The following is a 144,179-nucleotide window of genomic DNA, read 5'->3' as shown; positions in this document are numbered from 1 at the left end:
TCAAAGAGCACCAAAACGGCATTTATCGTTTGAATTTCGTGATAAAATGGACACGGATTGAACTGTGTTCTGCGCTTAAAACAAGCCGACTGTTAACTGTTAAAGATTGCATTCTGTACCGTTTGGTACACACGTACACCGTACGGTTCGGGATGAATACGTGTACCGTTACACCCCTAGTATGCACTGGCAGTTTTAGCCATAGACTGTACAAAAATATGGACGTAGTGTCCGTGACGTCACCCATAGGATTCTGAAGAGCATTTTTGAAGCGTAAAGTCGGCCGTTGCCATCTTGGCAGCACGTCAATCCCGGATAACTGAAAATGGGCAAAGGGGCGGGACGTGGGTGGAGCTGAGGTGACGTGGCGATTAACAGACAGCACACAAACGGCTATCCACCTGTCACTCAAAGTGGCCACGCCCTTAATTATGCAGAACATTAATGCTTTATATAATGTAAACGAATGAGTTATAAAAAAAAACCTCACCCCCCTCACAGTCGTCATGAAGGGCAAAATTAGCCGTATAGACCAAAACCACAATTTGTTCCAGACTGTAAACATGTGTTCTTCTGCTGTAAAGTTAGGCATTTTAACATGGGGCTCAATGAGATTCTGCTCCTTCTGGAGTCTGTCCCTAGTGGCCAGTCGATGAATTGCAGTTTAAGTCACTTCCGTATTGGCTTCAAGAGAAACTGGGGGAGTTTGCCGCATTGTTTTAGCACTGCCGAGTGAAGCGTGTCAGCAAATGTCACAGCTTTGGGTTTTGTTCTGAAAGCGGCAACTTTATTATGCATTCAGTTCAAAGGGAAACCTTATACAGTATTACAGTTAGTTGTTCTAAAATGGTGATTGTGCATTAACAGCTGTCAACCATGTCAGTACGCAAATGAGTGGTCTGAAATTATTTACCCAGCGCACTGGTCGCGCATGCACACCACTTGTGTGCACAACCTTGAATATAGCACAGCTCACTTTGTAAAATAGCTCCTTTCTTTTGCGCTACATTTTGCTAACACATGCTGCGTTCACGACATGTCGTAAATAAAGCTTTGTATGCTTTCGTATCGCTCTCACAGTATTCTGATGCCATTCACGGATCGGTCTGCACTGTCGAACACACCTTAAATCTGCAGTGGTGAGGCCAGATCCGGCCCACATTTGATACGTGTGGAATCCAATGTACCAGATGCGGGCTGGATCTGGGCTGACACTATGTTGCTGTCTGGGTGTACAGCAGACACTTGGTATAAGTCATAGCTCTTAGAAAAGTATGAGTTTACACGCTGTAATTACAAGTTCTACAAGCATGTGAAGGCTTTCTACTGTTCAGAATATTTATGGTAATTATGACATGGCATGCACTTATAAACCTCAAACTTCAACTAATGTCAAACCTCATTGGTTCTTGCATTTCTTATGACCAAACAGCATGACATTTGACGTTTGTGGCGCCGTACTAGCTTAGTCGTATTCATTAATGTCATGCTATCTTCATGTTCACTTTGGATTGTAAACATTTTGTGTCCTATTGACTTTCAAAAAAGGTGTTCCACGAAAGAACGAAAGTCACACAGGGTTGGAATGACATGAGGGTGAGTAAATGATACCTGTAAAAATGTTACCTGCTATGTTCAAGAAGAGGGGGGACATTTGAGGAACCAGCAGGGGAGCTGAGACCATTAAGGTGGAAGCGGACAGAAACAGTGCAGCGGCTTCCAAAGAGGGGTTGCATCTGGAAAAGAGAGAGAAAAAGAAAGCTAGAAGCCAAAGTATGTGGGTAATCCCCCATACAAGAGCACAGTCACCCAGAACTCTGTTAGTAATCCAAACCATCATAACAGCTCCTGGCTCAAACACGATCCCTATGACTCAGCTCTCTAAACCACCACCTCAAACATGAAAAGACAAGAACATCACTGCTCAAATATGCCCCTTTAAAGGCAATGCACGACCACTGCTGAGCACAGAGATGTGAACCAGGCCATTTCACATCCAGGACCAGTATTCCCAGTTCAAACTAAGATCCTAATCTTTGTGTCCAAATGTAAAACTGGTCTCAGATCTGTAGAAATGTCCAAAGCTATCCACATGAAAAGGTTAAAGAATGCGGTTGGAGAAGGTATAGTTTTACTTTTTTTCACATCGCTCCAAATTGGAATGAAATTATTGTAGTCCATCTCGAGTCCGAGTGCAAGAACGTATTTTCATGGTCTTAGACTTGTGGACTTAAACTCGGACCAGACTTCATTCACCCCAATGGAAAGCGTATTGTTCTCTTCAGATGCTCCTGTGGTCTCGTTCTTGACTCTCACTCAAAGCTACACAGGTCTAGAATGAGCTGATCTCTTTGATGGAGCGCATGCTGAGGGTCACAGTGCGCAGAAGTCGCCAACTTTCTGCAGAGTCAACAGCTACAGATCTCCAAACTTCATGTGGCCTTCAGATGAGCTCAAGACCAGTGTGTAGAGCTTCGTGGAATGGGTTTCCATGGCCGAGCAGCTCATCCAAGCCTTACATCAGCAAGTGCAATGCAAAGCGTGGGATGCAGTGGGGTAAAGCACGCCACCACTGGACTCTAGAGCAGTGGAGACGTGTTCTCTGGAGTGAGCAATGCGATGGACGAGTCTGGGTTTGGGGATTATGGTGTGGGGTTGTTTTTCAGGGGTTGGGCTTGGCCCCTTAGTTCCAGTGAAAGGAACTCTTAATGCTTCAGCATACCAAGACATTTTGGACAATTTCATGCTCCCAGCTTTGAGGGAACAGTTTGGGGATGGCCTCTTCCTGTCCCAACATGACCAGTGCACAAAGCGTTGGTCCATAAAGACATGGATGAGTGAGTTTGGTGTGGAGGAACTTGACTGGCCTGCACAGAGTCCTGAGCTCAACCCGATTGTACACCTTTGGGATGAACTAGAGCGGAGACTGAGAGCCAGGCCTTCTCGTCCAACATCAGTGCCTGACCTCACAAATGCGCTTCTAGAAGAATGGTCAAAGATTCCCATAAACACACTCCTAAACCTTGTGGAAAGCCTTCCCAGAAGAGTTGAAGCTGTTATCGCTGCAAAGGGTGGGCCAACTCCATATTAAACCCTACGGATTAAGAATGGGACGTCATTAAAGTCCCAAAACGTTTGGCAATATAGTGTATCAAGACTAGGGCTGGGAACCGAGAACCGGCTCTTATGCAGAACCGAAACTGATTTTTTAAAAATACCAGAACCGCGCAAAATTCCTAAGTTTCGGTTCCGAAAACGGTTCTGGTGCAATGTGTGTGCGAAGCGCTGGAAGCGTATCCTTTAATAGCGAGTGACAGCCAGTGTTGCCAAGTCCGTGGTTTTCCCGCGGAATCGGGCTACTTAAACACTGTTGCCGCGAGCTGTGTTTCATGTCCGCGGGTTGAAGCGACCCCAATTATGTGATATTTAGCCCCGGAAATGCGAATTTTACCGGAGAAGCCCCCCTGAACCGCGATTGGGCTTGTTTTGGGCTAGTTTTGAGTAGCAATTGTGCGGGTTTTGTTGTGAAAACCTGGCAACCCTGGCTCATCTAATCATGAATATTAATTACGTTGCCTGCCGCTTCCAGGAGTGCAGCAGTTCAGCACTGAAAGCCCTCGCGCTACACATTTACCGTTTTGCGTCAGATATTTTCTCGTTGACCACCAGCATGGCGAAGAGGAAGTCACAAGTATGGATTCATTTCCAAAGAATGAATGATAATGAAGCAAAATGTAACACATGTAAAAAGTTAATAACATGCAAAGGAAGCTGCACTAGCAATTTGACAAAACATTTGCTACAGCACAGAGTGCCTCAGGGCTTATACCAGATTTATAGTGAAAGGCCTATATATATATATGTCAACCGTTGAGTCACCATGGTTTAGGTAAGCGTTTAGGCACAATTACCTTTGTAATGCTGAATTGCAATTTATTATTTGCAAGTTCACTGAATAACTGAATTACTATTGAATTAATATACAACTAATTAATAAATATAACTAATAAATATAATTTATGACTTGGTTTTATTCAGAGACAGAGAGATAAAATGTAATAAGACAATTTCAGAGGTGTTCATTTGAAAAAAAAAATGTGTTGCAAGAATGGCTTAATACTGTAATATATGTACAGTACAGGACTTTTTTGACATTGCCAACCTGTAAATTAATTTTAGAGCAAGTAATAAACACAAAATGGATTGTTTGAGTTGCGTATTGTGCCTTTTTCCTTTACCACTATTTGTTTAATCATTTTAATGGAACCGGAATCGGAACCGGAATCGTTAGGCGGAACCGGAACCAGAAGTGGAACCGGAAAATTTCTCACGATTCCCAACCCTAATAAAGACAGGTTTGATGTCATCTGTATCATGACTGCTCGTCATTCATGTCAAATCTTATCAGAGAATAACTTAAATTTGAATGTGTTCCTCACACAAACTCTCATGTGACTTGGATTATAGCACATGAACCATATGGATCACTTAATAATACTTTTATGGTGCTTCTAGGACTTCGACAGCTCCATCCGTTTTCATTTTGGTCTAATCTCCATTTCTGTCTCAGAGAAAGTCGGATTTGAGGGTGAGTATGATGAAGGAACTTTTATTTTCGCCCAAACTATTCCTGTCATTTTCAGCTCCCTTTTTAGTGCGCTGGTGTTTCTCTACCCAGATGCTTCAGATGTTTTTTATCAGTGCTGCAAAAAGGCCAGTGTTTATATACGACTGACAAGTCATTTCCTGTGTCCGACGGGCTCCTACAGACCAGAGAGAGAGAAGGAGGGAACGAATGATGAGGTGAAAGGCAAAGGTGAGGTTAATCTAGGTCAACAATAGGAATAAGGGATTTTTCTATGTATGGCACAATTTCTCGAAGAAAGTATTGAATACCTTGTGGCTTTCAAATTACTCAAAAATTAACGTTTGTTATATAGCCTATACTGTATACACAAATATGTGCATTGACAAATGTTGTCTTCATGCCTTATTACTGACAGATGTATAATATATGCAGCTGGAAGGCCCTCAGAAATGTTTGTTCCGGCAGGGCAAACAAGAGGAGAGGACTGACGACAGGGCAACTCATACCACACTGCACCGACACCAATTACAGACATATTATCTCAACCCCTCACAGGTACAAGGGGGTGCAAGGACTTTTTTTTTGGCTTTACGGGGAATTCTTGCAGATCCGTGGCGCTTCGAGGGTTGAAAGACAATGACATCACCCACTGTCATCCATCCAGCCACCCACACACAGTTGTCATCTCTCTGTGAACATGACTCCACGGCTTCAATCCTCCACGTCTACTATGTCTGACTCTATGTCTCCAGTTCAGGCCAACCACATCAAACCCAAAATCCCAAATGACTTTCGTCTACTGAACACCAGTCATATCTGACCATATCAGCCCACATACACCCAAACATACACACATTTGCTGTTTAAATGACTCTACCTTGAACGAGTAACTTCAGAAATATTTACCACTGAACTCACCCATCAGTATTTTAAGAACAGAACTTATGTACATTACAGCAGTGTTATTTTAGTATTATTTATATACCTTTATAGTGTTTATTACTTTTTATCAGTTTTTATGTTTATATTTATGGTTTTCATTTTCATTTTCAAAGGGGTCATGAACTGCATTGTTTTATAATGTTTCCTGGGATGCACTTATAATGTTAGTATGATTTTTAAAATCCCTGATTTGAACGTTCTGTGTGAAGGGGCAGTTCAGACTTCAGTGTAAACGCCCACTGCTGTGATTGGCTGCTGTGAGACTTCAGTGTAAACGCCCACTGCCGTGACTGGCTGCTGTGAGACTTCAGTGTAAATGCCCACTGCTGTAATTGGCTGCTGTGAGACTTCAGTGTAAACGCCCACTGCTGTAATTGGCTGCTGTGAGACTTCAGTGTAAACGCCCACTGCCGTGACTGGCTGCTGTGAGACTTCAGTGTAAATGCCCACTGCTGTGATTGGCTGCTGTGAGACTTCAGTGTAAGCGTCCACTGCTGTGATTGGCTGCTGTGAGACTTCAGTGTAAACGCCCACTGTTATGATTGGCTGCTGTGAGACTTCAGTGTAAACGCCCACTGCTGTGATTGGCTGCTGTGAGTCTTCAGTGTAAACGCCCACTGCCGTGATTAGTTGCTGTGAGACTTCAGTGTAAACGCCCACTGCCGTGATTGGCTGCTGTGAGACTTCAGTGTAAACGCCCACTGCTGTGATTGGCTTCTGTGAGACTTCAGTGTAAATGCCCACTGCTGTGATTGGCTGCTGTGAGACTTCAGTGTAAACGGCCACTGCTGTAATTAGCTGCTGTGAGACTTCAGTGTAAACGCCCACTGTTGTGATTGGCTGCTGTGAGACTTCATTGTAAACGCCCACTGCTGTGATTGGCTGCTGTGAGACTTCAGTGTAAACGTCCACTGCTGTGATTGGCTGCTGTGAGACTTCAGTGTAAACGTCCACTGCCGTGATTGGCTGCTGTGAGACTTCAGTGTAAACGCCCACTGCTGTGATTGGCTTCTGTGAGACTTCAGTGTAAATGCCCACTGCTGTGATTGGCTGCTGTGAGACTTCAGTGTAAATGCCCACTGCTGTGATTGGCTGCTGTGAGACTTCATTGTAAACGCCCACTGCTGTGATTGGCTGCTGTGAGACTTCAGTGTAAACGTCCACTGCTGTGATTGGCTGCTGTGAGACTTCAGTGTAAACGTCCACTGCTGTGATTGGCTGCTGTGAGACTTCAGTGTAAACGTCCACTGCCGTGATTGGCTGCTGTGAGACTTCAGTGTAAACGCCCACTGCTGTGATTGGCTTCTGTGAGACTTCAGTGTAAATGCCCACTGCTGTGATTGGCTGCTGTGAGACTTCAGTGTAAACGCCCACTGTTGTGATTGGCTGCTGTGACACTTCATTGTAAACGCCCACTGCTGTGATTGGCTGCTTTGAGACTTCATTGTAAACGCCCACTGCTGTGATTGGCTGCTGTGAGACTTCAGTGTAAACGGCCACTGCTGTAATTGGCTGCTGTGAGACTTCAGTGTAAACAGCCACTGCTGTGATTGGCTGCTGTGAGACTTCAGTGTAAACGCCCACTGCTGTGATTGGCTGCTGTGAGACTTCAGTGTAAACGCCCGCTGCCGTGATTGGCTGCTGTGAGACTTCAGTGTAAACACCCACTGCTGTGATTGGCTGCTGTGAGACTTCAGTGTAAACACCCACTGATGTGATTTGGCTGCGCCAAAATTGTGACCAAATAATCCGATGAAATGTACTGAATACAAATAGCCTAAATAATGTTCAACTGAGACATTCACATTGTTGAAGATAAATCAGCACATTCCTAGCATTAGGTTTCTTTGGAAGTTAATGTTAGTCCAGTGATCCTGTATCGCTCTTCTCTCCTCGTCATCTCACTAACACACCAGTGGGCGGAGCCAAAGTTGCAATGATGAAGTAGGCGTTGATTTTCTTCAGCAGAGGCGGTCTTTCACCGATCTATTCCACAACGAGTCGTTCGCCGGGCTTGGTTTCAATTAAAGCTGTTTTTGGACTAACAAGGACATTTTCAGTTCTGAAACGTACAGGATATTCTTAAAGTATGATGACCTCTTATATGTCAAAAGCTCAAGGAAAAATGTATATCTCAGTTCATGACTCCTTTAAGTTTAGTCATTTTTTAGATGTATTTCTGTATAGCTTTAATTAATTTGAATATCAGTTGTAGTTGAAGTAATTTTAGTCCTTCAACTTGGTTGCTTCAAGTTGAGGCAAAATTTCTAATTTTAAGTTTTGGTTTTCAACTAATATTTCATTTCAGCTTTATTTTTAGCCACTGCTGTTAGAAGTACCCAATGAGAAACTGCCATTGACATGAACAGGAATGCTAACTGAAGGCTTTATCCAGGTATTATAGACCTCCTTTCGTTTATCCTTGCACATATCATGCAAACGTTACCAAGTTCGCAAAGCTTAAATGATTCAAATTTATAATTTTTAATTCATGGCCTTGGGGTTTTTTTATCACTTGCGGAGCTCTATACTCAATGAGCACACCCTTTGTATTGGTCACAGATGTTATAAGTTTGCCACAGATACCTTTGACGGAGCATGAGTTTATTTCAGCCTGGAATATTTCTTTAAGCGTGCCCTCCCCCCTACAACTAGCTTCCCCCACCAAAAAAATCCCACAGCTTTGAGCCTCCAAATCAGCAAAGGAAGTGCATCGTTACTCTAGCAAGACTGGTTGGCGTCAACGCAGGTCACAGGGGCTTTGTGGATTCAGATTGCTCGGGAAAGGGTGAGTTGCGGAGGCAGTCTACAAAACTGAAAACCTCAAAACCCTGGCCACATTCAAAGCACAGATTGTTGGCATTTCACACATTTATTAAATTTCCCCTCGGGGAGGCATATCTATCTATTTGACAGATTGAGGCTCTGGAGCTAAGAGCTGGATCCACTGGTCTTAATGGTGCAGACTGGCCCATTTCTCTTCCTCGTCTCTCTGGTGCTCCTTTAAGTCTTCTGCCTCCCTTTTGGTCTTTTTCCACCTGCAGTGTGTCTCAGACTTGAACATTTGTTGGCCATGTGTCAGCTAAACTGGGTTAGTGTTGTATTAGCGTTAGGCTAAGCAGAAAGTCTGCGCAGGTGTTCTGACCGTCACTCAAAATATCTCACTGCGTCTAGACGCAGACGCTAAATATTTATTGCAGCATATCTTTTCAGAGACCTTTGGATGTAAATGAATGCATTCAAGGAATAGTTCACCCCCGTTACTTTTTCTACATTCTTTAAAAAGTCTGCTAGTGTGTATTCGTTTTTAAAAAGAGTCGCCACAAAATGGCCAATAAACAACATTTGATGTCAAACCTGGTGTAATGAAAAAAAACTATTGTTGGACTTAATTTGTGCATAAAATGCTTATACTACCTTTAAAGTTGTTGTTGTAACTCGATGTAAAAGAGCAGTGAGAACATTCTGCTAAACTTTAATTTTGTACACTGTAAAAAGTAGTTGAGCTAACTTAAAACCATTATGCAACTTATCGCGTTCAACTTTTTAAGTTGACTCAACTAATCCACTCCAGTCAAAATCAACTTAAATACTTTTGTTCATCTAATGAGTACCTGGTAATCTTTTGAACTTAAAACTTCTTGCCAAGACAACAACAAAAAAAAAAAAAAATTGAGCTAACTTGAAAACATAAGGCAACCTATCGCACTCAATTTAAGTTAACTCAAATAATTCGCTCCAGTAAAAGTCAGCTTAAAAAGCTTTTGTTCGTGAAATGAATAGCAGGTAGTCTTTTGAACTTTAAAACTTCTTGTCAAGACAACTAAACATTGTTTAGCAAGCAGCTACAATCCTTGTTTTTCCAGCCTCATGTTTTATTTAAAAGTTAGCTACACCAGGGGTTTTCAAACTTTATGATGCCAAGGACCCCCAAATATGATGAACCTTTTAAGAGGGACACCTTTCCTAAAATCCATCTATATATTTGTATGTAAGAAAAAACATTTAAACTGTTAGATAAATAGTACGTGTGACATTATATATACAACGTATTGTTTTCCAACTTACGGTAAATTGCCTATACTGAAGAAGAACATTTTCAATAAAAAATTATTTGTATAAGCAACTTTCACAATAAATGTAAGCAGCTTGCATGCTGTGTTAAGAATACAACCCCAGTGAGCGAGATAAAGGGGACTATAGTGAGAAAAACTCACTAGAAAGATACAAAGCAAACATATACAATACTGGAAAGTATATGGCAAGAAATGAGAGAACCATTTAGAAATTAAACAGTTAGAATGTTTGCTAGACTTTATCCATTTTTGCTTTGTCTTTTTATTCTCTGACATTTTCTAGGGACCCCATAGAATCTTCTGGAGGACCCCGGACCCCAGTTTGAAAACCCCTGAGCTACACGACATGAACATAATTTGCCTCTTAAAAATAGAGGCACACAGTTTACCCATTTGAAGAAAACAAGGATTGTAGCTGCTTGCATTGCTAAACATTCTTTGGTTGTATTGACAAGACGTTTTAAGTTCTAAAAGACTCCCTGTACTCATTAGATTAACAAAAGTTTTTAAGTTGACTTTAACTGGAGCGAATTAGTTGAGTTAACTTAAAAAGCTGAGTGCGATAGGTTGCCTTATTTTTTCAAGTTGGCTCTACTTGTTGTTTTTTCAGTGTTTTCCATGGAAGATATAAATTTTTGTTTTGTAACGACACGAGTAAATGAATACAGAGTATTGATTAATGTATGGGTGAACTGTTCCTTTAACACATCCGCCTTCGTAAAAACACCAGACAATTTTCTGCTAAACAAAGAACATAAATTACTTTATTGGAAAAAATAGCATGTGGGAATACACTAAAACATCTTTGCATAGCATTTGGTTTGTGTTATATACATCCAACATTTAAACAATATGTAGAAAGGCAGCTTCATATATCATTGTGGCTTTGGAAAAGATACGTTTGAAGAAGACCTCTCTCAAACGAGAGACTGCAAACTCCCTTCAGTTCAGAGGACTTGGAGTAAACTTTGTACATAAACAGCATCAAAAACCAATTGACATTCTTCTTCTAGTGTTTTTTTTACACCCTGTTCAGTCTTTAAGAATATAAAAACATTCAGGAGTCTGCAAATTCAGGAGATGGCGAATGACGTAATACCTCGAAGCTCGAATTACAGAGACAAATTCCAGCGCCTGATTGAACTTCTTACTAAAGCAGGTCTTTGGTGCATTTCAGGCATCAGTCTAGAGGTGCATTTGTCGACAGGCCGGCAGCTGTCTCAATACATCCCTGCAAGATCTTGTTGAGAGATGACCTCTCACCACACACACGTTTTATAGCAGCTGCCCCCTCACAGTCCCGGACCAGCCGGCACCGAGGTGCATCTTGGGAATCCACGGAGAGACAGTTCATGGGCCCCCTTCCCACAACAAAAATCTGCAGTCTATGTATAACGGACCCTCACTGTGTGACTAAAACTGATGGGAAAATACCATCTCTTCTGTTGGCTTGTGGAATAAAAGGTAAGGCACTGTGTGTGCTTCAGTACGTTCTCTACGAGTCCACTCGTTCACTTATGGCTTAAGCCCGTCCCAGCTCAGCGCCGGGAGATGGGAAGCAGCTGTGTTCTCCTCTAGGCAGACGGACAGCAGCCGGAGAGGGTGTGTTTGTGCAGGAGGGACATGCGGCTGAAGGTGCGCGAGCACGTTCCACACTGGTACTTCTTCACTTCGGAGTGGGTCTGCAGGTGAGCCCGCAGGTTCGAGCGGTCCGCAAACGCACGGTTACAGTGGGTGCAGGAGAAGGGGCGTTCGCCTAAAAGAAGAGATGGAGAACTTTTAGTATACACACAGACTGACATTATGTGCAGATGTCCATTGCGTTAACGAAGAACCAGTGTTGGGGGTACTGTATTACAAGTAATCAGATTACATTTTCCAAGTAACTAGTAAAGTAATCCATTACTTTTTCAAATAAGTAATGCACGTCCCTTTGATTTCCAGTTTATTGGCTGACAGCTCTTCTGTCCGCATATGTGTGAGCATGATGGGTAAATGTGAGCATGCATTCACTCATCTCACTTGCACAAAAAACAGATTGAGTATTCCTCAAAATGAACAGAAACTGTGAAATGCAAACTCACAAACCTGCACTAATTATACTTTATGCATTTAATTTCACTTTATTAACCAGTGTCTTTGCTGCTGACCTTAAAGGGTTAGTTCACCCAAAAATGAAAATTCTGTCATTAATTACTCACCCTCATGTCGTTCGACACCCGTCAGACCTCCGTTCATCTTCAGACACAAATGAAGATATTTTAGTTGAAATCTGATGGCTCTGAAAGGCCTCCATTGGCACAATACACGGTTCACTCTCAAGACCCTTAAAAGGTACTAAAGACGTCGTTACAAAGTCCATCTCACTACAGTGGTTCTACAATAACTTTATGAATCGGCGAGAATAGTTTTTGTGCGCAAAAAAACCCTAAATAACGACTCATATAGTGATGACGATTTCAAAACACGGCATCATGAAGCTTCGAAGCGTTATGAATCAGTGAGTCGATTCAGCATTTTGGATCGGCAAATTTCAGCAGTTTGGCGGTTTGACACGCGATCCGAATCATGAATCGACTCACTGATTCATAACGCTTCGAAGCTTCATGAGGCCGTGTTTTGAAATCGTCATCACTATGTAAGTCGTTATTTAGGGTTTTTTTGCGCACAAAAAAACTATTCTCGCCGATTCATAAAGTTATTGTAGAACCACTGTAGTGAGATGGACTTTGTAACGACGTCTTTAGTACCTTTTAAGGGTCTTGAGAGTGAACCGTGCATTGTGCCAATGGAGGCCTTTCAGAGCCATCAGATTTCAACTAAAATATCTTCGTTTGTGTCTGAAGATGAACAGAGGTCTGACGGGTGTCGAACGACATGAGGGTAAGTCATTAATGACAGAATTTTCATTTTTGGGTGAACTAACCGTTTAAACGATCCAATTCATCCATACCAATAAGCAAAAATGACTTAAGATTTGTGTTTTATTTCTTGTTTTCATTGTTGAAGAGCACTGAACTTTCTTTCCCTCAACTGCACAGGTTTGAGTCTTAATTTCCTTCAGTCTGAAGCTTATTCGTTTCACTTATGGTGTGAAAGGGCCTTTACATTGAAGTTTTTTGTTGTTAAAAAACAAATGCATTACTTTTCATAAAAAGTACCCAAGTTACGCAAGTAATCCTGTGAGGTGAACCTACAAAACTTGTGCCATAAGTACTTGCTCTAAAGAGCCCACCTCCAAGTTTCTATGATATTCTCTAGTCTCTAGATATTACTATTTGGGAGTCCTTTACGCAGATGGTCAAGCTTTTACTAGTTTGCATGGACAACTGACATTGGCAATAATGGGAATGCCGGCAAAAGACTTTCTCCAGGTATTAGACCTCCTAATCTTTTAAGATAATTAAGCAGCATCATTTTGATACGTATCAAAGTTACTAAGTTTACAGATTTTAAATGACCATGACGTAAGATTGACTAAGAAACGTTCAGTTTTTAACTGTAAAAAAAGTATGACGCCCTGCCATTGGCATGTTGAAGAAAAAATAGATATCATAGCAAAAAATTAGGAACTCATGCTGTTTGTTTTAGTAAATTCATCCCCTCGCTTTACTTAAATCGTGGTCATGCTGTACTAATTCATTCCCTTTTTTAATTGAGGCCATGATGACACTAAAACGAGGGAACAAATCTTTATTTGTGGACCTGATATATTGTTTTTTTCGCCCGCACACCATGGATAAAAGAGCCCAACCCCTAAGTGTCTATGCTATCCTTATCTCTTGACCACTTTCAATCTCTGTCAGATGGAAATCGTAAGTCCGGTTGCTTAGAAAAGTAAAAGACTTTAGTCAGGGTAGCGGCATATTTATTTTTAGACAGGAATGAGAACGAGGCTGTGAGGGACAGAATACAGTACGTTCAATGGATTATACTGTTGTTTAAAGGGATAGTTCACCCAAAAATTAAAATTTTGTCATTTACTCAACCTCAAGTTGTTCCAAACCTGTATACATTTTTGTCAGAATATTATAGATATTTGTAAGAATGTTTGATCCCACCCGCCATTGACTACCATAGTAGGGGGGGTTTGGTAGTCAATGGGGGGCGAGATCTACTTGGTTACAAACATTCTTCCAAATATCTTCCTTTGTGTCCAGCAGAACGAAGACATTTATCGATTTGTCGATTCAGCAGTTTGGATCTCCAAATTTCAGCAGTTTGGCGGTTTGACACGCGATCCGAATCATGAATCGACTCACTGATTCATAACGCTTCGAAGCTTCATGCGGCCGTGTTTTGAAATCGTCATCACTATATAAGTCGTTATTTAGGTTTTTTTTGCGCACAAAAACTATTCTCGCCGATTCATAAAGTTATTGTAGAACCACTGTAGTGAGATGGACTTTGTAACGACGTCTTTAGTACCTTTTAAGGGTCTTGAGAGTGAACCGTGCATTGAGCCAATGGAGGCCTTTCAGAGCCATCAGATTTACACTAAAATATCTTCATTTGTGTTCTGAAGATGAACGGAGGTCTGACGGGTGTCGAACGACATGAGGGTGAGTAATTAATGACAGAATTTTCATTTTTGGGTGAACTATCCCTTTAATACCTCAAAGGTTTTGGTTGACTTCAGTTTCTCGGCTAACTCACCGGTGTGTGTCCGGATGTGTCCTCGCAGCAGCCAGGGTCTGGAGAAGGCCTTTCCACATGTGCCGCACACACAGGGGAGTGTGTGTGAGCGGATGTGCATCTTCAGCGCACCCAGGCTGTTGTACTCTTTGGGACAGTGCTTGCAGTGAAAAGCGGCTCTGGCGGCTGTGCTGGCGGCTCCTGTGGCGGTGAGGAAGCGGTCGGCGGGGTCTGGGCTGGGGGGGTCGGAGGTGCGGCAGTCGTCCTCCTCTCCGCTGCTGGAGCTGGACTGAGAGCTCAGGTCCAGAGGCCCGGGAGGAGAGGGCATGCTGGGGGAAACCGGTGTGAAGGTAAGGGGTAAGGCACTGGAGGCCCACACAAGCATGGAGGGGTAGGTGGGCACCACAGAATTGCCTTCCTTGGTGTGGAAGTCATGCAGAGGGACGACAGCATAGCGGTTGTCTGGGGGAGAGAAAAGGTGCCTGTTCAGGGGGTTGCTGGACTAAAATGGTCCTGTTTGTTAGGTTTTATGGGGTAGTACTTTCTGTTTTTATATTCTCCAGTTGACCAAAAAGCACTTTATTTTTGTTATCATCTACCGAATATCTACTCCAAATATTAAAAAAGATACTGAGATATACCGATCAAAAGTTGGAAAACATTACCATTTTTAATATTTTTGAAATGCTCATCAAGCCTGCATTTATTTGATCCAAAACAGTAATATTGTGAAATATTATTACAATTTAAAATAATGGTTTTCTATTTTAATATACTGTAAAATACAATATATTCCTGTGATCAAAGCTGGATTTTCAGCATCATTACTCCAGTCTTCAGTGTCACATGATCCTTCAGAAATCACTCTGATATGAGGATTAATTATATTTTTTTCAGGATTCTTTCATAAATAAAAAGGTAAAAAGTTAACTAAAAAAGAACAGCATTTATTTAAAATAGAAATCTTTTGTAACGATATACACTACTGTTCAAAAGTTTGGGGTCAGTGTTTTTTTTTTAATTTATAAATTAATACTTTTATTCAGCAAGAAAGTGTTAAATTGACAAAAATGATAGTAAAGATTTATATTGATGAAAAAAATATTTTTAAAATTCTGTTCTATTTTTACTTATTAAAAAGTATCACGTTCAAAAAAATTGTAAGCAGCAAAACATTGATAATAAATCAGCATTAATCAGACTAAACTGTGAAATACTGCACTTTAGCAGTTAGTTAAACTACATCCTGCAGTTTGTAAAAAAATATACAATGAAAAACAAAATAACTGAAACAACATAACTATTTAAAATATACCAATAAAATGAAAAAAAGGGGGGTTAAAGTTTATAGAGCAGGTTGTCTTTACAACTTACAACAAGACTAGACCTTTCCATTCACATACTGATATTACATATGCAGTAAACATAAACAAACAGCTTTTAAAGGCACACTCACCAGTCTGACTCTCCAGTTCACTGTAGTTTGGCTTCTTGTTGGAGAAATACTTCTTGACAAGAAATGAACGTGGCATATTGCAAAGATCTCCTCCAAACCTCAAGTTTTACAGAAACTCTAGATTGACTCTGCAGATCTTCAGAGTCAGAGTCTGCTTCAGATGTCCAGTAATCTTTGTGCTCAGGAAGGACGTGAGTTTCTTAAAGTCGCACATGAACTACTGCCATTCAGACCACAAGGGTCTCTTCATATGAGGCTGCGGCTGAGAGGTGGGGCTACAGCTCAGGACACGCCCACCGGGACACGCCTCCTGCTGCAGGTGCCCGCGGGAAATCACCACTGCTTACAATCTCACGTTTATAAAACTTTGACATAATAGCTCAGACTCTAGACGAGCAGCTGTAAAACAGATAGCCCTTATAGCTACTACATTTGTTAAACTGTTAGTTACACATTGGAGATTTGTTTCTAATGTCCAACACAGGTGGACATTTCAGTTCAAAGACACATAAATGAACTGAAATAAATATGCCTAAAGTGAATGAAATATGAAGTTGTTGACATTTTAATTAGATACGCCTCTTCTTTATTGTGAACACTATGATGGGCACACTCTAAAAAATGCTGGGTTAAAAATAACCCAAGTTGGGTTGAAAAGGGACTAACCCAGCAATTGGGTTGTTTTAACCCAGCGGTTGGGTTAAATGTTCGCTTAAAACAACCCAATTTCAGGGTTAAAACAACCCAGTTGCTGGGTTAGTCCCTTTTCAACCCAACTTGGGTTATTTTTAACCCAGCATTTCTTAGAGTGTAAGTTGTCACACTGGAAAATGTAGAGCTTAAAATAATATTGGCTTATATTGTAGCTGTAAAATAAAATGTAAAACATGTGACAACTTGTACTGACTTGCCATTTCTGAAAAATGAAATTAAACCATTATAATTTATAGTTGCATTTTAGTTTAAATTTTGAATGTGTTTTTGAGTGACAACTTGCCCCGGTCGCCCCATTAAAGGGTGAAACACACAGGCTTAGACACACCGCAGGTCATTTGACAATCATTTGGAGGAGCACAAGCTCCCATTGATCCTTCATCCCCGGGATCAGAGGACTGGTGTCCAGCATGGGGCTCTGCGGGACGTGAGAGACGCTCAGCGGGGGTGTGGCTGAAAATTAACCCACTTTCCTGAACAAAAGTGTCCGCCCTGAATCCTCCTCATGCCGCGGGCACGTTCATATAGGCTATCACTGCCCTGGAAATGAGGTGCTAAGATGTGCATCGGCTACTTTGCGAATCTATTGTGTCAGTGAATGTGTCCATCTGATGACACCGAGGGTGTGAAGTGGCGATCTGGCCCTGAGCTGCACCTGTGCGCGCGCGGGTCCGTCTGGAATGCGACGCTCTTCACGCGCCGACGCCGAGCTGACGCGGGTCAAACGAGCACCACTGCCCTAAAACACGTCTCACACACACACACACACACCAGACACATTCCAACTATACTCACACACATTCCCCCTTATAAACATGACAATAAACAACAGCCTGTGCTGTGCAGACGTGTCTCATATACCAGATAAAAATAACACTTTGAGAAGTTATACTTTTAAGCTGTAGCATAGGCTATTGTCGTGTTTACGAGATAGATAGATAGATAGATAGATAGATAGATAGATAGATAGATAGATAGATAGATAGATAGATAGATAGATAGATAGATAGATAGATAGATAGATAGATAGATAGATAGATAGATAGATAGATAGATAGATAGATAGATAGATAGATAGATAGAAATAACACTTTGAAAAGTTATACTTTTAAGCTGTAGCATAGGCTATTGTCGTGTTAACGATAGATAGATAGATAGATAGATAGATAGATAGATAGATAGATAGATAGATAGATAGATAGACAGACAGACAGACAGACAGACAGACAGACAGACAGACAGACAGATAGACAGATAGATAGATAGATAGATAGATAGATAGATAGATAGATAGATAGATAGATAGATAGATAGATAGATAGATAGATAGATAGATAGATAGATAGATAGATAGATAGATAGATAGATAGATAGATAGATAGATGGACAGAACGATAGATAGATGGACAGAACTATAGATAGATGGAAAGAATGATAGATAGATAGATAGATAGATAGATAGATAGATAGATAGATAGATAGATAGATAGATAGATAGATAGATAGATAGATAGATAGATAGATAGATAGATAGATAGATAGATAGATAGATAGATAGATAGATAGATAGATAGATAGATAGATAGATAGATAGATAGATAGATAGATAGATAGACAGAACGATGGATAGATAGATGGACAGAACGATAGATAGATAGATAGATAGATAGATAGATAGATAGATAGATAGATAGATAGATAGATAGATAGATAGATAGATAGATAGATAGATAGATAGATAGATAGATAGATAGATAGATAGATAGATAGATAGATAGATAGATAGATAGATAGATAGATAGATAGATAGAACAATGGATAGATAGATGGACAGAACAATGGATAGATAGATGGACAGAATGATGGATAGATAGATAGATAGATAGATAGATAGATAGATAGATAGATAGATAGATAGATAGATAGATAGATAGATAGATAGATAGATAGATAGATAGATAGATAGATAGATAGATAGATAGATAGATAGATAGATAGATAGATAGATAGATAGATAGATAGTTAGATAGATAGATAGATAGATAGATAGAACAATGGATAGATAGATGGACAGAACAATGGATAGATAGATGGACAGAATGATGGATAGATAGATAGATTCATAGATAGATAGATAGATAGATAGATAGATAGATAGATAGATAGATAGATAGATAGATAGATAGATAGATAGATAGATAGATAGATAGATAGATAGATAGATAGATAGATAGATAGATAGATAGATAGATAGATAGATAGATAGATAGATAGATAGATAGATAGATAGATAGATAGTTAGATAGATAGATAGATGATAGATCATTTTACTTTATGCAATATGTGGGTAAAATGGCCATAGGCTACATGGGTTTTCCCATTCAATGCAATCTATACACTGTACCTAATTTGCATATTCATGTGTTATTGCAGGAACATGTCATGAAACAATAAGTGTAATAATGGGAGTATTAGTTGGCAACATTTTCATAATAATATCTAATATTTAATAGGAACATTGATATGTAATTTCTTTCCCAGAATGCCTGATAAACATGATTTATTTTTCTATTCATGTATGAAATCAATGCCCTGTTTCATAACAGAAAGTCATATTTTGATTAGAAACCCCATCACATTTTCCTGAGATATTGATTTAAAATAGTGCTGGGGGAAAATTGATCGTGATTAATCGCATCCAAAACAAAAGTTTGTGTTTACATAATATATGTGTGTGTACTGTGTATAATTATTATGTATATATAAATACACATGTATATATTTCAGAATAATATGCTATATTTTTATTCAAAATATATATTTATATATAAGATAAATTATATATACAGTATATACATGCAAATATTCCTTGAATATATAACACAAACTTTTATTTTGGATGCGATTAATCACGATTCATTTTTCCCCAGCACTAATATAAAACAAAACCATTTGAAAATTAGCCAGATTGAAATGATAATTAAAAAATATTAGCAATCATATTTCCATAAGAGAGCTAAATTTGATCATTTAGTCATTTTTAAAGACTAAGGAGAAACCACAAAACATGGAAAGCCCAGAATGTGCTCTTTACAGGACATCCAGACTTTAAACTATATGTCATGGGGTCAGAGACATTCACTAAAATATAATGTCCTTGGACACTTCATGCAATAACCGTATAAAATTCATAAGCTAGGTTTAGTGTATAAGTGCACAGTGTGCAGTGCGTCATTTGGGACACAACTAGTTCCTGACTCCAACACAAGCACTAACTCTTTAATTTTGTCCAAAACATCTCACTCACACATACAAAAGGGTTTAGTGTTGAACTGGCGTTCGCATAATTTGCTGCGTTTTATGCTTGTCAGTGCACATTAGAAAACAGCCACAGGTTGTGTTTTGTGACCGGAGTGGCGTGATCTTTTGACCTGGACACAGGGAGCGTATAAAGCACAGAAATGTCCTCAGTTGAGAACAGATGTTTTCCTTGTGTTGCTCAGGGGGAGACAGACACTCACTCACTCACTCACCACAGGCATGAAAAGAGCATTTACACTCCGCATTCAGCAGTCACATGACTTCATCAACACCAGACATGTGATCGGGCTTCACTACAACACACGCATGTGTGTTTCAAACATGTATGACTGAACTATGTCTTGCAGAGCTTTGATTCACACAAAATAAACAAGATAAATGCTGAATTAAATGCTGAATATATAATGCACATTCAAATTTGGAAGCTGTAAAATGAAACATTTAGCCAACTATTACACAAAACACTAACACAAAAACAGGACATGGCTGTACAAAATTATAAAGGCACATTTATAATATTTTACTGTAAAAGCACAATATTATACAGACTGCTGTTCAAAGGTTTGAGGCCGGGAAAGCCTCTTATGCTCACCAAGACTGCATTTATTTGAATAAAAAAATACAGTAATAAACAGTAATATTATGAAATATTATTTAAATGTAAAATAACTGATTTCTATCTGAATATAGTGTAATATGTAATGTATTCCTGTTGAATTTTCAGCATCATTACTCCAGTCTCCAGTCTCACATGATCCTTCACAAATCATCCTCATATGATGATTTAATGCTCAAGAAACATTTATGATTTTTTTTTTTTTTTTTTAATTGGACACCGACACATTTTTTTCAGGATTCTTTGATTAACAGAAAGTCCAAACAACAGCATTTATTTAGGTTAAAAATATTTTGTAACATTATAAATGTCCTTATTGTCAGTTGAATGCGCTTACTGAATAAAAATATAAATTTCTGACCTATTGACACAAACTTTTGAATGGTCATGTACATCAATTATAAGATAATTCATACTTCTAACTTCCAAAAGGCATGTTTACCACATTTTACAATAAAAGTTTAAACTTTACATTAATTGTTCATTTAAACTAGTATTTTTACTTTAGTTTTTTTTCTGTTAAAATCACATAACAAAAATCTAATTTTATAGTAAGACTCTTTAAATGCACAGTGTTTCACACTTAGTTCATCTGTTTTACATCCCTTGGTATTATAATTTGCAATTTATATAAAATGTAATATATATATTTACATATAAATGTATAAGATGTAATTTATTCCTGTGATCAAAGCTGGATTTTCATCATTACTCCAGTCTTCAGTGTCTCATGATCCTTCAGAAATCATTCTGATATGAGGATTTAATGCTCAAGAAACATTTATGATTATTATCAATGTTCAAAACCAAAAAAAAAAATTCAGGATTCTTTGATGAACAGAAAGTCCAAAAAACTGTCCTTACTGTCACTTTTGATGTATATAAATGATAAGATAATTCATACTTCTAACTTCAAAAGCATGTTTGCCATACTTTACAATAAACATTTGAACATTATTAATTGTTAATTTAAACTAGTAGTTTTTTACATATGTGACCCTGGACCACAAAACCAATCATAAGGTTACATTTTTGGAAATTGAGATTTATACATCATATGAAATCTGAATAAATGATCTTTCCATTGGTGTTTTGTTAGGATAATATTTGGCCGAGATACAACTATTTGAAAATCTGGAATGTGAGGGTGCAAAAAGATCTAAATATTGAGAAAATTGTCCAAATGAAGTCCTTAGCACTGCATATTACTACTACTAATAATTGTTTTTTGATACAATGGAACATGATCTTAATATCCTAATGATTTTTGGCATAAAAGAAAAATTGATCATTTTGACCCATACAATGTATTGTTGGCTATGGCCAAAAATATACCCGTGAGACGCAGGACTGGTTTTGTGCTTGGGTCACATTTCTGTTAAAATTACATAAGAAAAATACAATTTAAATGTACAGTGTTTCTCTGTTTTACATCCCTTTGAGCGGTCCGTTTTTTTAAATTGAAGGAGTGAAGGCTTGTGCTTGACTTCATGATTGTGTGCTGTTGGGCGAGACTCATAAGAGAAGGGGAACCACCGATGAGAGTCCTAGCGCTTCATGTGAGGGGGGCAGGGTGCGGTGGGGTGTCTCCAGAACCCCTGCCTGACACAGCATGGACCAGAGATAAGGTACCGCATGAAGACCAGACCCCCGCCACAGCGTAAGCTCAAACATATGGTGAAATGCTCCTGTCGTCGGAGGAGCCCAGGAATTTTACTTAACAACCCTCGTCTACCTTGATGACCTGTCTGTTAAGACTCTGCTATCCCTCTGGACTCCAGCTCAATCAAAACATGAGCGACTCTAAAGCAAACAAAGCCATGTCCTCAGATGAACCGGCCCAGGCTGGATGCTGGGTGACGCTCACCATGTGTTTCTGGCCCGTCGCATGTGAAAATAACCACAGATGTCGGACAAAACACTGGCTTGAATAATTATGATACAAATACAATTCGGGGACACATTTGTGCTTTTCTCAGAAGCTTTGACTCTTTTACTGTGGCATTTACAGACCGTTTACAGCACATTTACTTCAAAAATGTCAAAGACAGACACAAAACTGCACTTCATTGAGCACTTGATCCAAAGAAGGAGTAAAATTCCTCCGTCTAAAAACTCAAAACATCTTCCAAAACACTCACGGTTGAACCAACTGAAGTCAAGAATGTCCATGCAACCAAACACAAGTGAGCCGTCCATATCAAGTGGATATACAAATCAAGCTTTTTTTGATGTTTTGTTTAAATGATATCAATCATAACGTGTTCCAGTCCGATTTTCAAGGATGTTAATCTTCATAAACTCTATTATTACTTTGTCTTCTGGGTAAAGTTCATCTTCACAAAGCCAGAAACATTTAAAATGTTCTCCTCTGATATAAAGTCCCTTTTTACCTCCTTAAAGAAAATGTCAAAACCTTAAACATATCCCTGAGTCTGTTGTAAGGAACCTTTAATTTTTCATGTCAAAATGTTATATTGTGTTGATTTGAGTAATCTTGTGTACAAGTGTAACCACAATTGTGACCGTATGCCCTTATTACTTACTGTTAAAGGCACAATATGTAAGATTTTTGGATTATACTATCTAAAAATCTCTAGAACTGTTATATATTGTTGACTTGTGTACTTACATTATCCCAAATGTTTCCAAGAAGGTTTAAATCCATAGAAATAAGCAATTTTAACCAGGACGCGGATTGTATCCGTGCGTCGCCTATCGATGACATCATACCACGGTTAAGGCCTGTACACACCGGGACGAATATCGCGCGCGCGCTTATCGCCAGCGTTTTTCGTGACGTTTTTCGGCGCGTCTTGAGTGTTCACACCCAAGCGATTTTCACTGGTGATACGCCGAGTGAACGTGCACATTCAGTAGATAGCGCTCCCTGTACACAAGGTGGCGCTGCAGCACTTTACACTTCTGACACTCGCTTGTCACACAGAAGAAGAAGAGAGACAGTATTAACGTGCTTGCCAAAACCACAGATATATTATGTCTATGGCCAAAACCATTCACACACTTTTTGTTAACTGACAAGCAGCATTAGCAGCTCATCTTCTTTGTCTACTTACTACTTCTTCGTCGTATCAATGTGTGCTCGGCAAGAGCGTTTTGTGCTTGAGCGCCACCAAGTCGTGTTTTACTGTCACTTCAGCAGCTCCAGCCACGTGAATAAAAGCGCCGATCTCATTGGTCGGCCAGTTTTTAACGCGCAGCGTCAAAATAAAAAAACGAACCCGAGGCGTTTTTTTAAATGATGCTTTTACGCCTGGCGTTTTGCGCGTCGGTGTGCACACTCACATTGGCGGCCATTGTTTAGTCACGAGGCGCTAAACGTCGGCGATAAACGTGCGCGGAAATCGTCCCGGTGTGAACAGGCCTTTATCCTCGATTCGTTTTTATTATGTGGAAACCATGGAAACAACAAAGACACTTTAATATATTACAGCTGCGTCCGAAATCGAATCCTTCTCTACTATATAGTATGTGGAAAACAGTGCGCCAACAGAGTAGTATGTCCGAATTCATAGTATTCGAAAAACAGAAGGGCGAAAAGTCCCCTACTACTTCCGACACTTTACTAGGCAATGGGACGCAAACGACGCTGGTAGGTCACATGATAATGACAACATGGCGGATGTAGTACGGATAGTCCGGATTACATTCATACTACACTCATTCATACTATATAGAACGTACTTTTTTAAACGATCGAGAAGTTCTTTCAGATTCAAATGTAGTATCTACTCACATAGTACGCGATTTCGGAAGCAGCCTATGTGTTTTATTAGACAGGCGAGCAACTGTTGGGATGAATTCATCGACAGAAAACGAATCATTGTTATAAAGTCTTATTGTTTGAATCTGGTTTTCTTGATTTACCGCGAGTACCGTGTTTTACCATGCCTAATATTCATCTAGCTCACTGCAGTGTGAACAAGTGTTGTAGTGCTGAGCGAACGCACAGAGTAGCATTATAACATAGCTTTCAACACACTCAAATGTGTTTAATATGATAAAACATCACTGCATTAACCCACACACACACACACACATGAGCGGAAGAAGCGGAAGCGCTCGGCAGAATAAAAGCTCTGCGAAATCAAGACATCATGAAGCTACACCTTTGTTTCGAATAAGCGACCTCTAGCTGTGAAAAATGACACATTGGGGCTTTAATATCTGTATCCTTTAGCCAATTAGACTAAACATGTAATAGCCTCCGCATGTGCATGACGTCACCATTTTCACAGATTCGCGTTTTTGTAGTTTACACGGAGATGATATACTCTAAAAAAAAAGGCTCGTAATCATAGGGGAACCTTTTTTAGTGCTATATAGCACCAATTTTGGTGCTTCAGTGGTTCTTCAGCGGTTCTTCAGAGGTGCTATATAGCACCTTAGTCAAAGAACCGGTGAAGAACCGGTGAAGAACCTCTGAAGAACCGGTGAAGAACCTCTGAAGAACCGCTGAAGAACCCCTGAAGCACCAAAATTGGTGCTATATAGCACTAAAAAAGGTTCCCCTATGATTACGAGCCAAGAACCATTTTTGGTGCAATATAGAACCTTTTTTTTTTTAGAGTGTAGTTCAAACAATCGGTTATCGTTATCAATGTGTTGGATGAGGAGAAATGTACAGTGGCCCAGTAGTGCACAACACAACGAAATTTAAAAAGCATACATAAGTTCACAACACAACTAAATAAATCCACAACACAACGAAATCAAGCCACAACACAAAGAAAAATCCACAACACAATGAAAAGTCCACAACACAACCAAAAGTCCACAACACAACGAAAAGTCCAAAACACAACGAAATAGCCACAACACAACGAAATAGCAACAACACAATGGAAATGCTCCCGACCACTAGGGGACTCTCGGAGTGCGGTAAAGTTAGTTTCCCTTGCATTGTTCTATATAGATTCGCCAATCTTACAAATATTTAAACACTACGATCAGTTTTAAGTGTGCAGTTGTATATCGACATGAAATATCAATTAAAAATCACTTACGTGCATAATAGCTGCATATTTATACTCGAGAACGCTTTAACCCGCTGCCTCGGCGCTAAGGGAGCGTCTGCCAATTCCACCAAGTTGAAACATAATTTGTCTGAATTAAATTAATTGTTTTGTTGTTTTTTTTTCAAATTCCAATGTTGTGTTGTGCATTATTAAGTCAATTTTACCAATAAAATCAAGCTGTGGAATTTTAACATGTCTGTTTTTAAATGTTACAAGTAATTTTAATTCATACAAATTATACGTTTCAACCAATTGGTGGAATTGCTAGACGTTCCCTTAGCGCCGTGGTATCGGGTCAAAGCATTCTTGAGCATAAATATGCAGCTATAATGCATGTAGGTGATTTTAAATTAATATTTCATATAGATAAACAATGGTTAGCCTACATACTGTTAAAACTAATTGTGGTATTGATTTATTTGTAAGATTGCCGACTCTATAGAACAGTGGCAACTTTACAGCGCTCCGAGAGCCCCCGAGTGGTTGGGAGCATTTCCGTTGTGTTGTGGCTTGATTTCGTTGTGTTGTGGCTTGATTTCGTTGTGTTGTGGCTTTTTCATTGTGTTGTGGCTTGTTTCCGTTGTGTTGTGGCTTGATTTATTTGTGTTGTGGCCTTTTTGTTGTGTTGTGGCTTGATTTATTTGTGTTGTGGCATTTCCGTTGTGTTGTGGCTTGTTTCCGTTGTGTTGTGGCTTGATTTATTTGTGTTGTGGCCTTTTCGTTGTGTTGTGGCTTGATTTATTTGTGTTGTGGCATTTCCGTTGTGTTGTGGCTTGATTTATTTGTGTTGTGGCATTTCCGTTGTGTTGTGGCTTGATTTATTTGTGTTGTGGCATTTCCGTTGTGTTGTGGCTTGATTTCGTTGTGTTGTGGCTTGATTTCATTGTGTTGTGGCTTTTTCGTTGTGTTGTGGCTTGTTTCCGTTGTGTTGTGGCTTGATTTATTTGTGTTGTGGCCTTTTCATTGTGTTGTGGCTTGATTTATTTGTGTTGTGGCATTTCCGTTGTGTTGTTGCTTGATTTCGTTGTGTTGTGGCTTTTTCGTTGTGTTGTGGCTTGTTTCCGTTGTGTTGTGGCTTGTTTCCGTTGTGTTGTGGCTTGTTTCCGTTGTGTTGTGGCTTGATTTATTTGTGTTGTGGCCTTTTCATTGTGTTGTGGCTTGATTTATTTGTGTTGTGGCTTGATTTTGTTGTGTTGTGGCTTGTTTCCGTTGTGTTGTGGCTTGATTTCGTTGTGTTGTAGCCTTTTCGTTGTGTTGTGGCTTGTTTCCGTTGTGTTGTGGCTTGATTTGTTTGTGTTGTGGCCTTTTCGTTGTGTTGTGGCTTGATTTATTTGTGTTGTGGCCTTTTCGTTGTGTTGTGGCTTGATTTATTTGTGTTTTGGCCTTTTCGTTGTGTTGTGGCTTGTTTTCGTTGTGTTTTGAACTTATGTTTGCTTTTTATATTTCGTTGTGTTGTGTACTACTGGGCCACCGTAGAAATGGGCTGGAATAAAGATCTGAGCGACTTTGACAAGGGCCAAATTGTTATGGCAAGGCGACTGGGTCAGAGTAAGGTCTATTGTGGCACAAGTCGCAGTTTTAATGATGGCTTTGGGAGGGATGTGTCACAACACAGTGAATCACACTCCTCTGCGTAGACCAATCACCTACAATCAGAGTGCCTATGAGGACCCCGTCCACTGCCAAAAGGGCAGTGTGGCACTCTGGGCAATGTTCTGCTGGGAAACCCTGGGTTCATGTGGACGTCAGTTTGACACGTGCCACCTACCTAAACATTGTTGCAGCCCAGGTACACCCCTTCATGACACTGGTGGAAGTGGTCTTGCTCAGCAGGACAATGCACCTGTCACACTGCTCACATTGTCTAGGAATGGTTTGAGGAACATGATGAAGTGTTCAAAGGGTTGCCCTGGCCTCCGAAATCCTTAATTATGAGCATCTGTGGGATGTGCTGGACCAACAAGTTCGATCCACGGCGGCTACAGGACCTACAGGACTACAGGATCTGTAATGTAAAGCTATCTATGAGGTTATCATCAACAACCGTTTTTGAGGTATAATATCTCCACCTCAGATATCAGCTTTATCCTGCGAGGTGAAGCACGGGTCCTCACTTTATGGAGCACAAAAAGGGTATTTTACACAAGCATTTCCATTCATCTCAACGACAGTTTCCTGGCTGTACAGGACGTGCTAGACGAAAGTGCACATAGTCTTTGCTTACGCATGGGACAGAACATTTTCAGCCAAACACCTGAGTCGTAAATTAAAGATCACAAATCAATCTTAAGCTGCTGTGACAATGAGCGACGCCACAACGACTCCGCTTGGCTGATGGGACAAGAAGAACACACAGTCCCAAAAACCCTCACTAATGACTGTCAGGAGCTCTGACATCAAAGACGGCAGACAGAAAAATGTTCATTTGCTAACCAGCCAATCCTTGACTCCTTGGTTGGACGTCCTAAGCACCTTTAAGTCTTCCCGCCTCTTCTTGAGTATGCTGCCATCTACAGGAGAACAAACGACTACAGCAGGGGTTCTCAACTCTGCCCTCGAGGGCCACTTTCCTGATCCAGCCCCTATCAAACGCACCTGAACAAGCTAATCAAGGTCTCCAGGATCACTATAAAAATATAGGCAGGTGAAGGTTGAGCAGGTAAGTCGAGGGCCAGAGTTGAGAAACCCTGGCTTCCTGACTGCAGTCATGTGATCATTATCTGAGAACGTCTGGGCATTTGTGTCCTTTGTGCCATTAAATTGGCGTAATTGTTATGCAAATCAAATACAAAAGCCAATCAAATATACGTATTGTGACAAAATAGTGTAATTTACTAAAAGGCTAATTGACCTTTTACCATTGCTGGCTAATTCAAATGCAATTTTAAAACACTTCAGATGCTTTCCCAATGAAAACAGACAGCTTGTTCACATACTGAGACAATGAAACGGGCGATTTACCCAAAGTGAAGCAGAAAACCAGTTCACACCTCATGGATTCAGTCACAGCTCAGATCGCGATTTCAAAGCTAGCCTATAATAAAGGTTGTTTAGGTGTTGTTAGGGTTAAGCTAAAACTGGTTTGCACAATCAAAGCAAGCAGCATATGAACAATAATGGAAAGGGGCTCGATTAAATGAAATTAAAAAGATGTCAGGACTTAAAAATCAAGAGCTAAAATCTCAAATAAAGTAAAAACATAAACACACAACGTCTGTGGCTGTACCGGCTGTACATCAAGCTCCTCGCCACTAGAGGTCAGACATGACAAACAATCAACTGTTTCTGTCGTCGTGGTTAACTAGTGTTACATCATTTTCTGCGTGTATACTTAAAGAGTTTTAACAAAACCCTGAAAAAATCTCATTCCTTTTGAAAGTCACCATCCCAGTATGCTGCTCACTCTGAAAAAGCCATCAAATGAACACGGTGTGGCAAATAAAACTTTTGTATGTGGGTGTTGATTCAAAATAATTTCAATTTCCCACCATGTGGCAAAAAATGAACAAACAATCATATTATTGTTCAAGGGATATTTTCTGTGGATAGTCCTTAAGTGTATGAGAACAACTGAGTTAAAACCCTTGGAAAAATGTTAAGGTTTCATGATAAATTGTGACTATCTTGGTTGTTTACTTTGATTCCAGATTCTGTATTTCCCTTGCTTGTGAAAGAATCACTTGGATCGCAGACAAGGATAGTTGTGTCTTGATTTGATGTACTTATTTTGCATTGTTACATCTATTAGTTTGTTTTATTTACTTTATCACAGTAGTACAGCACTGCTTAATGGAAATATAAGGGTAACATGGGGTAAGATGACCACCCCCACGCCCCTTCATTTTTCTTCTCCTGACCATATAGATGTCAGAAAATCTCATCTCAGCACTTTTGATAAATGGCTACGCTATTTTGAAGTTTGTCATTTCATCTGAATGACAACATTTGTGAGACAGTCAGCTGAAACTGAGGTGAATTGATCTAATTTTGTGTGATCTATGACACTGTATTATGTTGAATATCATAGTTTTTTGTCTATTTGTTAATGAGGGATTTGTGGACACATCAATGTTTTTAAATTTGTGGAGTAAAAGTTATTAGTTTTCATTTTGAAGTAAACATAAAATTAGACCATTGGGCACAGAAAGCCTTGAATGGCATGTTGTTAGTGTTATTTTTTAATGTAATAATTATTGTAATTTATGGGGTTATTATTCAGTATGTCCATGAATTAGATGTACATTTCAGGCATCGTCACTTTCATTAAAACCTGTAGGTTAGTTGAATCACTGAAATCATTCAATTTGCATTCATAGTATTGCTATGGCATATTTTCAATTAAAATATGGGCAATTAAATAAGTTAATATTCATATGTCTGTACATAAGTCATTGAATAATTTTACCTTTCAGATGAATCTCTTTTACTGACATCCTGCTCGTTCTGTCAGTTATTCAATTATTACCTACTAAATAAAACTTTAAATACAATATTTTATTTAGTATTTTACATTAAGGACACTTTAAAATAATTATATCAAAAGTAATTTATACATTCTATAATAGTTTATCCATGGGGGGCTTTCTTACCCCAGAAGAGGCCATCGTACCCTTCTTTTAATATTTGACATTTTGTGCTATAACAACTAAATTATTTCCTGTAATAACACATTGGCTGATACATCATAATACTGCACAACTTAACTTATATCTAAATATGTTACAGTTTAAAAGTAAATCCTCATTGTTCTGAAGGGGGGCATCTTCCACCATCTTACCCTAAATCTATGCCTTTAAAAAAAAAAAGGACACGAACAAAACTGTCGCCTTAACGCGGTCAGAAGGTGCGTCTGTTGACACGGTCAAATTTCACGCGTCCTGTTTAAAGACATTTGTCCCTGTGCGTGTTCCAACTGTCCTGCCTGCTTCGGTTCAGTCACGTAGGCCTACCTGCAGCTGTGAAGTGAAGAGACACTCAGAGCTCGAGAGAGAATCCCACCTGCTGACGTCACGGATATTTAGACCGCTTCACAACGTCACTGGGATTGGCTGTGAGCACGGCTCATCTCTGGTGACTGGGTGGTTTCACATGCACACTCTGTGGTTTTTGGAGGGATGGATACTTTAGTTTAGATTAGATCTGGGAGGTTTAGCGCTAAAAACCCTTGTCTACTAGTCATAATTTAGTGTTGACTAGTCGAACTTCCAATTCCAGATATAGGCCTACATCCCATGAAAGCTGAATACATAATCTTTCCATTGATGTGTGGTTTGTTAGGACAATATTTGGCCGAGATACAACTATTTGAAAATCTGGAACCTGAGGGTGCAAAAAAATCTAAATATTACGAAAATCTCCTTTAAAGTTGTCCAAATTAAGTCCTTAGCACTGCATATTACTACAACCCCAAATCAGAAAAAGTTGGGACAGTATGGAAAACGCAAGTGATTTCTACTTTGACTTGTATTTCATTGCAGACAATATGAACACAAAATATTTCATGTTTTGTCTGGTCAACTTCATGTCATTTGTAAATATTAGGGGTGTAACGATTCGTTTTAACAACGATTCGATTCGTATCACGATTTGAGGTTGTCGATACGATTCAAGGACGATTTTGGTTCATTTAGAACGATACGATCCGAAACGATTCAGTGACCTGAAATCGATTCAGTAACTTTTTAGCCAAAAATTGTGTGACTGAAATAAATATCTGGATACTGGTCAGTGCAGGTGAAGTTTCCTAGATTCCTGTTGTTTCTTGTAAGGGAATCAGGTATCAATTAATTATGGATATAAACAAACAAGTAAACAACAATTAATGGCAAATGCATTCAAATTTTATTTGAATAAAGTGCAACCAACAGTTTAGGTTGAATTAACAGGAAGTTAACCTTTTCTGCTCTCATTTTCAATATTCAATACATATTCAATAAAAGCACAGTAAGTGCAACCAACATTTCAACAGTAGGTTAACCTGCTACTTCTGCTTTTGTTATCCAACATAATAATATTACAATATTAATATCAAAAATAAAGTGCAACTAACTTCTCTTCAGGTTTAATTAATAGTAGGTGTACCTGTTACTTTTGCTGTTGTTTTTCAACATTAAAATAATACAAATACAATATTAATATCAAAAATAAAGTGCAACCAACATTTCTTCAGTTTGAATAAACTGGCTGAACCTGCTACTACTCTCAGTTTAATAAACAAACAATATTTAACAAAAGATAAAATGTAACCAACTACTCTTCAATGACTCTACATATTTCTTTTTCAAAAATATCAACATGATCTGACCGCAGAACACTTCTCTGTGCGTTCACTATGTTGCCAGCAGTACTAAAAACTCGCTCTGCTGGCACACTGGTCCCAGGAATGCACAGGTAACATTTAGCAAGGGTTGAAAGTACAGGTAACACGTTACTAACTTAGCTCTTTCTCCTGGTGACTTGATAATTTCTCGCTGGTTGGCTTCTCCTCTGCCATCCGCCATGCTGTTTTGTTTTCTTAGCGCTGCTGCTGGTGCGTGCGTTGCGATGATGTCACAGATAGGCAGACTGAATCGAGTAACGTTTAACGCCTTTATCATTAAAAGTGCTAAGAAAAAACATCCATTTAAAGTCTGCCGTGCTTAAATCCAATGCGTTATTTCCTATGATCGATACAATCGATTGATTACCTTTTAAAACGATGTTAGATCGATATATGTCGTCCGGAAGGCCAACTTGCCGAGCACAGATCGATGTAGTTAGATCGTAGGAAAATAAATCGATACATCGATGTAGTAGATGAATCGTTACACCCCTAGTAAATATGCATCCTTTCCTATCATTCAGACCTGCAACACATTTCAAAAAACGTTGGGACAGTAAAGCATTTACCACTTTATAATGTTGCCATTCCTTTTCACAACACTTAAAAGACGTTTAGGGTCTGAAGACACCAAGTGATGAAGTGTTTCAGGTGTAATTTTGTCCCATTCTTCCTGCAAACAAGTCTTAAGGTGGGCAACAGTACGGGGTCTTCGTTGTCGCATTTTGCGCTTCAAAATGTGCCACACATTCTCTATTGGAGACAGGTCGGGACTGCAGGCAGGCCAGTCAAGTACCCGTACCCTCTTCCTCCGCAGCCAGGACTTTGTAATGTGTGCAGAATGTGGTTTTGCATTGTCTTGTTGAAATATACATGAACGTCCCTGGAAAAGATGTCTTCTTGAAGGCAGCATATTATGCTCCAAAATCTCTATGTACTTTTCAGCATTAATGGTGCCTTCACAGAAGTGCAAGTTACCTTTGCCAAGGGCACTGACACAACCCCATACCATGACAGACCCTGGCTTTTGGACTTGTTGCTGGTAACAGTCTGGATGATCCTTTTATTCTCTGGTCCGGAGCACACGGCGTCCATTCCTCCCAAAAAATACCTGAAATACTGATTCATCTGACCACAGTACACGTTTCCACTGTGTGATGGTCCATCCCAAATGCCTCCGAGCCCAGAGAAGTCGACGGCGCTTCTGGACACTGTTAACATAGGGCTTCCTTTTGGCACAGTACAGTTTTAACTGGCATTTGTGGATGTAACTACGTATTGTGGTACTTGACAAAGGTTTGCCAAAGTAGTCCTGAGCCCATGTGGTGATATCGCTTCTAGATGAATGACGATTCTTGATGCAGTGCCGCCTGAGGGATCGGAGATCACGGTTGTTCAGCTTAGGCTTGCACCCTTGTCCTTTACACACTGAAATTCCTCCAGATTCCTTGAATCTTTTAATTATGTTATGAACTGTTGAATGTGAAATATCCAAATCTCTTCCTATCTTTCTTTGAGGAACATTGCTTTTAAACATTTCAATAATTTTCTCTCGTATTTGTTGGCAAACTGGCGATCCTCGGCCCATCTTTGCTCCTAAAGGATTAGACCTTTCTTGGATGCTGCTTTTGTACCAAATCATAATTACAATCACCTGTTGACATCACCTGTTTCAAATCACACATTACTTAACAATTTTACCTCATTACTAGCCCTAAATTGCTCCTGTCCCAACTTTTTTTGAAATGTGTTGCAGGTCTGAATGACAGGAAAGGATGCATATTTACAAATGACATGAAGTTGACCAGACTAAACATGAAATATTTTGTGTTCATATTGTCTGCAATGAAATACAAGTCAAAGTAAATTTAGAAATCACTTTTTTTTATTTTTGCGTTTTGCATACTGTCCCAACTTTTTCTGATTTGGGGTTGTAATAATAATACATTTTTGATATATTTACTGTAGGAAATGTACAAAATATATTCATGGAACATGATCTTAATATCCTAATGATTTTTGGCATAAAGGAAAAATTGATCGTTTTGACCCATACAATGTGAGGCGCATGACTGGTGTTGTGCTCCAGGGTCATATTGACTATTCATAATTATACATTTGAGATATCTACAATGCTATTTTGACTAGTCACATTCTTCCATTGGAAAATATTTTGGGATATCGTCAGATATTTTTTGACTGGTAGACATTGTAATTAAATATAGGCTATAGCTATAATTGTTAGATGGTTCTAATTAGAGATTTTTTTAAAAAGTGCTGCTTCGAGACATGATATGATTAAATAAAGCAGCCTCTACTGCACACAAGCTTGTGGTTCTGGGTGTTTAAAAAGCAACCCAATAGCATGAAGCTGCCACTGGTGTGCTTTACAGCAGAGATGGGGTTACCTGGGAGCTGCTGCATGCCGTTTGTGCCAACCATAGCGCTTTTCTTTCAGGTCAATGAGTTCAACTTTGGGTTCAGTTTCAGGGGTTTTTCACAGGGTTTCAAGTGTAACATCGCATCCTGCAGTTTCCCCTTCACAGCACTAGAGGTCACTCTCTGTGGCTACTGACACGTGTTGTCTTCTTCTTCTTCTTCAGGTTTGACTGTTTATTGCTTTTAGCAAAGCCACTTGAAGGCAAGTTGTCAGTGTGAAAACCTTATCCCAAGATGTTTTTGGACACAGAATGTAGCGTATATCCCGTCCGAATGATGGCCAAACTTTTCTGATGGTTTATCAAGATTATTATGTAATTTTTCACCCCCAAAAAATCATCGTAAGAGCTGAACAAACAAAGCATAAGAAGTGCGCATTAACATCTCATTCACAAACTCTCTCTCTCGGTGGCATTACCATTAACATACACAGCAAATTACACAAAAACACTCATACAACTAACAGTAAACAAACATATACACAGAGCTTATGCCTTTTCAGGGGTGCAGTTAATAACTGGTAAACTTTGTATGATCTGCAAAACAACTCCGATAAACTGCGTGCGAGCTCTTCCTTTGACTACCGTAGACTATAATACCCATCAAAATAGGAGATAATGTAGACCTTAAACATATCTAAAATTAAATTAATTTACATATAACCAGTTTAATATGGAAAGGCACTGAAATGTAGACCTTCGTGTTTTTGACCTACAGTATTACATGACGTGAGAACAGTTAGTTATTTCGGTTTGTATGTCAGCAGGGACTTTAATTGTAACTTAACGAGAGTTTGACAAACAGAAAATCCTCTCAGGATCCCTGGAATCAGTGTTACAGTACCTCAGGCACGACATTTTAGCATTTTTGTAGCATAAACACCATCAAATCGATGAGAGCTTCGGATTTTCCAATGCATCTCTATGGCGCTGAAACCTAAAGATGTCCGAGTTCCGGTCCCAGCGCAACTGATACTCAACTGCTATTGGCTCATCTGCGCATGAGGGGAGGGGCTTACCGATAGGTCAATTGTGTTCAATCAACCTAATATATTTAAAACTGAAGTTTACTTAATTCAGTTGTGTTAAAACTACATGAAATATTTGTGTTGACTTAACTAACTGGGCAGTGGATCTGTAGTTCCCAGCATGCTCTCCATTAGGAGAGGACATTTAGGGTTTCAAGTGTTATTGTATGTGTTTTTCTGTAAAGGGAAAGATGTTGTTAGTTAATGTTAGTGTTTAGTGTTTAATGTTGGACATTTAGAGGAGTTTCTGTAATGTTTTTTTAATTGTGTGGTTCCCGTTATGCTGAAGAGTGGCGTCTGTGCTTAGGCTGTGGGCACTCAGTCATCTATGCTAATGTCAGGAGTGACACCCCTTTTCTTATTATTGTCATTATACATAGTGTATGATGATGAATGAAACTGCTTATAATTGATTATCCAATTAAATGTTATAATTTAAAGCTGCAGTCCGTAACTTTTAGCGCTCTAGCGGTTAATAAACAGAACGGAAGAACAGCCGGATCTACTTCTCTCTGTTTGTGTCTATGGCGACTGTGCTCCTCCGCCAGACCGGCATGAAATAGTCCCAATAAAAACACGCATTATAAGTGTACCACAATGATTCAGGGTAAGACAAAAACATGGTTTGGAAAATGGGTTCATGTTGCACATTCTCATTATATAATCTTTGTCACTCTTGAACACAAAAAAAGTTACGGACAGCAGCTTTAATTTTGACAAGTATATATTTATAAGTATATAAATATCATTTAAACTGTATTTGATAAAATTGTGTTGGACCAACTTACATTTCATTGCATTAATTAGTTTTTTATGAGTTTGGGCTACACATATTTATTGGATGGAAAACCTGCCCTCAATTAAATTGAGTTTGTCCAAAGTGCATTTTTTTTGAGTGCATGGTCTATAGTAGCTCTTATTTCATCAGTTACCCTAATTCTGGCCCTTCTTTGAGCGCCACCATGCATTCTAACTCCTCAATCTCTCCCTTGCCCTTGTCCAGGCATTCCTCTCCCTTGTCCTGGTACTCATCTTCCTCTCCCTTGTGAAGGCATTTTTCGGACTTTCTTTGTGTTGCTCTATTGTTCCTTTTCCACACAAGATCAGCCCAATTATGTCCTCTTTTACTGTATACCATATGGTCATGTGATTGAAAGAACATCAACACCTGAACAATTCCTAGACGTGAATCCGCGGTGATTTATATATTTGCATAACTTAAATCGGCTGTTTCTCAGTACCAATGGAATAAAATACAGGGGATATATTTGTGTTTCAGTTCACAATATAGACAGCTGTTTACCTTGACTTTAGCCTATAAGGTTAGGTTTAGAACAAGGTGTTATCTGTTCTGACATACAGTGTTAAAGCATTGGTAAATTTGGCAGTAAAAATCCATTGTTTTGGTCTTGGTTGAGCTTGTACAAGAAGTTCAAACATTTTAAATCTGTGTTAACTGTATGCATTTTGAGTAAAAGCAACAATAAATGTGTTAATAGTACAACCTACACAGACAGATGTTCTGCTAACTGTGTAAAGAGTTTACGAAAATTGTTAAAATTATTGAAAAAATTGTCATTGCGATTGTAAAAAACTGTAATATAACATGATATTTCATGACTGTTGCTACTAGATGGCCTTATAGCTCTATATGGAGCGGATGAGCTGTTCCACTGGGTCCTAAAGTCAGTTTCTCTTCAGCATGCATTCAGATACACATGTAGACATTATACAATCATTTTTGGTAAAGTTTGGTAAAATTTTTATTTGAATTTTGAGCATTTTTAGGTTTTTCACTGCATACTGAACCAGTCTTCGCAAACCTCGCATTCAATTAATTCCTATGGGGGGGTCAAATTGACCCGCGAGGGAAGAATTTGTTACTTTTTTTTTACATTTCAAGCACAAAACTGCTCAAATCCAGTCAATTTTTTGTGTATTCGTGGTTCGTCAAAAGTCCCAGGGTCTTGGACCCCCCCCCAAAAATTCGATTTGGGTCAAACCAGGGAAGGATGAGGGTTAAATGCTTAGTTTTATGATCAAATCTCTGATGCTTTTATTGTAGTTTCAAAACCTATAATGCAGTGCAATGCAATATGAGAGATGAACAAAAAAAAACCCTCGTCAAAAGCCTGATGATCATATTTGATACTCACTTTTTTCTGTTTAATACTGTCTGGATTATCAAGTAAACGCTTCAGTCCAGTAAGTGTTCATCTTGAAACATTACTAACAATATAAAAGTTGAATTTTATGTTTACTTGATACAAATCAGTAAAAAGACACCTGAACCACCTCTAAAAGGCCTTTTACTTGCTAAAAAAAACTGTAACAGTAATGAATCAATCAGTCGTCTGGCAGGAAGGCCAAAGTCTGAACACCTCACAGCCCTCATGACTTTTCTAATCAAATCATACTTAAACAAAGGGCCTGTGTGTTGATGTAATTATCTACGCTGAGTAGATCCGAGGCGTCATCGTATCGCCGCAAGAGATAGGAGCGTTGAACTCTTTGGGCGTCGGCCATCCCCTCTATAAGAACAGGAGCGACCATCAACTCTTTGCATTTTCGCCACCACAAGGAACGGACCTCTTGGCATTTCGCCATGAAGGGGAAGACCAATCCTGAGAGAAGGCCTCCCCGCACGGAGAGAGAAACCGGCAGAGTTCTGGAGCGACTTTCCTAAACTTCAAAGAAGTTCACCTGGGACTCGCAAATCCTTAGCAAACTTCCCTGACGATTCGAACTCAGACACTTACACGAGAAGCCGTAGTAATGCAAGTATTCTATTTCACAATCAAACTGCTTGGAAAAGGTTGTCTGAATTATTCCCGTTCACGGGAATATTAATTTCTTGAGGGCTCTTGCGAAAGGACTGTGAATCTGTCTCTCTCTCTCTCTCTCTCTCTCTCTCTCTCTGTCTCTCTGTCTCTCTGTCTCTCTCTCTCTCTCTATCTGTCTCTCTCTCTCTGTCTCTCTCTCTCTCTATCTGTCTCTCTCTCTCTCTCTCTCTCTCTCTCTCTCCCTTGTTAATTCTTCTTCCCTTTTTATTATTCGTTAAGTTTCATGTTTCCTTGTTTGTACCATATTGTTTGTTTTCTCCTACATATATATGCATATTTCCCCCATATGAATCGTAGCTTTGTAAACTGTAGTTGTTTTATTAAAACCCAATGATTGCATTGAAGTGAATCCGTATTGTTTTGCTCACAAATATCGAAGTCTATGAGACGTAAGATTTTAGCTACCCATTTAAGCTTGATTTTCCTGTATTACTACTTCAGTGATACGAATTGTACAAACATAACAAATATTATTTGTCCTGATCAAACAGATCAATGTTTCTTAAGGTTTGTAAGATTGATAATTGATGAAGAAATCAATTTGGATGAAGGTTACTTTTAAATGATTAAAGGTTCCGTTATACGTAATATTGTCTGTACAACAAGCAAATCATATTCATAGACTCATGAATATTAATACCATTTTAATTAATTATTCCCCGAAACTCATTGTTGCTACAAAACCTAGAAATGATCAATCAGACATCCGTACTAAGTTTTGTACAACCTGTATTTTATTACGCCATCTGCTGGCCTGTCATGTCTCTTCATGCCTGCGACGCGCTCAGGTTTATGTTATGAGAGTAAGGAGAGACACGGGCCCTGGGGAGGATATTTTAGGACGAGGCAGAGAAAGGTTATGCAATCTGAGGTTCACACTGTGCTGCTCATACTATAATCCATCAACCCGGCCAGCGTGCTGAGTGTGTGTATACATGATCTGAAGTACAACACTGGACATCGTTGACACACGCCAAATAAGCCTGTTCCAATAGATTGATCCAACGGGAACAGACTGTCTATATGAGGGAGGGGTGGAGAACTTGATGATGTCCGTTGCAAAGGAATGTCTTTCCGAGGTGGAGCAGGTTATTACATTTTGCTGAAAGATTAGGAAGAGAGAAAAAAATCTTGCGCACTGATGAATCATGCACAGTTAGAAGAAAGTACTCTCACTAACTTTTGTGTTGTGATCTAACAAGAGGTTAAAACGGTTCTTTTGGTACTATTCCCCGGTGGAGGTGTCTGATCCCCAGTGTGCTTCATATTCCTGCCAAGGGCTTTCCACTGGGACTGTTTGTTCCCATCGAGTGGAGACACATCAGACGAGCGAAGAAGAGCCAGCCAGTGAAACAGATGTCACTGAACAGAGGGAGCGGAGCAGGAAGTAGGTCCATTTTCCGGCACAAATGAGCCCTTTCATCTGTGTTTACTTGAGTCACGGCACTCATTTGCAAACGGAAGGAGGATTCTATGCAAATGTTTCATGGATAATAAAATTATGCCTCACTCTTCCTCTGTAGCCTACCCCACTTCCCTTTCTTTACCTGTTCTTATTTCAGCTGTATTAGGGTGCTCACTTTTTAAGTAAGAAGTGTCAAAGCTTGATTTTTTTTTTACTACGTGAGTTGTTGTAAATCCAGCTAGATTTGAGCGAGTTCTCATGTGAATGCGAGAGGTATTGGCCTATGCAAAGCACTATGGTGTTAGGGTTTTGTGGGTTGTTGCCGGGACATTCAGGGGCCAGTTGCATAAACACAGTCACCATCAGGGTTGCCAGGTCTGCTTAACTAAACTATCTCTATGGCCAATTGAGAAAAATAGAAAAATAGCCCAATGACCAAATCCCAAATATCAAAACTCAAAATATGCCGTTCCCATACCTAAAATACTTAATTTACTTTTATGCAAATTAAAAACCACTATATTGTTGTGATTATAAACACAGAAGCCGTCCATAGTTTTATCATTGGTAGAATATGAAATATTTCAGTCAAATTAAAAAAACAATTTTTTTAAATCAACCCGTGGCAACAGCCCAATTCTGTAGGAAAACAATGGACTTGACCAAAGACAGCTGAAGTGAATAACACTGATGATCTCTTCATCACCTGTTAGTGGGTGGGATATATTAGGAAGCAAGTGAACATTTTGTCCTCAAAGTTGATGTGTTAGAAGCAGGAAAAATGGGCAAGCGTAAGGATTTGAGCGAGTTTGACAAGGGCCAAATTGTGATGGCTAGACGACTGGGTCAGAGCATCTCCAAAACTGCAGCTCTTGTGGGATGTTCCTGGTCTGCAGTGGTCAGTCTCTATCAAAAGTGCTCCAAGGAAGGAACAGTGGGGAACCGGCCACAGGGTCATGGGCGGACAAAGCTCATTGATGCTCGTGGGGAGCGAAGGCTGGCCCGTGTGGTCCAATCAAACAGACGAGCTACTGGAGCTCAAATTGCTCAAGAAGTTAATGCTGGTTCTGATAGAAAGGTGTCAGAATACACAGAGCATCTCAGTTTGTTGTGTATGGGGCGGCATAGCCGCAGATCAGTCAGGGTGCCCATGCTGACCCCTGTCCACCGCCGAAAGCACCAACAGTGGCACGTGAGCATCAGAACTGGACCACAGAGCAATGGAAGAAGGCAGCCTGGTCTGAGGAATCACGTTTTCTTGTACATCACGTGGATCGCCGGGTGTGTGTGTGTGGCTTACCTGGGGAACACATGGCACCAGGTGCACTATGGGAAGAAGGCAAGCCGGCGGAGGCAGTGATGATTTGGGCAATGTTCTGCTGGGAAACCTTGGGTTCTCCATCCATGTGGATGTTACTTTGACACGTCCCACCTACCTAAGCATTGCAGACCATGTTCATCCTTTCATGGAAACGGTATTCCCTGGTGGCTGTGGCTCTTTCAGCAGATAATGCACTGACACAAAGCTGAAATGGTTCAGGAATGATTTGAGGAGCACAACAACGAGTTTGAGGTGTTGACTTGGCCTCCAAAATCCCCAGATCTCAATCCAGTTGAGCATCTGTGGGATGTGCTGAACAAACAAGTCAGATCCATGGAGGCCCCACCTCACAACTTACAGGACTTAAAGGATCTGCTGCTAACATCTTGGTGCCAGATACCACAGCACACCTTAAGGGGTCTAGAGGAGTCCACGCCTCGACGGGTCAGGGCTATTTTGGCAGCAAAAGGGGAACCAGCACAATATTAGGAATATTTATAATTTTATGCCTGATTGGTGTATATGTGAACTGAAAATGTTAATCTAAAAATATACATGTTATTACCGTATTTTCATAATATATATATATTTGGACAAAATAAAACACTTTTTCAATATATGTTCTTTTACGTTCTACAGTATAAAGAAAAGCCGTACCGGTTTGGAATGACGCAATTTTGCGGTGAACTGTCCCCTTAAGAAGACAAAAGACCAGCAGTGACCAAGTCTTTTTTGTTATTCTTTTTAATAATGTTATAAATAACAGCAGAAAGCAGCTGAAGACTTGCAGCTAGATTACGGCATGTCATATCCCTGCTCTCTGACCCAGAAACACTCCATGTGAACCATAAAGATAAAGAGTGAGAGTCGAGTCAGACAGCAGGCCTCACAAAAGACCTTATCAAGAATTAGAGCGAGAGAGATAGTGAGAGCATGAAGTACAGTTCTCAGACTGTCTGCAAACATATTTGCTCTTTAGATTTAAAGGATCTGCTGTATATTATATTATATTTCAGTGGAGAAGCAGCACAAGGAGATACAGGTTGGCTTTGTTCCAAAACTTTAGTCAGCTGCCCACCTAGACAGCATCATATCATATGCACAATACCAGTGTGACGGCCAATCCAAACAGCAGGAAGGAAAATGACTGTTTCGGCCAAATTCACTTTAATAACACTGTGAATACACTTTAAAGAGACTGCTGTACATTTTACAGTAACTTACTGGCAGTTTATTCAAATGTTTTACAGTAGTATTACCGTATTTTCACTTACAGTATGCTGTACGGTTTACTGTAATTGCATATACAGTATTATTACCGTATTGTCATTTACAGTATTAGTACTGTTGGGTTTATTTGCATTTATAAAAAAAAAAAGCACAATAACATTAATCGTTGAACATTTTCGATTCTTGACATCTAGGAGGCACTAGCTGAAGAAAAATATATATTTTCCCATAATCCTTTGCTGTTTACAGTAACACACTGCATACAAATTGTACTGTATCTTACTGTATTACAGTAAAATTCTCTTCAAATGACAGAAATCTGCTACAGTGTAGGCTCAAGGTTTGAAAACCCTTGCCGTACACTCTTAAAACCCTTAAAAATAAAGCTTCCAAAATAGGGTTGGACCAACTTTGGTTCCACAAAGAACCTTTCATTGACCAGTTCTTAAAAGCATGATGTTTATCTATATATATAACATTTTAAAAAGAACCGTTTTCCACCATAAAGAACCTTTTGTGTTCATTTTTACAGTGTCTCACTATTGGGTTTTGAAGTGAGCTATTTTAAACTCTTAACTGTCACCTGGCACTCTTTTTTTGATCGTCTTTTTTCGTATCATATATCTGAGTAATTATCCTAAATTAGGTATCATTCGAAAGCTTACGAACTCAAAATTCATCCTGTGGAAACCGTTTTGAAATTTGACATTTCATTACCATGGAAATGGTACTTTAAATTATTCTAGCGGGCTCCTCCCCTAGTGGGCGGTTTCATGTTTCATATTACAACATGTATTTTAACTACTTTATAATCAAAATCTTTTCTAATCTTGACAAAACGCATATCGTCGGAAAGGTCTGAGTCTCAAGGTTCCATATTTGGTGACCGTTTTGTGATGGAAGTGATATTTGGACAGAAATTTACAGGGAAATTCATCAAAAAACAATAAATGGAATTTCATTGACACCCGGTGGCTGTTTTTTGTACTGCGCCTAAACAAAATCTCATGGGGACTTCAATTTTTGTGATACTTCAAATTTGGAACACCACTTGGTTAGACACATGGCTTTGATTTTATAGTAAATGTAGATTTTTTTTGTAAAATATAAACTTTATATAAAATAAAAAATATTTAGTACAGTATTTTTTTATTTACAGTAAATTTAAACTTCCATAACTTTTTCTTACTTTCATATTTTGAATTGCAATAATCTGCCGAGTGTCTGCTTTAAAACAAGACCAAATTAGGCCTATATTCCAAAGCATTCTTGATTTACAGCCCTTTAAGTTTGGATAGTGCATTTTCATGTGTATTCACAAAAAGGGGGGGGGGGTGACAGTTAAGGGGTTAAAATGCCTTGACAGGAATCATTAACCATGAACAAAGCAAACAAGATTGTGCAGAATATGTGTCATTAACCTGGATTCCTAACATAGTTCAATTAGGAAGATCCACCATTGAATACGGCTCAGGTGTGTTACAGTGACTCACTGGCATCTGTGTGTGTGTACGTGTGTTTCCACAGAGTCTGTCCTCCACCTTGTTTATAGGAGAGTTTGTAAAGAAGCTTTCATCTGGCCCATCCTCACTTCAAGCACTTCACGCCGGTCACTGCGACCGCGTCTGTTTATAGCGAACACGCTGGAAAGGTTAAGAGGGCCATGAAGGTAACGTCAAGCGTCAAGGCTATAGAAAGCTCCAATAAAATCAGCCGTTGTGGTGTTTGTTCTCAAAACAGCCGTCTATCTCTCTGTTATCGGACATCTGGCGTACAAGCCATTTTCCAGCAGGGAAGGTCTTTCACGGCCACTTTAGGATCCTATTTGCAAATCCTCACAGTGTACTTACTACACAGACTTAAACTAAACATACTCGATATCCACCATTTTGTCCGGCGCTTGGGTTTCTGTGATGCTCATAAAAAGGGAACAGTGTTACTCCAGTCAAGGGTCATGCACAGGCTGCCAAAGTTAACAGTATAGCACAGTGAACTTTCACCCAATTTGGTCACCTTTAAGCTAAGGTGAATGCCTGTGGAAAGACACAAACAAGCCAACAACCCTCAAGCTTTAGAGAGAGGAAATGGCAGCAAACCAAGTACAAGGGTGGAAACGCATAGACGGAGAGATGTCAAGAATCTGGTGTTTATAGGAATGTAGGCCTTGAATGTACCTAAGGCCTCTTTTGTTTTCACTTCTAACCACTTCTGTCCTGATTTCTTCGAGGGGAGGGGCTATGGGTGGGTAAATGTATGGGCTTTTTCAGGGGCCGGTTGCATAAACTGCGTCTTAAAAGTTAGTCGTCTATTTTTTTCTTCAATACTGTTCATAACTTCCGCTGTCCGCGGGAGCTCACAACTCTGACAACGGCAGATAAAATGTTCAAATAGGCACTCTTGATATAAATAAACCACAGATTTGAGCTTTAAACAACTACATTATCATTATCATTATCATTATTATATTAAAACTACGTTTTGTCACACATTAACAGTAGATTTTAACAAAAAAAAGACATGTAAACACAGCCCATGTCAGCCATTTCTCAACGAGACGAGCTGCTGGCAGAAGCCATGAAGCATCATGAAGCTTCGAAGCGTTATGAATCAGTGAGTCGATTCGTGATTCAGATCGCGTGTCAAACTGCTGAATCGACTCACTGATTCATAACGCTTCGAAGCTTCATGAGGCCGTGTTTTGAAATCGTCATCACTATATAAGTCGTTATTTAGGGGTTTCTTTGGGCACAAAAACTATTCTCGCTGATTCATAAAGTTATTGTAGAACCACTGTAGTGAGATGGACTTTGTAACGACGTCTTTAGTGCCTTTTAAGGGTCTTGCGAGTGAACCGTGCCATTGTGCCAATGGAGGCCTTTCAGAGCCATCAGATTTACACTAAAATATCTTCATTTGTGTCTGAAGATGAACGGAGGTCTGACAGGTGTCGAACGACATGAGGGTGAGTAATTAATGACAGAATTTTCATTTTTGGGTGAACTAACCCTTTAAGACTGCCATCGAGCATCACCGTTTCCTGCTCCAAACGCTCAGATCAGATCCCAAAAGCAAAAGCTAATAAACACGTATGGTTTGCTGTAGAAGAATCATGATCCTGCCCTTTATCTCCATAGCGAAGTCTCAGGACAGAATTGCGAATTGTTCAAATATTGGTTGTTTCTCACTTGAAACGCAGAAGAAAGGCTTGCTCGATAGATCATAACTTAACAAGCGGATTGTAAATGTAAAGGGAAAGTAATTAAATATAAAAAATACAAATAAATACACATTTCTTCTGGTGGTGTATGATTACTGATACTGAGAAAGTGGTAAATGTTGTCAAAGAGTATTTAATTTTTTTTTTTAATCCATTTAATTTGAATTCTACCTCCTTAAATTCAAACAATTCTGCAATTAACCTGTAGTTAACCTGTGTGTGTGTGAGTGTGTGTGTGTGTGTGTGTGTGTGTGTGTGTGTGTGTGTGTGTGTGTGTGTGTGTGTGTGTGTGTGTGTGTGTGTGTGTGTGTGATGGGTAGGTGTAGGGGCAGGGGCAGTGTGTGTGTGTGTGTGTGTGTGTGTGTGTGATGGGTAGGTTTAGTGTGTGTGTGTGTGTGTGTGTGTGTGTGTGTGTGTGTGTGTGTGTGTGTGTGTGTGTGTGTGTGTGTGTGTGTGTGTGTGTGTGTGTGTGTGTGTGTGTGTGTGTGTGTGTGTGTGTGTGATGGGTAGGGGTAGTGTAGGGGGAGAGAATGTACAGTTTGCCCAGTGAAAAACCATTACGCCTATGGCATGTCCTCACTTATACAGCAAAACAACCCTGTGTGCGTGTGCGTGTGCGTGTGCGTGTGCGTGTGTGTGTGTGTGTGTGTGTGTGTGTGTGTGTGGTTCATGACATTGGTTGTGAAACATCAGATATTGACAGAACACAGTGTGTAATGTGTAAAATCATGCGGCGCACCGAGCACTCGGGGCATGTTCTGCCCTGCCGGGGTGATTTCATGGGCCAGGTGTGAGATAAACTACCAGCTTTTGTCTGTGTGTATTATTACTACAAACCGCCTGAGCAGTTTCATCGAGGATCATGCCCATGTTTATTGTTATTATTTTATTAGTAATGACAACAGGGTGTATAAGGCCAGTCATCAGGTGGAGTCTGAGAATCAGCACACGCAACACTTTCTGTGGAAAAGGCCATATGATCTGCTTATTATATTTATATAAGTGTTCTCATTCGCTTCTACTAAATGAGGCAACACACACTGACATGTGTGGAATGACTAATGTCTACAAATCAGAAATAGCATCAAAAACACACATATCCTAAATTATATGCAATCCACATATTGCTATCGCTAATATTGTCTGTTTAGCGATCTGTGCACAGTTATGATATATCTGCTCGTCTTAGAGATCCAAATAACTACATTTGAGTTTTGATCCTGAAGCTCACACTGGCCAGTGTGTTCATCTGCAGCTCTCCACCGGCTGCTGACATGTCAGAGTTCACACCGAGTGTTATGATTGGTTACTCGTGACACGTGGCAGTCTATGCCCCGCCCCCAGTGTGAGTGGGAATGGAGGAATGTGGGGAGGGAGGGGCAGGCAATGTTTACTAACACTGTTTAAAGAGACAGCGCTCAGAAAACACCAGCTCTGCACCGCGGATCATATTACCAGAGTTCATGCACCTTATCCAAACAAAACACACCGACATCAGATATTACTGACGCCCTCAACGACCCAGTGGAGATGAAGAGGAAATATCCCTTTAACCACAGCTTGGCCTTCATTTCCAAATCCTTCATGGCCATGAAATTCTAACTCTACATTTTAATAACTTCATTTTCATGAGCTACATTTATCAACAGTGTAACTTATTCTTGTTATTTTATTCAACATAATACACACTAAATGCTGTCCTCCAACGCTGATTGTAGATTTAAGCGATTTCAAAAGCGACAAGGACATACCTGTCAAGTTTTGGATTTGAAAATAAGGGACATTTTTCGGCGCCCACCGCAAGCAGTCCCACCACCCCAACCAAGCTCCAGTATCCCTTACATTTTAAGACAGGTGTTATAGCCCAAATGAAAACACAAAAGGTTATATATGATGAGCATTTATTTAAAGGCTTATTTGCATATTTTCTGTTCACTAAACATTAACGTTACTTGTTACATTTTATTTTCATTCCACACATTCTTTTCATTTCATATTGCTTTTCTTTTACAGTTTTTCTTTTCATTTCACATAACTTTTCTTTACTCTTTTAGTGAGTTATTGTACAAATTTGTTGCAGACTTTGCATTCTTTAAGACTGTTTTGGAAGGAGTGTATTTGTGGGCTGGGCCAGAGTGGTTCATTTTACATGAGAGTAGAGCACAAACTGTTCTGTTGTCTAATGTCATCCTATTCTCTGTAACAATCTTTCGTACCATAAATACCCTCTCTGAACTTGCATTGCTATGGGCAGGGCTCGACATGAACGCTTGTTGAGTGAAAAATAATTTTACTTGCCCAGCGGACAAGTATCCTGAGTAAAATGTCAAAACAAAAAATAACTAGGGAATCACCAAAGTGCAATAATGATTCTGCGTTCAGTTAGTGTAAGTGGCGATCGGTAGTGGATAATATAAAACGAACTGACAAGGTTGTGCTGTTGAGAAAACAAATGAGCGCCACTCATACAAAGAAACTCAGTTAACATACACGGTTAAAATGTTGAAGTTATTATATTTATAACATATGATACAGTTAAGCAACATCACACTAACTAAGAGTGTTGTTTTCCTGAATACCATCACGACTGGAAATGACACTGATTTAATATGCCAGTTCCATAAACAATTAATTAACATTAAGTCACTTACATTTTATAATTAAATCCGCTGTCCCATTGATCACGGTATTGACAATAGGGTTTTTTTTGTTGTTGTTGTTGGCAGGAGTGCCTTAATCCGTCTCTATCGTTACGTCCATCATCCGTCTCTGTTTTGTTTTTTTTCCCGCTTGTCACTCGTCATCTGACCTCACACACTAGCCTCGCGACAACTGACACCTATACTGTAGGCCACTGCAGATGGGAGTTATCGCGAGGCTAGTTACAGAGCTCAGATTGGAAATATTTTTGTTTTTTTACTCCGGTATTATTGTTTTTTAATAACGCAGGTTAAAATACGGGAGATTTACAGGAAAATACTAATACGGGAGGACGGCGGGAAAGAAGGGTAAAATACGGGACTTTCCCGGCCAAAACGGGATACTTGACAGGTATGGACAAGGAACGAGTGCAGATTCAGTTCCATAATCGGAAATGTATTCAAATTATTCTACGATTTCAACACACCAGCAAAAGTTGACATTTTTTGGTAATGAAACATTATGGGCCCTATTTTAAAGGGTTAGTTCACCCAAAAATGAAAATTCTGTCATTAATGACTCACCCTCATGTCGTTGGACACCCGTCAGACCTCCGTTCATCTTCTGAACACAAATGAAGATATTTTAGTGTAAATCTGATGGCTCTGAAAGGCCTCCATTGGCACAATGCACGGTTCACTCTCAAGACCCTTAAAAGGTACTAAAGACGTCGTTACAAAGTCCATCTCACTACAGTGGTTCTACAATAACTTTATGAAGCGATGAGAATAGTTTTTGTGCGCAAAAAAACCCTAAATAACGACTTATATAGTGATGACGATTTCAAAACACGGCATCATGAAGCTTCGAAGCGTTATGAATCAGTGAGTCGATTCAGTGGTTTGAATCGCCAAATTTCAGCAGTTTGGCGGTTTGACACGCGATCCGAATCATGATTCGACTCACTGATTCATTACGCTTCGAAGTTTTCATAACGCTTCGAAACTGTTTTACGATAAAAACGTTCAGCGACCAACTGTGATGTAAGTGATGCGAACTACTTGACATTTTAATTAAATTTAATTGATAATATGACATTATTTATGTAAATCATAACTGAATTTGATGTGACAAGAAACGTTTTGCATTTTATATTAAATAAATAAAATATTGTGGTGTGTGTGTGTGTGTGTGTGTGTGTGTGTGTGTGTGTGTGTGTGTGTGTGTGTGTGTGTGTGTGTGTGTGTGTGTGTGTGTGTGTGTGTGTGTGTGTGTGTGTGTGTGTGTGTGTGTGTGTGTGTGTGTGTGTGTGTGTGTGTGTGTGTGTTGTTTGTGTGTATGTGTGTGTGTGAGTTTGGTGTTTGAGAGCGTGTGTTTATATATATATATATATATATATATATATATATATATATATATATATATATATATATATATATATATATAAAATATTAGCCAGACGAAAATAAGTGACTGTGTGATTTATAAAAAATATATATTATTTGCAATTAGTTTACTTCATAACTACAATAGAACTGGAACTTTACCGTTCTTATTACTTTTTCTTTATTTCCTTAAATCCATTTTAATCCTTTAATAATTTAATTCCTTTAAATTAACCAATAGGTCATTAACCAAAAGACCAGTATTTTTCCATGGCCTAATATGCTAATGAGGAGGTGTCAATCAAACATCAGCCAATGGTGGCATAGAGACCGCCTTCTGACGTTTGATTGACACCTCCTCATTAGCATGTTAGGCCATGGAAAAATAAATACCGAGCTACATTTGAAAATGTACAAACGTTTAAAAGCAAAAAGGTCAACTTTCCGTTTAGCATTTTTTTTTAAATGTTATTTATTTCCCCCAACATTCGTGTTATTTATTTAACTATTTATCTCCTCGCACATTTAATTATCTATATATTTATTTATGCAGGAATATGTGGATTTGTGTATTTATTTATTTGTTTGTTTATTTATTTGTGTATTTATTTATTTATTGTTTTTGCAGGTTTCCACCATATGCATATTATTGTTGCCTACTTCAGGAAAATTGTTAGTAAATTGATATCGTTCAATAATAAATAAAAAGTCCAGCTCCCCCTCTCTGGATGTAATTTTGGCGTAATCTACAACCTTATCCCCCACGTCCCACATCAAGAGAGGGGGAGCTGGACGTCACTTGGCTCTGCAGTGCCTATCAGTCCAACCCCCACCGTTTCGAACTGGTGTAAATCTCCGATTGGTCCAGCTGGCGGAGTGGGCGGAGTCAGGCCGTTGCTACGAGCGCCGTGACATCACGATCAGCTGTTTTGTGCGCTCTGTATTCTGATCTGCGGATCAGCTGGGCGAAGCAATAACATCCCAAACCATATCTGCTAAAAAAAACACACAGCTCGCACATACTGCGACTCAAACGTCGTGGAAAGCAGAATTTACGCGTCGATTTCTTCTAAGAAGAAAGACTTTTTCATATTTTTTTTTCCTGTGAATTTACTACCTCATATAAAAAGAATACCTAAAGCTATGCTTTAAGATTTTTTCCCCTGTTGTTTTTATTGTGTGGTCGTCGCGTTTACAACTTGAATAATTTTGCAGGTAACACAGGTAAGACGCTGAATACACACACACACACACACATCTCCTTCTGTGTTTTAAAGCGAGGTCTGTTTTGTAATAAGCAGGATTGAAACTACAGCAGCTGTCCGTAAACCGTGGACTGGCCATAAATGGCTCTGTTTGAGCAGTATTTTATTCTGTTGACGGTTATGCGCGCTCTCGTTCCGATCACACATCATCATCATTATATATTTTGCTCTCGTCAGATCGCAGCCGTTGACCAAAGCTGGTTTTCTCGACGGTTTTCTTCCGTCTTGAAATAACATGTACAACAAAATTGTGTTTTCAAGTCGACGTTTAATGGCAATGGGTTTAACTTTTGACATTTTACGTTAGAGATACGCCTGTATCTGCAGCTCGTTTATCGACCGTTGTTTGTTTTCGTACATCATTAAACCAGCGGCTCTATTATTGAGCAGAATGTGTGTTTTAGGGTTGATGAATGCAGTCTGTGGTTATGTGAGCGATCTGAGAGCGCTGGTAATACCCTTGATCCGAGCTGTCATTGCTTTGACCCTTTGCGCTCGGTCTCTCTCTCTCTCTCCTTCGCATTATATGCTCATATTCACTGCCGTTATAAGTTTTGCATTCACGTCCGCTTTTTTGCTCGACTATTTTCCAAATATAAGGCCACAGGATCATCGGTTCACACAGGATTCGATGTTGTTGTTTTTTAAAAAGCATCTGTCAGACTTGCGCTAAAATCAAATTTTCCTTTATTAATCATTGTTCATTTGGATGTACGCATTCAATTTGTCCTAAAATAAAATAAAAAACTATTTTTAAACCTTGTTGTAGTGATAAAAAGGCTTTTTTTCTCTCGTTTCTATCAAAAACGATAGCTTCCCTTGTGTTGTTTCGTACTCTGTCCGCTAGTCTGAAGAGGGCGGGGTCACCTGCGTCTATTTTGCGTCAGCATCTTACGTCATCGGAAGCCCCGCCCACTGATGGGCAGATTCAAATTTGCCTGTAGGGGAGCCATTGGGACTGAAATTAAATTGTTTTTTGGGGGTTCTATGATGGCAAGATATGGCATTGGAAAAAAATCTGTTTATCTATTGAATGATTTAACACAAGAAAGTTATATGTATGGATATAAACTCATCATCACCTCAAAGATGTGCATAAATTAACATTAGATAAGCTTGTAAATGTATAAATAGTCTAATGGTTTTTAAATTAAATTCATTTTAATGAAGTGATTTGTTATGCAAATGGCTGTTGATGAACAGTACTGCATATTCTGGGCATAGTTAACAAGTTCTGCTCATAAACTTTAATCCAAAATTAGAGAAAACAAATATGACATTTAATTTGCATAAAGACCGCAGCATATTCAGGACGATTGTTTTTTGTTTTTTTCCCCCACAGTGATATTTTCATGAAAGATACCAATACTGTAATGCATTATTATATATTAATTATGTATATGTAATCACATTATTACATAACATTACACAATGGCATAATCTGAATACTCGAAGTGCCACTAAATCTGTGGTTCTGCGGTGTTGTGTTAAATGTTATTTCTATGAAATGTTACTCTAAAAACAGGGTTTCTGCAGGTCTTAATCCATCCTTACACTTTAAAAAGGTCTTAAATCATCTTAAATTCATAAAGTCAAGGCAATAAATCTTGCATACATAGCAAAACGATCATTATCTTCCTCAGTAATTGTTGCTATTGATGTATTGTGTTCCCTTCAATTTATTCCTTACATTTTCTTTACTTTAAAACTCTTACATTTGCTTTCATAAAACCTGCAGAAACCCTGAAAATATTTCATGATATGGTTTTCTTGACCATCCCTCCTGTTCTTTTTCTGTCTTTGTCGAATGTAGATCTTTGCACCACAACCAAGTGAGACCTTATATTGTACTGCGCCTTCTCTGAGACTCCTTTACTACAACACAAAAGGCCAATACGTCTGTGATCGACCAGCCAAACAGAAACAACAACATTAGTCACTATAGCTAATAAAACAGAAACGAACAAAAAAAACCTTCTAAGGCAGCTATCCCTCAGGAAACAAAAAACTGTGACCTTTGACCTCCGAGGCAGCCATGTTCCAGCGGATCAGCAGTCTGTTCTTTGGAGACGTGGAGGAAGTTGCTCCGGAGCTGAAGGGACCAAAGCCCTGTGTGACTGAGGCTGATGAAGAGGGGTGGCTCCTGGTCAATCTGCCCGGTGAGTGTCCTGCACAAACAACGGAAAACACGTCTTTAATGGCTCACAAATTAAAGGCAAGGTGTAAATTATAGGGAAGGTAGCTTGTCGGGGGGGAACAAGGCAACTTGTGGATTTATGTTTATGAATTCGGTAAACATTGGCTTGGTTCCAAAACCTAGTGAACTGCCTCACTATTTACTGTCTATATAGGCATAACTATCTTCTAAGACATCATTATCATAACCACCATGGAACGCTTTTTCACACAAGAATTGTCAAATGCTCGTTGAATCCAATAGCGATTGACATTAGCATGTTGCTAAGCTAAAGACGTGAGAATACTTTACTTGAGTATTGCCATAAATACTTCCAGCTACGCAAGCTCAGTTTTGTGTGTTGAGTTCTGAATTGTGCCAGACCGCATTTAAAGCTACACTGTGTCACTTTTTTAGTTTATTCTTAGCTAAAAACACTTAGTTCTTTAAAAAATTAATGTGCTCATTAATGTATATTTACTTCTTTCAAGTAATAAAGTATTCTCGTAAGTTTATAATATGCCATTGAAAATACATACGGTGAGGGGTTCGAATACGGGTCGCCATGTTGCCCCTCCATCTTGAAAGTACATTAGCCAAAGAGGGACATACCCGTAAGTTCAAGCTTCGCCTTTGGCGTTTTAACACTCGATGGCACCGTGTCGAATGTCGACGAGGTCGAACTGGAAGCCATGTTAATCTTGGACTAAATCGGCCACCGTAGGAGTTAAAACCAAATCGGAATTGAGAGGAACAGAAACTAATATTCACTGGATGGTCATATACCTTTTCACCACTAGATGGGGGAAAATATCACACAGTGTAGCTTTAATAATGCAGAGAATCTACTGTCATACCGTCTACAGTTTAAAAATAGCTGTCTGAAATCACATACTGTCCAGTAGATACTACATTTGGTTTGAAATTAACTTTGCGACTATTAAAAAAGTTGGTTTTAAATAGTATTATGAGTAGTATGAATAAAATTTGGACGTACTACATCACATGATCTACCAACATCAATTGCGTCCAGTGTTGCCAAGTCCGCGGTTTTCCCATGGACTTGGGCTACTTTTACCCCTTTTCCACCAAGGGGAAAAAACCAGTTGGTACGGAGCCAGAGCCCAGTTTCAAATCAGTTCTTTGTCTTTCCACACCCAAAGCACCAGCTCTGAACCAGGAAAAGTGGTTCTTAAGTGGGTCTAGAAGTAAGAACCGCTTGCGTCAGGGGCCGGGGTTACTGTGACCAACAAGACCAACACAAACCTGTGACCGCCATTTTTGAAATAGCAGCTAATGGAGCTAAAAGCTGCTCGATTGTAATCTCCGTCTATACAAATTACGGCGACCTGCACGAATGCATTGGATTCGCTGTGTTTTGATGCCGATGATCGTAAAGCCATGAGCCTCAATAGTAACGCAACATTCGCCATTGTTGATGGAAGGAAGGTTTGTTCGAGATGCATCGACGCTGTGCAGACCGATCGCCATATGACAACAAGTCCAGCAAAATCATACGACTCCTTATGCTTTTGAATCGCTCTTGCGATATTTTGATATCATACGCTGATCGTCTGCGCAGCGCCGATGCAGCTCGAACAAGCCTGGTGTGTGTGTGTGTGTTTGTGTTTCCCGCTGCCTCGCTAGCGCTGCTGAGAAAGATGAGACGTATACAGTGACGTAAGACTGGCTCTGTGGTGGCTCTCAGCCTGTGGAAAGGCAAACCGGTTCTTAGAAGGCTCGTGAGTCGAAGCACTCCGAACCGGCACTAGCACCGGCTCTGAACTAGCACCGGCTCTGAGCTAGCACCGGCTCTGAACTAGCACCGGCTCTGAACTAGCACCGGCTCTGAACTAGCACCGGCTCTGAACTAGCACCGGCTCGGAACTAGCACCGGCTCTGAACTAGCACCGGCTCTGAACTAGCACCCGGTTCATGCTGGCGGAAAAGGTGTATTTTACACTGTTGACAAAACCAGCCCAGTTGCTATTCAAAACCGTCCCAATCATGCCCAAATCATGTTCCAGGGGGGTAAAAAGCGAGTTTCGGTGTGGGGAAGGGGGTGTCGCTTCAACTTGTGGGTTTTTTTTAGTCTACGAGTTGAAGCGACACCCCCCGTCACGCAAACCTGGCAATCCTATTTGCGTCGCGTAATTGTCATTCACAAATCCCTCTCCTGCTTCATGGGATAGTAAAGTGCTTATTGAATGCATTCTCTGGAATCCCACCGGAAGTAGTGGGCCATCTGCGCAGGATGAGAACGGTGGTGACGTTTCTCCCCGCACCCCCCGGTATGCAATTTCAATCGAGGGGAACACCATCCCCCAACCATATATAAATCCAACTAATATCACAATGTTGAGCCCCTCAAAATCACCGCAAGGGAAATTTCCTCCGTGACAGCCCTACATGTTCAGAACCACCTGAAGAATAATCTGATATAAACAGACATTAAAAGATAACTTTATCACCCTCTTGAGCCATGAGGCTTGTCACACCCACAAAACATAAGTAAGGTGAAGTGTGAAATGTTTTTGGCAGTCCAGCCCTTATTCCCGATAGTCCAGTCCCAAATATCGCCAGTAGTTGAGGCAGTGTTGCTATACATCACTAGGTTTTAGAACGAAGTCATTGACACTTTATAAAGTAGTACATGGTGCTTAGATAATAATATTTTAAAAGGGTTATAAGAAACTAATGACAGTATTCCTATTCTCTGTGTTTTTCTGTTGTTTCTGTATCCCTTCTCATTTCTCCATATTTGAATGAATTCCTTGTACTGGTATGTGTGCTCATGGTACTGGCATCCCCCACTCGCATGGCTTCAACCAAACCCTTCATATTCTGGAAACACACCCTGTTCTGTCTTCTATCACTTCCCACTTAAGGCGAGGATGGGCCAGAGGCGGCATTAATAGCGCGCCCCCGTCCCCGCAGTGAATGTCATGCATCTCATATATGTGCCCCCTCTCCTCATACCTGCAAAAAGCGCAGGAATAGAGCAGGCAGGACACAGGCAGCACATCCTTCCTCCCCTTCCACCTGCTCTCCTCCTGATCCCGCCTCCTTCTCTCACCTTGAGTCAGTAGAAGTGAATGTGTTGTTAAGCGAGCGGGGCTCGTGCTCCTGTAGTGACTGCAGCATGGATGAGAGCTGGTTTGTCACCCCTCCGCCCTGTTTTACTGCAGAGGGAGCCACAGCGGAGGCTAGTCCCATGGAGGACCTCCTCATCGAGCACCCCAGCATGTCCGTGTACGTCTCGCCTGGCCCTCTCCCTCCGGTGGAAGAGAGCACCACCAGCCTGGCTGGCAGTGTTAGGTAAATTTCACTTCCACTGTTCCAACATTTATGCATTATGGGTTTTCAAACCTGTCCTGGAGGACCCCCCAATACAGCACATTTTGTATGTCTCCCTTATCAAACACCCAATTCAGGTCTTGCGATCTCTACTAATGAGTCGATAAGTTGAATCAGGTGTGTTAGTGCTGAGGGGCTTCCAGGACAGGTTTAAAAACCCCTGATTTGGCAGACTCTTTTATCCAAAGCGACTAACAATAAAGCAGAGGTCTCCAACCCTGCTCCTGGAGACCTAACGCCCTGCAGAGTTCAGCTCCAACCCCAATCAAACACACCCGAACCAGCAAAGGTGGAGCAGGGTTGGATCCGAAGTCTGCAGGAAGGTAGCTTTTCGGGAGCGGGGTTGGAGACCTCTGCAATTAGATTAGATTAGATTCAATTGTCATTACACAAGTACAAGTACAAGGCAACAAAATGCAGTTTAGGTCTAACCAGAAGTGCAATAGAAGAACATCAGCAATTTGTCACTTAGCCGGCAATATTTGTAATTCAATTCCATGTTTAATAGAACGCTAGATTAGAAAACAAACTACAGCAGAGGAGAAATGAAAAAAGAAAAAAAGAAGAGGTAACCTGGTGCAACGCGACAGGCACAACAAATAGAAACCAGATCAGCTCCAGTAGTAATGAAAAGATTTATCTTGAACTCCACTACAAATGGAGTACACCACAACAAAAGGGTTTCTCCTCAAATAGGGCCCTATTTAAGGGTATAGGGGCAATTTCAGACACATTCCAGTCCTGGAGAGTTTAGCTCCAACCAGGATAAAAACTTGCTTGCCTATAGCCTTCTAGTAATCTCGATGACCTTGATAATCTGGTTCAGGTGTGCTTGTTTAGGGTTGGAGCTGAACTCTTCAGGGTCTAGGACCAAAGTTGCCCATCCCTGGTTTAGCTCCACTCCTAATCAGACCTGAACCAGAAAACCAAGGTCTTCAGTATTACTAGAAAGCGACACCCAGGTTCATTTGATCGGAGCTAAACTCTGCAGGACAGTGGATCTCGAGGGCCAGAATTGCACAGCCCTGGCCTACTTATTCTAAAAGAAATTTGTGTATTATAACTCCACCTTCTTTTACAAAATTTGGTTCACCACCTCTTAAAAATGCCTTACACTAATATTCTCACTGTCATTTAGATCAGACATTTCTAATTGGAAATATTGGCCCCTGAAATTTGATTGGCTGTTGATAGCCATTTTGCTCACATGCAAGCATTTGCCATATGATTAATATTGTAGGATATATTAGCACTTACACCAGGGGTATCTAATCCTACTTCTGGAGGGCCTCTGTCCAGCAGATGTTAGCTCCAATCCAAATTAAATACACCTGAACCAGCTAATCAAGATCTTCAGGATCACTAGATACTCCCAGGCAGGTGTGGCAAGTTGGAGCTAAACTCTGCAGGACAGAGGCCCTCCAGGAGTAGGACTGGCCACTGTCTTAATTCTGACTTCCATCTTCCTACTCTTCTTATTTCAGTTTCAAACCATTCTGTCCATTCTCACTCAAACGTTTCCCATTCTTCCAGCAGGATGTCTGAATCCGCAATGCCCGCTGTGACCAGGAGCAGCATGACCACACGGGTGACCCGAGGAGCGGCCGCACAGGCAGGTGCCCTAGCTAAAGTCACCCAGGTCTCCAGGGTCCAGAGGGCCAAAGCCCGCACTGAGCGTCGACACCTGGCACGCAATCGCATACAGCGCCAAAACCGTGTGCGTGAACAGGTCCAACGGCGCGCGCCCCACACCCGCAACTCCTTCCTGCACCAACCGTGCCAGCGCAACATCTGCCACTGAGGCATCAAAGTTTACATCGAGGGCATTATTACACATAGACACCCCAAGAAACCCAAACCTACCAATGAATCCCCTTCCTTCTCAAATGTCCTCTAAAGTCCTCCTTTTGCTTTTACTCGTTTTACATCCATAATGTTATTCAGTTTCATATTAATCAGGTTTGTCCCTGAGCACAAGCCAGTTTATCTTTACCCTCTTCTCACTCTTATCCGGCAGGCAGGCCACCACCAAGCACAATTACTCTGTCTAAGATGACCCATATATTTGCTTAAATGCCATGCACCTCCTGTGTGTCCTAAATCAATTTCCCAATCCCGGAGTATAGCCGAAAAGGAGACACATTTAAACTCTGTATCTTTGCATACAACATCCCTCTAAATGTATAACACTGAAACTTCAGGTACATCAGCGCTGTTTTTCACATCCTTTTAGTTTGTGGGGGAAAAAAAGAGCCAAACGTTGAACACATTAACCCTAAAGCCCCGGGTATACTTCATTTTGCGTGTTTCGCTCTGAGTCTATCAAAGCATACTCCGCATATACCGTGAGCGTGGAAAGACGCATTTGGCGCGTATGCACTATCTAATGGACTTTTGTATTCAAGCGCTCAAATCACCCGCATATGTGCTGTTGTACGTGCACCATCCAACATCAGGGAAAGCATACGGCCTGGGCTTAAGATTTCCAGAAGAGAATTGTACCTAGTAATGTAATGTAGTACTAAAGCAACAAAAGAGTCACTTGAAAACAACAAGAATGAAAAGTATGTAGATAAAGGTGTGAGCAAGAATCAAACAGATACAAGTAGTTGAGAGTTTACAGAGCAAGTCAAATAAAGCGGGATATGTTTGCAAACAGGTCATTTCAAAGCAGATGTTGCTGCTTGATTTTCAACATTACGGTGCTAACTTTCAAAAAAGATTCAACCCCCAAACAATTGAATTGAATTGATTGCTATTATATGACCTCTGTTAGGGAACACCTGTCATAGGTGTACTCCTGCAAAGGCAGAATCCTTCCTAGAGAAGTCAGAAAAGTGGTGGAGAAAGCGGGCAACACCGATTCTATACATACCCTGCATGGAAAGAAATACCCCAGTGTATTTAAAGATAGATCATTTCACCCAATTTGTTTGTGTGCTATGAATTTGTGTTTATTAGAGCATTGCCTTGTATTAGCTTAGCTTAGCAACAGGCTAACATCAAACTTTAGTGAAATCGAGTCTCTTGAGGCAGCTTCTTAAGTAATCGAGCTCACTGGATTTAGAAACAGAGCCTTTAGGAGGGCCCATCATGGACAGGACTGATACTATGCCAACAACACGTCACTAAGAAGAGTCATTACTATTTTACACTGATCTTTTAGGGATATAGCCGGTTAGCATTTCCCTAAAATGTGATGTGAAGCTGAAGTGATCTAATAGGAAAATCACGGGAGTATCGGGGCAGTGTGCAATGTCTTTACAGGTCACATGATCAACATATAGAGCTGAGGAGAGGTTGCCATAGGCTATAGATATAATGTGCAGGATAGTATAGATAGTCTATTTGCTTTGTGGAGGATTATTGACGGGTGGTGTCAAGAATCTTAAAATGACCTCAAAATTAAAACCTGGCTTACAAAAACTTTACCCCCCCCTCCCAATATATGTTCTTGTCCATTGATGTAGAGGCTTATTTTGCAAAGTTTTAAGTGTAGCAAAGAAAAAAAGGCTCGAAAGTTCCCGTCCAGAGAAATCACTGTGACCACAGAGACAAAGAACGAAATCTTATGACCATTTCTCTGTTTCTCAAATCATCCGTTTTCAAACGACGTCACTATTCGCATTTCATCATACCTCTTATATTGATTATATGATTGTGATTTACATCTTTCACTGCACTCTGACGTTTGTCTGTCAGAGGTTACACTAATCAACGTCACTCACACCAACATGTGCGTTGAATCCTAAAATGTGCTCTTCCTCGATAGTCAGCAAATACCCTCGGCACATTTACAGGAAATGCGTCCACCACATCGTGATCTATCTTATGTGTATTCAGTAATGAATAGACTAACAATGGTGCTGAAAGTATATAATTATATGACTGTTTGTACATTTTTTGAGAAGTTTGCACTGTCATACGTTTTATGGAGAATCATGGTGTTAGCAGTATGTTTTTGTTTGCATCGGTGAATGAGATGCCATTCCAACATGCATGAGTTGGGGGGAAAAAGCTACCTTAAGAGGTAAACAACAAGTTGCATTCAAATGTATATAATTGCAATCTATTTACAGTTCAGTGTTTGCGTTTTGAAACATCACCTTCCTGTTTTCATGGTATCGTTTAACCGTATGTTTCTCCAAAAACTTGAGTACACTTCCTTCTGCTGGGTATTTTATGATACGAACCAACATTTGCCATGTTGTCAATACCACTGTTCTTGCATTAAGAGGATTTGATTTTACATGCAATTTTCTTTATTTCTTCTGTCATTTAATGTTTAATCATTTTAAGAATCCGTCTTGTAGTCGTTCCTATCACCTGCCAAAATCTGTAAAGCTATTATTGTAGTGAGCTAACAAAATAATGTAAGTATAATGTAAATCTAAATATGCTATTATTTCTTTGTTTTCATTTGGACTGATTCTTTATCATATTGACTCTACAGAGAGAGCAGTACGAATGTCAGTGGTGCATCTAGGAAAATCCAATGCCGTGTAGCCTTACAAGGGTCCTTAACATCATCCACTTGAAGGTGTCTTCTATTCGCATTGTTTCTATGTATTAGACGAAGTGGATAAGGCAATATCGCATAATGAACATAAAATCAGTGATCTCTGCCCTCTGAAGAGATCCACCGCTGTTGTTCACCGTCACAGCTGGGCACTGTATACTCTGTGTTATTTTTCTCTATGTGTGTGTGTGTGTGTGTGTGTTAAATATGATTAATTTAATTTCTGGGACTATAGAATGACGTCCGTTAGGCCTCGCGAGAGGCTGGTGGAAGCGAGTATAGTTATTGTGATTTAAGGGAGGGTTGACTGAAAACATGAAATGAGAAAAAAAAACGACAAAAATAAATATGCTTGTATTTTTCCTCATGTTGTTATTTAGAAGAGATGTTCACCTTAGTAACAAAAGTACAAAAATAGAGTATTATACAGATTGGTGTCTATGATATCTATGGTGATTGTGCCTTTCACTTTTCTGCATGGTTTTCATGATGTGCCGACTGTTTCATCCATTTGACATGGGCATCAGAGACCTATGCAAAATACTATGATGGGTTTCCAGCATCCATTCAGAAATGCAGGTACCAGACAATAACAATAAACACTCAGGATGCAACTGCAATCTGGACTCGTTATTTACCTGTGTGCTTATTTCTGTAGATCTGTCTTCATCCATTTGACTTGAAAATATACAATATGTTTAAAAATATGCATGTAACTGTACAAGCATAAAATAGAAATACTAAATACAAAAATCAACAATTGTGATCCTGGACCACAAAACCAGTCATAAGGGTCCATTTGTTTTTAATTGAGATTTATACATCATCTGAAGCTGAATAAATAATCTTTCCATTGATGTATGGTTTGTTAGGATTGGACAATATTTGGCTGAGATCCAACAATTTGAAAATCTGGAATCTGAGGGTGCAAACATTTTTGAATCTCCTTTAAAGTTGTCCAAATGAAGTCCTTAGCAATGCATATTACTAATTATAATACATTTTTATATATATATTTACGGTAGGAAATTTGCTAAATATCTTCTTGGAACATGATCTTAATATCCTAATGATTTTTGGCATAAAAGAAAAATTGACAATGTTGACCCATACAATGTATTGTTGGCTATTGCCACAAATAAACCGTGAGACTGGTTTTGTGGTCAGAAATATGTTAAAACAAAACAAAAACCTCACAAAAAGTTTCTTATAGAGACATTTCAAAGAATACCAGGTTACATGTAGCTAGTATTTTGTTATGCTACGTACGCTGCTATACAGAAAAGTAAGGGTTAGCTAGAGTATTATAACCGACATTGTCCGTTATTATGAGAAACCTCAGTTGGTTTGACGTACATTTAATCACACACACACAGACACACGCACACACACACACGCACGCACAATGCAGACAATCTTAGAAAAAAGGGAAAGAAATACTGATGCTGAAGAAGGCAATTCGATGCATTACCGATCTGGGCTGTGTAAACGTTTTTTAATTGTACACATTTTGTTATCAGCTTCTGAAGAGAAGTGCTAAATGAAAAAATATATGATATTTAACAAAATAAGAAAGATGTACACATCATCCTGTTCAAAGGATTTCACCGCCCTGCTCTTAATGCACTGTGTTTCATGGAAGCTCGTTTCTGCCACTAAAAATGAAAAAGGTAATTGAGACTCACAATTCTGACTTTTGACAGAAATGTAATTTTGTCATTTTTGGGTGAACTAACCCTTTAACATGAAACATGAGAACAGCTGTGGAGAATCCAGGTACCAACAGACAGATTCAAGGGTATGTGCGTTTTTGAATGTGGCAATTTATATAGATTCAGTAATTTTGTCTTGTGGAGTATATATGTAAACATCTATTGTGTGAAATAGCTCATTCAGGACAGTACTAAATAAAAGTAACACAATTTTACTTATCCCAGATACCTCTTATTTTGTTAAAATTATAATTTTTGCATAAACAAGGGCTCTGAAACTTGTGAGCATGACTGTAGCCTATCTTATGTTTTTGGATATTTCAGAGTCTGAGAATCACCAATTGCTGTTTATATTAAAGGGTTAGTTCACCCAAAAATGAAAATTCTGTCATTAATTATAATAACGACCCTCATGTCGTTCGACACCCGTAAGACCTCCGTTCATCTTCAGAACACAAATGAAGATATTTTAGTTGAAATCTGATGGCTCTGAAAGGCCTCCATTGGCACAATGCACGGTTCACTCTCAAGACCCTTAAAAGGTACTAAAGACGTCGTTACAAAGTCCATCTCACTACAGTGGTTCTACAATAACTTTATAAAGCGACGAGAATAGTTTTTGTGCGCAAAAAAACCTAAATAACAACTTATATAGTGATGACGATTTCAAAACACGGCCTCATGAAGCTTCGAAGCGTTATGAATCAGTGAGTCGATTCAGCAGTTTGACACGCGATCCGAATCATGATTCGACTCACTGATTCATAACGCTTCGAAGCTTCATGAGGCCGTGTTTTGAAATCGTCATCACTATATAAGTTGTTATTTAGGGTTTTTTTGCGCACAAAAACTATTGTCGCCGATTCATAAAGTTATTGTAGAACCACTGTAGTGAGATGGACTTTGTAACGACGTCTTTAGTGCCTTTTAAGGGTCTTGAGAGTGAACCGTGCATTGTGCCAATGGAGGCCTTTCAGAGCCATCAGATTTACACTAAAATATCTTCATTTGTGTTTAGGGTGACCACCCGTCCCGCTTTGCGTTGTACCGCACAGCATTTTCACCCCTTGTCCCGCACGCCGCATATTGAGAAAATGTCCCGCATTTTCATCAGTCTGTTGGTTTTTAATTTATTATCATATAACGCATGCGTTCTTTTGCCTTTTTAAGAAAGCGTTTCATTTAATCTTTTTGCGGCATCGTTTTTCACCTAGACATATTTAACAGCGCTTCGTCAGACGTAACATCCCGCCTTTCACAAATACAACAACAGCCTTTTTTAAAATCTTATCCAATGGTTGAAAAGAAAGGAGTAAACACGGTCGCTATAGGTTGTGACGGCTGTCAATCAAAATGTGGAGCGGATTCGTTCCATGTACGGTAAATTGGTTATATTCTTAATATATAATATAATATATAAGACTGTCAATGAACTAATTTCATGTTGCTTTATAATTTATTTGTTCATTATTGGACTTTGGGCTCAGTGATGTTGAATTTAAATGACATGTACAATGTTACATTGATGTAATGGTGTTTTCTGGAAGGGACTAAAGAACAAAGTATTTTTATCATCTGAAAGGCAGAATACATATGTTTTTATTAAGTTAGATAGATATTGTGTAACAGTTTCAGGTTATGTTTTAGTGTCGGTAACATGTCCCACATTGTCCCACACAAACTTAGTAATTGTCCCACATTTGGTTTGTTTGATGGTGGTCACCCTATTTGTGTTCTGAAGATGAACGGAGGTCTGACGGGTGTCGAACGACATGAGGTAATGAAGTAATTAATGACAGAATTTTCATTTTTGGGTGAACTAACCCTTTAATTACCTGTAACAGTGAAATAAATGACATTACAATTCAAATTTGCTAATACTTTTCTTAGCTACCACCCATTTACAATGTAACTGTTGCATGTATTTCGTTACTCCCTAACCCTACGCGCGCGCACACACACACATACACACACACACACACACACACACACACACACACACACCTCTTCTCTTCTCCAGAGGGTTGATTGATGAACCTGTTCTGCAGGATCCGCGTCTCTCCACTGTGACGCATGCGCAGTTTGACCATTTAAAGACACGAATGCTGTAATTCAGCAGGAATAATATGTGACTGAGGAACTGAACCGCACATTTCACCTGTGAGTATGATGGAAAAGATGGGTCTAAAACATTATTGCTGTTGTTTAATTGCTAATGTACGGGCGTGTAAGCTTTAAACGTAATCTTTGAGGAAACTGTCAAGACCCCTGTGTTGTGTTTTATTCCTTTGGTCAGTTTTGGTATTGTAACACCTGCGTTTTTAACATTGCGCTGATGATGAACCGTCGGGGGTTATCCGCGTTAAATCCGCTGTTTACACGACACAGTCACGGATGTAAACACAGACGGATGGACATTAGTCGACGTCGCGTCGCGTTTAACGCGCATGTCGCTGTGATGAAGGGGAACGGACTCATCTCTGACGCGCGCGCGTCTCCTGCTTTATCCGACTGGGATGATGGCGGGTGTTATTATAGCCTAGCGAGTCCTTTCCATGACAGATCGTTTTTAGGCTGAAGATGCTGATATTAGCCAGACGAGCATCCACCAGGCCTTCAGTGCGAAACACAAGATGTGGAGGAGGCCTGCGATATTATCAAGGGCTGAGTTGTGATTGTACATCAGTTACATTGTGAATTCAGTGCAGGATGCAATGCCAATTTTGCATTAAAAGCAGATCCAATTATAGTTATAATAAAAGGAACAGTTTACAAAATGCATTTTAATAACTTTTTTTTATTTTTATCAATATCGATTTATTTAAATGCATGAGTGAAAATGTATATTTTGTTATTTTTTCACTTTTTTTTAATTAGCTCAGTTTTCTTTTCACTTTCATGGTCCTGTGGTGTGACATTAAAAATCTGTAAATATGGTCGTATACAAATGCATACCTCATATTTATAAAAATAGAAGCAAAATGCTGTGTAAAATAGTGTTTGGTGAAGAGTTGCGTGTCCGCTCCTCATAATTATGTACGTAAACATGCAGTCAAACGAAGGCAAATAAAAGTAGATAACAGTTTCGACACGAGGCAGAGAAAATCCTGTACATCCCAGATGAAACTTTGAGCCGGGGTGGCAAATCCAGCTCCTGGAGGCCAAGCACAATTATTTTTGTTGTCCTAATAAACAGGAGAGTAACGTTAAAGGGTTAGTTCACCCAAAAATGGAACATCTATCCTAGGTGTATATGACTTTCTTCTTTCAGCCGAACTCAATTGGAGTTATGTATAATAATATCCTGGCTCTTCCGAGCTTTATAATGGCAAATAAATCAAAATAGAAATTAATAAATGTAGAATAAAATAAAATAATAAATAAATATGGGAAAATAAATATATACATAATTGTTTATTTTAGTTTTTTTGCTTTTCTATGTATATTTATTTATATATTTATTTTTGCTTTTTTTTACATTTTATTTGTATATTTATTTACTTATGTATTTATTTATTTTTAATATTGGCACCTTGGGAATTCCATAGCCAGTTGGCGGAAAACACTGCGTATTGCCAGCGAACAAACTTGGTCAGAGATCATAGATTCTTCCCTAAAAATCTCTATGAACGAGAGATTATTAAAACGAGGATAAATCAACTCATCAACTTACAGTGTGTAAATCTCTTCGGCTTGCATTGTCAATTGCGCTCACATTGCCTGTCCTCAATCTGGCAACCCGCTTTGAGAATCGAGTCTGAGGAGGGGGAAACAACGATCTCCAATATTCTGAATTCGGACTGCAGTACCTATTTTGACCACTAGCTGTCAATCCTACATACCGCACCTTTGAGGCAGGATTAAGGCCCATTTATACTTCTGCGTCGAGAGTACGCCGTAGTGTACGCCGTAGGCTACGCGCGTAGCCGACGCCGTCGTGAGCATTTATACTTCTGCGCTATTGTCTGCGTCAATGTGCAATTCCACATGCAGGAGCTAGTAGGCAGTGTCCTCGGGCATGTTGGTGTAATCAAGACAACAGCCGAAGAAGAAGCAGTTTGTTGCTGTGCATTCATGTCGGAGTATCAGCAGCAGTGAGAGAGCGTCTTTTGTTGCAGCTTGAGTTGTTGTATCTAATACAAATTAAGCATCTCTAGTTGATTAGTAAAGTTAAATAAGGCGATCTGGCGCTGGAATGCGTTTGTGAAACCATGCGGAGCTCGTGGCCGCTGTTTTCAGCAGCGGTGGCTCGAGCAATCGATTGCTGTTGCGGAGACTTCATTCACGAAATATACCCTAATGTGTCCCTGTTCTTGATATACAATTACTGATTAACATCTTTGGTTTTAATGAGAAAATAAATAAACTATATTCAGCGGATCTATGTATTTATTTACTAGCATAAAGAATCGCTGGACTGCAAAATATTGTGTTATAGCAGTCGTAAGGAACTATCATCCCATTTCTTGACACACACACACTCCTATCGCAGATTTTTTATTTATTTATTGACCTGAGGGAAGGGTTCTGGCAGACCAATCACAGCGCTCGCGGTCCGCGTAGAATTGACGCGTTGTTACATTTTTGGAGAGGTGCGCGTCAGGCTACGGCGTAGGGTACGGCGTATCCAACGCGTCTATGCGTAGGGTACGCCGTACCCTCTGCGTGCACTCGACGCAGAAGTATAAATTGGCCTTTAGGCCTTAGTTCAATTGGTTCAATGTTTGGCATATTCTGAGATCGAGCGTTTGCTGGGCCTGGTGTCAATAAAAGCTCTTCTTTGACTAACAAGGGAGTTTTCAGCTCGGAAACATACAGAATATTCTTATATCACGATAAGCTTTTTTATATCAAAGGCTGAATGAAAAGTTGATTTCTCAATTCATGACCCCTTTAAGATATCTCTATCTCTAACTGTCAGTTAAAACCGCTCAAACATGCATTTTAGTCTGGGACGAGCTTAAAACTACACTGTGTAACTTTTTTAGTTTATTCTTAGCTAAAAACACTTAGTTCTTTCAAAAATATATGAGCTCATTAATGTATATGAAGAGTTTCGTTGCAAAACGAGATATATCCATTTTGAGAAATGTTGACATTATTATTTAAGACATCAACAGTCAAGTTCATTCACAATTTTTTGTACATTAAACTATTACTTGAGCTCAGTGAAGGCCAGGGACACAATATTCTTCAAATCCAGGATATTTTTTATTTAATTTTATGTCCATAAATAGTTCATAAATAAGTCAAAAACCATGCCAAAATGCAACATATTTATCTTAACATTGTCAAACATCTTAAATTGGTTAAAAAAAACAATACATCATAAATATTTGGAATAGTATATACAAAGATTGATTAATAATAATAAGATTCCGAGTTAGTTTTGGCCAGAACATACACAACATAACTTTTTTTTCTTTTCTTTTTTTTTGCAAAACGCTATATATCCACCTTAGGCTATATTCTACTACTGTAATACCATTAAGAAAAGCTAGTGAATCAATGTTTTGTTTGCGTGTGTGTGTGTGTGTGTGTGTGTGTGTGTGTGTGTGCGTGTGTGCGTGTGTGCGTGTGTGCGTGCGTGCGTGCGTGCGTGCGTGCGTGCGTGCGTGCGTGTGTGTGTGTGTGGGCATGACACAGACCAACATTAGCTACTCGCAGTCGCACGATGACCACAATTAGTCTTTGGATGTTTTCCCTCCCCTGAATGCCTTGCCTGTTTGGTCTTCTCCCTGTGATGATTTTCTTTAGATGCCTTCCTCTTTCTCCCAACAGCAGCTGGAATGACCGGCTCCAATCCGTCATCGAAATCCATAACGTTAGCTTGACTCTGAAGCTTTGATTCTCTGACTGACAGACAGCTGTTGATCAGTGACATAGCCTACGTGACTGACAGCTCGCCTACAGTATAAACAATTAAATGGTAAACGTTTTTTAGTTCGCCTATTGAATCCTCTTTTTAAAAATATGTTTTTTGTTTTGATATTATCGTTAAATCACTGAGCAAACTCGGAGCACTTCACCGGCGGTGACTCTCTCCTCGCGTGACATCCTGAGCTCGCGCAGCATCCTGGACGTTCTATATCGCACTTTTTAAAGAAACTGGGTTGGCGGATATCGCGTTTTGTGAAAAAATACATTTTGTAGTAGGCTTAAAATGTACATTTTTAAATCTTATTAATGGCAGCAATTCACACATAGATTAAGGTACATCTAAACAGTTATTTCCAATAATAAAATCCAAATGTCAAAAAATGGCGTTTATCGCGTTTTGCAACCGAACTCTTCATATTTACTTCTTTCAAGTAATAAAGTATTCTCGTAAGTTTATAATATGCCATTGAAGATACATACGGGTGAGGGGTTCGAATGCGGGTCACCATGTTGCCCCTCCATCTTGAAAGTACATTAGCCAAAGAGGGACACACCCGTAAGTTCAAGCTTCGCCTTTGGCGTTTTAACACTCGATGGCACCATGTCGAATGTGGACGAGGTCGAACTGGAAGCCATGTTAATCTTGGACTAATTCGGCCACCGTAGGAGTTAAAACGAAATTGGAATTGAGAGGAACAGAAACTAATATTCACTGGATGGTCATATACCTTTTCACCACTAGATGGGGGAAAATATCACACAGTGTAGCTTTAAGCCTTGTCTGGGAAACCGGGGGTATATGTTATAGAAATAATTGTGCTATGAATTTCCAGCATGATGAACGCAGAACTGCGCTGAATTTCCTGTGATTTCAGGTAAATCATGTACACTCCGACAGCCGATCCGGGAGTGACCGTGGTTGAGAAGGATGCGGCTCTGACCAATGCATATTCCCCTGTGGACTACATGAGCATCACCAGCTTCCCTAGACTACCGGAAGATGATGCTTCAGCCGACAATGCCTTCAAATCGCGCAAAGACGACGATAATTTCCTCAGTGAGCAGGACACAGGTGAATTCATTTGATCATAGCTGAACGATATGGACAAAATTTCATATCTCGATTTTCATGCCAGATATCTCGATCGATACAATACGATATGACTACGTGTTTGGTGAAAACCAGAATCTGAATTCAAATGTGTTTGATTTATGCCTACATTTCCAAAATATGTGTCAGAAAATGTATTGTATTGTACATGTGTAATCAGTCTAGGCTGGCCCTGGAGCGGATGATCAAGTGCATCACATGATCAAATGTTGAATTTAGCCAGAGACAGGCGCGCTCAGAGCTGTCATATATCACAACTTTTCAGTGTTTTCAACCACATACTGTTTATTTTAGGTTTCAAACATATAAATTCACATAAGTACTAAAAAAACAATACATTTAGAGTTTGTAAAATACACACTGATGTCTATGGAAGAGATAATAATAATCCTTTCCATTATAATTCGACACGTTTTATTCATATCAGATACACATTGTGTAAGTAACTTCAATGTTTACTCTATTCTATTCCTAGTTCACCAGCCACTTACTTTTAAGTATTTCAAATATCGATTTTGATCTTGATTCAGTATCAGTTCATATGTATATAGCCTACTGTACATATAAGGAAAAATCTTTTTAGCACCATTTTAAACTTTTCTTGGGTTAAATTATATTTGCTTGCATTCATTAATATTCACTTGTGTGTGTGCTTATATAAGTATCATTAAAAATATTAGGATCAAGTTATTAACGTTTTAAAATTTCACATTTAAAGAAATCTAGTGTTTGATCATGTCTAAATATTTATTAAAATGCAAAACCTAAAAATAAGTAAGCAGTTATGATCTGCAATACTTTTTTTGAGCAACTAGACTAGATACATGTATATTTATTAAAGAGCCATGAAGGCACCTATAGTGGGTAATGGCATTACAAATGAATAACTTCTTTTAAGTAGTCCAACTACTTTTAAGTATTTCGGGTGAAGTGGATGAATTCACGTGAACATAGAGGTTGTAAATCCAACAGATCCGATTCTCTGAACTGCGTCTGCGGCACAAACTAACACGGCGGCGCCCATCGCGCATACAGCTCAACTAACGCCATCGTTATAAAGGTGTTTAAACAACAATATACTTCCACTTGCATGTATTTGACAATCGGAATATCAGATATTTCATGCCATAGCTAACACATTTGTGAATATTCTGAATAAAAAAGGAAAAAATGACATAAAAGCAGATCATCATTCATTCAGCGCTGTTTGTGCTGCGGTGTGTCATGTGACAAGCAATGACGCGTCACCATGGAAAGGCCCCCCCCCCCCCCCCCCCTCACAATAAAGTTCCCACGTCCCTGTAGTGTGTGCGCGCTGGCTTTAGCGGTGCATTCAAGGGCACTCGTAAAACTGATGATTGTTGTGACTGCCAGAGTTGTATGCAGGGCGAGCGCAGAGAGGGGAAATCTATATCGTCTATATCGTTGCTTTTTTCGATAGTAATATCTTGAAAGTTCATCTAGATATAGATACGATAACAATATATCGTTCAGCCCTACTGAGCGGTCACCCATAACGGCTCACTCCAAATTCTGCCCTGTCTCTCCATAGAGCCGGATCTGTTTCTGAACTCAGCCCGACTGCAGCGGCTGCCCTCTTCTGCCTCTGACCTGGCCAGGCATGACATCTCTCCGCTGAGAGAGACCACCATAGACCCGCTGGCACAGGAGTGCGCGTGCACACGGGACGGCCTGACCGTCATCATCACCGCCTGCCTGACCTTTGCCACCGGGGTCACTGTGGCCCTCATAATGCAGATCTACTTCGGAGACCCACAGGTAGGGTTGGGAATCGTGAGAAATTTTCCAGTTCCGGTTCTGCCTAACGATTCCAGTTCCGATTCCGGTTCCATTAAAATGATTAAACAAATAGTGGTAAAGGAAAAAGGCACAATGCGCAACTCAAACAATCCATTTTGTGTTTATTACTTGCTCTAAAATTTATTTACAGGTTGGCAATGTCAAAAAAGTCCTTTACTGTACATATATTACAGTATTAATTAACACATTTTTTTCAAATGAACACCTCTGAAATTGTCTTATTACATTTTATCTCTCTGTCTCTGAATAAAACCAAGTTATAAATTATATTTATTAGTTATATTTATTAATTAGTTGTATATTAATTTAATAGTAATTCAGTTATTCAGTGAACTTGTAAATAATAAATTGCAAGTCAGCATTACAAAGGTAATTGTGCCTAAACGCTTACCTAAACCATGGTGACTCAACGGTTGACAAATATATATATATATATATATATATATATATATATATATATATATATATATATATATATATATATATATATATATATATATATATATATATATAGGCCTTTCACTATAAATCTGGTATAAGCCCTGTGGCACTCTGTGCTGTAGCAAAAGTTTTGTCAAATTGCTAGTGCAGCCTCCTTTGCATGTTATTAACTTTTCACATGTGTTACATTTTGCTTCATTATCATTCATTCTTTGGAAATGAATCCATACTTGTGACTTTCTCTTCGCCATGTTGGTGGTCAACGAGAAAATATCTGACGCAAAACCGTAAATGTGTAGCGCGAGGGCTTTCAGTGCTGAACTGCTGCACTCCTGGAAGCGGCAGGCAACGTAATTAATATTCATGATTAGGTGAGCCAGGGTTGCCAGGTTTTCACAACAAAACCCGCACAATTGCTTCTCTCAAAACCAAGGCTCTGAACCGGTTCAAGGAACGAAAACGAAAACCGGAAACGAACTAAATTTTAAGAGGAACAAAAACGGAAACAAAATCAAAATCAATTTGAATCGTTCTGAACAGAAACGTTAATTTGAAATGACCATTAACCGGTTAATAACGTTATTTTATCGTTCTCTTTAATATTTTAATTTGGCAGTGACCAATCATGAATTGAGTAGTTCAGCATGTGACGTTGACGGATCAAGCGTGAGTGAAATGCCTGAGCACCATCATCTATGAATCTACCGGTACGCAAGTCAGTATGAGCGCGCATTTACATGCCTCAAGTACATTTCTTTCCCCACTGAGGTCTACAATAAAAGCGCAGCTATTGGAGGACATTATTTTCGTACGTTTAAATAAGCAGTACGGACTTTAAGCTCAAATAGACTGATTTAGGCTAGTTTGTAGATTCCGTTTAAGCCTATCCAAGTAGGCTATAGCATCTATCAAACATCTTTCCTATAGTCTTTCAGATTGCCAATACAGGACAGGTCAATGTTTTCTATATAGACGGTTGATGCTTCGTATTAAATGGTATGTTATATTGCATTATATGATCGAGCTTTATTAGCTGACTGAATTTGATTATGAGATGCAAGGACGTGTTGCGCAGTGTTTGCTTTGAGATTAGCAGTTGACGGTGCATTAAAAGAGCAATGGTTATCCAGTTTATTTATTCTTTATTCATGCAATTTTTAAAACAAGTCGTGTTGAAAAAAAGTTATGTACAAAGAATGTTATCACTCTTCTGAAAATAATTCGGCATAAGAGGCCACTTTAGATTGTCTAACGCTCCATTAAAACAGGTCCGCTGTTTATGCTTTGTAATTCTAATGCATGTATTTCTGGTTTTAAAAAATGTTATGAATTAAATATTCAAGTTTAATTACCATGCGTTATATTATTATTGAGTGAAAATGAGTCTATTTATACATATTTGTTTAAAGTATAGGCTAAATTAAAATAACGTTATTAACCGGTATTTTTTCAAATCAAACCGTTTTCGGAATAGTAATGTTTATTGAGGAACGCAAAAACGGAAACGTTAAAATATCGATTCTGCTCGGAGTGAACCGATTGATATTTTTTTCAGTTTTTAAGCCCTGCTCAAAACTAGCCCAAAACAAGCCCAATCGCGGTTCAGGGGGGCTTCTCTGGTAAAATTTGCATTTCCGGGGCTAAATATCACATAATTGGGGTCGCTTCAACCCGCGGACATGAAACACAGCTCGCGGCAACAGTGTTTAAGTAGCCCGATTCCGCGGGAAAACCACGGACTTGGCAACACTGGCTGTCACTCGCTATTAAAGGATACGCTTCCAGCGCTTCGCACACACATTGCACCAGAACCGTTTTCGGAACCGAAACATAGGAATTTCGCACGGTTCTGGTATTTTTCAAAAATCAGTTTCGGTTCTGCATAAGAACCGGTTCTCGGTTCCCAGCCCTACCCACAGGTGCTGTAAACCACACTGGAACAAAGAGCTTTCTCTGTAAAGGGCTCCCAACTCTGGAACTTTAAATAAAAATGAAAATAATTTTTTTAGGGCTGTCAAAAGATTAATCGCGATTAATCGCATCCAAAATAAAAGTTTGTGTTTACATAATATATGTGTGTGTACTCTGTTAATTATTATTTATATATAAATACACACACAAGCATGTATATATTTAAGAAAATTTTTTTTTTATATATATAAAACATTTATATTTATATATATTATAGATTATATAAATGTATATACATGCAAATATTTCTTAAATATATACATGAATGTGTGTGTATTTATATATAAATAATAATTAACAGAGTACACACACATATATTATGTAAACACAAACTTTTATTTTGGATGCCATTAATCGCGATTAATCTTTTGACAGCCCTACATTTTTTATAAAAATGTAAATAAAAGCATACATGACATAAGGTCTTTTACAATGATGGTTAAAGGTGTACTATGTAACTTTTCCGTCCGCTTGAGTTTGCCTATTCAAAACAAAGGCGATGTTTGATGACGCCATGTTTGAGTGGAGAATCTTGGGACATGTGGTCTTCACCTCACAGCCGGTGGGAAGGAATCGGGACAGGACTCGGGCAGAAATCATGTTGATGTGATTATTAACGTTACTGTAGTGAAGCAGAGCAGGAGCGAGTGTTGTGGAGCTGAGGAACCACTGGAGCGATTGTTAATGAGAAGAACACCACACACCTCGCGAGCAGCGGGACTTTTATTATTGTATAGTCGCCGGCGGGACTTTTATTATGCCACAGTCGCCAGCGCCACTTCCGCTTTTCCGGTCATGAGTATGAGGTAACGCAGCTCTGTTTATCATATTAGACACATCTGAGTGTGTTGAAAAGATGTGATGATGTTACTCTGTGCGTTCTCTCTGCGGCTGCTGTGACACTTGTTCACACTGCAGTGAGAGTAAAGCGTTTCTGCAAAATAAAACCAGAAACCGAGGGAAACGCAGATATGACGCAATCGACAGGCGACTCCCTCACACGTCCCGGTTCCTTGGGTAAAATAACTATTTTCTCACGATTTACAAATAGTTGGGAACATTTGGGATATTGTAAGTACTCAACTGAACAAAATATATAACACTGGCCTAGTGGTGTTTGGATATTTTACTGAAGAAATGTTACATAGTGCACCTTTAAGCGCTGGTTTAAAACAAACCAGAGTTGTATGCATATTTAAATCATAATAAATAATTGTTTTAATAATTTTCATCTGTATGTTGCCAGGGTTGGAAGTATCCTTAAATTGATGTTTTATAAACAAATTTCGGGAGGAGCACATTCAGGAAATTAAAACTGTTAAGTGGAGCAGACCCAGATAATTAAACCTAATTGAACACAAGAGGAGCTCATTAAAAAATCAACGATAGGAGGTGTATATAGACAGCCGATTTACCTTCCTGTCGTTGACTGTTTCTTAGCATCCCTCCACCACCCCTTCTCCTCACTTAATTAAACTCACATAAGACATCAAATTAATATATGTAGTCTAGTTCTAGACTATTCCATCACGGGGGGGTACTCTGGGTTCGGGCAAAATTCCGAGCCCGGAGCCCTCCCCCGGACAGCACGCCAAATAAGCATTATATTTACTCTATTTAATTTGATGTAAGTGTGAACTCGTGAATGAGGTATTTTAGGGTTGGTAGTTTTTTTTAGCACATGAAACAAAGGTCAGAGTGTAGTTTGTGGGTTTAGTCTGTTTTGAGTGCTAATCAAAGGTAAGCAGGGTTGGTAGTTGGTGTGGTCGGTAGTTTTTTTAGTGCATTAACCAAAGATAAACAGAGTACTTGGTAGGATTGGTAGTTTTTTTTGAGTGTTACCAAAAGGTAAGCAGGGTTGGTAGTTTTCAGTGAAGGATACATATCCAAATGGAGGTAAGATATCCAATGTATAATATTTTGGCTGGTTGAGGATAAAGTCCAGCAATTTCTTTACTTCTATCCTCAGGTGTATAGTCAGGCCGCGGTGGTGACGGATGTGGCCCACTGCACGACTCTCGGCTTTGACGTTCTGGGCAAACAAGGGTCCAGCGTTGATGCCGCCATTGCCGCTTCCCTCTGCCTGGGCATCATCCATCCCCACACCTCGGGCATCGGCGGGTACGAGCAGGAGTTCTGTGTTTAAAGGGATCGTTCACCCAAAAATGTGATGTTTATCTGCTTACCCCCATGGCATCCAAGATATAGGTGTCTTTATTTCTTCAGTAGAACACAAATTAAGATTTTTAACTCCAACTGTTGCCGTCTGTCAGTCGTATAATGCATGTCAATGGGAACGTATGAGAGCTATAAGAGTAAAAAACATACACATACAAATCCACAGTGTTTCCCACAGATTAGAAAACAATTTGTGGTGGCTGGTGGGCAGGGGTTGAGGGGGAGGGGGGTATTTGGGGTTGGTGATTGGCACAAATATCGATTTCGATCTTGATTTAGTATCAGTTCATATGTATATAGCCTACTGTACATATAAGGAAAAATAAGTTTGCCTTTTTAGCACCATTTTAAACTTTTCTTGGGTTAAATTATATTTGCTTGCATTCATTAATATTCACTTGTGTGTGTGCTTATATAAGTATCATTAAAAATATTAGGATCAAGTTATTAACGTTTTAAAATTTCACATTTAAAGAAATCTAGTGTTTGATCATGTCTAAATATTGATTAAAATGCAAAACCTAAAAATAAGTAAGCAGTTATGATCTGCAATACTTTTTTGAGCAACTAGACTAGATACATGTGTACTTATAGTGTATATAGATAGTGGGTAATGGCATTACAAATGAAATGTATTATTTTTCCAGCCACAAAATGACTCTAATTTGCCTCTTTGCATTGGAATTCTCTATTTTAACCTTAATTATACTAATTGCAATATAAACAAGAAATATATTAGAAGAAAAATATTTTAATTCATTAAATGGTCATTAATGGACCATAATTATTGCACAAATAGTAGGCCTATTTAGTACCAAAAGATCTCCGCAAAATATTCAATAAATATTATTAAACTAAAATATAGAACATTTATTTAATTGAAAAATAGTTAAGGTGTATGGTCACATTTGACCACCGATTTCCATTTCTGAAGTGAACTAACCCTTTTAATATTACAAGCTAAAGAAAAGTAGAAATGGGGATCCCACTATCATGGACAAAAGAACATATCAGGGGTTTCTGTAGGGAATTTCCTGTTTCGATCTTCTGTAAAATATTCTAAATATCTCTCTGTGAGTGTTTGGCTAAAGTGAGACCGTTTACAAGGTCTCCTTAATTATAAGTGTCTAAATATTGTGTTAAAAGTCAAGCCAGAAATCTCTGTTTAAGGATATCTAAATCCTTCTGCAGTAAGTCACTAATAACTGGAAAGGTCATGGAAATTCACTGGTCAAAAATTCCCGGAAGCCTAAAGAGAAGGCATGTGTGCAGGGATAGAGAAATTGATTTTGTGGGTGATTTATCAAAAACAGTGAGTGACTCTATCTTGCTTTCTCCTCAGTGGTGGAGTGATGCTCATCCATGACATCCGAAAGAATGAGAGCCGCATCATTGACTTCCGTGAGACGGCACCCTCTGCTATTCACGAGGACATGATGTTAAATGTTAATCAAAAGGTAGAGCTTTATTTGGATCTGCTTTCATCTTGGCTTAATGTGCGTCATATGATGCTGTTACAAATGCAAAGCAAATGAATAAGTGCGAGTGTTTCCACAAACACAGTATCTGCACTGTGCTTATTCCGCATGTGTCTCTTTCTGTCTGTTAGCCGGGTCTGTCAGTGGCTGTCCCAGGCATGATCAGTGGACTACATCAAGCCCATCAGCTGTATGGAAGGTACAACGGTGTAGTCTCTCACAGCATGTAGAGTTCTGACATGAGGTCTGGTCCACACTACAGCTTATTTTGACTAAGAACCGCCCACTTAGGCTGGAAGAGGCTGTAAAGCTACCAATCACAGGTCACTTTCTCTCAAACAATAATGTGTCCTAACCAGGTGCGTCGTATCCAGATTCCAGTGACTAATATACACTCACCTAAAGGATTATTAGCCTTAATTCTACGTGGCATTGATTCAACAAGGTGCTGAAAGCATTCTTTAGAAATGTTGGCCCATATTGATAGGATAGCATCTTGCAGTTGATGGAGATTTGTGGGATGCACATCCAGGGCACGAAGCTCCCGTTCCACCACATCCCAAAGATGCTCTGTTGGGTTGAGATCTGGTGACTGTGGGGGCCATTTTAGTCCAGTGAACTCATTGTCATGTTTAAGAAACCCATTTGAAATGATTCGAGCTTTGTGACATGGTGCATTATCCTGCTGGAAGTAGCCATCAGAGGATGGGGACATGGTGGTCATAAAGGGATGGACATGGTCAGAAACAATGCTCAGGTAGGCCGTGGCATTTAAACGATGCCCAATTGGCACTAAGGGGCCTAAAGTGTGCCAAGAAAACATCCCCCACACCATTACACCACCACCACCAGCCTGCACAGTGGTAACAAGGCATGATGGATCCATGTTCTCATTCTGTTTACGCCAAATTCTGACTCTACCATCTGAATGTCTCAACAGAAATCGAGACTCATCAGACCAGGCAACATTTTTCCAGTCTTCAACTGTCCAATTTTGGTGAGCTCGTGCAAATTGTAGCCTCTTTTTCCTATTTGTTGTGGAGATGAGTGGTACCCGGTGGGGTCTTCTGCTGTTGTAGCCCATCCGCCTCAAGGTTGTGCGTGTTGTGGCTTCACAAATGCTTTGCTGCATACCTCGGTTGTAACGAGTGGTTATTTCAGTCAAAGTTGCTCTTCTATCAGCTTGAATCAGTCGGCCCATTCTCCTCTGACCTCTAGCATCAACAAGGCATTTTCGCCCACAGGACTGCCGCATACTGGATGTTTTTCCCTTTTCACACCATTCTTTGTAAACCCTAGAAATGGTTGTGCGTGAAAATCCCAGTAACTGAGCAGATTGTGAAATACTCAGACCGGCCACGCTCAAAATTGCTTAAATCACCTTTCTTTCCCATTCTGACATTCAGTGTGGAGTTCAGGAGATTGTCTTGACCAGGACCACACCCCTAAATGCATTGAAGCAACTGCCATGTGATTGGTTGATTAGATGATTGCATTAATGAGAAATTGAACATGTGTTCCTAATAATCCTTTAGGTGAGTGTAATTTCTCTGTGCACTGATACAAATCGCAGCCAATCAGAACACTGAGTGAGCTGAAGAACGCACAATAGATGCATTACTCCAGATGGCTTCTTTTTAAAGTAGTAATTTCCAGATTCATGATTTTAGCCTTTGGGGTCTGTTGTGATTGGTCTACTCTGCTCTGATCATGCAAAGTAATTTGGTTGCAGCTAAATTTAAATTTCAGTTAATGACAAACACATACACACATACACACACACACAAACACACAAACAAACGACACAAAAGAAGATATTTTGAAGAATGTTTGTAACCAAGCAGATAGAGAAACCATTTACTACCAAAGTATTTTCCCCCTACTATGGTAGTCAATGGTTGCTCTCTCTGTTTGGTTACAAACATTCTTCAAAATATCTTCTTTTGTGTTCAGCAGAACAAAGAAACTCATACAGGTTTGGGACAACGTGAGGGTGAGTAAATGATGACAGAATTAACATTTTTGGGTGAACTATCCCTTAAAGTCTAGGGCTGCATTTGGCTACCTGCCAACACATAAGGAAAACATGTCTGTGAAAAGCATTTCACATGTACACACATGGAGTAGGCATGAGAGCGTTTTCTGTGCTGAGCACAGCGATGAGTTTAACAACACTCACTTGAAGTTGCGCACAAACAAATAGACTTCTTAGTGAGTAAGAGAGAGTCATTTTTCATATTTGTTCCATTTCACACTTGATATATTGATGGCTTATGGAAAAACAGCTTGACATTGTAGCTTTCCCCCTCTCCTCTAGAATGTCGTGGAAAGACGTCATCACTATGGCTGCAGACGTGGCGAGGAATGGATTCAACGTTACGCATGAGCTGGGTGAGCACGCAACACACATGTGACACGCATGCCGGAAGTCTACAGGAAGTGTCTGTAGGCAGTAGGGTTGTCATGGTACTAAAATTACAGTAGTAGGAAGGAACCAATACCAGTCAAATGTTGCGGTCCAATTTTGGTACCATAGCGAAAACTGTAGAAATAAGTACTTTAGGCCTGTCGCGATTGGTCGATACAATCGACTACGTTGACGCTGTTAATTAGTCGACGTACATTTTTTTTAGTCGACTGGGTAAGTTGGGTACGATATGAAATTGTGTTCGTACCGGTACTTTAAAAACAACAGCACTCTAATAAGAGCAGTATTTCTTAGGGCGTTTTCACACCTGAAAGTCCGCACTAAGGTCCGAACCGAAGTTCATGTTTTGATACTTTTTATATATTTGGTTAGTTTTGGTTTGGTTTCACATTGCAATTATGTGAGCGGACTAAAGAACTTTACATGACACACTATCAGTATTTCTATATTTCGTCATCATCTATGTGGGCGGCATCTGGACATTGATTGGTTTGTAAACGGACGTGCGTCTTTGACAAGAATGAATGAACGGACGCATATCGCTGCCACTATTGAACAGTGCGCATTGCTTGACTATTTTTTTATTCGTTACGTTTAAAAGTGGACATTTCAAGCTTTATATACACATATTTCTCATGTTTGTGAGGCAAGTAGCTGCTGAGTTTCGGTTTATTTGAGACGCGCTCCAGTTCATGTGTAAAGCATGTGATCGCTCCCGTGATTATTGTCTGCTATAGACTATTTGCTTCTTATTTATTAAATCCAGGCAATTATCTGATTAAACGTTGATTAAAATTAAGATACAATTTATACAAAACGAAATTCCCATTAAAGAAATGCTTTCTAAGCAAAATCATACAAAATTTCGTTCAAAATTATTTCTGACTTTCTGTCTACTGACATTTTGCGCATATTTTCACTTTTCATAATCAATGTAGCCTAGATTGAATTTAAAAATAACGTTATAATATTTAAACATAAACAGGAACTTCCTGTAAATGGTCTGAAAGTCTGAACCATACAGAAAATGCTTTCACACTAGAAACGAACCGAACCTTTGTTCAGTTTGATCCGGACCGAGACGACCTCTTTTCGTCTGACCAAATTTCGTCTGTTTGGTCCGGACCGTGGTACGGGGGAGGTTTCACACCTGCAATTTTGATTCGGACCAAACTGAAAAGTCCGAAAATCCGGACCAAACAAGGTAGGTGTGAAAACGCCCTTAATCTGCGTCGATGAGTGACGGATTTTTGGGTTTGAATGGTAAAAAATCTGTAAAAATGCACGTCCTGGCGAGTATTCGGGTAAACGCAGTCGGATATGTCTTTAGTTAACGTACACAGAGTTGAATGAGAAATCGGGTGTTACAATGAGTTTGGTCCGTGCAGCTCTTAAAGGGCTGGACCTCATATTCTGTGTGAAGCAGGGCAGGAACATGCCGGCCAAGTGAGTTTTTAGGATTTTTTAACCCTAAAACAATGATAAAACAATGAATAGTAAGTTCTGTCATATTATTCAATTACTTTTACAGTTTTTTGCCATGGTATGGATTCAGTATCGATATCGAGGTATTTTAGTCTGGTATTGTATCGAAGTCATAATTTTGGTATTGTGACAACACTATTCTATATAAAAAGTATTTGCGGATATTCTCTTTTTTTTGTTATGTTGGTTTACAAATTTGTACCTTTTTTACATTTTTGTCAAGGGCTTGTTTACATTTATACTTTTTTATAGTACACTACTGAAGGCCAATATTGCAAGTTAAATTAAATGTTTTTAAGTAAAATTTTTGAAAATTATTGTGATGAATTAGTCGATAGATTAATCGATTAATCAATAAATTAGTCGATAGATTAATCGATATAAAAATAGTCATAAGGTGGCAGCCCTAAAGTACTTAACCAATGGACGAGACCAAACAGGACATTTTTTAATCAGTGTCCATCACCACAGTTTCCCACTTAATCTAGCACCTCTGATTGGCCATTGCGTTCACACGCTCAACAGATATGATTGTGATTGGCTTACAGTGTAAAAACACACTGTAAATAGAAACCTTTGAGGCTCAGAAAGCACTCAAACATACATGAACGAGAGCGTTTGAAAGCAGCGTCTATCAGCGAGTACCGAATATACGACCGGTACTGCAGAAATGAAGGTCTATTCTTAAACCTAATGCTTTTGGTTTATTTGTTCGGTACCAGTAGTAGCGGTACATTTGACAACCCTAGTATGCAGGTTTGAAAGTATGAGGCTTGTAGATGTCAGCCAAAAATAAATTCACTTTCAGAGGAGTGTGTTTAAAGAAAAGTAAATGTGTCCGTTTTGTTTTTATGTGGGCTTTAAAGCAGTTTGGTGTATCTTCCGCCATCTTTCCACAGCTGATGCGTTGTCTAAAGTGAAGGAGCAGAATGTGTCGGACACATTCAGAGGTATATTCCTGCCTAACGGTCAGGCTCCACTCGCGGGACTTTTCACTAAACGTCTGGATTTAGCTGCCATTTTGGACAAGATTGCAGCCAATGGAATCTCAGAGTTCTACAATGGGAATCTGACTCAGGAAATGACATCAGCGGTATGTCTCTAGTGATATTTTAGTATTATTTATATAGTATTTATCAATATTTTTCACTAAAACGCATTCAAACACTGCCATTTTGCAGACATTTTCTTTGTGCTACCAATAGCTAATAGCTTACCAACAGAACATGTTATAATAGTAACTTTACAATGTGTTTATGTGACCAGGTTCAAGCCAAAGGAGGTGTGCTGACAGAGGAGGATTTCAAAAACTACTCCACGATCATACAGAATCCACTGCAAACTCTTTACCAGGGTAAATACCCATCACTTTATACCAAGCCGCTCTAAAATTCCCTATAGGCCTTTAAAATGTGTGTCTGTTGCAGTTTATTACTTGATTAATTGCAGTAGTTTAGGTACAGTCGTCTGTTGACCTTCACAGTTGTGAAGCAGAAACTCCAAACAGTAGAGCAATTAAAAACCTGTCTGCTTTAGCCTGTATCAATTTCATAAGTAGAGCACAATTATTGTTGTTACGTGACTTCTCAGAACTGGGTGGACAAGAAATGCAAGTGGAAGTTCAGCAGTATTTTATTTAGTACACAATAGTCATTCTTAGGGAAAGATATCTGCATGGACATTGGCTTAAAGGGAAGGTAGTCCATGGGACAAAATACTAACTGATGTGTACTTAAGTACCAAAAGTACCATAAATAATAGCCCAGCTCATTATGGCAGTGTAACGGTATAGTGAAAGCACCGCGAGAAAGGGCTAGTGTGTTGCTTTCTGTGGTTCGCAATAGAAAAAAACAAACAAAAAGATATTTCTAAAAAGTAAATTTCTTTCTTAAGTTTAGTTTTCATCTCTGTTTTTTTGTGTTTATTTAAAATAAGAAAAATCAGATATTATTGTAATCTTATATCTGTTATTTAACAGTTGAGATGGTTCTTTAATGCTGATCTAACCAGCAGAAGACACGAGCCGCGGTTTAAATCCCAGTTGCTCAGGTGGGGTGTGTGTTAACACTGTGTTACAATGAGCCCCTATTAGAAATATGCCATTATTTTCTATACTTTTATTAATTCTTTTGAGAAACCATAAGAAAAGGGTGAATAATGACTGGGAGTCAATGTTCAGAAATTATTAATTATTATTATGTTTTAAACTATGCTGTTTAGCTGTATTTAGCGATGTGTTTGTTGACAAATAAAAAAAATAGGTCCAACTCCATATTAAACCCTATGGATTAACAATGGGACGTCATTAAAGTTCATGTGCGTGTAAAGGCAGGCGTCCCAAAACTTTTGGCAATATGGTGTATCTCACTATTCTAACTTTATATCTCGCAATTGTGTGTTATAAAGTCAAAATTGTGAGATATAACCTCGCAATTCTGAGGGGAAAAAAAAGCTCACTAAACACAATGCGTACCTAAACACAAGCCCACTACCATGCATGAGAAAAGGCAGAAACAGAGGTACTTGTCTTCTTAAAAAATAACATAAAAATTAATAATTTCATTAGCCAACTGTAGTTTAAGGTTGCCAAGCAAAACAGGAACTTCAGTCACAGGTGTGCGTTTTACAACGGCTTCAAATACATATCATCCAATCGGGAGTCACCCACTTTATGTTGCTCATTTGACTATGTGCATTTTATACCGTGGCCCGTATGTAGTTCTCACATGTTGAGATTACAGGGAAACAATAAACCTTTATCATAATTCATGTGTCTGAATAGCATAGGTGTAGAGGAACGAAGCAGAAACACTCAGTTACTGTACAGTTGTTTGGTTGACTTTAGTACATTTAAAAAAAATAACCCTTTGCAGCTCTAACAGCTTCAGCTCTTCTGGGAAGGCTTTCCACAGGTTTAGGAGTGTGTTTATGGGAATGTTTGACCATTCTTCTAGAAGCTCATTTGTGAGGTCAGACACTGATGTTGGACAAGAAGGCCTGGCTCTCAGTCTCCGCTCTTTAAATCATCCCAAAGGTGTTTGATCAGGTTGAGCTCAGGACTCAGTCAAGTTCCTCCACACCAAACTCACTCATCCATGTCTTTATGGGCCGATGCTCATGTCAAGTCATGTTGGGACAGGAAGGGGCCATCCCCAAAATGTTCCCACAAAGTTGGGAGCATGAAATTGTCCAAAATGTCTTGGTATGCTGAAGCATTATGAGTACTTTTCACTGGAACTAAGGGGCCAAGCCCAAACCCCTGAAAAACAACCCCACCCCATAATCCCCCCTCCACCAATTCGGCTTTTCCTCAAGGCAGCGGGAGCATGGTAGTGGGCTTGTGTTTAGGTACGCACTTCAGTTCCACCAGGCGTTGTTTACTTAAATCCATATAATTGATGAACAAAACATCAATTGAAATTGAAAAGACAAATTAAAAGTGGTCAAAAATCACCTCTGACCCACTCCTTATCTCCCGACGTATTGCATTCAATCCATTTCCACGCCCTTTATGACGCATCCAATTTTCGATATTTTCTTTAACTAAATTAAACCACAACAAATATTATTATATTGAAACAAAAATATAAAACAAAATACATTTTCTTAAATGGCTACAACATAAAGGCCCCTTATTGTTGTCTTCCAATCAATTACAACAACATATCATGAGTAGCCATGAGCAAAAATTCATAATCAATATTCATTATTTACAGTTCATAGTGGTACGATCAATATAATTTACAGTTTCTCATGGCTTATTGCTTTATGAAGAAAAATATAAATGCACGCTCTATTAAAAGGTTAAAGCGGTGACACTTTAGTTTAGGGTCCAATTCTCACTATTAATGCTTATTATCATGCATTACCTGGATATTAGCTGTTTATTAGTACTTATAAAGCACATATTAATGCCTTATTCTGCATGCATCGCTTAATCCTACCCAATACTTACTTTACTAACTATTAATTAGCAGTTATTAGGAGTTTATAGAGGCAGGGGTCATATTTAATAGTTAGTTAACCTAAAGTGTGACCGATGTTGAGGTATACGATCAGTGTTCAATAATTAATCAAGAAGCCTATCTTGAACAATTAATACAATTGAGGTCACGACTGGTCTGTATGTCACATCATCCAAAAAAATCCATCACAACACAACCAAGAATCCCAAACACACAGTGGACTCACAACTATAGACATTCCCATATCTGCAGAAACACTCTTGACATCTACAACTTTAGCATCCATTTTAATTTCATGCATAACAAATTTGATTGCCTCGCTTGTAAAAACTCCACATTCAGACCAAATGGCACCAAAGTTTTGAATCTCTGTATCTAAAGGCTTCAAAGAGTTGATGATGAGTTTATTATTGCCTCATGAAATCATCATTAGTATAATTTAGACTAGACTACCTCTGCATGGGTTAAAGGGTTAGTTCACCCAAAAATGAAAATTCTGTCATTAATTACTCACCCTCATGTCGTTCGACACCCGTAAGACCTCCGTTCATCTTCTGAACACAAATGAAGATATTTTAGTGTAAAGCTGATGCTGAGAAAGGCTTCAGATAGGCCTCCATTGGCATTCAGTACATTTACACTCACAAGACCCATAAAAGGCACTAAAAACGTTGTTACAAAGTCCATCTCACCACAGTGGCTCTACAATAATTTTACGATGCGACGACAATAGTTTTTGTGCGCAAAAAAAAATCAAAATAACACCTTTATCCAACTTGTTCTTGTCTTCCGTGTGTGCCTCCACGACGCATGCGCGAGAATATGACGCAGATCCGGCATTCGGACACATGACCCAGAAGCGATTTGTTTACAAGCAGAGGAAGACGCGAGTATCTAAGCTGTTGAATTCTACATTGATCGTGCTTTAGGTCTCGGTGTAGTTCTCAAAATGGGGCTTAAGTGTGCATTTCATGGATTCCCAAACCCCGGATCTGCGTCATATTCTCGCGCATGCGTCGTGGAGGCACACACGGAAGACAAGAACAAGTTGGATAAAGGTGTTATTTTGATTTTTTTTTGCGCACAAAAACTATTGTCGTTGCATCGTAAAATTATTGTAGAGTCACTGTGGTGAGATGGACTTTGTAACGACGTTTTAAGTGCCTTTTATGGGTCTTGTGAGTGTAAATGTACTGAAATGTACTAAGCCTTTCTCAGCCATCAGCTTTCAACTAAAATATCATCATTTGTGTTCCGAAAATGAACGGAGGTCTGACGGGTGTCGAACGACATGAGGGTGAGTAATTAATGACAGAATTTTCCTTTTTTGGTGAACTAACCCTTTAATGTTATACTTGTCCTGTTGCCCGTCTCTTCTTCAAGCCATTGAAGGCTCAGTTCTGCAGTAAGATGAAGACCCGTCTCAACAGTCAGCAGTGTTTTAATTGAAAGGTTGACAGTGCTCTTGCCTTGCATTCCTCTGACAGGCCACCGGGTGTTTGTTCCTCCTCCACCCCACGCTGGAGCCGCCCTCCTCTCCGCTCTGAACATCCTGGAGGGATTTAACATCACAAACCAGGTGTCCAGGAGCCAGATTTACCACTGGATAGCTGAGGTACAACAGCGCTGAAACCAGCACACATTTAGTTAGATTTATTATTGCTTTTAATAGTGATGTGTTTGTACTTAGTGGTCAGATTATTGTCTGCTTGCTATTTGCATTATGTGTTTAGTGCTGACTCCATCTTGTTCTATTAGACGCAGGCTTTTATATAGCGTTTACAATGCACTTTACTCTGCACATTATGAGTAGTTTTTGCCTAGTTGAGTTGGTTTTAATTGATTTGTGAGGAAAATCTAGTTGAGTTGATTTATGATGTTTTGGGAGGGTTTTATTCAAATGTAGCAAAACATTCCAGCGCTTAATCAACTCACCATTTATACAACGGTTAATACAGTACAGATTGTTTCACAGCAGCTTCACAGTGATAAACAAGAGAATAATTGTTCATTGATGCAAACAGAGTTCAATTCTGCTGTGAAGCAGCTCTAAAAGAAAACATTGTTCAGCTGAAGTCATTCCAGTGTTGATCCATTCATCATCCAGCTCTGTTTAGTTCTCATCCAATTACTTTTTTTACTCAGAATTGCGCGTTTATATCTCGCAATTGACCTATCGGTAAGCCCCGACCCCCTTAGTTACTGTTGCTAACTCGGACAAACAAACGGAGTTGCTAACTGTCTTACAATGACAGCTGTTGGCGTGAAAACCTTATCCCATTATGTTTTTGGACCGAGAATGTAGATTATTGCGTCCTTTTTCACTCTAAAAAAAATCACCATAAGATCTGAACAAACAATTGACCTATCGGTAAGCCCCGCCCCTCGAACGCAGATGAGCCAATAGCAGTTGAGTATCAGTTGCGCTGGGACCGGAACTCGGACATCTTTAGGTCTCAGCGCCATAGAGAAACATTGGAAAATCCGAAGCTCTGATCGATTTGATGGTGTTTATGCTACAAAAATGCTAAAATGTCGTGCCTGAGGTACTGTAACACTGATTCCAGGGATCCTGAGAGGATTTTCTGTTTGTCAAACTCTCGTTAAGTTACGATTAAAGTCCCTGCTAACATACAAACCGAAATAACTAACGTAACGTTAAAGGGTTAGTTGACCCAAAAATGAAAATTCTGTCAGTAATTACTCTATCATGCGACGAAAATACTTTTTGAGCGGAAAAACAACAAAAATAACGACTTTATCACACTATTATTTTTGTTCAATTTGAGCCTCTGACGAGAGTTCGCGGGAGTGCCACGACGCATGCGCGAGAACTGAGATTAACCCTACTCCGAAAGAGTGAGCAGCCAGTCAAGTAGTAGTAGAAGAAGAACGTCGTAATCTCAGTTCTCGCGCATGCGTCGTGGCACTCCCGCGAACTCTCGTCAGAGGCTCAAATTGAACAACAATAATAGTGTGATAAAGTCGTTATTTTTGTTGTTTTTCCGCTCAAAAAGTATTTTCGTCGCATGATAGACTTAATACAGAGCCACTGTAGTCATTTGGACTCCTTAAATGACGTTTTTACTTACTATTCTGGGCCATCAAGTTTCAGTCCCTCTGAAAGCCTATGGAGGAGTGAGACAGCTCTCAGATTTCATCAAAAATATACTAAATTATGTTCCGAAGATGAACGAAGGTCTTACATGGTTGGAACAACATGAGGGTGAGTAATTACTGACAGAATTTTCATTTTTGGGTGAACTAACCCTTTAACTGTTCTCATGTCATGTAACACTGTAAGTTAGGTGAAAAACACGAAGGTCTACATTTCAGTGCCTCTCCATATTAAACATTATAATTAAGTTATAATGTAAATTAATTTAATTTTAGATATGTTTAAGGTCCACATTATCTCTCCTACTAAGGAGGACTCATATTTTGATGGGTATTATAGTCTACGGTAGTGAAAGGAAGAGCTCGCTCGCAGTTTATCGGAGTTGTTTTGCAGATATAAAGTTTACCACTTTAACTGCACCCCCGAAAAGGCAAACGGTCTGTGTATATGTTTGTTTACTGTTAGTTGTATGAGTGTTTTTGTGTAATTTGCTGTGTGTGTTAATGGTAATGCAACGGAGAGAGATAGTTTGTGAATGAGATGTTAATGCGCACTTCTTATGCTTTGTTTGTTCAGCTCTTACGATGATTTTTTGGAGTGAAAAAGGACATCATAAACTTGATAAACCATCAGAAAAGTTTGGCCATCATTCGGACGGGATATACGCTACAATCTGTGTCCAAAAACATCTTGGGATAAGGTTTTCACACTGACAGCTGCCATTGTAAGATATAACAACGACTTGTTTGTCCGAGTTAGCAACAGTAACTAAGGGGGGCGGGGCTTACCGATAGGTCAATTAGCATAAGAAGTGCGCATTAACGGCTCATTCACAAACTCTCTCCGTTGCATTACCATTAACATACACAGCAAATTACAGCAATCACAGTAAACAAACACAGACATTATGCCTTTTCGGGTGTGCTAATAAACTGTAAACTTTGTTTCTGAAAACAACTCCGATAAACTGGGAGTGCGAGCTCTCCCTTTCACTGCCCGTGTCGCTCCATAAACTATAATACCCATCAAAATAGGATTAAGACAGATAATGCAGACCTTAAACATATCTAAACTCACAGAAATGTATGTGTTTTTGACCTACACTGTTAATGTTACATGACGTGAGAACAGTTTGTTATTTCGGTTTGAATGTTAGCAGGGGATCACTAACGTTAATCGTAACTTAATGAGAGTATAACAACCATAAAATCCTCTCAGGATCCCTGGAATCAGTGTTATGGCACCCCAGGCACATCGTTTGACCGTTTTTGTAGCATAAACATCATCAAACCGATGAGAGCTTCAGATTTTCCAATGTTTCTCTATGGCGCTGAAACCTAAAGATGTCCGAGTTCTGGTGTTGTGCCGAATTTTTACCCCCTGTCAAATGATTACCCCCCTCATTGAAGTCACTACCTGATTGCCTAATCCTAACCCTAATCCTACTCCTAAACCTATCAATACTGGGGGGGTAATAATCTGACAGGGGGTAAAAATTTGTCACATCAACTAATACTCAACTGCCATTGGCTCATCTGCATTCGAGGGGAGGGGCTTACCGATAGGTCAGTTCTGACTTTATAACACACAATTGCAAGATATAAAGTCAGAATAGTGAGATACACTATATTGCCAAAAGTTTTGGGACGCCTGCCTTTACACGCACATGAACTTTAATGACATCCCATTGTTAAAGGGATAGTTCACCCAAAAATGAAAATTAGCCCATGATTTACTCTCCCTCAAGTCATCTTAAGTATATATGACTTTCTTCTTTCAGACAAACACAATCCAGAATTATATTAAAAATGTCCAAGCTTTATAATGGCAGTGAAAGGTTATGTCATTTTTGAAGTCCATAAAAGTGCATCTGTCCATCATATAAATGCTCCACACGGCTCCAGGGGTTTAGTAAAGGCCTTCTGAAGCGAAGTGGCGCATTTGTGTAAGAAAAATATCCATATTTACAACTTTATAGACTAAAATAACTAGCTTCCGATGGACTTGCGCTAAAAGAGTAACACCTGACGCTAAGTTTTGTTTCGCTCTATCCTCTGTGCTTCTGCGTTCGTCAATACGCATGCGCCAAGGGTCATTAAGTTTGGTTTTAGTTAGTTATTATTGGCTGCTAAAAACAGGATGTTACACCCTGTGCAGACTCTGCTCCGAGTGACGTTATCGGCAATAATCGACACAGGGATATTTTAGCTTCATTTTTCTACAGTGGAAGGAAGTGGAGATGCGTCGTCCATCTTGTCTACAGTCTATGTCCAGTCAGAGTTCACCAAACCTGAACTCTTGTACTCAGCAAAAATCTCATGAGCTCCTCCCGCGTTCTCATGCGTATGAATGGAAGTCACTGGAATGAAAAGTGATCACATCGTTAGCCAGTTCACAACAAAAACGATCGTTCACCCAAAAATGAAATTATTAGTGTTATTTCTGTATCATTGACATTTAGTAATATTTAGTATAAACTATTATATTTTTAATATTTTTAATTAGTTCTTATTTGTATTAGTTGTTTGTATTTAAATGTCCATCTAGTTATTAATTTTAGTTTTTGTAAAAAAATATATATATATTTTGTTTTGTTTCAAGTCGCTAATTTTGTTTATGGTTTTAGTAATAACCCTGGTGCACAGCGGCGCTCAGGCTCATGTAATATTCCTGTCTGTTTCATTTGCTCAACATGTAGTCGCTGAAGATTGCTTTGTCTCAAGCCAGTGGACTGGGAGACTCCATGTTTGATTCCTCGGTTTCTGAGTTGGTGGCGCAGATGCTTAGGTGACGATTGACTCAAAATTGTCTTCTCTAATACTGTGTTTTTCGAGGCAGTGATCAGTTTATTCATAGTGTTTTTTATATTTTTCCTTTCTATGACATTGGCGTATCATTCACTGGCTTTGACAGTAAAACCCAGGCTGCTGTTTTCCGCCAAATGATCAGCGATTCGCTCGCGTCGACCGCTGAAAACTACGTCCCATCATACGAGATGCAGGAGGGCGGCGTTGCCAGCCAGCTCATGATCATGGGCACTGATGACTTGATCGTGTCTGTTATGAGGTGGGTTACGCTCGAGGGCTGTAAGAGAGTGTGTGTGTATATATGTAATGCCCTATACCAGGGGTGTCCAGTCCTGCTCCTGGAGAGTTCAGCTTCAACACACAGCTAATCAAGCTCTTCAGGATCACTAGAAACCTCAAGGCAGGTGTGTTGGAGATGCTGGAGGCTGGCTCTCCAGAAGCAGGATTGGACATCCCTGACTTGTGCTAAACAAACTGTTGATTCACGTTCATGTATGCTTACTCTGTTCTTAGCTCACTAAACCGGCCGTTTGGAAGTCGTATTGTGACGCCCTCTGGGATTCTCCTCAACAGTCAGATCCTGGACTTCTCTTGGCCCAATAAAACCCACGGATCAGCCGCATTCAATCAGGTATGCAAAAACAGGCACATTATTGTAATTAAAAAGTCATCATCATTTGGTTTAAAAGGGGCTGTGAATGATTTTGCTAACTTCTGCCAGAAGACGTGCCCTTTCTCCAAAACTGCTCCCTAGAAAGTCAGGCCAACAAACCCCAGTGTGCCATCTGACAGTGATTCTGATTGGCTGAAAAAGCATGTTTTTAGAGCATTATTTTCAGAGATAAAATGGCCAGTAAAACACGGTAAAAATCTATGGTTGCCAGTTTTACTGCAAAATATATGCTATCAATAATTTTATTATACCAAATTATTAAAATCATTTGTTTACCTGTATAATAAATTGACAACCACATTAAAAACCGAGAAACCCACATGATGAATCAAAGTTCATCACAAGTAGCTTTTCCATAAACTGAGGTAAATACTAATATGGCGCCGCAGTGTCACATACCTATATCATAAAACACCATCATGATAACACTTACATAATGCAATAAACATTCATTTACCAACATGATATTTAAAGGGGTCATGAACTGAGAAATAACATTTTCCTTGAGCTTTTGACATAAAGAAGACTCGTTGTGGAATAGATCGGTGAAAGACCGCCTCTGCTGAAGAAAATCAACGCCTACTTCATCATTGCAACTTGGGCTCCGCCCACTGGTGTGTTAGTGAGATGACGAGGAGAGAAGAGCGATACAGGCAGGGGCGTAAATCACGGGGGGGGCGGGGGGGACAGGACCCCCCCAATCTGAGGGCTGTCCCCCCCTAAAAACCATGCTGAGTATTTTAAATAATATAATGATATATACTTAAAATAAATGTGTAAGTAGTAAAACAATACAAAAGCAAACGGGACAAAAAATGCGTTTAAGTTTAGAAACATTTTGAGTCCCCCCTCCCCCTTGCCCCACAGTGGTTTGATCCACCGCGCACCTCAACTAACGTTACCCATTGAACGTAAAAAAAACTACCACCACAAGTTTGGGGAGAGAACAAAGCTCTTCAGACAGCAGTTGTAAAACTCCAGTAAGCTGTCAATACTATTTTATTCACTTTAAACATCAGATGAAGTGACTCTTTTCTCTTTAATACAGATTAGGCAAAACACTGTTAGCGTCACTTGCCCACCACGGCACCGCCCCGGGCCACCGTTGTTTTCATTTTTATAGTAATAAAATAATTTTGTTTAGTTAGAGAACAGACACAACAATTAAAAACTGAACGTGTCTGCTCAATACAGCACGAGCCGAACGAGAGTCAGATTTCATTCATCATTAGAGCAAACAGCTGACAGACAAGATGATCGCGGAAGTTTTGGTTTCAAAGCGAAATGTAAAAGTGCCTATTTAAGGGAGTGTGTCATTGTACTGTTTTCTTGCTGTGTTTTTCATTAAGAATAATAGGCTAATGAACCCATAATTCAAGCAACCCACCCTCGAATTGGCGCTAATTCTAAATCTAAAGTAGCCTATATGCGCGCGGCGCTCTGTCAGATCTGTGTTGGGTTTTGCTCAATATGATAAGTGGCAGATCAGAGGGCTTGCTGCAGTTGAATATCTAAAGATCTGAATATCATAGTATAAAATACTATGTGGAGGATGCAAGATCATTTTAAATAATATGACTGTGTGGTGAACCTACTCATATTTAAACAACTATTGCTTTGTGTTGTTGGTCAGATAAAATGACAGAGAAAAGAAAAACGGACATTAGATAATTATTCAGTGCACCAAAACGCCAAATAAGCACAATTTTTTTTTTTTTTTGTGGTACACATATCCTTACAAGTACGATTTTGGCTATATTATTTGTGTCCCCTTCAAAAATTGCTCTTAAGAAATTTCATGTTTATCGTCCCCCCCTACTGTTAGATAAAATTTACGCCCCTGGATACAGGATCACTGGACTAACATTAACTTCCAAAGAAACCTAATGCTAGGAATGTGCTGATTAATCTTCAACAATGTGAATGTCTCAGTTGAACATTATTTATTTGTATTCTGTACATTTCACTATTTCGCAATTTGGGCGCAGGCTGTTTGATTGACTCGTGCTGTAAAAACGTGCGAAAAGTTTCCGAGAGTTACAAATGGAATACTAGCCATTTCATATGCAAAGATGTCAGCCAATCACAGCAGTGGGCGTTTGCACTGAAGTCTCACAACAGCCAATCACAGCAGTGGGCGTTTGCACTGAAGTCTCACAACAGCCAATCACAGCAGTGGGCGTTTGCACTGAAGTCTCACAACAGCCAATCACAGCAGTGGGCGTTTACACTGAAGTCTCACAGAAGCCAATCATAGCAGTGGGCGTTTACACTGAAGTCTCACAGCAGCCAATCACAGCAGTGGGCGTTTACACTGAAGTCTCTCAGCAGCCAATCACAGCAGAGGGCGTTTACACTGAAGTCTCACAGCAGCCAATCACAGCAGTTACACTGAAGTCTCACAGCAGACACGCCCCGTCAAACAGAGCGTTCAGAGCAGAGGGCTAAAATCAGGGCAGGAAAAATGCCTTTTATTTCTAAATTATGACATTTTTGATGTAAAAATCATACTAACAAGTGCACCCCAGGAAACATTATAAAAAAATAAAACAATGCAGTTCACAACCCCTTTAATATAAAACCCCTAATGCACATAAATAAGAAAAAACAAAGATGAATTGGTTATTATATGAAAAACCATCAAATGTGAAGTGTCACAGAGAATTCTGGGAATGTCTATTCACGGTTTTTCACTGTACATTATAAGACGACTGGTTCTTTTTCACTTCCAGATTCTGCACATTTAACAGTATTTTTGACATGAAATGTCCTGTTAGATTTATTAGTTTTTCTCTGTATAGAGTAAGTGAACTTTGTTAAGCGTTTAACAGGTTTTTACTGTAGTCTTTTACCATTACAGGGCTCCAGACTGCGACTAAATGGTGGCATTTTGCTACCTTTTTTCCTTCTGGTGCGACTGACTTTGGTTGGAGGTCGCACTGGTGCTCAACTGATAAGAGTTGCCATTTCTGTTACATATGAGAAACATCGGACGGCAAACGAAACGAAAGCGGAACGGAACCGCACTACTCGTTTGAGCTGTGCTGCGCAGACCGTTTATCAGCTCGGGGCAATAATAGACATCGCAGCGCGAGCTCATACACGGGCCGATCTTGATCACGCCACACCATTACTAAACAGCGCTGGGAGATCCAGTGAGAACGCATTTGAATTCACCACAGTACTAATAACATCGCTACTGCGAGACCTAGTGTGCAGAATTCTCTGTTATAAACCACAGATATCAGATCCAACAGAGCTGACGTGTAGACCAGGAGAAACATTTTGAAACATTCAGTTTCAGTCCACAAATCATAAACCATGGATTTAATGCAGTAACACCCCATGGTATTGTGGAAGAAATAGTCAAATGTTTGTTCTTTGTTTTTTTTTGTTTTTTTACATTATTCATCTCAGGTTTTGTACAACCTCTTGAGAGTGAAATTCAAGCACTTTCCAAGCGTTTCACACTTTTTCCAGCACTTCAAAGCTCTAAATATTATCCAATTTTAATATTATTTTGTGATATATTTGTAATATTATCAATAGTGTGATGATTTGTAAAACTAAAAGTTTAAAGGTGCTAACCACTTTATGGCAAAAACCCCCCCCACTATAACCAGTAGGTGGTGGCATAGGAGCACTTATTTGACTTATTAGACATTTCCACTCCTTAAAGATACACTGTGTGATATTTTCCCCGATCTAGCTGTTAAAAGGTATATGACCATCCAGTGAATTTTAGTTTCTGTTCCTCTCAATTCCGATTTCGTTTTAACTCCTACGGTGGCCGATTTAGTACAAGATTAACATGGCTTCCAGTTCGACCTCGTCCACATTCGACACGGTGCCATCGAGTGTTAAAACGCCAAAGGCGAAGCTTGAATTTACGGGTATGTCCCTCTTTGGCTGATGTACTTTCAAGATGGAGGGGCAACATGGCGACCGGCATTCAAACCCCTCACCCGTATGTATTTTCAATGGCATATTATAAACTTACGAGAATACTTTATTACTTGAAAGAAGTAAATATACATTAATGAGCACATATATTTTTGAAAGAACTAAGTGTTTTTAGCTAAGAATAAACTAAAAAAGTTACACAGTGTAGCTTTAATATATGGAAAAAAGTAGGAAGTCGCAAAGTTTCATGAAAAACTAAAATTGTATTACACAGAAAACAAGTAAAGAGTGTTCCTTTTAGTTCAGTATGATACTATAGAAGAACAATAGTACATACAGAGTGGAATATTACAATTTTCCTTATAAAAATGAGGTTTTTGCACATTACTGTTGTTAATAAAACAGTTTTTTTCTGCATAACAATTCAAGCTCAGTGCTTCACTGTTAAATTTCCAATGTACTATTATTAGTAACTGCACTTATTAACAAAACAATGCAAAACAATAGTAATTTTATGATTAAATCAACCTTGTGATACATTTTCCTCCGGTGGTGCCATTGCTCTCAAATGTTAGTCTGGAGCCCTGTTATCAAAGTATTTATTTGTAATACGGTTAGCATATTGATTTACGGTGTGCGCCCCTAAATTTTCTGGTTGTGCCCCTAAAATTTTCAGTTGGGGGCCACTGTGCTCCTAGTGAAAAACGTTAGTCTGGAGCCCTGTATTAAAGCTACACTGTGTAACTTTTTTAGTTTATTCTTAGCTAAAAACACTTAGTTCTTTCAAAAATATATGTGCTCATTAATGTATATTTACTTCTTTCAAGTAATAAAGTATTCTCATAAGTTTATAATATGCCATTGAAAATACATACGGGTGATGGGTTCGAATGCGGGTCGCCATGTTGCCCCTCCATCTTGAAAGTACATTAGCCAAAGAGGGACATACCCGTAAATTCAAGCTTCGCCTTTGCCGTTTTAACACTCGATGGCACCGTGTCGAATGTGGACGAGGTCGAACTGGAAGCCATGTTAATCTTGGACTAAATCGGCCACCGTAGGAGTTAAAACGAAATCGGAATTGAGAGGAACAGAAACTAATATTCACTGGATGGTCATATACCTTTAACACCACTAGATGGGGGAAAATATCACACAGTGTAGCTTTAAGAGTACAGTAATTTGTTTCAGTAAGTGGTGTGTGTCAGGATTGTAACGTGCCGCATGTCATCATCAGCATAACAGCATTGAGCCGGGCAAGAGGCCGGCCTCCTTCCTGACGCCCGTGGCCGTGAGGCCGTCCATAGGCATGTGCGGCACCTACATCGCCCTGGGCTCCTCGAACGGCGACCGCGCCCTCAGTGGCATCGCTCAGGTCAGTCCTCAGTACTGGGGCACATTTCATTACAGCACTAACCTCGGACCACCGCTCATTCTGGTGCATTTTTGCAGGTTTTGATCAATGTTTTGTCATCGCGCAAAAACATGAGTGACAGTGTGTCCTTCGGGAGACTCCACCCTCTCATCCAGAACAACACCCTCCTGGTGGACTGTGAGTTCACAAAACTGCTATTATATATTATATTAGTACCAGTTGAAAAGTTTGGGGTCAGTAAGAAGTCTCTTACACTCACCAAAGCGGAATTTATTTGATGAAAAATGCCGTATACATAAATAAAACATGCTGTATTTTGGGAACATTGTTGTGAAGACTGTAAACCTCATATGATCAGAGAATAAAAATGCTAATTCAATGCTAAATCTGAGGTCAACCATCACATTTCTCTGAAGGTTAAAGGGTTAGTTCACCCAAAAATGAAAATTCTGTCATTAATTACTCACCCTCATGTCGTTCGACACCCGTCAGACCTCCGTTCATCTTCAGAACACAAATGAAGATATTTTAGTTGAAATCTGATGGCTCTGAAAGGCCTCCATTGGCACAATGGCACTTTACACTCTCAAGACCCTTAAAAGGTACTAAAGACGTCGTTACAAAGTCCATCTCACTACAGTGGTTCTAAAATAACTTTATGAAGCGACGAGAATAGTTTTTGTGCGCAAAAAAACCCTAAATAACGACTTATATAGTGATGACGATTTCAAAACACGGCCTCATGAAGCTTCGAAGCGTTATGAATCAGTGAGTCGATTCAGCAGTTTGAATCGCCAAATTTCAGCAGTTTGTCGGTTTGACACGCGATCCGAATCATGATTCGACTCACTGATTCATAACGCTTCAAAGCTTCATGATGCCGTGTTTTGAAATCGTCATCACTATATAAGGCTGCGTTCACACTGCAGGCTGAAACGACCCAATTCCGATTTTTTTGCCCTTATGCGACCTGTATCTGATCTTTTCATGACAGTCTGAACGACACAGATCCGATTTTTTCAAATGCGACCCAGGCCACTTGGGTATGTGGTCCAAATCCGATACATATCCGATCTTTTGAAATGCGTCTTCAGTCTGAACTGCCTGGTCACATGTATCCGACCCGCACGTCGTTGATACGCGACAAACGTCATCATTGTACGTTGAAGTAGGCGGGAATGAGAAGATAAACAACTATGGCGGACGATGCTGAGACCAGTCAGTGGAAGGGAAGCGAGATTTCGGAGTTAATTAATATTTGGGGGGACAGCTCTATTCAGCCAAACTCGAGGGCTCTTATCGGAACCGGGCGGTTTTTGAAAACATTTCCAGCGAAATGGCCGTTAACAACAAGTGACGTTGTTAACCATTGAGTACTCTTCTGCGCATGCGGGTCACTTCTGGGTCATTTCACGTTCACACAGATGATCACAAAAGGTCGCATTTAATTGGAAATGTGAACGGCCTTGCAAAAAAATCGCATTTTTTTGCTATGCTATTGAAGATTAAGCCCTGCAGTGTGAACGCAGCCTAAGTCGTTATTTAAGTTTTTTTGCGCACAAAAACTATTCTCGTCTATTCATAAAGTTATTGTAGAACCACTGTAGTGAGATGGACTTTGTAACGACGTCTTTAGTGCCTTTTAAGGGTCTTGAGAGTGAACCGTGCATTGTGCAAATGGAGGCCTTTCAGAGCCATCAGATTTCAACTAAAATATCTTCATTTGCGTTCTGAAGATGAACGGAGGTCTGACGGGTGTCGAACGACATGAGGGTAAGTCATTAATGACAGAATTTTCATTTTTGGGTGAACTAACCCTTTAAGCATCATTTGTTAAATATCTAAAATGTAAGAGCCCTGTTCTGTACCCTTTGCGTGGAAAGCACCGTTTTGTTACAGGATGATCATACGAGAGTAGATGTGAGATGTGACAACGCCTCTTTTATCTGTCCAGCTAAGTTTCTGGAGGCCGATGTGATGTCCCTGATACAGAAGGGCCATGATGTGCAGAAGGTGGACATCATCTCGCTGGTGGAAGGAACCCGCAGGACCAACGACCTGATCATCGGCGTGAAGGACCCGCGCAGCAGCGACGCCTCTGCGCTGTCCATGTCCATGCCCTAGACTCACACACACTCACACACACACACGCTCGGGAGGTGGTTGAAGGGTTCATATTGTGTTTGAGCACTAAATGGGCGAGTTATGAGGACAGAGTAATATGAGTTAACACTCCTGTTGATGATGAGAATAGATGAGCCACAAACACAGAGAAAAACTGCATGCGCACATGATCATGATAACGATGGCCGCTTGTGAAAGGCAGTGAGATGGCAGTGTTATTCATTATTTACCTAAAGATTTCAAGAACTACTCTCATGACACTGGTATGTTAATCCCTCATGACTTGTAAACTGCTCCGACACATACAGTACCTGTCAAAACTCCTGGACATAACTGCTCATTATTTATTGATATTTACTACATGGTGGGGTTATAGTAAAGTCATCAAAACTGTAAAGTAACACAAAAGGAGGCATGGGAATTATGCTGTGACCAGAAGATAGAGCTGCACGATTTGTTTGTTTAAAACCGAGATCATGATTCTCTCACTATTCTGAATGGACAACCTCACTAGAGGTTCTAACAAAATGTTAATTTCTGCAGTGTAATTAAAAAATGTAATACATTTTAATTTATTTATTTAATCGATTTGAATGAATGATTTCATTTTGTGTGTTTAACTTGAAATGCTCAGCATTTTTGAAGAATCTCTGATTCACTCAAAGACATCACTCAAATACTTCACTTGTTTCATTTTTGGATGAATCAGCGTTTTTGAAGAATCTCTTCAATGAATGATTCAATGACTCGCTCACAAACAGTTGTTTCATTACTGGATGAATCAGCATATTTTAACAAATCTTTTGAATGAATGATTCAATGACTCACTCATAAAGACTTCACTTGTTTCATTACTCGATGAATCAGCATATTTGAACAAATCTTTTGAATGAATGATTCAATGACTCACTCATAAACTCTTCACTTGTTTCATTACTGGATGAATCAGCATATTTGAACAAATCTTTTGAATGAATGATTCAATGACTCACTCATAAACTCTTCACTTGTTTTATTACTGGATGAATCAGCGTTTTTGAACAAATCTTTTGAATTAATGATTCAATGACTCGCTCATAAATACTTCACTTGTTTCATTACTGGATGAATCAGCATATTTGAACAAATCTTTTGAATGAATGATTCAATGACTCACTCATGAAGACTTCACTTGTTTCATTACTGGATGAATCAGCATATTTGAACAAATCTTTTGAATTAATGATTCAATGACTCACTCATAAAGACTTCACTTGTTTCATTACTGGATGAATCAGCAGTTTTGAAGAATCTCTTGAATGAATGATTCAATGACTCACTTGTTTCCTTACTGGATGAATCAGCATTTTTGAAGAATCTCTTGAATGAATGATTCAATGACTCACTTGTTTCCTTACTGGATGAATCAGCATTTTTGAAGAATCTCTTGAATGAATGATTCAATGACTCACTTGTTTCCTTACTGGATGAATCAGCATTTTTGAACAAATCTCTTGAATGAATGATTCAATGACTCAAACATATTCACTTGTTTAATTACTGGATGAATCAACGTTTTTGAAGAATCTCTTGAATGAATGATTCAATGACTCACTCATAAACACTTCACTTGTTTCATTACTTGATGAATCAACGTTTTTGAAGAATCTCTTGAATGAATGATTCAATGACTCACTCATAAACACTTCACTTGTTTAATTACTGGATGAATCAGCGTTTTTGAAAAATCTCTTGAATGAATGATTCAATGACTCACTTGTTTCCTTACTGGATGAATCAGTATTTTTGAAGAATCTCTTGAATTAATGATTCAATGACTCACTTGTTTCCTTACTGGATGAATCAGCATTTTTGAAGAATCTCTTGAATTAATGATTCAATGACTCACTTGTTTCCTTACTGGATGAATCAGCATTTTTGAAGAATCTCTTGAATTAATGATTCAATGACTCACTTGTTTCCTTACTGGATGAATCAGCATTTTTGAATAATCTCTTGAATGAATGATTTAATGACTCACTTGTTTAATTACTGGATGAATCAGCATTTTTGAACAAATCTCTTGAATGAATGATTCAATGACTCAAACATATTCACTTGTTTAATTACTGGATGAATCAACGTTTTTGAAGAATCTCTTGAATGAATGATTCAATGACTCACTCATAAACACTTCACTTGTTTCATTACTGGATGAATCAGCGTTTTTGAAAAATCTCTTGAATGAATGATTCAGCAACTCACTCATGAAGACTTCACTTCTGAATCGTTGTCATTTAGGAATGAGATTGTGTGAGTGTTTGAATCGAGGTCGAGATCTTTTAACGATTAATCGTGCAGCTGTACCTGAAAATCTTAACTCTAAGAATTGAAGCATATTCCTTTATCCAGAGTTCAGCTTAGCTCACTCTCTACTATTGAAAATAGATTCATGAAGTGCATCTTGGGATGCTTACAATGCGGTAAATAAACCGTATTGAAGATGTCCCATGTATGCTGGACTCTCGGCTGCTTTTCCCTCACTCTCAGCTGAAATCTTAGGAAACATATTCGTTAAAGTGTCCAAACTTTTAACTCGTACTGTATACTTCAGTATGTCTTTCTACTAGCTCTTGAGGATTGTGTAGGATTATGCCTTATGCGAAATGACTCCAGGGCTAGGAAAAGGAAAATGGAAGGATGTTTTTTCATATCTTGCAAGGTCTCCTGAAGGCTTCATGAAGAAGTAGCTTCACAAATGTAAATGAAGATGCTGTTTACGTATGAATGATGTTGTATATTATATATTGATTATATTAGAGGGTTTGGTGGTAATAAATGGAAAATATATAGTTTTATTTTATTAGCAAATCAAAAATTCCTGGAATAACAAGGGAAATGACCTAAAATGAATGAAGCTGTAAAATATAAAGCAAATGAGATGGATTTTCCTAGTTACTTGTGTCATAATCTTTCACTTGCAATTTAATATATACCAATTGTTATTTACTTCAACAGTTTTTATTTTGAGTTTTGGTCGTCAATTTTGCAATTGCTACGTGGAAACAGTAAAATGAATGTCTTGAATGTTTGCAATGCATATATTTTTTCTTCTGAGAGACAATCAGATGACTATTTATGACCGAAATTTGAGCTGCTTTGTTTTGTGTGTGTGTTTTTCCCACAACTGAACATAATTGCACTGTAACAGCATTACTGTTGTGTTTAGTAGCTTTACAATAAGAGTGACCAAGATGAAGAATAAATATTTATAGTGTAGTGTAGTTTCGTTGCTTTATTTCCAAACTCACTGTTAGAGGCCAAACACCGAATGGTGCGATGGCACCTATTGTATCCGTTAGTTTTCTTCTTCTTCCGCTCTTGAGTCTATGGCAGTCCATAGAACCATACGGTAAAAAGTTTTGAAACTTGGCACACTGATAGAGGTCAGCCCAAAGATTCAGTACAGCAAATTTGGAGTCTCTAACTCAATCCTTCTAGCGCCACCAACTGTCCAAAGTTTCACTTACATTTATGCTAATAACTTTTGAACCGTAGGTGCTAGAAACAAAACTCTTATTCCTTTGCTCAAGCTGATTCAGTGGCACCTTGTTACATGGAAATTTCCCGCCAAAAAAACTTTTTCAAACTCCTCCTCCATCCCAAGCATGACCCGAGGCTACATGCAGCGTTTTGGCATAGCTCCACCTACTGGTCCGGAGATATGGAAAATGGCTAGTTTTGCTTGTACCGTAACTTCTGAACGGTTTGCCCAAAAAATCATAAAACGGGTCTCTTCTGATTCAATGCATCATGCCGAGTCGCATAAAGAGTGGTGCAGGTACGACATCACTTTGTAACAGAGGTGGACAAAGTACACAACTCCATTACTTGAGTAAAAGTAAAAGTACTATTGGTTAAATATTACTCCATTACAAGTGAAAGTTGTAAAGATAGATTTTTACTTCAGTAAAAGGACAGAATTACTTGCTTTTAAAAGTACTTAAGTAGTAAAAGTAAACGCATTATTTTATTATTGTTGCATTTTTGTATGAATGCACGCTGTTCCATCATGGGTGGTTTAAGCCAGTCATGCTCCATCTGACATGCTAGCATACCTTAAACTCATTTAAATACTTGCTTAAAAGTTACAAAGCTCTTATCAAAGTCAAAATGATACTAGAAAAGAAAGGTTTCTACACTGTGTTTATTTGACAGGATTATGTAAAAACACATTTCTGAAAGAACATTATTAGCCCAACTACGTTTTTGCATGCTAACTAACATCATTGTTGAACGTTAGCTATGCGTTAGCGCTGGATCCACAAGGCTATGGCAACTTGGCGGGTAAATCTATAAAAATCATTTGACCGACCATACTTCATACCAGTGTTCATTTTGACAGCAAATTTAGATTTAGTTTTAGTCAGTCTTTTGACTATAACATTTTAGGCATCTGAATTGTTCTAGTTTTAGTCTAGTTTTAATTGACTATAATAAGATTTTAGTTGATTCAATAGACTAAACTTCAGTGCTTGTGGTCTGGCGTCTGAGAGGCAGCTTTCTGTGCGCACTTTTGCATCGTTGCACTTTTTCAGACTTATCCACGTCTGCTCTTGTGAATTTTATCTTTTAAGTATGGCTATAGTTGCGCGCACTGCATCTGGGAACTGCCGCCTTCTATTTTGCCATCAATTGATTAGTGTTCAAAAAATACTTGGAAATCATGTGATCCTACAAGAGTGATTACTGATAGGCTGTCTGCAAAAAAACTAAAAACAATCAGGTTTTAAAGAAGAAAACAAATCATCCACTGACTTTAAAAGCGGCTACGACTTTCTACTTCGAGGGCCTTGATAGAAATGTAATGCAGTAAAAAGTACGATATTTGTCTTTCAAATGTAGTGAAGTAAAAGTCATACCTTTCCAGAAAAAATACTACTCAAAGAAAGTACAGATACTCAAAAAGTACAGCACTCAAGTAAATGTTACTGTCCACCTCTGCTTTGTAAGCCGAAACGCGGAAGCGAGTTAGCATTTTAGCACTTCCAGTTCCCTCGTCCCGAAGTCAATGTGTTTTTTGTTTAAATGGCTGAAATAAGGTCTGTGGTGGACACGTTTTATTCTACAACATAAAACACATCAGTATTACCGCACTCGTGATTTTTGAAGCCGTTGCGTTTCTTGAAAAAGGCGGTTGCTAAAAAGTGGCTAATGTGACTACAGAGGCTGTCGAGGAGATCACACCGAACAGATCAACTCTGTCCGCTTTAACAGCCTCATTACGATCATAATTGTGCTCTTTTAAACTATTCTAACTCAAACCTTCTGGGAAAATGTTTTGACATAAAAACTGAAAGAGTTGTGGGAAGCTTGACGGTGAAGTCATGTGACTGTGGTGTATCCGTATATAACCTACCGTTAGCTTTTTACTTCTAACAACTGCATTTAGGCTTCACAATTAATACTAGTTGTGTTCATCTGTGATAATTATCTTGATGGACAAGTGTCATAAACTTGTGTTAATCACAGAGCTTTTTTTAGCGATAATCCAAAAACCTATGGGAGAATCCTTGGGGTTTACTTGAGGGAACCAGCGCGATGTGAACTGCTGTTTGGCCTACAGTCACGTCATACCTGCACCGCTCTAATGTCCCATATTGGCTATTGTGGGCGTCAGCCATTTTGAAATTTGTCCTAAAATGCTGTATTTTAAGAACGCATTGCCGTATCAGGACCATGTCCTGAAGGTACTCAAAAAGTTGCGACAGCTCCATCTTGTAGTCAGAATTTATACTGACATTTCCAAAAGTGATATTGTTGCAGTTTTTCTGAAGTACATGGCCATGTTTGCCTGTTATTCCCTTTTGTGCTTGGCCCGATAAGTGCTGCTTGCAGCTATATTTCAGCGGTGCTCCTGTGCAATAAACAGTGCTTTGAATATGCTAGAATTGCTTATGTAGGCTATCAATCACAGGAAGGACTAGTATAGATATACATTTGACTCAAATATTTAAAGGGCCACACAGTCAAGCCTCTGAACATAAAAAAATATCACAGACTGAATTAAGAAAACTATTCCCTTGCATTGTTACAAAATACATTAAAAACATATGAAATAAGATAATCAAATAACTAGGGCTGTCAAAAGGTTAATCGCGATTAATCGCATCCAAAATAAAAGTTTGTGTTTACATATGTGTGTGTACTCTGTTAATTATTATTTATATATAAATACACACACATTCATGTATATATTTAAGACATATTTGCATGTATATACTGTATATACATTTATATAATCTATAATATATATAAATATAAATGTTTTATATATAAAAATATTTTTTTTCTTAAATATATACATGCTTGTGTGTGTATTTATATATAAATAATAATTAACAGAGTACACACGCATATATTATGTAAACACAAACTTTTATTTTGGATGCGATTAATCGCGATTAATCTTTTGACAGCCCTACAAATAACAAAAAAGTGGGAAAACGTTCGATAACCGTCGAGAAAATTGTGCTCTGTATTATCAGAAATAAAGAAAATTCGACACGATTTGTTTATTTATTTGTATGTATTAACATGAAGCTGAAATGCTACATTTAGATTTAAAATAGGGCTGTCAAAAGATTAATCGCGATTAATCGCATCCAAAATAAAAGTTTGTGTTTACATAATATGTGTGTGTGTACTCTGTTAATTATTATTTATATATAAATACACACACATTCATGTATATATTTAAGAAATATTTGCATGTATATACATTTATATAATCTATAATATATATAAATGTAAATGTTTTATATATACAAAATAATATTTTTTTCTTAAATATATACATGCTTGTGTGTGTATTTATATATAAATAATAATTTATTATTTATTTAAAAAAGAGTACACACATATATTATGTAAACACAAACTTTTATTTTGAATGCGATTAATCGCGATTAATCTTTTGACAGCCCTACAAATAACATAAAAAAGTGGGAAAACTTTCGATAACCGTCGAGAAAATTGTGCTCTGTATTATCAGAAATAAAGAAACTCGACACGATTTGTTTATTTATTTGTATGTATTAACATGAAGCTGAAATGCTACATTTAGATTTAAAACAAAGCTGTTATCATCATGTTCAGCAAAGTGGTCACTACCACCCTACTCCCAAAAAAGGAAAGAAAGATTACTATCTTTTAATTCGTGAAGCGGAACCTGTGCCTTTTGGCGACCGTTCACTCCCGGTCATCTACGCCCGCCCCTTCGGTCACCCGTGTTTTGTTGTGGTGATCTTTCTGTCACAATATTTCTGCGGTCAAACCCGCTCTTGCGAGAGCGGACACGAGCGCGCGCGCGGTCCCATGCAGCGCGGGCGCGCGCACAACGTCGATCTTACGTGCACAGCCGCCTCGAGAACGCGCCGTTAGCGTCAGCTAGCATAACCCTGTTTACTGCAGTAAAACCCCTCCAGATGGACTGACAACGGTGAGATTTGACCGCCTCAATGCCTTATAGGAACACTAGTGTGACATTAGCTCGTGAATGTGTGCAGTGAGCACCAGTTTACCAGTGTGATAGTGAGCAGTGGGGCTCTGTGTGTTTGTGTAGCTAATGCATTAGCCTAAGTGAGGTAAACTCATTATAATAACGCAGGTGGTCGCTACGCTGATGGTGTTAGGATAGCACGTACCAGATATGAGCTTTAAAGTCGTTATAATGTTGTGCTGTTTGTCTTGCGCTTAGGTGATGTGGTTTGTCTTTGTTTTGAAATTGCTAATGCTAATGCTAGAGAAATAAATCCATATGAAGCTCTTGAGTGATTTCATCAATATCTGCAAGGTGGATAATGCAGTTGGTGTTGTTTATCAGTTTGCAGTGAAACTCCTCTCAGTGTTTCTAAAGCTCCTCGTCATGCCAGTATTTGACATCTCATTATTATGAAGAGTTGTCCTCATAAAGTATCTGTTTTCTGGGTTGATCAGATGTCATTGTGATAAAGAAACTTTGTGTAGTCTTGGGTGCACTAACTATCATAGTATTGCTATTTGAATCCATCCCTATGCCATGATATCGCCTCAGTGCTTTTTATAAGGCTGGTTATTGTGTTAAACTACATAACAGGGTTTCTTCATAATATAAGTAATGTTCAGTCTTGCTTTATTGCGTATTGTGAAATACTTTATGAAGCATTTTCTGTTTGGTGTGAATGGCATGGGTTCATTTCAAAAATACATCGAAATTGCAATTTGTTATGCAGAATATTTTTTCCACGATTAGCATGATTTGTAATATCTCAAAGATGTTTGGGACGATACACCTGTCCTGATATCATAATGAAGAAAAACCCCCTCATTAAAATAATCATCAAATCATGTAACGTTATTATTTCTACTAGGGCTGCACGATTTGGGGAAAATATCGAATTGCGAATGCGATTTATTATTATTATTTACAAATGAAAAGTGTGCATATAACATTTTGTGTTTATATATTAATATGGCTAATAATTATTATGATTAATATTATTGCTAAATAAAAATAAGAAATATTACTATTACAATAACATTTTCATTATTAAAAATGTAAAATAGCATTTAAGAATAAATATAACAGCATGATAATCATAATATTTACATTTTACAGAAAACTTATGGGTGACCTGTTAGTATGCAGACAGACAATGACTAAAAATCATTAGAAAGGTCTAAAGATTTATTGTAAAAAAATATATATTATTATAATAAAAATCTGTGCTTTTTATTTATTTATTTTTTTTAAAGTCTATGTCTTTAATATGGAATATGAGCCTCTTATGCATCCACTGTGGGGATTAAAACTCCTGTACATTGAAGAAAAACATATGGATTGTCATATAATATACATTTATGATTTATTTAGAAGTATTCTTCTTCTTATTTTCTACATAAAAGTTTAATTCACACTGGAAGCAAGAGGGCGCCCTCGAGCAGAAACTCCACATTTTCCTCAGAGAAGTAATCGTTAGTTTTCAGGAAATCCCTAATGTGAAGCTCACGCTGTAGGCGGAATAAAACATGATCGAAACGCTTTGACTGATTAAACAAGAAGATAATACTTTAATATTTATTTTTAATTTTCTTTTTATATCCTTTATTTTTCCAGGAAGGTCCCATTGAGATGAAAAGAAATGTCTTCTTCCAGGGAGTCCTGGCCAAGATGACCGTAATACAATTTCGCTAAACAAATAACATATAACACACATAAGCTAAAACATTCAACATAAATCACCAAATTAGGGATCGACCGATATGGATTTTTTTTAGTGCCGATGCCGATTTTTTTTCATCAGCCTTAGCCGATGAGCGATACGGGCTGCCGATTTTCTTGAGCCGATATTTGGAGCCGATACTGCTTTTGCTCCCTCAATTTACAACATAAAAATGACACAATGATCATGATGATTACAATTTAAAATTTAAAAAAGGAACATTTATTGAACTAAAAAAAAACAATATTTAACAAATAGTAAAAACAGGTGAGGTAGAACAAGAAGAAAAAAAAGAGTTCAGTGGTGAAAATAAATTCTGAAAATAAATATTTAAGCATAAATAAAATAATGACACTATTGCACAGTATCAACAAGCAAGCAGCATAATAAAGTGCACACTGACTGTACTATACTTAATGTTAAAACTATTTACAACCTAGTCATTTAATGGTTACACTCTGAAAAATGCTGGGTTAAAAATAACCCAAGTTGGGTTGAATATGGACTAACCCAGCAGTTGAGTTGTTTTGACCCAGCGGTTGGGTTAAATGTTTGCTTAAAACAACCCAATTACTGGGTTAGTCCATTTTCAACCCAACTTGGGTTATTTTTAACCCAGCATTTTTTAGAGTGTAGGTGCACTTCACTTAATCTCTTGTAGAGCAACACCAGCGGTAATTCAGGAAAAAATCTCCCAATGCTCCACGTGAAACTTCAGTCTTTCCACCTTTTACCATCGTGTCAATTCTCAATTGATTTTGATTAATATGCGCGAGGGAGAGCAAGAGAGTTTGAAGACGGTGAGAGCTGCCCTGTGGACGCCTGTCTGTAAATAATGCAGGGAAACAAATATCGGCGCACGCAGCAGCCTTATATCGGCCGATGCAGATACACGTAAAAATCGCAAATATCGGCCCGATATATCGGTCTAACACTACACCAAATTAATTAAAACGGCAACATGATTCAATCATTTTACACTGCAATAGATGTTTGAACATATTCAAAGAAGGAATTGTTTCTAATGGGGTAGTAACTTGAAATTCATTCCATAACCACGGAGCATAATAAGAGAGAGATGACTTCCCATGATCCGAGTGTATCCTAGGCAGTGTTGGGGAAAGTTACTTTGAAAAGTAATGCTTTACAATATTGCGTTACTCCCTTAAAAAGTAACTAATTGAGTTACTTAGTTACTTTTTAAGAAAAGTAATGCATTACGTTATTTTTTCTCACCTGGGCTGGGCTTGTTTTTGTTTATAACAAAAAAGTTATATTTTTGTGCAACGGTAAAGACCTCTTCATACCAAAATTTAAATAATAAGCCCCAGGCTGAGGTAAAAATGCAAATACACGCATGAACAGTAGAGGGCGCAGCTCTGGATAATGGTAGAAGAGGATGCAGGAGAAAAAAGTTTTACCAATAAAAACAAAAAATCTAGTAATTTTCATCATCAAAGGTCAGCAGCAAGACATTGGTCAATTCAATATAAAGGTAGATTATGCATAAAAATAGTTGTTTTATTTAACATTTAATTATTGGAGGTTTGCATAGTACTCTGATTTTGCATTTGACTGATTTTATATTAATGTGAAAAAGTAACTTGCATTACTTTTTTGAAAAAGTAACTTTTGTAAATTTGAAAAGTAATGCGTTACTTTACTAGTTACTTGGAAAAAGTAATATTATTACGTAACTAAAGTTACTTGTAATGCGTTACCCCCAACACTGATCCTAGGTACTGCTAATTTACTCCCATTAGAGGATCCAGTGCTATAGTTCTTTCGACATAGGCATAAAAGACTAGTAATGTCATTTGGAAGCATACCTAATAATATCTTTACAACATATGTGATTTTCTTCTTTTATAGAAAGACGTCCAACCTACCGGTCTAACCGGCTATATCTTGGAAATGCGCCGGTAAAGCCATCAATAAAGTATGCAGTGCTGATTGACATTCTGTGATCATTACCACATCAGCTCGACTGACTAGTCAAGTCAACTTTATTTATATGGCGCTTTTTACAATGCAGATTGTTTCAAAGCAGCTTCACGGTGTTAAACAGGAAAATAATGCAGCAGAATTGAATGTCTTCAGCTCATTTCAATGATCGTACAGTGACAGTGTGGGCTTTAGATCAGTCATTAGACTATATGAAGTGAGTTAACCTGTTATTAAACGTTGTATTTTGTTGGACAACAGGTTTATGGACGCTTCTCATTACTAGTTTGTGAAGATGTTTGCTTTTTCAAGCACACGCAATAATAAGCGACTCAAACGCAGTACTTTCAGACGGAGCAGCGTTTACTGATCTCAGATCAGCTCTTCACTGACACGCTGGGCATTTATTATTTCATTAAAATCGCAGCCTTTGCACTTTCATAATCGCACATAAGCCATATCGCAATTGCGGTTCGATTTCGATTAATCGTGCAGCCCTAGTTTTTACAATTCTCCATTGCTTATTAAAATTTGAATAATCTTTTAATACCAAATAATGTGGTTCAACAAACATGCAGGGGGAAAAATGATCGTGATTTTAGCAGTAAAGGACTGTAAAAATGCTACAGTTAAAAACAGGTTAACAGAAAGTTTCCATACTATTATCCGGGGAATAACTGTAATAGATCGTTTAATTAATTTAACAGAAAAAAATTACCGTTGGATTCACAGTTTTAGAAGTTGAACAGAACAAGTCGTTGTGTAATTTACAGTTTTTTCAGTTTTTTTTATTTTCAGTGTTCGTGTGAATGACTCTGAGCACCTTCTCTATATTAGTAATCCTCCTAAAAGCTGCTTGTGATGAGCTTTAGGGCTGCAACTAACAATTATTTTAATAATCGATTAATCTGTCGGATTATTTTTTCGATGAACCAGATTTTAAAAAAAGCATTAATTTCCAATCCTTTATTCAAAAACAGAACTGACAGTGCGAAAAATCTTCAGAAAGTGCACAGGTTGCTACAATAAAGCTATAAATCTTTTTTTTTTCCCTTATAAAGAAAAATACTAATCAGAAAACTTAACAGGATGTTAGAACTTGTTCTCTACACTACACTCAGACACACACACTCACAAACAAAATGTAATGGGTTTAGTTAAATTGTAATGCATTAGGAATTTCTCTAAAATGTCCAAACCCATTATAAACTCCTGGAGAAAACATCTACTGTATTAACCTATTAATATGAATGATATTAAAGTTTAAACATCTAATCCAGACACAGATTTAACTGCTGTGACATATAAACAAATATTATGTAATTATTATGTAATATTAAATAAAACTCCTCCTTCTAAAGAAGAACACAATGTCTTATTTTCAATGAATGATATGCATTCTTTATAACAACATTCCTTATAGATTAAATATGGATTAAATAATTAATGTATAATAAATATAATGATTCCTTATTAAAACTAAAGAGGTGATTTTCTCTTTTGTTTGTCTTTTGTTGTTTGATTAATATTAAGAGCACAAATGTTAGCAGGTTAATGGACTGCTGTCACTTTAAGACCGAATGCTGACCGAAAATTGGTCATAGTTTTTGTCATTCAAAGCTGGTTTTGATTTTCGTCTCGTTTTTGTTGATTCAAATATTGACAAATTATTTGTCAACGAAATTTACATATCAACAGATTGAAAAATGAATAGGCCAAAAAAGGCAAGTGAATAAAAACGTGTCTTTAGTTCTATACCACCCCTGCTTTACTGCTGTTATTAACAAGCTAACGCTAACCTGTCATGCTAGTCAAGCTGGATAACGAGTAAACACCAGAAGAGCGACTGGAGGGACGTCGCGCTCCTCACTTCCAAACGGAACAAAAGTGGGATTTTTTTTATAGTGGCTTAACGTTCCCCTGCTGTTAAACTTCCTCCTCATCGAGGACTCCAAGATGTTTTGGTTTTAGGTGCTGAATCTCCACCGTGGTGCTCCCGTGCCATGGCGCGTCGCTTTTGCTGCAATTAACACACTTTTCGATTAATTAATGGCGCTTTTCGACTGGTAGGGCTCGGCTCGGTCTGCTTTTCCACTGTGTGGTACGGCGGGTAAAACACGGCTCGGCCGCTTCCCCTCTGCTCTGCGCTTAACCGTGCTTTCTTTATCCTCAAACATCTCCGCGTCTTATTGAGGGGCAATAGTTGCGCAACACTGGGGCTGTCAAAATTGCTCAAATGACGTTCGAATATTCCCTCTAAAAAAAGCACGAATATTCGAACTATTCGAACATCTGGTTGCGCATTTTATCAATGACGCGCATTACGTCAATAACAGGACAAATGAATACAAAGAGACATAACTACTTATATAGGTAGTCTATTTAAGTTTAAACATATTTGACAACGTATTACCTACACAAAAACAAGTAAATCACTAATGGCTAAAGACCGCAGACCTCACTCTCTCGCCCTCATGCTCTCTGCTCATAACGGGTTAAATGAACAAACACATTTTGAGGATGATCAAGAGTTTTGTACAAGCAATTTAAGGTCGCGACTCTTGTCCCAAATATAGCAGGCTTCATTCAGTGATTGAAACAAATATTAATATAAGTTTTACAGCATATTATTGAACGCTCCGAGCGAGCTGTGCTGTGGTAAACATGGAACTTTTCCTTGACATGAAACGGTAAATAATCAAACCAGTGGAAGCAGTGCATTTATCCTTTATTCATGCAATATCTATTCAGTCAGTACCTCGGTTCCACTGCTTGACAGAACTCCCTGAAGCCCCATCCACGACACTGATCAAGCTCATGTCCTTACAAATCAACTAAATTAATTTCTCCGTTATGGCCTCGCGTGTTGCAGACAGAGAGCTTGTGGCGGGCGATGCAAAGTAAGGGTGGTCCAGTTTGCACATACAAATTAGTTGCTTATATTTACAAAACGAGCCTACAAAAGCATAAAAAAAGGCAGTTTAATAAAAAAAATTCACGAAACTAAGTGAAAACTCCCTAAAGTGTTTAGTGAAATTAGGAAACATTTAGATATCATAAATTGAGTTGTATAAGTTAACGTTACATTTCTACATACATTTTGTTCTCATGTCACAAGTAATATCAAGGTTTATTTTGATCTGTTTTACATGATTATTCTGTAGTGTGGTTTTAGGTGAAGTGCACTAAAATAAATATCGTCACCTGTGTACATTAGCCCACTTCTCGACGTTTTTCCTGATAGTTTATAGAACAATTTCTCTGAGTTGCCATCTGTCGTTTCAAAGAAAAGCTCAACGGCGAGCGCGTCAAGTATAAACGCCTCGTCCGTTTGGGGAGGAGCGCGCGCAGTCAGCGGAGGCTCGCGCTGCGGAGACGGGCCAAAGTACACAAGGCTTCAGGCCCATTCGCAAAGCAGACAGCCACGCCTCTACTACCGCGGGCGGGTTTTTTCAAAAAATTTTATTTATTTGAATATTAATTTTCACCTTCGAAATTCGTTTTTTAAAAACTATTCGAATATATATTCGAATTTAGAATATTCGTTGACAGCCCTACGCGACACAACGAATCAATAATGAAATTCGTTGCCAACTTTTTTAATTATCGAATTTTATCGATTTTATAGATTCGTTGTTGCAGCCCTAATTTATTTATTTCTTCATTATTTATTTTTACATTTATGTATTTCTACATTTATTTATTTACACATTTATTTATTTCTACATTTATTTATTTTTACATTTATGTATTTCTGCTTTTATGTTTTTCTACTTTTATTTATTTCTACATTTATTTATTCCTACATTTCTTTGTGCGTAGCGTAATGAGGAGGGCGTGGTTTACCTCAGACATAGCAATCGAGCTCAGAGTAGGCGAGGGCGAAGCGTTGAGGCCACAGTGACACCTTGTGGTCGAAAAATAATAAGTATAGCTTACTGACAGTAGGTACGTTTACATGGAGCACTGTAATCGGTTTAAAAGTCCAATCCGAATAAAAATACTCCATATAAACACCTCAATCGGAATAAAAATGGCCAAACCGAATGAAATTGTAATCGGTTTGAGAGGGGTGGGATAAACCTTTTCATGAACCGATCAAACGAAAAATTCCACCATGTAAACGATCTGATCCGATTACTGTGAGTGCACGTCTTTCTGTGACGTGATATACAGCGCGCGCCTCCTCAACTGAAGAGCGTGCGCCGCGCTCACACCACGCTAATGTTGACAAGAGAGGAAAGTTCATTTTTCTGAGGTATTAAACGTTTTATTTCGTAACATGTTATGAACATGATGTTTGAAAAATGACACAGACATAGCCTGGCTACAGCATCTCATCTTGACAGTGTTTGTCCTAGGCTTTAACTGCGCCTGACAGAATAATTTATTTTTCTGAGGTGATTCTTACACTTTACGACAAATAATAAATAGCTTTTATAAAACTCTACAAGTCCTGGTGGCCGTTGAGAGCTGCCATTTCAACGGGGAACATTCAAGCTGCTCTCTGTTTCTCGTTAGTTAAGTTAGCTATAAAAATAAAAAAAATTCAACAACTGCTTCAAATTGGTGAAGTAACATTACCCACAGTCTACTTTAATTACTTTTGTTAATATTTATACCTTTGTGATTATGGTATCGTTCCTTAATCATCTGAAATATATATGTTTAGTACTAGTAATGATGCGGAGCACGTCTTGAATGCTTCATTCTTGTTTCACCGTATATCCTATGTTTTTATTAATAATTTGAGTGCATTTTATTGTTAATTTTGTGTTTTTCAAAATAAATGAATTGAATTCATTTTTGATTCCGCATTCATCATTCACAGCTGTTGAAATAGCCATTGTATAGGACATAAATTAGGTTAAACTACTGCATGTCCGCCCACAGAAAAATAAATAAATATAAAAATTACCAACACAGAACTATTGATCCACGATACGTAACAAATCTGAGGCGGCAGACAAACTGTGTGCGCATGTCACAAAATGATTCCTACTGAAAGTCAGCACATGTAAACACCAGATCGGTTTAGATAACGTCTCATGTAAACAGTCCACCGAATCTTTCAATCGGAATGATTTTAATCGGAAAGACAAAAAAGTGCGCATGTAAACGTGGCTAGTGATACTGTCTGTGACTTGGATAGGTTTATGGCCAAAATCTAGTCCTACTCTTTATTCCGGACATGGCCGTAGAACATCGCCTGGTCTGGATTTGTAAAATGTCCTGGGCTAACAAACACCTTTATTAAAAGCTTTGTCTTTCTGTAGAGCTGCTTTATAACGGAATTGAATTTGTGTCATAACTCATGAATATCAACGCTGTTATTAAACAATTTAATGGCAAGATTGTCTCATCTTCGCTAGAGCTGCTCTACGTTTGAAATAGAAGTCATTTCAGAATTGATTGAATTTGTAACATTAAAGGGATAGTTCACCCAAAAAAGACAATCATTCCATGATTTACTCTCCCTCAAGTCAGGTGTATATGACATTCTTCTTTCAGACGAACACAATCAGAGTTACATTAAAAAACGTCCAGGCTCTTCCAAGCTTTATAATGGCAGTGAATGGTACCGGAGATTTTAAAGCACAAAAAGCACATCCATCCATCATAAAAGTGCTCCGCATGGCTTCTGAAGCAAAAGTCATGCATTTGTGTAAGAAAAATATCCATATTTATAACTTTATAAACTATAATCATGGCTTCCGGTAATGGAAAAACTCGAGCTCCTCCCACATTTCTCTTTTCCACTGTGTGATACGACGGGTAAAACTGCTTTACCCTCAGCCGTGCTTTCTTTATACTCAAACATCTCCACGTCTTATTGAGGGGCAATAGTCGCGCGACACAACGAATCGATAATGAAATTCGTTGCCAACTCTTTTAATTATCAAATTTTATCGATTTGATCAATTCGTTGTTGCAGCCCTAATGAGCTTTGATTCATCATGTGACTCTCATCCCCACTGTGATTGGTGGGTGTCAGTATATATCAAACAGATATTAGTATTTCAATAGGTTGGTAATATAACATTATTTCAGTAAATTAAATACGGTTATTTACTGTAAATGTATTTACAGACCCCTGCAGGCTCTCATGACTGTGTGTCAAGGGCACTTAGTCTTGAAAAGATCAGGGCTTTTGACCTTTTTATGACAGCAAGGAACGTGATTATATATATATATATATTAGGGCTGTCGAAAGATTAATCGCATCCAAAATAAAAGTTTGTGTTTACATAATATATATGTGTGTGTACTCTGTTAATTATTATTTATATATAAATACACACACATTCATGTATATATTTAAGAAATATTTGCATGTATATACTGTATATACATTTATATAATATATATATATAAATATAAATGTTTTATATATAAAAAATATTTTTTTCTTAAATATATACATGCTTGTGTGTGTTTTTATATATAAATAATAATTAACAGAGTACACACATATATATTATGTAAACACAAACTTCAGATTTCAGAAATCTGCAGTTTCATTCGGCTTCTGTTTAAAGTACTCCCACACTTTTGAATGTCGCGGTCTGGCTTTATATGATAAATTATAATTTTCACTATGCCCGGGAGCAGAAGCTGCCATTATTCTAGATCTTCTGTTCTATTTTAGAACGTAAATAATGTGCCGCCGACTCGTCGACGCATTTCACGCACGTCGACGTATTTTCATAGTCGACGTCATCGTTGCAGCCCTATTTCAAAACAAGGCATCATGAAGCTTCGAATCATGAATCGACTCACTGATTCATAACGCTTCGAAGCTTCATGATGCCGTGTTTTGAAATCGTCATCACTATATAAGTCGTTATTTAGGGTTTTTTTGCGCACAAAAACTATTCTCGCCGATTCATAAAGTTATTGTAGAACCACTGTAGTGAGATGGACTTTGTAACGACGTCTTTAGTACCTTTTAAGGGTCTTGAGAGTGTAAAGTGCATTGAGCCAATGGAGGCCTTTCAGAGCCATCAGATTTACACTAAAATATCTTCATTTGTGTCTGAAGATGAACGGAGGTCTGACGGGTGTCGAACGACATGAGGGGAAGTAATTAATGACAGAATTTTCATTTTTGGGTGAACTAACCCTTTAAGAGTTCCTTTCACTGGAACTAAGGGGCTTTTCATGAATGGTCTTATTGCACAGGTGTCAACTTATCCACGCTTGAGTTCTCTGAGCTCCTGAGAGCGGCCCATTCTTTCACAAATGTGTGTAGAAGCGTCTGCATGCCTAGAGCTTGATTTATACACACCTGTGGCCATGGAAGAGATTAGAACACCTGAATTCAATGATTTGGAGGGGCGTCTCCTTTTGGCAATATAGTGTATCTCAACTTTGTGTCGCTGGACACTCCTACATCCTAAAAGTTGATCTTCATTTGCATAACATTATTGATTTATTGTTCGTGTAATGATTATGAACACAATTTATATTCACACATTTGTTTCTAAAGTAAGCTGCATGCAGGACAAAAGTTTGACCGTTGTTTCTGCAACACTTCCAGCTCTGATGCATGGTGCCATATGTCAGTGTCTGAATTCCTCACTTCATATAGGGATTAGAGAATCAGTGAACAAGTGAGTGAATTCGGACAGGGCACAATGGTCATCAACAAGGGTCGATTCCTGAACCCTGACTCTAGGGCTATTCAGAGTCGAGGAATCAACTCTTTTAGAGTCGACTCCATCACTTGGATCGTGTCGCTTTTTTGCTGCGTGTCACTGGAAGTGTGAATGGGACTTTATGCTCACCATTTATTTGATCCAAAATACAGTAAAAACAGTGAAATAACTCTTTTCTGTGAATCTATTGTAAAATATGATTTATTTCTGTGATCGAAGCTGAATTGTCAGCATCATAGTGTAACACGATACTTCAGAAATCACTCTAATATGATGACTTGATGCTCAAGAAACATTTATGATTATAAACGTTGAAAACAGTTTTGCTGCTTAAATATTTTTGTGGAATTTTTTTGACTAATAGAAAGTTAAAAAGAACAGCATTTATATAGGATAGAAATATGTTCCTGCCAATTTTGATCAATTTAATTTGTCGTTGCTGAATCTTAACTGATCCCAAACTTTTTATAACCTTGGTGTGTTCAAAGTAAAGGGTATTATTGCTTTTTATTTGATGGTTTTCTCATGGGTGGTGACGAACCTTGTTGTTTCTCTTTTGTCAGTGTCTCAGTCTCCAGAGGCCACACAGCTCTTTTGGTGAAGGGCTATGGCGGATCAGCACGGCTCGCCTGAGCTGTCCCAGGATGCTCGGTCTCCTCAAGCCGCCTCGCTCTCAGATCAGGACTCCGGAGTGGAAGATGGAGACGATGGCTCCCACAGCCCTACCACCAACTCCACAATCTATGTGGCTTTCAAAGGGAACATGAACGATGAGGACTTTCAGGAGAAGCTGGATAACATCTTAAACGGGATGCCTGATATGCTCTTACTAGGTTCAGATTTGGCTTGAAACTAATATTCATACGTCGCTACTGAAAAATGATATTTTTGCCAAGATCTAAGATCTATACATTAGATTTAAATGATGTTTGTTTAAAGCTACACTGTGTGATATTTTCCCCCATCTAGTGGTGAAAAGGTATATGACCATCCAGTGAATATTAGTTTCTGTTCCTCTCAATTCCGATTTCGTTTTAACTCCTACGGTGGCCGATTTAGTCCAAGATTAACATGGTTCCAGTTCGACCTCGTCCACATTCGACACGGTGCCATCGAGTGTTAAAACGCCAAAGGCGAAGCTTGAATTTATGGGTATGTCCCTCTTTGGCTAATGTACTTTCAAGATGGAGGGGCAACATGGCGACCCGCATTCGAACCCTCACCCGTATGTATTTTCAATGGCATATTATAAACTTACGAGAATACTTTATTACTTGAAAGAAGTAAATATACATTAATGAGCACATTCATTTTGAAAGAACTAAGTGTTTTTAGCTAAGAATAAACTAAAAAAGTTACACAGTGTAGCTTTAAAAAAATATAAAGATTAAAGCTGTCTTTGCTCAGTGTTTAGTTGCTCTTTTAGCTTGACGGGTGCAGTTTTATTTCTTGTATTGTTGTATTACAACAGACATTTTTGTTTTGTTTTCATGGGGTCTTTGTTTCCCCCCACATCTCCGTCGGCTTATATTTCTCCTGTCCTCCATGAAGGTACTAACAAGCTTGAACCCGAGCGCGTGGAGCCGTGGAACAGTGTGCGGGTCACCTTCAACATCCCCAGAGAGGCGGCCGAGCGACTGCGCCTCCTGGCTCAAAACAACCAGCAGCAGCTGCGGGATCTGGGCATCCTGTCTGTGCAGATTGAAGGTACGTTCTGCTCAGCCAAACCACTCGCAATGCAAGTGTATGCTCGTGTTTCCTAGCAGCCTGATTGCCGCCTTTGACCTTATTGGTGCTTTGTATATTTGTAATTACATATAAGCAGAGGTGGACAGTAACGGTAATCGGCCCCAAAAATGCTGATCGGAGCATCTCTACTTGTTAGCAAGTCTTTTTCAAGACACGCAACGGCTTCAAAATTCACGAGTGCGGTAATACTGATGTGTTTTATGTTGTAGAATAAAACGTGTCCACCACAGACCTTATTTCAGCCATTTAAACAAAAAACACATTGACTTCGGGACGAGGGAACTGGAAGTGCTAAAATGCTAACTCGCTTCCGCGTTTCGGCTTACAAAGCAGAGGTGGACAGTAACATTTACTTGAGTGCTGTACTTTTTGAGTATCTGTACTTTCTTTGAGTAGTATTTTTTCTGGAAACTCATGACTTTTACTTCACTACATTTGAAAGACAAATATCGTACTTTTTACTGCATTACATTTCTATCAAGGCCCTCGAAGTAGAAAGTCGTAGCCGCTTTTAAAGTCAGTGGATGATTTGTTTTCTTCTTTAAAACCTGATTGTTTTTAGTTTTTTTGCAGACAGTCTATCAGTAATCACTCTTGTAGGATCACATGATTTCCAAGTATTTTTTGAACACTAATCAATTGATGGCAAAATAGAAGGCGGCAGTTCCCAGATGCAGTGCGCGCAACTATAGTCATACTTAAAAGATAAAATTCACAAGAGCAAACGTGGATAAGACTGAAAAAGTGCGACGATGCAAAAGTGCGCACAGAAAGCTGCCTCTCAGACGCCAGACCACAAGCACTGAAGTTTAGTCTATTGAATCAACTAAAATCTTATTATAGTCAATTAAAACTAGACTAAAACGTCAAAAGACTGACTAAAACTAAATCTAAATTTGCTGTCAAAATGAACACTGGAATGAAGTATGGTCGGTCAAATGATTTTTATAGATTTACCCGCCAAGTTGCCATAGCCTTGTGGATACAGCGCTAACATATAGCTAACGCATAGGTAACGTTCAACAATGATGTTATGCATGATGTTAGCATGCAAAAACGTAGTTGGGCTAATAATGTTCTTTCAGAAATGTGTTTTTACATAATCCTGTCAAATAAACACAATGTAGAAACCTTTCTTTTCTAGTATGATTTTGACTTTGATAAGAGCTTTGTAACTTTTAAGCAAGTATTTAAATGAGTTTAAGGTATGCTAGCATGTCAGATGGAGCATGACTGGCTTAAGATTAGATTAGATTAGATTAGATTCAACTTTATTGTCATTACACAAGTACAAGTACAAGGCAACGAAATGCAGTTTAGGTCTAACCAGAAGTGCAATAGCAGCAAGTGCAGGATATATACAATGGTTGCGTAAGTGCAGGACATAAAAATGTTCTGAATATATATAAATATGTATAAGTAGAGAGATGGTTATTACTATAAGTAGAACTGAATTTACAGATGAATATATACAGTGAATAAATATACAGATGGCTATTACTATAAACAGAATTTACAGGTGAATATGTACTATGAATAAATATACAGATGGCTATTACTATAAACAGAATTTACAGGTGACTATGTACTATGAATAAATATACAGATGGCTATTACTATAAACAGAATTTACAGGTGACTATGTACTATGAATAAATATACAGACGGTTATTACTTGAACAGAATTTTACAGTTAGAGGTATACAGTAATATGTTAGGCTAATATGAGGAATATAGCAGTGGATTAAGTTAGTACAATAAATTATGGACAGAGCTATCCGAAAGAAAGTGTAAAAGTGCAGTGGAAAGTGGTTGCATATTCCAGTTAGAAGTACGGTGCAAAATGCAAATGTAAACATTGTTACTGTAAATACAGTCGGCAGTGCAGATGAGCATTATCCAGTTACGGTATGGTGGTGCAGAATGCATAAGTAAACAGTTGTTACTGTAATAAACAGTCAGTAGTGCAAATAACAAAGTGAAGGCAGATGTGAGGTAGGAGAGTTATCAGTTTATGAGGGAAGTGGATCAACGGGGGTTTGAGTTCAATAAAGAGACAGCTCTGGGGAAAAAACTGTTCTTTAGTCTGCTGGTCCTGGTCCGGAGGATCCTGAAACGCCTGCCGGAGGGCAGGAGAGAAAACAGTCTGTGGGCTGGGTGAGAGGAGTCCTTGAGGATGCTGCGAGCTCGATGCAGGCAGCGTTTCCTCTGGATGTGCTCGATGGCAGGCAGTGGAGTCCCTGTGATGCGCTGGGCAGTTTTCACCACCCGCTGCAGTGCCTTGCGCTCCGCAACAGAGCAGCTCCCATACCACACTGCCACACAGTTGGTCAGGATGCTTTCTATTGCGCAGCGGTAGAAGTTCACCAGGATGGCCGAGGAGAGCTGATTCTTCCTCAGTGTCCTCAGGAAGAAGAGGCGCTGGTGAGCCTTCTTGACCAGGCTGGAGGTGTTGGTCGTCCACGACATGTCCGCCGAGATGTGGATCCCCAGGAACTTGAAACTGGAGACACGCTCAACAGCCATTCCATTGATGTGGATGGTGTCGTGTGTGCCTCTTGACTCCTTCCTGAAGTCCACGATGAGCTCCTTCGTTTTGGTGGTGTTGAGGAGCAGGTTATTATCAGCGCACCATGTGGCCAGGTGCTGGATCTCTTCCCTGTAGGCAGTCTCATCGTTGTTGCTGATGAGACCAATCACCGTAGTGTCGTCCGCAAACTTGACGATGGAATTAGTTCCATACACAGGCTTGCAGTCGGAGGTGAAGAGGGAGTAGAGAAACGGACTTAGCACACAGCCCTGTGGTACACCAGTGTTGAGTGTGATGGATGTGGAGCAGGTGGATCCTGATCGAACATTCTGGGGTCTGTCAGTTAGGAAGTCCAAAATCCAGTTACACATTGAAGTGTTGATGCCCAGGTCTCCAAGTTTGGCAATTAACTTGGATGGGATGACAGTGTTGAATGCTGAGCTGAAGTCAACAAACAGCATGCGTGCATAAGTGTTTTTACTGTCCAGATGGGTGAGCACAGAGTGCAGTGCCATGGAAACGGCATCCTCTGTGCTCCTATTGCTGCGGTAGGCAAACTGGTGTGAGTCCAATGTGGATGGTATAGAGTCTTTTAGGTGTTCCAGGACCAGCCGCTCAAAGCACTTCATAATGATGGGTGTGAGTGCTACAGGGCGGTAGTCATTAGGGCACCTCGGGCTGGAGTGTTTCGGCACTGGCACAATGGAAGTGCGTTTAAAGCATGATGGTACAGCTGCTTGGGCGAGAGACAGGTTGAAAATGTCTGTAAAAACCCCAGCGAGCTGCTCCGCACATGCCCTGAGCACACGTCCAGGGATGTTGTCTGGTCCAGCAGCCTTGTGCGCGCTGATCCGGCTCAGTGCCTTGCAGACATCTGTGGTGGAGAGTGTGATTGGTGGGTGGTCAGCTGAGGGTTTGAGCTTGGTGGCAGTTTCTCTGTTGTCTCTTTCAAAACGAGCATAAAAGTAATTTAGCTCATTCAGGAAGTTGACATCAGTGGCTGCGGGGGTGGAGTGGGGGGGTTTGTAGTCACTGATGGCCTGGATGCCCTGCCACATGCGTCGAGGGTCAGAGTTGGAAAAGTGACCCTCAATCTTAAGCTTGTAGCAGTGCTTGGCCTTTTTGTAGCAGTGCTTGGCCTTAAACCACCCATGATGGAACAGCGTGCATTCATACAACAATGCAACAATATAAAATAATGCGTTTACTTTTACTACTTAAGTACTTTTAAAAGCAAGTACTTTTGTACTTTTACTTAAGTCAAAATCTATCTTTACAACTTTCACTTGTAATGGAGTAATATTTAACCAATAGTACTTTTACTTTTACTCAAGTAATGGAGTTGTGTACTTTGTCCACCTCTGCATATAAGTGTGATTTTTAGCCTTTGTTCTACAATCAGCAAATGTGTTGATTTGGTCTGATGGGTTCATCCAGGTGAAGGTGCTATCAACGTTGCGGTTGGACAGAGCCGAAGTCAAGAAGTAAGGGTAAATGGACCCCTTGGTGCACCTGGTCAGATGAGAATGGATGTTGGCTTCCCCATGCAGCAGGCCCAGGGTAATTATGCACAAGTGCTTATCTTAACACAGGGTGCGTCTCAATCAGCTCCCTAGTTCAGTAGTCAGGGCACTGATCAGGGAGTCAGCCCATTGACTTATGTCCTGATCAGTGCCCTGACTACTGAACTAGGGAGCTGATTGAGACGCACCCACAGTGTACTAGAGGTCCGGTGTCTAATCTAAGCCCTAATCAAACACACCTGAACAAACTAGTCAAGGTCTTCAGGACTGAAATTTCATTAGGCAAATGCATGCTGAAGAAATGCTTGTTGTTTCAGCTGGAATGCGAATGAATAACCCTTCGATGTCCATGATGCCCCCTGGGGCTAATATGGCACCGCAGGGAATGGTACCGAATAGTGGTGGACCGATGCAACCAAGAGCACCAAGACCACCTTCACAGACAGGTAATTCTTCAGACATCCAAAAGCCATTTGATTCAATGATAAGAGTAGTGATGCACCGATCATGATTTTACATGGCCGATTCCAATACCGATTTCCTATTTTTTTTTTCTTTTCTTTTTTTTTCTTACACAATAAAAGAATGAAAGTATACATGAACAAAATGTTTATTTGGTATTTAACAGGCTAAATTGGCTTTTGGCTAATGAAAACAAGTCCGCAATCTGAAATTAACAGGAAATTTAATTGGAAATTAAAAGGCTGAAAGGTGAAATTAAAGGCAACAACTGCATATTCTCCAATCCAAACAAAGATGTTACTTAAATCAGCATTTGTTTTTAAATTCAGTGTAAAGAAAAAAAGTCTTTACCAGTGAAATTTAATAAAAACCAAAGTATATAATTGTTCCAAAATGTTAAATCAAATAATGTTTAGTGCAACGAAAAAAACTAAGATGCTACAGCAGGTGCTTTTTAAATCAAATTAAGTCAATGTAATTTTAAGGTAAAATAAAAGGTAACACTTTAGAATAATGGTCATTAGTTAACATTAGTTAATGTATTAACTAACATGAACTAACTATGAGCAGTACATTTGTTACTGTATTTGTTCATCTTTGTTAACGTTAGTTAATATAAATCCAGCTGTTCATGCTTTGTTCATGTTAGTTCACAGTGCATTAACTAATGCTAACAAGATTTTAATAATGCAGTTATCTCTAATTAGTAAATGTTGAAATTAACATTAACAAAGATTAATAAACGCTTTATAAGTGCAGTTCATTATTAGTTAATGTTAACTAATATTAACTAATGACCATTATTCTAAAGTGTTACCAAATAAAAATGATCATCCTATAGGCTACAGAACTGATCGTATTTCATTTCTAAAGTGCATGCATGTTCTTCTTTAGGCTACAAAAAGAAGTATTTCGGCTTTTTCACAAGTTAGTCTGTTTCGTTCTCATCCGATCCAACACGTGAGAAGCTGAGCTGAACAAACGCTCACTATCTGCGCTTGTGCAGGGAACGGAGAGGTAAGCTCGCGCAACTTCAGCTCGCGCAGGAAAGCGGCTCTTCATTCCCTTCAGCGGATCTCGTCTCTTCCCTCAGTTCTCCAGTGTCCGTTTTTAACACACAAGTGACATGTTCGCGAATGATTGCAATATAGGCGTATGTGCACGCGGGCGCACTTCCGGAAAAATCGGCAGAAAAATACAAAGAAAACCGTTTTTTGGCCGGTCAACCGGTGCATCCCTAGATAAGACCCCTATTTCAACGCTCAATACTGCCCTACAAAGGCAAGTGCAGTAGTTGTGCCACCACTGGAACTTAGGAAAAATGTCATCCAGGGCTCTACAGTGCAACCATTTGCGATTTGAAAATAATTTGGAGCATCAGTGTGACTGACCTGATCAGGCCCGGTTCTCTGGGGGTATTTGTGTTTGCCTTCTGGAGAGCAGCAAAGGTTTCTATTTACAACGCGTTTTGTAGTGTTGAGCAATGTAGCCAATCACAGACACGTCTGTTGATCTCTTGAACGCAATGGCCAATCAGAGGTGTTTAAGTTAATCAGAATCCTCTTACCACTCAAAGCCGGAGTTTTTGTTCAGTGCTGAGACCTGCACGCTCGCGAATCCTCTCATAACAAACAAAAACACTGAACAAAATTATAAACGCAACACTTTTGTTTTTGCCCCCATGTTTCATGAGCTGAACTCAAAGATCGAAGACTTTTTTGATACACAAAAGGCCTATTTCTCTCAAATATTGTTAGCAAATCTGTCTAAATGTGTGTTAGTGAGCACTTCTCCTTTGCCGAGATAATCCATCCTCCTCACAGGTGTGGCGTATCAAGATGCTGATTAGACAGCATGATTATTACACAGGTGTGCCTTAGGCTGGACACAATAAAAGGCCACTCTAAAATGTATCACTTCATATTGATATCAGGCATACTGAAGCAACTGTGAAGTTTTAACTTTATGTCTCCTAATTTAATGATAGAATAAAAAAGGTTTTTGCTTTTAAACCACACTTAACTGGCATATAACTGAAGCTTAAAGCCATAGTGCAACTGTTGATGAGGTAAGTAGGCTCTATGTTGTAGTGTTAGACCGATATATCGGGCCGATATTTGCGATTTTTACATGTATCGGCATCGGCCGATAAAAGGCTGCTGCATTCGCCCATATTTTTTTCAAGAGATTAAGTTAAGTGCACCTAAGCATTAAATGACTAGGTTGTAAATAATTTTAAAAGTATAAAAGTTTTAAGTATAGTACAGTCAGTGTGCACTTTATTATGATGCTTGCTTATTGATACTGTGTGCAATAGTGTAATTATTTTATTTATGCTTAAATATTTATTTTCAGAATTTAGTTTCACCACTGAACTCTTTTTTTCTTGTTCTACCTCACCTGTTTTTACTATTTGTTAAATATTGTTTTTTTTTTGTTCAATAAATGTTCCTTTTTTAAATTTTAAATTGTTATCATCATGATCATTGTGTCATTTTTATTATGTAAATTGAGGGAGCAAAAACAGTATCGGCTCCAAATATCGGCTCCAGAAAATCGGCAGCCCGTATCGCTCATCGGCTAAGGCTGATGAAAAAATCCACATCGGTCGATCCCTACTATGTTGCCAGATCAACTAATATCGCCGGTTGAGGTGATTTGTGTGTAAAAGGGTGCTATGCAAAGCAAAAATGTAATTAACAGGGATGTCGTTCTCATTTTATCTTTCAATATTTTGTTTTTCAGACACAATGGATCCCATGCTGTCAGGGCTGGCCTTACAGCAGCAGCAGCAGCAGCAACAACTCCAGCATCCTCAAGTGGGACATGGTCCACTCGGCAGCTTAGGCCCACAGGGACATCACATACAAGCCATGCAAACAAATCGACAGTTAAATCCAGCAGCCCTACAGCAACTTCAGCAACAACAACAGCAGCACCAACAACAGCAGGTTCAGCTGGCTCAACTAAGTGGTGCACGTGGTCCTTTCAACCCCTCTAACCAGATGCCTGTACCTCCTGGCTGGAACCAGTTGCCCTCTGGTGTTCTCCAACCACCACCTGTCCAGGGTCCTATGGGACCAGGTTGGAGGAAAGCCCCCCCACAGCCACAAATGGGGCAGCGTCAACCCTCTTTGGCATCGGTTCAGACGCCCAATCATCCACCACCACCATATCCATTTGGAAGCCAGCAGGCTGGACAGGTTTTCAATGCAATGACACCGCTTCAGTTGCAACAACAACAACAGCAGCAGCAGCAGACCGGGGCAAACCAGTTTGTAACCCCTCAGCCCAAAGGCCCTCAGGGAGCACCAGGTGTAGTTGTCTCAAGAGCACCTCCACCTCTGCCTCCGTCCTCCACGCAAGGCAATCTTGCAGCAAAGTCCCCTGGTTCGTCGTCATCTCCTTTCCAACAGGGCTCACCTGGGACTCCTCCAATGATGGGACAGGGGCAACTTGGTCCACGTCCCACAACCCCCCAGGGGTTCCCACAAGGTGTTGGATCTCCAGGTAGAGCTGTGATGGGCCAGCAAGGAAACATTCAGCCAGGCTTTATGGGTATTCCACAACATGGACAGGTTCCTCAAGGTGGTATGGGAGGTATGTTTTAAACTGTTTATTGTAAAAGTGATATCATATATTGTTATTTATTTGGCTGCATACATTTGAATAATGTTGTTGTTGCAGGTATGCCCAAACGAATGCCAATGGGGTTCCCAAATGCTCCTGTTAATCATAACTTTCCACAAGGACAGGTTACTACCACTGGAGCAGGTAGTACACCCCAATTACAAAATAATCAGAGTGTGGCAAGCACTGGTAAGATGTGCACATGTAAAGTGGATTGCTTTAATTTGCTTTTGTGCTATTGAAATGTGAAGTTATGTCCACTTTCTATCTATACAACTTTTGTTTCGTTTTCAAAACCTGTGAAAATCTTTCCATAGGTGTCCAGTCTTCAGCCTCAGCGCAAAACCACATGCAGTCAAATCCCCTTCAAGGTGCTGGAATGGCCCACCACACTAGCATGCCGGCCCAACCCCCAGGCACCACCTCAGGTGGAAGTATGGGGCAACCTCAGCAAGGTCTTCAGACTCAAATGATGGGTGTACCGCAGACTCAACATCAAACACAGGCAGTAGTTTCCTCACAAAGTCAAATGGTACAAAGCCAAACAGGGGGCCAGACTGTCCTGTCCAGGCCAGTGAATGCCGGGCAACGAGGAATGACTCCTCCTAAGCAAATGATGCCACCACAGGGTCAAGGGATCATGCAGAACCAAAACCAACACAGTGGAGGACCGAATCATCAGGCGTTGTTGCTTCAGCAGCAGCAGCAACAACAACAACAACAGCAGCAAAATGCTATGATGGAACACATTGTAGCTAGTCAGATACAGAGGCCAAAAGGTCCGCCTGGGGTAATGCCAGGCCAGATGATGAGAGGTCCTTCACCCAACATTCAAGGTAATTTGCCACAGTTTCAATCTCAGATGGGTCAGCAACAGATGACTCCACAACAACAACAACAATTGGCTCATTTGCAACAACAGCAGCAATTACAGCAACAGCAGCTACAGCAACAACAGTTACAACAGCAGCAACTACAACTGCAACACCAACAGCCGCAACAGTCACAAATGCAACAACAACAGCTACAGCAGCAGCCCCATCAGCAAATGGTACAACAACAGTCTCAACAAATTCCAATAAATGGCAACCCCAACCAAGCATTAGGAATTCATGGGCCTCAAATGCGACTTCCGGGAAATCACCATTTAGTACAACAACAGCTTCAGCAAAAGCAACAACAGCAGCAGGTGATGCTACAGCAGCAACAGGCTGGTCAGCAACTTCAACATCAGCTCACGGATGGTACTGGAAACGCTGATATCGGCCAACAGATGGTTCCAGACCTGCAGAATCAGCAGCAACAGCAGGGTATGCTGGGGGGTTCTCAACATTTACAGGTTGGCAATGGCCATTTTCCTGGTCATGGCATGCCCTTCAATCCTCAGTTTGCTGGTCAGATGCAAATAGGAGGCCAATGTGGGCAAGCAGGATTTCAGGTAAACAAGGATGTGACATTAACCAGTCCCTTGTTAGTAAATCTTCTTCAAAGTGATATTTCTGCCAGCCAGTTTGGTCCTGGTGGGAAGCAAGGAGCAGGCGGGGCTGCTGCTAACCAGGCTAAGCCTAAAAAGAAAAAACCTCCTCGTAAGAAAAAACCAAAAGTAGGAGAAGGACAACAGTCTGCGGATGGTCTTTGGTAAGTGCTATTTAGTCTTTTAATATATATATATATATATATATATATATATATATATATATATATATATATATATATATATATATATATATATATATATATATATATATATATATATATATATATATATATATATATATATTTTTTTTTTTTTATATATACAATAACTACAAAGTTTTGTAAATAACTACAAAGTTGATCCATCTCTGTCTTAGTGGTCTAGATTCAGTGCCTCATGGAATGGAGGAAGTAGAGATGCAAGGGCTGGGTAGTGATCAAGGGGCTGGCCTTGACTCTAACTCCAAACATTCTGAGTTCGCAAATCGACCAGGTAAATGATCAAATCTCTCTTGTTTGATGATTGATTGTTTTTACATAATTATTTTATTTACTTGCATTTTATTTTATTTTTAGGTCTGCCTGGTCAGTCTGGAGATCAAAGGGTATTACAGCAAATGCCAATGCAGTTTATGCCCCCACAACAGCAGCAACAGATGCAGCAGATGCAACAGCAGCAGCAGTTACAACAACAGCAGCAGCTACAACAGCAGCAACAAATACAGCAGCAACAGATGCAACAGCAACAGATGCAACAACAAATTCAGCAGCAGCAAATGCAACAGCAACAAATGCAGATGCAGAGTATGCAGGCTCCTCAAGGTCAAGCTGGAACATCACAAGGACCCCATCATGTCCAGACCCAGATTCATTCACAACAGTCAATGCAGATGCAACAACAACAACAACAACAGCCACCACAACACCTCCAACAACAACAACTGCAGTCACAGCCACAACAGCAGCAACAACAAACACAGCAGCAACAACATCAGCAGCAGCAACAACAACAAATGATGATGATGCTTAAAATGCAACAAGAAGCTAAGAATCGAATGCCATTACAGCAAGGAGGGCACATGCCTAAGGGTCTAGTCAATCCCAATGATCCATCTCAGAGAATGCCTGTATCTCAGCCAGGCAACATGCCTGTAATGATTGATCTTCAAGGGCATGGAGGTGTTCCACCTTCTCCTGATAAAGCCAGAGGCATGCCACTTATGGTGAATCCATCTCTCACTGGACCAGCAAGAAGGACACCCCTTTCAGAGGTTGGACAACCAACACCACCAGAGGAATCCCCTGGAAACCAGAGTTTGCAGGACCGGGGACCTCTTGAAATTGGTCAACAGTCAGGAAATGGAAATCAACCAATGATTCCCAACCAAGGTCCTAATACTCATTTAATGAAATCTGTGCCTTTATCAGTGCCGCACCAGCCTGGAGCAAGTCCCCAACAGCAGTCTCAGCAAGTGGCAGCAATGGCTGGCTCACATAATATTCACTTTCCCAGTGCTCCTGCAACTTCCCAAAGTTCCCGCCCTAAAACCCCTAACCGAGCCAGTCCCCGACCATATCACCACCCTTTAACTCCAACCAACCGTCCACCTAGTACTGAACCCTCTGAAATAAATCTGTCCCCTGAGAGACTGAATGCCTCTATTGCTGGTCTTTTCCCTCCAAAAATTAACATTCCTCTGCCACCGCGGCAGCCAAACCTTAATCGAGGCTTTGATCAGCAAGGTCTTAACCCAACCACCCTTAAAGCAATTGGTCAGGCTCCACCAAGCCTAGCAACTCTTCCTGTCAACAATAATACCAGTGGCAACAATAATGGCCCCCAGTCTTATCCGTCAGGTGGTGGCATAGTAAGCTCTGGAGGAAAACAAGACAAACAGACTGGTGTTGGGCAAGCTAAAAGGGCTAGTCCTAGTAATAGTCGACGATCCAGCCCTGCTTCAAGTAAAAAAGCTGCCACTCCAAGCCCAGGAAGACAGAAGGGTGCCAAAAATGCATTGACATCACCTCCACATCAGCAGCAAATCATGGTAAGCCAGCAGAACATGATGGTTAGTCCCAATTCAGTGCTCCCAACTACCTCTGCATCTTTACCATCAACAGGACCTGGAGAATCACAGCAGAGTTTAAATTCTATGAAAACCCTACCTGGCAGTGCTGATACAGCTAGAGATGGACAGGTAGTGGCTACACAACCAGAGCAGCATCAGCCAGTTCAGTTAAGAGAGCAGTCTGCACCTAAAATGGCAAGCCCTCGGGTGCAGTCTCAGGAACCCAAACGGCAAGAGCCTAGCAATTTGGTTGAACAGCGTGCTGAAGATAAACAACAACCTCGGGCAACACCACACCATGACCATGGCTCTGCTGTATCGCCAGCATTTAAAGATGCTCCAACATCTCTGAATCAACTATTGGACAATACCGGTGCCCAATCTTTGTCAATGAAATCTCAAAATATTCCTCAAGTGGGTGGAGAGCCTGTGCAGAAATTGAGCCCTCATGCTCCACTAGCTCAGGAGAGCCAATCTAATCCTGTTGTCTCACAGAGCACAAATATGGGCTCTGCTACAAGTGAAACGGATCAAAAACCTAAATCTGCTTCCGTATCAAGTCCAAATTTTGTTCCCAGTAGCAGTGCAAACCTGCAGTCTGTCAATGCTGTATCAAGTGTTAGTTCAAACCAAGCTGTGCTGTTAAGCCTCACTTCAATTCCCAACCCTTCAGGAAGTTCAAATCACAATCTTATACCCATCTCAAATGCATCTCAAACAGTCTTGCAAAGGCCCATCTCATCAGCACCAACTCAACAAAACCAGATCACAGTCTTTGTAACCTCCAATCCCATTAGCTCTGCTACCAACACTGCTTCTGTAGTTCCTCCAGCTATTGTTTCCAAGGTACTGGCAGTTCCCAATAAAAACATAAGATCTCCAGACGTCCGTCAACAAAATCCTACTCAAACACGTCCACAGTTCATCACAGGACCGGTGTATTCTATATTTCAAGCTACGTCTGTACCATCAAGTACTAACGTCATGACTCAGCCTGTCACAATGGTTGGTCCTATAGTCTCTGCCAATATCCAGCTTACTCCTACCTCAGTGTCAACTACATCACCCTCAGCACCAGCATCAACACCTATGGCGACAAACTCGCCTGCCGTCAGCATGGCTGCTACTCAGCAGAGCCGCTCTGTCATTGGGCAGCTTCAAGTTCAAGTGCCTGCAAGCCAGGCTTCCTCTGTTAGTGTAGCACCACCACCTCAACAGCCGAGTCCTGGAGCTCCAAAGCAGGAGAGTGTCTCTGACGCTAGTGGCTCGAAACCTAGTCCTGTTGGGCAGTCATCCTTACATCCTGCCTTTCAACAGCGTTTAGCCTCTCCACCTGCTTGCTCTAGCCCAGGGGCTACAGCGGTTACCCGCAGAAGTCCCCTGTCTACAACAACAACGTTAGCCAAAAGCAGTTCAGTCCAGACTGTTGCAAGCAAAAATACTGCCCTCACCATGTCTTCAAGCAGTGACAATGATAAAAAGGAGCGAGCCCCTGTCACTCAAGTAGGAAAACCTGTGGATGTTGCCACAACTCATGCTTCTTGTGTGGTTACATCTGAAACGGTGTCTGTGCTCCAGCCTTCTGCTCCAGTGACCGTTCCATCTCCGCAGTCTGCACTTCCTCCAAAAGTGTCTTCTCCTGAACCTGTGTCCTCTGTTTCTCCCGCCCTTACTTCTACACCAACGTCTAATATGCCACCCCCAGCCTCTACCTCTGGAGTGCTTCACCTGTCTAGTCCTGTTGCTAATTCTTCGCCACCCTCTAGTTTGCCTGCAATTACAGTTGCTGCATCTGCTCCGGGACCTTCCACTACAACTTCTGGCTCCTCCACAGCCACATCCCCACAACTCTCTGTGGAACAGCCGCCTCCTTCACTGGTTCAGACTAGTGCACCGGACTCCGCCGAAACAAAAGAAGCAATTGTTGATGCTTCTAGCAACTCAGGTAACTGCTTGACGGTAATAAAGGTAATTTCATTTGCTGTCGAGTCAAACATGAATGATTTTTTAATTCTTAGTTATTTTTTATTTAACCTAAACTATACAGCTCACCCTGAAGCTGCACAAGAAGACCAAGCTTCATGTGACCAAGCTGGTAAATCTATTTTAAAATCTATTTTTACCCATGCAAATAAAAGTCAGGCAAATGGCAGTAATATGCGAACCACCTTAAGCCCAAAGTATACTTTGGTTTTAAGCATACGACAAGCGTATAAATATGGCTGAACACATGCACACTAGTGCAGGGGTCTCCAAACTCGGTCCTGAAGGGCCGCTGTCCTGCAGAGTATAGCTCCAACCCCAAATATACACACCTGAACCAGCTAATCGGTGTCTAACTAGGGCCTTATAAGACACTGATTAGCTGGTTCAGGTGTGTTTATTTGGGGTTGGAGCTAAACTCTGCAGGACAGTGGCCCTCCAGGACCGAGTTTGAAGACCCCTGCACTAGACCGTTTCTTCTTTGTCCACTGTCTGTGCTATTTCTCTCCAGAAGTGCACATGTGAGCGTACGTATTTCATGCATTTAGATAAATTGGGTGCTAGGCTTGCTTTGATAGTCGGTGCTACCAGTGTCACTTGCCCACATGACGAGAGTGAGGCGAGCTGACTGACAAGACGATGGTGGAAGATTTGGTTACAAAGCAAAATGTAAAAGTGCCTATTTGGCAATATTTGGATTTAAACCCAATGCTAATAGAGACAATTTGTAAACTTTGGCTGATGAACGTGGCAGCATCCGAAGATAACGCTTCTAGTTCTCTCACACACACACACACACACACACCTACCTTCAAGCGTTCCACAAGAATGAGGCTTGGTTGTGTTAAAAAAACACAACCGTTTCTAACGGGACGCGAATGTGATTTACATGTTAAGTCAATGCAAAGACGCGAATAGACATTCTGCGGTGCGATTCGCGCGAATGAGGCGGCACAAATTGAGAGTTTGACACGTGATTTGCGCGAATCGCCCGAGTTGAAAAATCTGAACTTTGGCGGATATTCGCGCCGCGTTAACTGATCAGGAGCTTGCTCTAGTAGTGACAACAATGAGGAGAAAATCTGTATATTAATATCTGGTTCAGACAATATGATTATCACTGTGATAACATTAAATGACATGAAACCCAGTCTCTTTTTGTTAAATGCAAGTTTATGTATGATCAATAATACAAAAGTATAAGTAAAAGGTATAATAAGCTACACATGAAATAAAGCAAACAATTCACTCAAACATTCAAAGTCAGTGCTAGTAGGCTAACGTTACAACTGTAACGTACAGTTATAGCCAAAAAAAATTTTTTTAATGAAACTTCACTTTGCTCTCAGCCTAAACGATTTGCCAGGGAACAAATTATAGATCCATGAGACCAAAGATCGCCCGTTACAAGACGAATTATAGCTCGAGACACCACAGAGAAATCAGAGCCAGTGGCAGACGGCAGAAGGACTGGCCGAGGAAAGTCTGCTCTCGCCAGGGTTAATGAGCGCTGAGCGCCGCTGATCCACTGGAGCTCACAACTCCGAAAACGCCAGATAAAATGTTCAAATAGGCACTCTTTTTATAAATAAACCACAGATTTGAGCTTTAAACAACTACATTATCGCCTGAAAAAGTCTTAAAACTACATTTTGTCACACATTAACTGTAGATTTTAACAAAAAAGACGTGTAAACACAGCCCATGTCAGCCATTTCTCAACAAGACGAGCCGCTGCCAGAAGCCCCTCCCATGACGCGAATTCGCGTCTTTTGTGAAGTGAATGTCACACGTGAATGAAGCGAATAAACTCAAAATGTTCAAGCGTCCAACTTCGCGCGAATAGCCCGATTTGTGAATGCCACATAAGGATGCTGATATTTAGAAGGCTGACTCTGAGATGGCCAATGGGAACATGGTTTGTGTAACATTAGCAACACATTATTTGCTGTTTGATAGCAAGGGTATTGATGAAAAAGGCTAATATTAATTACCATGTGTCTGACGTTGTGGAGAGCAATACATAACATGCATTACCATGCTGATACATCGACTTGTAGACGAGCCTGTATAATTCACTCTTCCACTTCTTCTTCTGAATCAGTTTCTGCTTCAAACATACACTATATTGCCAAAAGTTCTGGGATGCCTGCCAAACACAGTTTTATTAACCAGTGGGAAAAGTTCCTCATGGTTACATGCACGTACTAGGCTGATAATGAAATGTCTGTCATGCGTACTGTACACATACTTGAGCGCACACATAAAACCTGAAGTATACTTTGGCCTTAAATCTATGCTAATCTATTTAAAGATTATGTAATCAAGACTGGATCCAATTAAAATTGTATCCTGAACCAATGCTTTTTGCTCAGCTTTGTACCAGCTTGACTCGGGATGTAGCCTGAAGCTGACAAATACTATTCACAATCAGTGTTTAACACAAAACTAATTTAATTTGTCTCTATTTACAGGACAAGGGGTTACCACTGCAGCAGAACAAGGGTAAGACGTTCCGTCTGTTTCTTCATCAATACGCTGTAAACTTGTTCAGCATCATGTGTGAAGTCTGTCTGACCTCTTGCAATTTCTTTTTTCACCATTTTCATTTTAGCATTTTTTTTTTGTTGTAATTATTATTTACCTGAATTTTAAAATTGAATGTGCTTTTTTACTTTTGTTGATTCAGTGTTTCAGTTAAAACGAGTAATTTTATTGGTTAATCTGATTGAGCTCACCTCATGACACTAACAATCATGGAATGATTCATGAAATCATTCTTTTACTTGATCTTTACTCAAATATGGGAAAGGAGAAAAAAATGTTGTTCAGCATCAAAGCAGTTTACCGCTGTTTTTCCACTTCTATAACAGATGGGCAAAGAAAAGAAAGACGCCCGTCAACTTAGCCCCAAGGTATGTATATACCAGACCTGTAGATTCCCTGCACGGGACCGTGCATGGGGCAGCCTGGCCATTTCAGTAAATATGGTCATGAACAGGACGGACGTTATCTGTGGTAGATGAGGAAAAACAGCAAGTATGAATTCCTCAGTTGTACAGGGGACCGATGTGGTAACTCTCTTCAGTGTAAAGACCATTGAGAACAGTTGATTTCCAATCCCAAAGAAAATTAGAAAACTGACTGTACGACTGCAAACTGACCGTACTCTGTGAACGCTTCGATTAATCTCTTCACCCTATTCCAGGGATACAAGGGCCACCACTGAGAAAGCAAAAGGTCCTAGTCGCCGAAGCTCACGAACAGACAAGGAACCTGAGGAGGAAGCATCCGACAATGGACAGAGAAAAAGAGCTGCTAGGCCTGGGTCAGCCTCTTCTAACATAGGAAAAGGTACAAGATAGCTTTCTAAATATGTGTTCTGCAAGTTAGGGGTTGCCACGACTACTGATTTCTCCTAGTCGGTTACTTGAGCGCTCGTGGTTTGTTGGCTTTTTAAAAAATTATGTCAACAAGTGTCAACATCTCTTACAAGTATTGTAAAAAATATTAAAACAACAGATTATATTTTGCATTTAATTCAATTCAATTCAATTCAATACATTTATTGCCATGTCAACAAGTTGATAGGAATTTGTCTTGGTACAACTCTCAGACATAAATTACATAAATGACAGACATCATAAGTACAACAACAGACAATGTTCCCCAACAATGCCCAGAAAACAGTAGGGCTTTAAAGGGTGAGTTCACCCAAAAATTACAATTCTGTCATTAATTACTTCCCCTCATGTCGTTCGACACCCGTAAGACCTCCGTTCATCTTCAGACACAAATGAAGATATTTTAGTGTAAATCTGATGGCTCTGAAAGGCCTCCATTGGCACAATGCACGGTTCACTCTCAAGACCCTTAAAAGGTACTAAAGACGTTACAAAGTCCATCTCACTACAGTGGTTCTACAATAACTTTATGGAGTGACGAGAATAGTTTTTGTGCGCAAAAAAACCCTAAATAACGACTTGTATAGTGATGACGATTTCAAAACACGGCCTCATGAAGCTTCGAAGCTTTGAAATCGTCATCACTATATAAGTCGTTATTTAGGGTTTTTTTGCGCACAAAAACTATTCTCGTCACTCCATAAAGTTATTTTAGAACCACTGTAGTAGAACCACCGTTACAAAGTCCATCTCACTACAGTGGGTCTACAATAATTGTATGAAGCGACGAGAATTAGTTTTTGTGCGAAAAAAAAAAAAATCTAAATACCGACTTTATTCAACAAGTTCTTGTCTTCCATCTGGGCCTCTGACATGAACTCTCACGAAGCCCCACGACGCATACATGAGTATATGACATAGAGCCGGCTTCCGGCTTTGATAAGGCACTTTTACGTGCACTTATTAGTTTCTCACGGTTTGGGCATCCAGGAAATGCACACTTTAGCACCATAGTGTTGTCAAAAGTACCTAATGCGATACCAAGTCTGTACAGAAATGTAAAAAATGTGACGCTGTTGAGCTGTAATCGTAAACACCTCTGACTGGCCATTGTGCTCGCGCGCTCATCGGATGTACCCGTGATTCGCTACACTGATCAACGCACGGGAGCGCTTGAAAGAACACGGAAGTGTTTGAAAGCGGGAGCGTTTGAAAGCAAAAGCAGGCATCGGCCAGCAGATCCGGTAGGCTGATAGACGCACGCCGTGTGTATCTGTGTGTATAAAGCATCATTGAATTATATTTACAACATGTTTGTGAAGCGCTGATCTTTGTAGCCAATCACAGACATATTTGATGAGCGTGTGAGCACAATGGCCAGTCAGAGGTGTTTACGATTCCGCTCAACAGCGCTCAAAGCGTCACATTTTAAAAATGTAAGTACCGATTTGGTATCACTGTCGGTACTTTTGACAACACTATAGCACCATTTTGAGCACTACGTATATGTATACAAAGCATATACAAATGCTTCGTGAGTTCACGTCAGAGGCCCAGACGGAAGACAAGCACTTGTTGAATAAAGTTGTTATTTTTGCGCACAAAAACGATTCTCGTTAGCCTAGAAATCTAGACGAACCCTAGCACTTTTAGCATAGCTTAGCATACATCATTGATTCTGATCAGTCCATTAGCATCTCATTCAAAAAATGACCAAAGACACTTTCAATATTTTTCCTATTTAAAACGTGACTCTTCTACAGTTACATCGTGTACTAAGACCGACGGAAAATGAAAAAGTTGTGATTTTCTACACCTATATGGCTAGGAACTACTTTCTCATTCCTGCGTAATAGTGGCGGATCTTCGCGGCCGTGCCATGGCTGCAGCGGCGCAATGATTGGTTGGTATTCTGCGAAACATGGTGGTAGTTACACCTTGGACTTACTATCACAGCCCTTTACAACACACAGAACCATGGCTAATCACACAGCTAAATCCACAACACAATTCATCGGCTGCAAGCCTGAAACTTTCTCTGCAACTACACAAACTTAGAGCCAGTCACATTGAAAGTTACCTAGCTGGGCTACTTTCAGGCGCTGTAATATCATTGCGCCGCTGCAGCCATGGTACGGCCGCGAAGATCCGCGACTATTACGCAGGAATGAGAAAGTAGTTCCTAGCCATATAGGTGTAGAAAATCGCAACTTTTCATTTTCAGTTTGTCTTAGCACACGATGTAACTGTAGAAGAGTCAAGTTTTAAATAGGAAAAATATTGAAAGTGTCTTTGGTCATTTTTTGAATGAGATGCTAATGGACTGATCAGAATCAATGATGTATGCTAAGCTATGCTAAAAGTGCTACCGCCAGATACAAAGATCGGCTGAATGGATTCAAAAACGGTAAAACTCAACTATTTAACTCTAGGGGACTTGTAAAATGAGCCTATTTTCAAAAAAAGTGGAGTGGTCCTTTAAAGCTGCAGTCCGTAACTTTTAGCGCTCTAGCGGTTAATAAACAGAACGGAAGAACATTGCAGCCGGATCTACTTCTCTCTGTTTGTGTCTATGGTGACTGTGCTCCTCCGCCAGACCAGCCTCAAATAGTCCCAATATAAACACGCATTATCAGTGTACCATAATGATTCAGGGTAAGACAAAAACACGGATTGGGAAATTGGTTCATGTTGTACATTCTCATTATATAATTTTTGTAAATCTTGAACAAAAAGTTACGCACAGCAGCTTTAAATTGCTCCAAGAATGGATGTTCCTCTCTGTAATGTTTTAATGGTATGTCTTGCGTAAGATGTTTCGGCTAGGATCGGTTCAAAGTGGTTCAAAACATCTGTAAATCACAGGACCGTTCTCCACAAATGCTGGTTGACTGCTCGAGATCGAGTCTAATCTACCTTTTCTTTCCACCGTCTTTCAAGAATCAAACACTGGAGCCAGTCCCACCCAGGCAAAACGAAGGAAGTCAAAGTAATCACAACACATGAATAAACCTGTGAATTGTACATTATGTTTTTGTTCTCGGAACTCGTTTTATCTGCTGTTTTTTCCCTTTCGGTCTGAGCAAGATAACCATGTACAGAAAGTTTTTTTCTTTTTAATCATGATACTGTATTTTGTCCCTGGCTACTAGATGAGATGACGTGTAGAATTGTGTATGATGTGTGTGTATGTCTTTGTTTTGGTGTGACTTTTTTATTATTATTAATATTGATAAATTCTAGATTAATCGTGTGACGCAGACTAAGAATAGAATCATGTCTGTAGGATCACAATATAATAATGTGACAGAATCAGAGTTTTTACTTCCCCACCATGGCGTATATATCATGAATTAACTGCATTTCAATACTGTCAGCACCCATGTTCACCCATTTAGCCCCCGGATCACATGCATTAAACTATTTTTACAAGTGTACGTCTGACTTGTTTTTGTCTCTGAAACATGCAAATAGAAGCTCCCTCTCAATCTTTTTAATACAAGAGTACCATCAATTTAATTTACCTAGAGATATCAGCAATCTTAAATAAGAATAGTTTTAAAGACGGCTCAAAATTGAATGCTAACCTGGAGTGTGTACTGATTATTTGTGTCATATACCCTGATTATGTGCCTGGTTCATTCAGTGAATGTGGTTCAGTCTATTTAATAATAACAATTTCAGGGTTCCCACTCGTCCTGGAAAACCTGGAAAGTTGATGACAAATTTTCCAGTCCTGGAAAACACATGGAAAATTAGAGAAAATGTAAAATGTCCTGGAAATTCTTGTTGTTGTCTGGGAAAATTCTTTAAAAAAAAAGTTATTTCTTTAGCAGAGTATATAAAGAGTTTATCGCTGGCCCAAACAATTCGCACTAGTTGCAGAAAGCACATGATTTGATACGTGTGAGTAGTATTTTGAATAATGATGTTTAGTCTTGTGTTGCCACTTGCAGCCGTTAGCTAATGCTAATGCTATTAACTGCTCAAATGTATGCAGTGAATGTTAACTTGTAAGCTGCTACATATCACATAATTTTTATATAAAGTCACATTTGTGTGTTATATAGTCACAATTGCGTGATATAAACTGGCAATTCTGACCTTTTCTTCACAATTGACTTTTTTGCGCAGTTGCGAGTTTACATCTTGTAATTCTGACTTCTTTTCTCAGAATTGTGAGATCTAAACTGCAATTGCAAGTTATAAAGTCCAATTCTGAGGAAATCGCGTTTATATCACAAATATGTAAACTCACAATTGCGAGAAAGTCAGAATAGCGAGATAAAAAGTCACAATTACCTTTTCTTTCAATTCTGTGGTGTAAACAAGCTTCCATAGTCATAATGTATGATTAAGAGCTCATATTGAAAAATGCTGGATTGTTAAGTAATGGCAATAAACTGGACGGCTTTTAAAGACTTCGAAAGCAATATTTGGCATGATCCTTGTCTTTTATTCCCGCCGTAGTAAACAGTGTTGGGCACGTTACTTTAAAAAAGTAATTAGTTATAGTTACTAGTTACTTCTTACAAATAGTAACTGAGTTAGTAACTGAGTTACATCATTATAAAAGTAACTAATTACCAGGGAAAGTAACTAATGTGTTACTTTTTTTTTCCTTCAAATGTTCAAATATGTCAAATAACTTGGATGCCCCCAATATTAAATATGTTAAATGAATGAATTGGACACTAAATAGAATAAATTATTATTATAAAACATTGTACATTAATGTACACTATTGTAATGTTGCTGTGAGACAATGTGAGAGACACCTGTCAAATTCAATATATTATTGTAAATATTATCAGTAGACCTACTATAGTGTAGCCTACATATTGTGTAAATATTATCAGTAGACCTACTATAGTGTAAATATTGTGTAAATAGTATCAGTACTTCTTTACTACTCGTCTGGTAGTGGAGCTCACGTTATCACCTGGGTTTTTAGCCACTAATGTTGTGGCTGTGATGACGTGAGGCTTCATTAGATTAGAAATAGAATTACTTTCCACCGACGAGGAGAGACTCTTTCTTCTTGGGCATAAGCTGCACGTTACAATAAACATTCTTACCTTTCACCTCAACGAGGGAAAAGTAGCGTTTATACTTTCAGTTTGCGAAAGCTACCTTTGAAGTCGTTGGACTGCCATCGCTGACTGGGCATATGCGTGTGCGTCATAGGTGTGTGTGTGTGAACTCAACCTATCAACGCGCGCGCGTTGCGCGTTGCAGGTCCGACTGACAGAGAGCCTGTTCGGATGAAAACCGCTTCAATGAGCTCAATTATAGTAACGCCGCATTTTTTTCCCTCAGTAACGCTAACGGCGTTGTAACGGAAGAAACAGTAATTCGTTTGATTACTCGTTACTGAAAAAAGTAATTCCGTTAGTAACGCCGTTTATCTATAACGCCGTTATTCCCAACACTGGTAGTAAAATTGAAAATGTCCTGGAGAAGTACTGGAAAATGGTTGCTGAAAAAGAGTGGGAACCCTGACCCTGATTATGTGCCTGGTTCATTCAGTGAATGTGGTTCAGTCTATTTAATAATAATAATTTGTTACATTTATATAGCGCTTTTCTGGGCACTTTACATGGAGGGGGGGGGGTCTCCTCAAGCGACGGCAGCCATATTGTGCCAGAACGCCCACCAGCTTATTGGTGATGAAGCCAATCGTATATATGGGGATTATTAGGAAGCCATGATGGACAGGGGCCAATGGGCAAATTTGGCCATAATGCCGGGGTTACACCCCTACTCTTTATCGAAGGACTTTAGATTTTTAATGACCACAGAGAGTCTGGACCTCGGTTTAAACGTCTCATCCGAAGGACAGTGCTTGTTACAGTACAGTGTCCCCATCACTATACTGGGGCGTTAGGACCCACACAAACCACAGGGTGAGCGCCCCCTGCTGGCCTCACTAACACCTCTTCCAACCGGGATTTCCCAGTTGGTCTCCCATCCAGGTACTGACCAGGCTCAGCCCTGCTTAGCTTCAGTGGGAAACCAGTCTTGGGCTACAGGGTGAAATGGCTGCTATAGGACTTCCAAAAGCAGTTATTTTATGTTTTTAATCAAATGCAGTCTAATTAAATAGTCAGAAATAGATGAAAACCTGATGGGTCTGATTCATTCATCACACAGGAAATGGGAGGTGAATATGCAGTGAATAAGTATTTCACCACAAAAAATGAAACCTCAAGGCTTGGCTGGGTAGAAAAACCCCATGTCCCCCTGCTGGTAGAGCTCAAAAACAGCAATTTTCTGTAAAAAAATACAACTTGTACATTTTTATATATAGGCTAGAATGAATTACAAACAATTGTGAAGTAAAGTGACAAACTGCAGACCTCTGAAATACACTAGTGTATGTATATATATATACAGGGAGTGCAGAATTATTAAGCACGTTGATTTTCTGATCATATTTTTTTTCCAGGCACATTTGACCAATTCCAAACCACAGTAATCCTAATAACTACTATTGATTTAGTATTTAATAATGTATAAGTGATATATAATTGTTCATGAAGGCTGGAAATGAAAATCACCTTATATTCAGGTGTGCAGAATTATTAGGCATGTTTTCCTTTAGAGATAAATTGAGCCAAAAAAGAGATTTAACTCAGACTGAAAAGTCAAAAAGTATTAAATGCCCATGAGAAGGATGCAATACTAATGCAATACTAGACATTGCAGTTAAGGCGTGACCATTGGACAGTGAAATGCTTGTTGGGTCAGCAGGATCTGACTGGGGCTGTCAAAAGATTAATCGCATCCAAAATAAAAATTTGTGTTTACATAATATATGTGTGTTTACTGTATAATTATGATTTATATATAAAAACACACACAAGCATGTATATATTTAAGACAAATGTATTATATATTTATATATAAGATATTTATATATAATATAAATGTATATACAGTATATACATGCAAATATTTCTGTGTTGAATGTGTTTGTATATAACATACATAATAATTATACAGAGTACATACAAATATAGTATGTAAACACAAACTTTTATTTTGGATGTGATTAATTTCGATTAATCTTTTGACAGCCCTAATATATATATATATATATATATATATATGTAATCTTCTGTAGCGCGGGGTGTAATGTAACTGCACATTAGTATTCATTATTATTGTAATAAAATGTCCTTAATGTAATACATCTCTCAAAACGTAATAAAATCTTTTATTACGTGATAATTTTTTCATTTTGAGAAATGTATTGCATTAAAAACTCACCAAAAATATTTTCTTTATTGTAATAGCTTTTAAAACAACAAATATTAGTATTCCCTTACATATATTTTAAAAATCTAAAGTCAGTCTTAAACGACCTGCGAAATGCAACAGATTTAAATATTCACGCACTGGTATTCCTTTACAGTACATTTAAAAAAGATAAATCCAGTCCTAACCTGCCTACAAAATATATACACAGATGAGCCATAACATTATGACAGGTGAAGTGAATAACAC

General features: G+C 39.3%; 4 protein-coding genes across 9 annotated transcripts; 3 read left to right on the top strand and 1 right to left on the bottom strand.

The window, feature by feature from the left end:
• Positions 1-10,344: 10,344 nt before the first annotated feature.
• snai1b (snail family zinc finger 1b) lies at positions 10,345-15,922 on the bottom strand. The gene is made up of 3 exons (XM_079802795.1): positions 15,698-15,922; positions 14,263-14,703; positions 10,345-11,362 (listed from the first exon to the last, which is right to left on the bottom strand). The coding sequence occupies exons 1-3, from the start codon at positions 15,771-15,773 to the stop codon at positions 11,181-11,183; spliced, it is 699 nt and encodes a 232-aa protein (XP_079658921.1). The 5' UTR covers positions 15,774-15,922; the 3' UTR covers positions 10,345-11,180.
• A 34,184-nt stretch (positions 15,923-50,106) lies between these two features.
• tp53inp2b (tumor protein p53 inducible nuclear protein 2b) lies at positions 50,107-61,149 on the top strand. Of its 4 annotated transcripts, none has more exons than XM_079802791.1 (4): positions 50,107-50,437; positions 52,292-52,637; positions 55,543-55,972; positions 57,545-61,148. In XM_079802791.1, exons 2-4 carry the CDS (start codon positions 52,514-52,516, stop codon positions 57,810-57,812), a joined length of 822 nt encoding a protein of 273 aa, XP_079658917.1. In that variant the 5' UTR covers positions 50,107-50,437; positions 52,292-52,513; the 3' UTR covers positions 57,813-61,148. The 4 variants fall into 4 exon arrangements, with proteins under 4 accessions (XP_079658917.1, XP_079658919.1, XP_079658920.1 ...); XM_079802793.1 differs by having other exon boundaries at positions 50,139-50,437; positions 55,843-55,972; positions 57,545-61,149; XM_079802794.1 differs by having other exon boundaries at positions 50,168-50,437; positions 55,843-55,972; positions 57,548-61,148.
• Positions 61,150-64,283: 3,134 nt separating this feature from the next.
• ggt7 (gamma-glutamyltransferase 7) lies at positions 64,284-102,256 on the top strand. Its single transcript, XM_079802786.1, has 16 exons — positions 64,284-64,402; positions 68,998-69,194; positions 70,786-71,012; positions 75,436-75,587; positions 76,987-77,101; positions 77,254-77,321; positions 79,440-79,513; positions 81,935-82,128; positions 82,302-82,389; positions 86,488-86,615; positions 90,817-90,905; positions 91,032-91,184; positions 91,439-91,556; positions 96,739-96,876; positions 96,954-97,053; positions 98,831-102,256. Exons 2-16 carry the CDS (start codon positions 69,005-69,007, stop codon positions 98,998-99,000), a joined length of 2,004 nt encoding a protein of 667 aa, XP_079658912.1. The 5' UTR covers positions 64,284-64,402; positions 68,998-69,004; the 3' UTR covers positions 99,001-102,256.
• A 4,063-nt stretch (positions 102,257-106,319) lies between these two features.
• ncoa6 (nuclear receptor coactivator 6) lies at positions 106,320-141,086 on the top strand. 3 transcript variants are annotated; one of them, XM_079802771.1, is made up of 16 exons: positions 106,333-106,480; positions 118,408-118,677; positions 119,396-119,551; positions 123,561-123,683; positions 123,964-124,092; positions 126,854-127,708; positions 127,796-127,927; positions 128,056-129,176; positions 129,249-129,376; positions 129,592-129,707; positions 129,791-133,228; positions 133,331-133,378; positions 135,741-135,771; positions 136,140-136,181; positions 136,475-136,620; positions 139,611-141,086. In XM_079802771.1, exons 2-16 carry the CDS (start codon positions 118,452-118,454, stop codon positions 139,661-139,663), a joined length of 6,744 nt encoding a protein of 2,247 aa, XP_079658897.1. In that variant the 5' UTR covers positions 106,333-106,480; positions 118,408-118,451; the 3' UTR covers positions 139,664-141,086. The 3 variants fall into 3 exon arrangements, with proteins under 3 accessions (XP_079658895.1, XP_079658897.1, XP_079658896.1); XM_079802769.1 differs by having other exon boundaries at positions 106,320-106,480; positions 128,056-129,376; XM_079802770.1 differs by having other exon boundaries at positions 106,361-106,480; positions 127,796-127,882; positions 128,056-129,376.
• Positions 141,087-144,179: the final 3,093 nt, after the last annotated feature.

Source organism: Gobio gobio, assembly GCF_949357685.1.
Source record: "Gobio gobio genome assembly, chromosome: 21".
Lineage (NCBI taxonomy): Eukaryota > Metazoa > Chordata > Actinopteri > Cypriniformes > Gobionidae > Gobio > Gobio gobio.
Note: the sequence above shows the minus strand (reverse complement) of the source record. Positions and strands in the feature narration are given on the sequence as shown.

What these genes read in the sequence shown, in the direction of transcription:
- ggt7 (XM_079802786.1), top strand. Translation starts at nt 69,005, where the DNA reads ATGTACACTCCGACAGCCGATCCGGGAGTGACCGTGGTTGAGAAGGAT. An exon ending in TCTACTTCGGAGACCCACAG is followed by an intron (nt 71,013 to 75,435) that starts GTAGGGTTGGGA and finishes TTCTATCCTCAG; the next exon opens with GTGTATAGTCAGGCCGCGGT. An exon ending in ACTGCAAACTCTTTACCAGG is followed by an intron (nt 82,390 to 86,487) that starts GTAAATACCCAT and finishes TTCCTCTGACAG; the next exon opens with GCCACCGGGTGTTTGTTCCT.
- snai1b (XM_079802795.1), bottom strand. Translation starts at nt 15,773, where the DNA reads ATGCCACGTTCATTTCTTGTCAAGAAGTATTTCTCCAACAAGAAGCCA. An exon ending in TGAACTGGAGAGTCAGACTG is followed by an intron (nt 14,704 to 15,697) that starts GTGAGTGTGCCT and finishes TCTCTCCCCCAG; the next exon opens with ACAACCGCTATGCTGTCGTC. An exon ending in ACACATCCGGACACACACCG is followed by an intron (nt 11,363 to 14,262) that starts GTGAGTTAGCCG and finishes CTCTTCTTTTAG; the next exon opens with GCGAACGCCCCTTCTCCTGC.
- tp53inp2b (XM_079802791.1), top strand. Translation starts at nt 52,514, where the DNA reads ATGTTCCAGCGGATCAGCAGTCTGTTCTTTGGAGACGTGGAGGAAGTT. An exon ending in GCTCCTGGTCAATCTGCCCG is followed by an intron (nt 52,638 to 55,542) that starts GTGAGTGTCCTG and finishes TTCCCACTTAAG; the next exon opens with GCGAGGATGGGCCAGAGGCG. An exon ending in AGCCTGGCTGGCAGTGTTAG is followed by an intron (nt 55,973 to 57,544) that starts GTAAATTTCACT and finishes CCATTCTTCCAG; the next exon opens with CAGGATGTCTGAATCCGCAA.
- ncoa6 (XM_079802769.1), top strand. Translation starts at nt 118,452, where the DNA reads ATGGCGGATCAGCACGGCTCGCCTGAGCTGTCCCAGGATGCTCGGTCT. An exon ending in GCCTGATATGCTCTTACTAG is followed by an intron (nt 118,678 to 119,395) that starts GTTCAGATTTGG and finishes TCCTCCATGAAG; the next exon opens with GTACTAACAAGCTTGAACCC. An exon ending in TGAGTTCGCAAATCGACCAG is followed by an intron (nt 129,708 to 129,790) that starts GTAAATGATCAA and finishes TTTTATTTTTAG; the next exon opens with GTCTGCCTGGTCAGTCTGGA.